The sequence below is a fragment of the Rhinoraja longicauda genome, chromosome 5, assembly GCF_053455715.1.
Source record: "Rhinoraja longicauda isolate Sanriku21f chromosome 5, sRhiLon1.1, whole genome shotgun sequence".
NCBI lineage: Eukaryota > Metazoa > Chordata > Chondrichthyes > Rajiformes > Arhynchobatidae > Rhinoraja > Rhinoraja longicauda.
The window spans coordinates 54,837,715-54,981,893 of NC_135957.1; the positions used below are offsets into that span (position 1 = coordinate 54,837,715).

The 144,179-nt window shown below is 40.5% G+C and overlaps 1 protein-coding gene across 1 annotated transcript; it reads right to left on the bottom strand.

Moving 5' to 3' along the window:
* Nucleotides 1–30,656: 30,656 nt before the first annotated feature.
* On the bottom strand, nt 30,657–90,338 carry clvs2 (clavesin 2). Its single transcript, XM_078399586.1, has 5 exons — nt 89,277–90,338; nt 83,423–83,597; nt 45,430–45,540; nt 43,891–44,111; nt 30,657–37,951 (listed from the first exon to the last, which is right to left on the bottom strand). The coding sequence occupies exons 1-5, from the start codon at nt 89,663–89,665 to the stop codon at nt 37,867–37,869; spliced, it is 981 nt and encodes a 326-aa protein (XP_078255712.1). The 5' UTR covers nt 89,666–90,338; the 3' UTR covers nt 30,657–37,866.
* Between the last annotated feature and the right edge of the window lie 53,841 nt (nt 90,339–144,179).

Below are 144,179 nucleotides of genomic sequence, written 5' to 3' on the forward strand. Positions count from 1 at the left end.
TTTCCTACATTCTCCCTACCCTTACTCATTGATTGGGTTGACTAATTTGTCCTTGTGTTATTTTGTGCCATTTGTTGTAGCGTTCTTTGGGACCTCTTTCTATTGTGAAGATGATATTTAAGTTTAAGATGCTCTTTTGATGACAGATTAAAGCCAGATACCAGCTGCAGAACTCACAAATTACTGTTCCTTAGGGCTTGTAATGACAAGGAACTGCAGATGCAGATGCTAGTTTATACCAGAGAAAGACACGTATGCCAGAATAATTCAGCAGGTCAGGTAGCATCCCTGAAGAATGTGGATAGGCGACATTTCATTGATCTGAAGAAGGGTCCCGGCTCAAAACTTCACCTGTCCATGTTCTCCCGGGTTGCTGCCTGACCTGCTGAGTTACACCAGAACTTTGTGTCTTTCCTTTGGGCTTAATGAAAAAGCTTATATTTTACAGTTTCTTTTTCTTGCTTTGGTACACAGGTGACCAATTGCAGTGGCTCTGGTTAGATTTCAAAAGATATTCCTGCAAAGCCTTTAAGGTTATGGATATGTGGAGGGATTTAAATCAGCTCACTTAAATGCTGGAATTGGAAGACAATGGAGACAGGGAGTGTAGCCAGGCTGGATGAAGTTAAGGAGAAAAGGATGGCCAAGGGTTTGGCCTGACAAAATAATATAGCGGAATCACAGAGGGGGAGCAGTGAGAGAGGATGTTGCTGAAATCTCGTCGGAGAGAGGAGGAGAGCTACTTCAAAGTAGACATGCCTTGAGGAGATTTTGCAGTGGAACGGACAAAACGTGTAGGAAAGAAGTGCAGATGCTGGTTTAAATCGAAGGAAGACAAAATGCTGGAGTAACTCAGCAGGACAGGCAGCACAAAAACTGACCATTTTGACGTGTATGCCGGAGGCTTGCTTGTCCTCCAGAACGCTTGAGCGACTCCGAGCGTTACTCCCTTTGACCTTTTGATTTACCGTGCAAGGCCCCTTTATAACATTAAAATTTGGTCTCGACAGTTCATGCCAGGGTCAATACTGTACCTGATCCTCCTCCTATTCTTCAATCATTGTAATCTTCAACAATATTTTTCTTCACTGATTGGATGGCTTCAAAATAATGTATCAATATCATTATTTTACACAAACATAATTCTTGTATGTTAAGACATATGTCATTATTTAAGTCACTCCTGAATTCAGCAAGGCATTTGCACTGTTCCAGGATACTCTAAACAAAATTTGGATTTAGATGGTAGATTTCTGCAGCACCAGTTGAACTGAAAAGCAATATCACAGGTAAATATATTTAAACTCATGATTGAAAGTATTTGGCATAGGTAAATGAAAATCTTGAAAGTTGGATTATTTTCAATTGATATGGGGAGAAAGGAGGAATGGGGTACTGAATCTGCTTGATCAGCCATGATCATATTGAATGGTGGTGCTGGCTTGAAGGTCCGAATGGCCTACTCCTGCACCTATTTTCTATGTTTACACTGAAAATAGTATTTCCCCACTGCTTGATGGAGTTCATGGATGTCAATTGTCTGGTGTTGGATGCTAAAGTGTCTTTGTGTGCTATTCATGTGCTAGTCCCGTACATCTCCATTAAACTTTCACCCTCTCATCCATAGCTCTACCCACTAGTGTTAAACATTTCCACCCTGAGAAAAAATTCTGTCCACCCTATCTATGCCTCTCATAATTTATATACTTCTGAAGAAAACAATCCAAATCTATGTAACCTCTCCCTGTAGCTGAAGTCCTCTAATCCATTTAGCATTTTGGTAAACCTCCTCTCTGCCCTACGCCCTCGCCAAAGCCTCTACATCTTTCCTGTAATGGAGCGACTCGAGCTGCACTCAATAATCTAAATTCAAGAGGTACAGCAAAACTTCCTTAATTCACTATCCCATTGTTTGGAAATCCCATGGTTTGGCATCTGGCTCACCAGATGCTGATTCTCACACTCCTAACATATGTGGGTGCTGGTTCCTCCAATCTCTTTAACATTTGGGAGACCAGGTTCATGTGCTCCCTTCAAACTTACCAGGTTGAATGGAAAATGTCTTATGCTTCTGTGTAATACAATAAGAAAAGTGGATTAGAAGGATGAGAAATAGCATCATCATGGATAAAAAGGGTTTCGAGGGATATGGCTCCAAAGCAAGCAAATGGGACTAGGTTAGATGGGCATCTTGGTCAGCAGGAACAAGCTGGATCAAAGGGCTGTGTCCGCGCTGTATGACTCTATGATTCTATGATGAGAAAATCTCCCATTCTGGTAACCCCAAAGTCCTGAGTGTGCCAGATTAACGGAGTTTTATGGTACTTGTTGTATATTTGATACATTTTCGGATTAATCTGTGAGAAAATTACTCTTTAAAATAGGTCAATGAAGAAATGATTTTTACTTCCGAGATGATGATCCCTTGCCACCTACGCCTGCCTTCTCACCTCCAGTCAAATGAACGACAAGGGATTATCTTCAAAGCAAATCACATTTAATCTTAGTGCTCCTTCTGAACAATTATAGTCAAATTAAATTATGAGAGACAGCTGCAACTTCAACTGAACTGACAGAAGGTGCAATGATAGCACAGTATGTTAACTTTATCTGACTGCTATATTGAGGTTGGTACAGTGTGCTTTTCTGGCTTGCCAATAAATTGTCAGGGATTGAAGTTATTGCCTTTATCATGAGCAAGAATAAGGTGTGAATTTATTGTAGCGCCTGGAGTTCTGAAAAAGCTGTCTAAATATTTAAATACTTACAGCATTGTACCATTGAGGTGTCTCAAATGCTCGACAATTACTTACCCTGGACTTCAGTAACAACCCAGCAGGAAAATACAACAGCTATTCTGCATCTCACAAACAAGAATACAATGGATTATCAGTGGCAACTATTTCCAGCACTGCCCTCGCAGCTGCGGCTTGCCTGCAGTCCGTCTGTCTTTTGTGTTTTTTGTTGTTTTTGTACGAATTGTAGTTTTAATATGGTGTAGTGTTTGTATGTTATGTGGGGGGGGGGGGGTGGGAGGGAACGGGAACTGTAACATTGTCTCTCCCTTAGGGAGACGCGACCTTTGTTTCTGTGTCGTGTCACCGTTCCCGCTGCGGCCTACCACCGGCCATGCACCTGGGACCACCTGGGGCTCTGGTTCACAGAGCCCGTGGCCCGGACTCACCACCTGCGGCGCTGGCCGCCTTCGGATGCTGCGGGAGCGGCTGCGACTCGTCTCCGGAGGCTCCGGCGTGGGCCGCATGGACTCGGAAGCCCACAGGCCCCTGGATGGGGGCCGACATCGGGAGCTCCGGCAGCGGCAGCGTCTTCGCCCGCCCCGAATCGCGGGGCTTGAGTTGGCCCGCCGCGGACCTTTCACCATCCGGCGCGGCCTGGAATAGGCCGCGGACCTTTCACCGCCCAGCGGGGGCTTCAACGTCGGGAGCCCCGACCGCCCCGACGTGGCAACTCCAACAGCCTGACCGCGGGAGAAGACGGCAGGGGAAGAGAAAAATACATTCTGGCCTTCCATCACAGTGAGGAGGGGACTGGAGGAGACTCACTGTGATGGATGTTTCTTTTTGTTTGGTGTCAGTTTATGATTGTATGTGTTATTGCATTTTTATTGATTATTCTTATTGGTCTTATTGTTCAACTGAGGGTATTGTTTCATTTCACTACACATTTATGTGTATCTGACAAATAAACGACTATTGACTATTGACTATTCCAGTGATTCTTTGGGACCACAACCCTAATTTCTATAACAGGAGCTTTTTGTTTAATCTCCGTCAGGATGATGATTGATTTAGTTTTTCTGGAGTCAAAGAGTCATACAGCACGGAAACAGGTCGCTCAGCCCAACTCATCCATACCGACCAAGATGCCCCATCTAAGCTAGTCTCATTTGTCTGCTTTTGGTCCATATCCCTCTAAACCTTTCCTATCCATGTGTCAATTTGACCATTCGGGAAATTTTGCTGTACATTTCCAGTTGAGACACCACCCTTGCGAAAGGGATTATCCCATTCTCCTTGTAGTAGTCCGTGTGGGGCATTACAACCAACACTGGATACTCCTGAGATAATTCAGTCTTTGCAATAAATTGAGGCTCCATCAAGTATGCCTCCTACCTGCCAGTAACCTCTTGTAGTTTCCCCAATCCACCAGAAGACATCAGGCGCACAGCACACATACTTCCTGACTGACCTTCATATTTGGGCCTAAACCTTCCAGAGATAGTGAAGCACAAACTGAGGGAGTGGGTCGAAGAGAGACAGAGCGTGAAACACGAACTGGTAAGATAATGAAGCACAAACTGAGCAGGAGAGAGAGAGAGTGAAGAACAAATCAGGAGGAAAGGATGTGAAGATAATGAAACACAAAAGGGGGGGATATATTGAACGTACAAACTGCGGAGAGAAAGATTGAAGCACAAAGTGAACGAGGAGGAGTAAACGTTATGGGAAATAGGTTACTGGCTTCCTCGCCAACAGTCTGTCGCTAACAGTTTTTGGTATATTAAGTATGTGTTAAAAGTATGTTTTAGTATTTTGTTTTATGTGGGGGGTTTGTTTTATGTGGGGGGTAGGGGGAGAAGTTGGTGGAAACTTTTTTTCAATTTCTTACCTCGACGGAGATGCGATTTTTTTCCATATCGTATCTCCGTCCCCACTGCGGCCTAACATCGAGGAGTTGGCGGCCTTTCCTGGAGCGGCCGCGGGCACGGCTCGGACTTTAACATCGCGGAGCTTGCGATCCTTTGCCGAGGATCAACTGTGGTGAGCTTCAACTGCGGGGCCTGTGGACTTTAACATCGTGATGCCCGCGGCCTCTGGTAAGAAGAGGCAGACTCGGGAGCTCCATGCCGCGGCGAGTTTTCAACCGTCCCGACGCGGGAGTTTCGATCATCCCGACGCGAGGGCTTTGGACTGTCAACTGCGGCGGATGGTTCAACAAAGAGAAAGCTGATTGAACTTTATTACCTTCCATCCCAGTGAGGAATGTGGAATCCGGTCTGGTGGATGTTTATGTTAAATTTTATTTTATGTGGCTGTGTGTTTTGTTGCTTTTCACTTAGTATGGCTGTATGGTAACTCAAATTTCACTGTACCATAATTGGTACATGGGACAAGAAATTGATCTTGAAATATTGAAATCTTGAAACACAAGCATAAGCTAAGTTTGGAAGGAGAAAATTACACAAACTGAGGAAAAAAGGTTGTGGGAAGATTTTAAAAAACCCAAAGTGGAAGCAAGAAAGAGTTCTTGCCATCCTGCGATATGTGTCTATCTTTAGCCCTGAAGCTCACTTCCCTGAATCTGGTCAGATATTGGAGTAAATGTATTGAATTTGGTTAGGTTTGTAATTTTATATTTTTCTGTAACTTATCATTAATTACAAAACACAATAAATATATTTGAGCTGGATGTTACATCTTAAGACAATTGTATTTGTGCAATCAGTCATGTAGAAAAATTATCAGTGTCATTATTATTTAATTATCCAAACCTTTTCTTTAGTTTTGTAATATTTCCTTGAAAAGTTATATAAGTATCACAATTAATCAAAAAGTCAAATATTTTATTTAAGGTTTGATAGTGAAATGCTCTGCAAAAGATGAATGTTGTAAGATTATCAAACAGTGGACTAATGATGTATGATAAAATGCAATGTGATTGAGGGTCATATGATTAAATCTTCAGGAATATATCAAGCCAAAAGTAATGCAAATAAGAGTTTTCAAACATTGTTTTTGCAACTATTGACATGACAAAATTACTGTCTGCACATCTTTTGTCAGGAATGAATCTCTACTGAACCTGTTTCCCATAACATTTCCATTCCTTTCAATTTCTGGATTTGTATTTGGATCCAAGTAGAATCCCAGCTGTTGTTAAATGAGTGGCAGAAGCACCTCCAGGGCCAGGCTCCCTCTGCTGGATACAAATGTAACATGTCTTGATTAAGTACCACATCACCTGAGAGCAATTCTTTAAGACAATATCTCTCTGCCATTGTTTAGTAAGGGAAATAATTGTTTGGTTAAAAATAAAGGTGTGGAAGATATAAACAAAAATCCAGAAATTATGCATTTATGAGAGGTTTGGAGAGGTGCATGGATATGGATCCACTTTCTAGTTCTCCATTATGGCTTCCTTGGCTTAAAATGCTTCCAAATTTTCCATGAAAAGTTGCATGATTTTTAGTTCAAATGGTCCATGTATAATAATTTTTTCCCTGTTCCAATAGCCAACTAAATGAGGAATGTTTGTTTTATATCTTCTTTACTGTCCTGGTAATAATTTCAAATTGAAGACATTGTTGATTGATTTCCCCAAGGAAATAATTTTTCTTTGCTCAAGCAACGATACACATGTTAGCAAAACCCTCTGTTAAGTTCCCTCTTCACTGCCTCTGTGGGAATTGTCCAAATATAAAACTTCAAAATAATTGTTTCTCATCTCCACATCAACTTGATAATATTGGTGTACCATTGTGGGCAAGGTGTATCATTGCAATCACCTTCCTGATTCTCTACAATCCTTCTGCTGAATGTACATCCATAATGCATTTGAATTGAGAGTATAGTATTTAAACCTTGGGACCACAAAGGATCATTGATATATGTCCTAGTTGTTATCCCATGTACTTGCAATCCTAGATAGTAGATGATGCAGGTTCATCAACTGCTGCTGAGGAAGCCTATATGCGATGCCACAGTACATTTTGTACATGAGTCGTATACAGTCACAGTGCACTGCAGGTGCAGGGAGTCAATGTTTGGTTCGATGAATGGGGTTCCAATCAAGTTAGCCTTTTGATTTTTTTGCCTTGTTGAGTCTACATTAATAACGGCAGGTGGAGTTCCATTGCACTTCTTACTAATTCCTTGCAAATGGTGGAACCAAATTGCAGTCAAGAGGCATGTTATTTGCCACACAACACTCAGCCTCTGATCTGCTCTTATAGCCCAGTGCTATACCCCCCCCCCCCCCCCCTCCCCTTCCCTGAAGGTTATCAGATTCTTCATAAATGTCCCACAACACCATTATTCCAACTAAGCTCTTCAAATTTCTGGATCTGGGACTCAGTACACCCCGCTGTCATTGCATTTTTGACCTCCTGATTTCAAGTCAAGTCAAGTCAAGTTTATTTGTCACATACATATACAAGATGTGCAGTGAAATGAAAGTGGCAACGCCTGCGGATTGTGCTAAACTACAAAACAGAATAGAAAAATTAATTTAACATAAAAAATAAATTAATACAGTAAATTAAATTAGTCCCTGGTGATATGAAAGTTAACAGTCCTGATGGCCTGTGGGAAGAAACTCCGTCTCATCCTCTCTGTTTTCACAGCGTGACAGCGGTGGCGTTTGCCTGACCGTAGCAGCTGGAACAGTCCATTGCTGGGGTGGTAGGGATCACCCATAATGTTGCTGGGTCTGGATCTGCACCTCCTGATGTATAGGTCCTGCAGGGGGGGCGAGTGTAGTTCCCATAGTGCGTTCAGCCGAATGCACTACTCTCTGCAGAGCCATCCTGTCCTGGGTAGAGCTGTTCCCAAACCAGATTGTGAGTTTCCCGGACAAGATGCTTTCTACAGCCCCAGAATAGAAGCACTGAAGGATCCTCAGAGAGACTCTAAATTTCCTCAACTGTCTGAGGTGGTAAAGGCGCTGCCTTGCCTTACTCACCAGTTCGGCAATGTGTGTTGTCCATGTCAGATCCTCTGTGATGTGGACTCCCAGGTATTTAAAGCTGCATTTATAGATTGAAATCAGTAAGAATATAACATTCTCCACATTACATACTCCAGGGTAATTCTCAAAACTGGTGACTCACACAGCTGTGTTTTCAACCTCTTAACATACTCCCTATACACTCATGATTAATATACAACCAAATTCTGCTCTAATTCCATTCACAAGTTTGCAGATGACACCACGGTGGTGAACCAGATCTCAACAATGATGAGATGGAGTACAGGAAGGAGATAGAGAGTTCAGTAACAAGCTGTTAAGATCACATCTCCCTCAATGTCAGCAAAGTGAAAGAGCCAGTTCTAATCTTTAGAAAGTTGGATGGTGTACATGCTCCAGTCTTCATCAATGATGCTGAAGTGGAATGATCAAGAGCTTCAAGTTCCTAGGCATAAATATCAGCTACAATATAATTTGTTCCAATTACATTGATGCTGCAGTCAAGAAAGCACACCAACACCTTTACTTCATGAGAAGACGAAGAAAAATCAGTATCTTTCAAATTACTCTTATCAATTTCTACAGATGCACAATAGAAAGCATCCTATCAGGATGCCTCTCAGCTTGGTTTGGCAGCTTTGCCAAAAAAGTACATGAAATTGCAGAGAATTGAGGATCCCACGCAATATATCACACAAACCTGCCTGCCCCCACCCCCAGTCAACTGGGTATGAGTGGTATGAGTGGTCCTTGATAATGATGGTGGCACTTCACACTGAAAGCCACCATCATTATCAAGGACCACTCATACCCACACATTCTCTCTTCTCCTCTCACCCGTCAGCAGAAGATACGAAAGCTTGACAGTGTGTACCATCAGATTCATGAACAGCTTCATCCTTGCTCTTATCAGACTCTTGCATGGTCCTCACATAAGCTAAGGATATATTCCAGATCTCTCAATCCATCTCATTATCTGCACTTGCTCAGTAACTGTAACACTATATTTTGCACCCTTAGACCTAATGTGTTTGTTGAATTAACTCATTAGACAAAAGAGAACTGGAAAGCCAAAAAACCAGGATAGCCAAAGCTAGGGGCCATGGAGAAAGAGGTGATTTTAATGTCCAGTCTGTCTACTGTGAACGGGCCATCGATAGTCAGCGTGGACTCGGTGGGCCTAAGGGCCTGTTTCCATGCTGTCTCTCTAAACTAAATAAAGTAAGCAACCCAAAACCTGTACAAACCACTTACAATGAACTTATAATGCAGTAACATTACATTCACACTGCCTCCGCGTCTTGGTCTTGCATCACCTTTCATATTTGCAAGTAATTTGCAAGTAACATTCAATTTTGACCAGAAGATTACAATAATAGTGAGACCAAGATTTTAAAGAAAATAACCTTCTGCTTTGTACATCAGACTGATAAGAAAGGCACAGGATTTACCAGTAATCCTCAATCTGGAAATGTGCATAAGGTAAAGCCTGTAAATGAGAATCAAAAAGCAACAGATACAGGAAATTTCTCAAATCAATCAGAAAATACTCAACTGTGCAGACAGCATTTGTGCAGAAAGAAAAACATTTCAACTCAAAAAGCTTTCATTACAATAGTTCAGTAACATTGATGTGAAATGCGAACTCTATTTCTCTCTCCACAAACACGACTAGTTTCCAGCATTTTTTTGTTTTTATACCCGTGATTGAGAGGTCTAAACCACATACTATTTGCACGTATAAAATTTAATGCTCATGTATCATGAATTATAGCAAAGATGTGCTTCCTACCTGAGCTACTCGTTCCATGCACACGGGAATTTCAGTGACTGAACGATGCTTGCTGATCCCTTGTTTGCTAACCTTGCCAGAGGTAGGTTAGTTAGTTTAATTTTGTTTATTATCACGTTAGATAGATTTCAGTCTTTTTGGTACCATTGGAAAGCGCTCCCACCACAAATGCCCTGTATCTTCTCCGTACGTCAGTAAATGATCCATCTTCTATCAGTCAAAATGGTTTTGTAAGGGAGCTGATTATCTACAAATATAAATAAATCTATGCTTAATCCAGAGGTCATCTCATTCATGAATGAATAAGCAACAATAGCTTTTTAATGCCATGATTTTATCACAGACAGCGTGTTCTGGATTTATCTTGGGAAGCCAGGCAGGGGTGGTGCTGGAAGCAAACACGATAGTGGCATTTAAGAAACTGATAGACTGTCATATGGCTACGGAGCAGAGAATGGAGGGATCTGGATCACGTACAGACAGAGGCGATTAATTTATCTTGGTACCATTTTCAGTGCAGACATTGTGAGTTGAAAGGGGTGTTCTGCGTATGTAGGACAGGAAAATTAAGATTTGATTGTGAGGTCCTTTCCTCCTTGCTTACACTGTTTCCTAACTGGGTTTGGAACAAAAAAATCAGCAAAATCATGCCTACTCTGTTCTCAATATCAAAGTAGTGCATTCTGAAGAATCGCAGTCATCTTTAACATTGTCGAGTAGCAAGAATATATTTAATTTGCAGGAAGGAACTGCAGATGCTGGTTTACACCGAAGATAGACACAAAATGCTGAAGTAATTCAGCAGGACAGGCAGCATCTCTGGAGAGAAGGAATGGGTGAAGTTTTGGGTCGAGACCCTTCTTCAGATTGATAATCTTGGGAGAGGGAAACTAGAGATATGGAAGGGTACAAAGAACATGTAAGGTGTGAAAAGTTGAGATCAAAGCAGCTGGAATGTACATTTCCTTGAGCATTGTCTGCTTTGATCTGTCCTTTTCACACCTTACATGTTCTTTGTACCCTTCCATATCTCTAGTTTCTCTCTCCCCTGACTCTCAGTCTGAAAAAAGGTCTCGACCCAAAACATCACCCATTCCTTCTCTCCAGAGATACTGCCTGTCCTGCTGAATTACTTCAGCATTTTGTGTCTACCGTAAAAGTATATTTAACATTGTTTGCTTTCATTTCCTGTCCCCAATTTATGTCCACACATTTATTTACTGAAGCAAGGTGCTGTAGCAATAATGCTAGCATTTATGATTTATTTGATTTGTTGCATTTTATAGTCTCTTGAGTGTGCACATCCATTTTATTTCAATACTTTAATCGATATTAATGTAATTTTAAGGTGGCACAAAGGCACGTAGTCAATTTAGTGTATGTTTGGTAGGATCCAAATTACCGATAAAGTTAAGAAGACCACATGCACAGAGTAGTCTGGAAATTATGTAATGTGCTCTTGAAGATGTGAAGATCTAATAATAGAAGACACAATTACAGAAATTGCTTGTTTATTTACAAGTAGCTTACAGATGCAAATATTTTTAAAGTCATTCAGCAGGAAACAGGCCCTTCGGTCCATCTTGTCTATGTTGACCTCCATGTCCATCTAAGGTAGTCCCATTTCCCTCCGCTTGATTCAGATCCCTCTTCTTCTCTAATCCCTCATCTTCTTATCTAATATTATTTGATAAAATCTAGGTATTTCTATATAAATAAAGTGATGAGAAATTGAGGGTTTTTAAGGAGCTGTGAAGCCCACATGATGGTGCTATGGCAACCAGTTGTTTTCTCACCAAAGATAGACACAAAATGCCGGAGTAATTCAGCGGGTCAGGCAACATCTCTGGAGAAGGGGAATGGGTAATGTTTCAGGTCGAGATCCTTCTTCAGACTGAGAGTCAGGGGAGAGGGAAACTAAAGGTGTGAAAAGGAACAGAATAAAACAGAGGTGGCTTTGATAGCCAAAGAGCCCACAATGGTTACTCACTAATCTGCCAACAGCAACCGTCCTCTCAGGGTGTCCCTGGGTAGCAGAAAGACACAATTTTGTTACTCTATTTGAAGTTGTGGCAAATTACTTTCTGCAATCCACTGTGGCTCTGCTGTGGGTTTGGAGGTTGAGTATATCTAAACTATAATTGATCATTGTTCTTCGGGGTTTGATAGTACAGCCCAGAGAAATCTGACAAACACTTCAATCCAGCAACACATTCATTGACCTAAAGGTCACATCTCAGGATCTTTGTTGTTTCTGTTTTCTCAGCTGCTCAGCTCGGGGATGAAGTAAATGATTAGATTTGGTGCACATCAGCTCTTATCAGGAAGTATCATTAAATGGACCGTTGACCAGAGGTAGGAGTACAATACTCTACCTGCGATTTTACTGGTCAAACCTTTTTTTTGTGTATGGCAGTCAGCGGTATTTTAGTTAAGTTAACCATTTCTCATTAATGATGATACCAGAAATAGTGAATGCTCATAAACAGAAGGTGTCTCCAGCCAAATATTTTCCAAACTTCATATTTTGAGATTGTTAGGAAATATATTGGTAACATTTGTGTATTATTGGTCATATTTAATAACAAAAATCAGCAAAGGGGGGACTATTTATGTGAAAACAACCCTAATGGAATGAAGATCCGTGCCAGAAGCACATACTGGGAACTTAGAGAAGTATCTCCTGTCACAGAAAGAATTATTTGACTTAATTGAAAGGCCTCGATATCCTTCTCACCAGCTACTGTCTTTCTGTGACTGCCAGAAAGCCAATGGGCCTCTCCCACTTGGGCTCCAGTTAAGATGCAGAATTGGATTTTATTTTGCACAAGATCTACACTTGTTGCCGATTTATTTTGCTGATACACTTTTCCTGAGGCATTCAGTATTGCCATCAGAATGATGTTGCTGAGGTTATTCAATCAAGTTGTATTTTTTTATATGCCTGTGAATTCATGAGTTAATCAATCAGAATTGTTGAATTAAAAATAATGGAGTCAAAACTGTGATGTTTTTGGATTGATTGTCATGTTTACAGATTAGCACCACTGATTAAATTATCCAACTCCTACATGTCTAAAACCTGGAGCCAAATCATCCTCTACAACTTTCAAATTAAAAGTTTGGAACAACAAAGATATTTCCTGACTGAAGAAGGGTCCCTCCCCGAAACATCACCGATTCATGTTCTCCAGGGATGCTGCCTGACCCGTTGAGTTATTCCAGCAAGTTGCGTCTCTTTTTGTAAACCAGTATTTGCATTTCCTTGCATCTGCATCTCACAAACAAGAGTACAATGGATTATCAGTGGCAGCTGTTTTCAGTGATTCTTTGGGACCACAACTCTAATTTCAATAACAGAGCTTTTTGGTTAATCACTGTCGGGATGAAGATTGATTTTTTTTTTCTGGAATCATAGAGTCATACAGCACAGAAACCAGGTCCTTCAGCCCAATCATACATGCCGACCAAGATGCTAGCTAAGCTAGTCCCATTTCTCTACATTTGGTCCAAATCCCTCTAAACCTTTGCTATCCATGTATCAACAATTTGACCATTTCTAAGTAGAATTTGACTATTCTGGAAATTTGGCTGGACATTTCCATTTAAGACTCTGGCCTTGCACAAGGGATGATCCCATTCTCCCCACAATTGTCTTTGTGGGGCAATACCTCAAAAGATAGTTCCTATAAATGTTTGGTTGATACTTTCTATGAGTGGGGTGACTTTTGCATGCTCTTCCCAGAGAAGAATCTACTATCATCTGTTACAATTGCTCTACTTTTTTAAATCATTCTTTTACCTGTAAAATCATCACTATTACCTATTGTACTTGATTTGACTTGTTTGTATTTATGTATATTATTATCTGAGACGATTTTTGGTTAATCGGTAGCGCAGCGGTAGAGTTGCTGCTTTACAGCGAATGCAGCGCCGGAGACTCAGGTTCGATCCTGACTACGGGTGCTGCACTGTAAGGAGTTTGTACGTTCTCCCCGTGACCTGCGTGGGTTTTCTCCGAGATCTTCGGTTTCCTCCCACACTCCAAAGACGTACAGGTATGTAGGTTAATTGGCTGGGTAAATGTAAAAATTGTCCCTAGTGGGTGTAGGATAGTGTTAATGTACGGGGATCGCTGGGCGGCACGGACTTGGAGGGCCGAAAAGGCCTGTTTCCGGCTGTATATATATGATATATGATATGATATGATTGCATAGAGTGCAAAACAAAGCTTTTCACTGTACCACAGTACATGTGACAATAATAAACCTAAACCTGAACCTATTCAAAATGTGTGTACCCCACACAAATATCATTTTTGTTTTTACTTCAAATTTGACCCTGTGAGCAGTGAAGGGGTCATGGTACAATTATGAAGGCGGATGGTAATTCTACAACAACTTATCTGGTTGCAGAGTACATGCATAAGTGCTGCATCTGACCTACTTATGACCATTTTAATGATGTGGAGTGAGTCACATGCTACACCACTCTATTCCTAAGTTACGTGAATGACATCTACTTTAATGGCAGTATATTTCTGGCATTTAGATGAAAGATAACTCAATAATTAACAATGGAAACCAGCAAATGTAAAGAATGCAGATTTGATATTTCTCATAATTGAAAATAACAGCTTCAGAGCATGGACTAGGTGATTAACAATGAATAAACTACAAGAGAAATGTAATCAGTAGACTAAGCAAGTATTAAGAGTAACATCTGAAAATGTTGAATTATTCTGATAGTATAAATAAATAGAAAATAGAAACTCTACTGGCAGAGGCTAACTAACCAGAGGTAATGGTAAATGGCATCAATGCCAGAAGGGAGGCAAGGGGAATATGTTTATGCAGAAAATTGTTATGATCTGTATTGAGCTGAAAGTCTGGTGGAAGCAGATTTAATAATGGTTTTCAAAAGAGAATTGGATAAATGTGGGAAAGATTTAATTGGAAGGGGGTAGATTTAATAGGAACCTGAGGTGCAACTTTTTTAATCAAAGGGTTTTGGGTAACCCTTGGAATGAGCTGCCAGAGGGGGAAGTTGAGACAGGTACTATCACAGTGTTTAAAATACATTTGGACAGGTTCATGGATAGGATAGATTTGGAGGGATATGGGGCTAATGCAGATAGGGGGGACTAATGTAGATGGGACATGTTAGTTGGCCTGGGTAATTTGGACCAAACGGCCTGTAACCCACGCTGCATACTTCTTTGACTCTAAATGTTTGAAGTGGAAACTTTCGGAGAACTGATGAAACAAAGAGAGGAATTGAGTAGATACTCCAAAGTGCTGGTAAATCTCATGGTCCTCTGTGCTTTACTATTCTATGATCATATTTTATAATTCCATAAACACCACTCTATCTCAAGAGTGCTGACACTTCCCTGTGCTACTGCAAGTAAATTCAGGACATCCGCATGCAGTCCTGAAGTTACATTCAGCAGATCACTGCTGCTTAATAGACTGTCCTCCGATGTTGAGCTCTTCTATAGACAATAGACAATAGGTGCAGGAGTAGGCCATTCAGCCCTTCGAGCCAGCACCACCATTCAATGCGATCATGGCTGATCACTCTCAATCAGTACCCCATTCCTGCCTTCTCCCCATACCCCCTCACTCCGCTATCCGTAAGAGCTCTATCCAGCTCTCTCTTGAAAGCATCCAACGAACTGGCCTCCACTGCCTTCTGAGGCAGAGAATTCCACACCTTCACCACTCTCTGACTGAAAAAGTTCTTCCTCATCTCCGTTCTAAATGGCCTACCCCTTATTCTTAAACTGTGGCCCCTTGTTCTGGACTCCCCCAACATTGGGAACATGTTTCCTGCCTCTAATTTGTCCAATCCCCTAATTATCTTATATGTTTCAATAAGATCCCCCCTCATCCTTCTAAATTCCAGTGTATACAAGCCTAATTGCTCCAGCCTTTCAACATACGACAGTCCCGCCATTCCGGGAATTAACCTAGTGAACCTACGCTGCACGCCCTCAATAGCAAGAATATCCTTCCTCAAATTTGGAGACCAAAACTGCACACAGTACTCCAGGTGCGGTCTCACCAGGGCCCGGTACAACTGTAGAAGGACCTCTTTGCTCCTATACTCAACTCCTCTTGTTATGAAGCCCAACATTCCATTGACTTTCTTCACTGCCTGCTGTACCTGCATGCTTCCTTTCAGTGACTGATGCACTAGGACACCCAGATCTCGTTGAACATCCCCTCTTCCTAACTTGACACCATTCAAATAATAATCTGCCTTTCTATTCTTACTTCCAAAGTGAATAACCTCCAATATAGCAGTACAAAGGTTACAGTGGGTAATCTGGGTTTAGGTTTATATTTATTATTGTCAGATGTACCGAGGTACAGTGAAAAACTTTGTTTTGCAACATCCTGCTGTTGGATGGACCTGGAGCCAAGCATGTTTCTCCAATCTCTTTAATGGTAGGACTGTTATGAAGGACTTTGGTATTAGTTCAATTAGTTAAGAAAAATAATAGGTTCCTTTAATAAATGCTTTAAGTCATTTAAGATTTACTTTTGGTGTTGAAAAATGTTTTATAAATGTTAATAGTTCTTGAAAGTTAATGTTTGACAGCTTTTGTTTTGTGATTAGTTTAACCTATAGCTAGTTGATCCTTGGAGCCCGTGAACTTTATTAAAGCTATAGGGTCATACAGCCTTGCACACTTGTCAATACAAATGCTCATCTAGATAAATACTATGAGAATGTCTTTCCACACCTCTCCCTCAAACTGTACATCCCAGATGCAATCCAAAAAATGTCCCCACATCCCATCTAAACCTTCTACGCATGTCCTTAAATCTGTGGTCTCCGTTTCATACATTCAGGTATGGGAAATGTTTCTAACTATACATCCGATATAAACCCTTTATAATTTAATATGTCTAAATTGGCCCCCTCCACTCCAAATCCAGTCTATCCTCAAAAATGGTGAATCTCTTCTGCCACCTTTTTGAATGCAGCCATGTCCTTTCAAAAGTGTGACATCCCGAACTGCACAAAATACTCCAGCTATGGGCCAATCAAGGTTTTTTAAAGTTCTACCATAACCACCCTACTCTTATGTGCTATGCCTTGGTTAGTGCATGCCCAAAGCCTTCCTCACCACCATGATGCTACCTTCATAAACTGTATAGATCTTCAAATCCAAACTGGTCTCCTGGAATCAAATTGGATTGGGAGATCTCTGCAGTCTGCAGGATCTGAATGGTGAGTCTGTGGAATTCTCTGCCACAGAAGGCAGTTGAGGCCAGTTCTTTGTCTATATTTAAGAGGGAGTTAGATGTGGCCCTTGTGGCTAAAGGGATCAGGGGGTATGGAGAGAAGGCAGGTGCAGGTTACTGAGCTGGATGATCAGCCATGATCATATTGAATGGCGGTGCAGGCTCGAAGGGCCGAATGGCCTACTCCTGCACCTATTTTCTATGTTTCTATGTTTCTATCTCCAAGCCCAAAGCAATCGATTAAAACATCCAATTTCTTCAAATTATACAGTGAAACCTTGATGGTGAAACATATGGATGGAAAACAAATGCAGAAATTCAACAACAAATAAATCAAAAAATAAATCTTCTGGCTATTGCCAAAATTCAAGCTTTGCTTACATTTACGGGGATGTTGTCAGAACTGAGGGCCTAACTGAGGGAGAGATTGGGCTATCTGGAAGACAGGAGGCTAAAAAGTGATCTTAAAGAGGTGTATAAAATCATGAGGGGAATAAGCGAGTTCGGTATTCCGACTGAGCATGTGCAGGTCATAGGTCGCGGACGCATAGAATTGTCGCTAACTCATCTGTACCATGTAAACAAATCATCATTTCATCTGTTTTTTCCAGTTTTTCTGTATAGGTAAGAAAATACTGTTTTCAAAACTGTTGATATGGTGTATATATGGTTAATTAGTAGAAACGACGACGATTTTGTAGGTTTTTTTGCTTTATGCGGCGGGTTTCCCCTCAACTCCCCCCAACTCTCCTGGAGCCATGCAACCGCGGCGGTGGCGGCGGCTGCAGGGACTGGAGGCAGAAGCTGCCAGCGAAGGTTCACCGGAGAGTGGATCACTACCGACCAAGAGCCGGGACAAGGCAAGAGATCGCAGCGCTCCCTCGCAAACAACAATCTCAAGGAAACTTCCCTCCTCGCCACCGCTGCCGCCGCTCATCCTGGGGCTTCTGAACAACAACTACAACACTTGTGTTTGTTCTTATTTCGCTGCGTTAGAGGGAAACGGGGCCAGGGAAGAGAGTGGTTTGATGATAGAAATGGTGATCCCCATTCCTCTCATTAGATCTCTGTGTTGGGGAGATGATCTGCACTGCACTCACTCCTCCAGACTCTGGGACTGCTGGGGCAGAGTCTACCTTTACCTTTTTATGTATCACAAAAGGACTTTACCTTTTTACGTACCCCATTCCGCTAACTCTGCAAGCACTCTTAGGAATGGATCTTACCCACCACCCCCAGCCTCCTCCCCTCTCACTCAGCATTGTTTGGACTGCAGGCCTGCAAAGCCCATTCACTTTCACCCTTCAGTCCCCATCAAATTCACTTATTGTGTACCTTACTGTTTCCCATGAAAATTGTTTCTGCTCTATAATCGTGTTTCACTATCAAAATTGGGGATAATTTTGTGTTTGTGATGGTGTGTTGGTGTGTGTGTGTCGGTGTTTGGGAGTGTTGGTGTGTGTGTGTCAGTGTGTGTGTCAGTGTGTGTATATGTGTGGGTGTGTGTGTGTTGTGTGTGTGTGTGTTGTGTGTGTTGGTATGTGTGTGTGTCGGTGTGTGTGTGTCAGCGTGTGTATATGTGTGTGTGTGTGTGTGTGTGTGTGTGTGTGTGCATGTTGGTGTGTGTGTGTGTCAGTGTGTGTGTGTCGGTGTGTGTGAGTGTATCAGTGTGTGTATATGTATGTGTGTGTGTGTGTGTTGGTGTGTGTGTGTGTCGGTGTGTGTGTGGCGGTGTGTGTGAGTGTATCAGTGTGTGTATATGTGTGTGTGTTGTGCATGTGTGTGTGTCGGTGTGTGTGTGTCGGTGTGTATGAGTGTATCAGTGTGTGTGTGTGTGTGTGTGTGTGTGTGTGTGTTAGTGTGTTAGTGTGAGTGTGTTGTGTATGTGCGTGTGTTGGTGTATGTGTCAGTGTGTTTGTGCCCATGCCTGGGTGCGTGTTCTCTACTTTTTCCTTATTCTTCCATGTTTTTCATTTTTAGTATCTTTGAGTTTTGGGAAAAGGTTTTCCACCTGAAATATCAACGTCCTCATGCATGGCTGCTTGACGAGTACTGGCTGGCATCTCCAGTGTTTATTGTCTGTGTTTTAATTCGGTGTGTGCCTTTGTGTTTTGGATAGCATCTGCAATACATTTCAATGTATTAACAGTGCATTCATATTTGAATCCTAACCGGTGTGGATGGATCACTTTAATAAATCAGTTTAATAAAGCAGACAGTCTTTGTGATAGAGGTAATATTTTTTCCAGGTCACCAGCAGCTTTTTGTATTTCAGCTGCTTTCCAAGTTGCTTGCTGTGACCTTCGTAGCTGTGTTGCATTATCACCACCTGTTCTATTCAATGCCCCACTTTAGCAACATCATGCTGGAAACTTGCCAGATTTTAAAATTACATTGAAGTCTCAGTTTCTCACATCTCCTCCACGATCATTTGTAGTATCTGGTCATTTATATTGCTGAGACTTTGGGTGATTTGTCAGTTTCAGCAGGGCGGTCCAGGAACACTGCGAATGTTCATTACGCTATTAATTAATTAAAGTCTCACCCAAGATTTTTCATAATTTTATAAATTAATAAGTTATAGGGGCAGAATTAGGCTATTTGGCCCATCAAGTCTACTCCACCATTCAATCGTGACAGATCTATCTTTCCCTTTCAACCCCATTCTCCTGCCTTCTCCCCATGACCCCTGACAGCCTTACTAATAAAGAATCTGTCATCAGTCTGAAGGGTCTCGACCCGAAACGTCATCAGTCTGAAGAAGGGTCTCGACCCGAAACGTCACCCATTCCTTCTCTTCTGAGATACTGCCTGACCCGGTGAGTTACTCCAGCATTTTGTGTCTACCTTCAATTTGAACCAGCATCTGCAGTTATTTTCCTAAGAATCTGTCAATCTGCGCCGAAGATAGACACAAAAAGCTGGAGTAACTCAGCGGGACAGGCAGCATCTCTGGAGAGAAGGAATGGGTGATGTTTCAGGTCAAGACCGTCCTTCAGACTAGTTTGGGAAAAGTGAAGTGAGAGATAGAGACGATGTTGTTGAGAGATAAAGAACAATGAATGAAAGATATGCAAAAAAGTAACGATGACAAAGCAAACAGGCCACTGTTAACTGTTTGTTGGGTGAAAAAACGAGAAGCTGGTGCTACTTGGGTGGGGGAGGGATAGAGAGAGAGAGGGAATGCTGGGGTTACTTGAAGTTAGAGAAATCAATATTCATACCATTGGGCTGTAAGCTGCCCAAGCAAAATATGAGATGCTGTTCCTCCAATTTGCGTTTAGCCTCAATCTGACAATGGAGGAGACCTAGGACTGGAAGGTCAGTGTGGGAATGGGAAGGAGAGTTAAAGTGTTCAGCAACCATTCATTAACTTCATTAACTTCACCACCAATTTCCTCAAGATGAGGTGTTCCATACCTGTACATCCGAGATGTCCTCATTCTTTAGGGAACGGGGGTTCCCCTCTTCTGTCATGGATGAGGCCCTCGCTCGTGTCTCCTCGGTACCCGACAGCTCCGCCCTTGCTCCCCCTCCCCCTTGTCACACAAAGACAGAGTTCCCTTTGTCCTTACCTTCCTCCCCATCAGCCGTCGCATACAGTACATAATCCTTCAAATTTTTTGCCACATCCAACAGTTGACATCTTCCCATCTCCACCCCTTTCTGCCTTTCGCAGAGACCGTTCCCTCCACATCTCCCAGGTTGTCCCAGGCAGGAGATGTAACACCTGTCCCTACACCTCGACTCTGTCCAGGTACCCCGACAACCCTTTCAGGTTATACAGCTCTTGCACCTCTTCCAACCTCATCTACTGTATCCGTTGTTCAAGATGTGGACTCTTATACATCGGCAAGACCAAACGTAGACTGGGCGATCGTTTCGCTGAACACCATCACTCAGTCCGCCTGAAACTACCAGATCCCCCCGTTTGCCAAACACATTAATTCTCTTTCCCATTCCCACACTGATCTTTCTGTCCTAGGACTCCTCCATTGTCAGAGTGAGGCTAAACGCAAATTGAAGGAACAACATCTCATATTTTGCTTGGGCAGCTTACAGCCCAGTGGAATTAAAATTGATTTCTCTAACTTCAAGTAACCCCGGCATTCCATCTCTCTCTCTATTCCTCTCCCACCCAAGTCGCACCAGCTTCTCGCTTTCGCCCAACATACAGCCAACATACTGCTTCCTTTATCATCGTTACTTCTTTGCATATCTTTCATTCATTGTTCTTTATCTCTCTACATCATCGTCTATATCTCTCATTTTCCTCTTCCCTAACTGAAGGGTTTCGACACAAAACATCACCCATTCCTTCTCTCCAGAGATGCTGCCTGAGTTTACTCCAGCTTTTTATGTCCATCTTCGGTTTAATCCAACATCTGCAGTTCCTTCCTACACTTTAAAAGTACCCAATAACGGCCTCCACGGCTGTCTGTGGCATTTTTGAAAATTATTTCAGCAAAGATTATGAATCAAACCTACGCTATGCCCTGGGTAATGTAGCAAGTATCATCCTCGCTACCTTACCTACCTGTGCTGCCACCTTCATAGATTTTACATTTTTCATGGTTTATCATTCAAACCTGATTGATTGCACTCGTTTTAGAACAATCTATGTAGGATGGGATTTTGTGAGTAAATGCTAGTAGATTGGTGCCTGATGGAAGTATATAAAAATTATGAGAGGCATAGATAAGGTGGAAACTTTTTCCCGGGGTAGAAATGTCAAGACTAGTGGGCATAGCTTTAAAGTGACTCAGAATGTGTTTTATATTCACCTTTCATCGTGGCTCTTGTTGTATGTTGCAGCTCCAATTTTCTTTGAGCTTCAGGTTCAAAGATTGGCCATTTTAAATCCCGGCCACAAATGTAAGTGTTGACTTACATTGGTGGACTGAAGTAGGATGCCAAGAGTAGGTGCTGCCCAATATGCTGTTCTGTTGCAATATTAGGTGAACTTCTCAGCCTTGGGCCTGGGTGATGATAGACCTATCCTGTAGTGGGAGTTAATCATCGAGAGAAATTCTCAGTCATGGGAGAATGAGGGAGATAGAATAGATAAAGACAAGAGTGTAGTTTTGAGATTGGAAAAATACAATTGTGGTCCCATTGGGCCCCATATCTGAGGAAGGACATGCTGGCATTGGAGAAGGTCCAGAGGAGGTTTATGAGAATGATCCTGGGAATTATTAGCTTTTTATAACAATGGGCCTGTACTCGCTGGAGTTTAGAAGGATGAGGGCAGACCTCATTGAAAAGCATGGATAGAGTAGATGTGGAGAGGATGTTTCCATGCGTGGGAGAGTCTAGGACCAGAGGGCATAGCATCAGAATTAAAGGACGCACCTTTTGAAAGGAGATGAGGAGGAATTTCTTTAGTCAGAGGGTGATGAGTCTGGGGAATTCATTGCCACAGATGGCTGTGTAGGCCAAGTCTTATAGTATTATTAAGGCAGAGATTGACAGATTCTTGATTAGTAAAGGTGTCAGGGTTTATGGGGAGAAAGCAGAAGAGTGGGGTTGAGAGGGAAAGATAGATCAGCCACGATTGAATAGCAGAGTAGACTTGATGGGCCGAATGGCCTAATTCTGCTCCTATGACATAAAAGCATCATAAAATGAAACAGCAATTTAATAACCATGGAAATGGACTGCCTACAGGTAGTCGCTACCCCATGAGCTGCTCAGAGATACCACTGGTCAAACAGATTCATTGAAAAGCAAAAGAACCCCTGCAGATTCTGCAATTCAGAAATTAAACAAAAAGTGCCAAATATATTCAACAAATGGATAGAGAAACAGAGTTGTGTGTTTTACCACAGGTTACTCATATCGATTTTCTCCCATGGATTGAGGGAGTGGACCATTGGAGCATAGAATGGTCAGAAGAATGCAGAGAATGATCACACAGTTTAATGTTGAATAGTTTCACTAATATGTGTCCTCATGTGAAAATTAAGGAATACACCTGGACATAGAACACCGACTCTGTCTGGTCCATTAGGGCTTCCTTTGTGCAGTTATATATCTTTGTCTGGCACTTTATCAAAGATGATGTCTTCCAGGGCTCAGAGCTTGCAGTGAGAGATTCCCATCCATAATTCAGGCTCCGACTGAATCCCAAGTGTCTTCATGTATACTGACAGCATATTGAAAGAAGATTGTCTGCTGTAATCTACTTGGACAACCAATTTCCAATTTGCTGAATTATTATAAATTAACTGAAAGAAGGCTCAAAATGTGGTTGATGGTACATAATTAAACAATTTGTGTGTAACTTGCTAAGTTCTGTTGCCAATACATTAATTATGTATTTGTCCACCAAATTATATAAAGGGTTGATTTAGCTTGGGGGTGAAAATAGTTGTTTTGGTGGTGCATATATACAGTAAGTATGACAAAATACAATATTTCATAATATCTGAGATAATTTTGTTTCGATAATGTGTGTAATAGATTTCAGCTCATGATTAACAGCAGGATCTTGACTTCTCCGTTGCCTGGATACTGCCTGTGTGTTTTGTTTGAAATGTTCATTGTAGAGAGTAAAGCAGTTGATGCCTGGGGGGACTCGATCAGACTGCTCAGTAATTGCTGCAATCAGTAAAGGCTCGCAGTCCTTATCGACACAGCTGGCTTCATCTGCCCTTCACATATATGTGTATTTTAAAAGGATTACGCACTCAATCAAGCTTTCAGTGTGGATGTCTGTTGCACCTGCCTGACTAGCCCAGCAGGGACCGTGGGACATCTTTGGCTGGTTGTGTGTTTGTGATGAATGAAATGAACATAATGTGCTGCTGCAACTAACATCATCCAATTGCCACAGAGCTGATTAACCTTGTCTTATAATACAGACTCAGATTTAGATATTAATGCATGAATATATCCTCTCAAAACAGCTTGGCTGTGCAGTAACTGAAACGATTAAATAGTGGTATTTTACATCCTTTTCTGCCTGTTTATGTTGAAGATAATTTCACACAGTTACATTTCCTCGTCCCACATCTTGTTTTCTGGGCTAATTTCGAGGGTCATCTGCCTATCCTTTATGTAGTAGAGTTGGCTGCAAAGGCTTGAAATTTTGGAATCCCTTGTTTGATGTTGGCAATGCTGAAAAACGATGTTAACTGTTGAGAAAATAATCTGAGTCTGAATAGGCCAAAAATTGCACATTGTGTTTGAATTCTTCCCAAAGGTAAAGAAGGACCCCAGCCACTGGTTGCTGATTATACTGTGGATTTATAACTTAAGGAAGATCCTTGGTGCCAGCATGACTCCAGCCTACACTGGCCAGCAGTCACTTAGACAAAAGAATGAAAATGAATATTTAAATTCCACCTAGGAGTCAGAAACTGTCTCGACAAGCATGTCTGTCTCACGTTCAGGCCCCTCCACACACACAGAGCCCACTGTAAACTCAAGGCCAGATCATGAAAAAATATACATAGATACGGTGACAGAAAGACAAATTGTTTTATTCATGTGGAATATCACTTTCCTTGAGTAACTACGTGAAATTCTGATAAAATCTACAGATAAAAGCAATTAAATTGAATATGTGCTCACGGTTTTCAGAATTCATAGGATACCTCAAAGGCCGAGATTTATTCCAAAGGTTATACACACGGAGAGAAATTTTGATCAACATCCATGTCAATAATTGGCAATGCCTCCATTACTCTAATTGTTCTGAATTACATTTCAAAGTATAATGTATCTTTCCACATAGCTAGCCACACTTTTGCTTTTTTCCATTTGGATGAATTTCACTCCTACTTTTATTTTTGATGACACACACTAAAATTGTCAACAGCTATCTGCATCGTAGCATTCTTTCTACGATAGAGAGTTTATCCTACTGCACTGGGACTGTGGAAATTGCCAAAACCAAACAAGGATGCATTATTCATGACCGTATTGTTCCTGGAGCTTTTGAATCTCAGAACTGGTTTGCTTTCATTCAAGTTTTGTTTTGTAACATTACTCTGCATGTGCATTCAACATGTGTAGGAAGGAACTGCAGATACTGGTTTAAACCAAAGATAGACACAAAATGCTGGAGTAACTCAGCGGGACAGGCAGCATCTCTGGAGAGAAGGAATGGGTAATGTTTCGCGTTGAGACCGTTCATCAGACCCATGAAAACAGTTCCATTCAACATATACTTGTTTCACATTCACTCCCCTTTGTTCAAGCTCCTATTTTGCTGTGAGGTGATGTCTTGACAATCAATGCCACAGAACAAATTGCAACTACAAAGTTGAAAGACTGCAAGATGCTATGGTATCCCCACAGTGGTGTAATCATGGTACAAAGAGAGCCAAGTCATGAGGACATTGCAACTACAGAGCATGAGTTAAAAAACACACTGCCTGTGGCATGAAGATTAATTTAAAATTATCTCCTAACAATAACTTTTATTTCAACGTACGGAAGAGAGGATTTATCAGCTCCTTTAGGAAACTGTGTACACCATTTATATCACTATTGGAATCTCAGCTATATCATCCTTTTCCCCCTCTGTTATCAGGCTTCTGAATGGTCCCTCCATAAGCTAGGATACTGTCCAATTCACCATCACCTCTATTGTGGAAATTGGGGTTTGTCTGATGTGCTACAATGCTGAGAACTATACTCTGCACTCTATATCTTACCTTTTTCTCTACCTATTATACTTGAGATTGATTTGATTGCATTTATATGTAGCACATCTGATCTGTTTGGATAGCATGCAACACAAAACTTTTCATTTTACCTCACTATCCAAGCAGTAAACTAAAAGAATATTCTCAAGTAGGCATTGCCAAAGGAAATAATTCCAAAAGGGTAGGTGACATAGAAGTGGGGAATGGAGGGGTATAGATCATATGCATGCAAACAGGATTAGATTAAAATGGCAACATGATAGCCATCATGGACTGAGGGGCCCGTTCCTGCACTGTAATGTGCTGTGTCTTGTGGCATGCTCATTGGGGGATTCAGATTGCAGCTGGATTAGTTTAAAAACATTAGTCTTTATTGAAGATTGAATTGGTAATTAGAAGAGTAGGATGACCAAGAAATCAGAATGAGTAACTGTTCTACCACCGTGGGTGCAATAATAACTAGGCATCTATCACTTTTCCCCTTCTGCGCCTACAAGTACTGCTATTTAATGTGCAATTGTTAGTTTGATTGCCACAGCATGAAGTCAGCAGGCGGTCGTACAGGGGTTATGAAATGCAAAGGGAAATTGTTTAGGAGATAGTCAGCCAGGAAGCTGAGATCTGGTGGAACAATATAGCTGAGATTCCAATGCAAATATGAAGGGAACCTAGGCCACTGGCACTAGATCTGAGCTCACAATCAGCAGATGCTAGTTCTCAAGAATTGACTCTCTTTGTATCACGATGACAACACTGAGCTTTGTATCCTCTCACCCTTATTACCTGCAATTTGATATGTGTTTTTTTGCTCATGCCACAGTTTTTGCTTTAATCCTATTGTTTGCTCACACTGGGAGATAAGCAGACCGTTTCACAAGCATGTTTTTAAAAGACTGGTCCATTATTTTTGTTGGGGAAAAGGGTCTTCTAACTGTTTCCCAATGAAGATGCTAGCTCCTTTGTAAATCATGATTACATGATCTGAGTTGGGTAGGATATGTAACTGTAGCCTGGGAACCTCAGGTGTACTAATGAGAGATGTGTGAAAGTACACCAGTGCAAGAACTAGATCCAATCATGCTGAGAAGAAAGGGTTTTAAACTGGACATCCATATCATGTGTCAAAGAGATATAGAGAACCTATTAAAACTTCTGAAACGTAAAGGAACGGTGCATCAGAACAAAATAAACAGGACAGAAGAAATGATCAACATACCTCAAGAATATGAACCTATTTGACCTTCACATCAAAAGCCAAGCATTTATCAAGAATGCAGTGCACAAACTGTAGAGGAAAATGTCTTGGGTATTGATTGTCTTCTCTTTGAACTACAGAATTGATTTTCAGTGCAACAATTTTAACAACCTCAACGGTAGCGCAGCGGTAGAGTTGCTGCTTTACAGCGAATGCAGCGCCGGAGACTCAGGTTCGATCCTGACTACGGGTGCTGCACTGTAAGGAGTTTGTACGTTCTCCCCGTGACCTGCGTGGGTTTTCTCCGAGATCTTCGGTTTCCTCCCACACTCCAAAGACGTACAGGTATGTAGGTTAATTGGCTGGGTAAATGTAAAAATTGTCCCTAGTGGGTGTAGGATAGTGTTAATGTACGGGGATCACTGGGCGGCACGGACTTGGAGGGCCGAAAAAGGCCTGTTTCTGGCTGTATATATATGATATGATATGATAACAGTGCAGACAGACAAGGTAAGCTGACTGCCTCTCTGGCTCGCCATGCGGTCTCTTTAAATGTGTGTTCTCTCCATTCATTATTTTCACAGTACCACAGGAATCAGAAGTGAAAGTCAAATCTGACAGAGAATGCTATTGAGAGTTGGCCCCTCTGGCCTTTTCACTGCTTCAACCCAGATTCCAGGAATTCTGCACTGAAAACTATTTTAGAGAATCAGAAACATATTGAGAGCTCTGGGCAAAGTTCACTGCTGTCTAAAATCTGAGAAGAAATTGACACAATGGTTGGTGCCATGATGTAAGGAATGCCCACATCTGCCAGTATTCAAAGTAGATGTCGTGATCGATGGCATCAGTCCTGCAAGATCATTTGGAGTAAACAATGGAAAATAGATTCTGAGTGCCAAGGTATATTGGCCACATATATGTTTCCATCTTACAATAATCAATGATGATTTAAAAGATTTTTTTGTGCTATCACTAAAAATTATCAGCATGGTGTCATCCTGTTTTCTCGAGGCAGCACTTTAGATCTTTCAGTCTAGCAATCTTTCTAGATTGCGGGTTGAAATAGATTCCATGATACATAACCAGGCTGTCCATTAATCTTCTGTAGAACAGCAAGTGCTGGAGTAACTCAACGAGTCAAGCAACACCTTCTGTGGACATGAATAGGCAACGTTTCCGGTCAGGACTTTTCTTCAGATTGTAGTCTGAAGGGTCCTGACCTGAAACTTTGCTTATCCATGTCCTCCAGAGATGCTGCCTCACTCACAGGTATTCCAGCATTTTGTGTTCTTGCAAAATTCCAGCATCTGCAGATCCTTGTGTCTCCATGAATCTTCTGTATTTACACTACCTATTGCATCATCTTTTAGGCGAAGCCTGTTCTGGCAGGATTATAATTGCACAGCATAACTCATTATTTGTGGTATTCCTCACATTTGATTAACTCCCTCATCAAATTCAGAGGAACACAGAATGGCATGACGGTGGGTATGGTGGCAGTAAGGAATGCAACAAATATAAATTGCAGAAAATAAACTTTATAATGGGAAATCCAGTGTTCGAACGTATGTCTATAATTTGTTTTCTTCATGTTTCAGGGGCTTTTTCAAAGTTGTTCCTTCTAAGCCTTCTTCATAAACCATCGTCTGCTAATGGAATTGACTTGATAATTTCGCTGAGGGAGCAGAGTGATTTGGAGTCTTTAGCTGGGAAGATATTTCCTGGCAGCTTAGCTGCTTATTGGTTTGAATTTGTTTTTTGGGGGGTTTATGTGTTTGGGTCTATTTGTCTATAATACTGCTGCAAGAAAAATTCTCATTGTACCTTCAGCTCACCGTTTTTGTGCATATGACGATAAACATGATTTGGCTTGATTCTATCTGAGGAAAATCAGTTTAAATATGACAGTAAGGGCAACGAACATGCCGTCCCTTACACAATATCTGTAGTGTCAATTGCTGGCTGTCTGTTCAGTCAATGAGCCCTTTTTTAACATGTAAATCTTTGTCCTATGAACCTGTACTGGAGGACGAAATTGGGTCAGAGAAGTAAGTAGGAAAGTATTTTGATAGGATCAGGAGAGCAGAATTTCTCCAGGCAACACGATGTATGAAACAACCTGTAGCGGCCAGCTTCTCGTCTATCTCAATTAGCTCCCACAACCGGCTAAAAATAACTAATAACTGCAAAATGGCTCCTACACAACTGGCACACGAAATGGCAAATTACTTCATAGAGCAGTCCAACGTGGATGGTGCTCCCAGATTAGGGGATCATATGGCCAAAGCAAAGGGTACTTTTACTGAATGGAATAAGTAATAATTAGAAAGTAATTAGAGCCTATAGATATTTGATTTCCACAGAAATACGTAATATACACATTGATCCTTACAGGCTGCCCACTTATTGGACATTATTAATCCTTCAATCAGCCCATCAAGGCCTCACATTAACTTCTCCTCTGGGGCTTTGACAAAGATCTATGTAACATCTCCAGCCAGTGGGCTGGGAAGTAGCCAACATTATTCCTTTGTTTAAGAGGGAAATGGGTATAATCCAGGGAATTATAATCAAGTGAGCCTCACGTCAATGTTGGAGAGGCTTTTGGAGAGGATTCTTAGGGATAAAATGTACTCATTTTAAGCATAGCTTTCCTTGGAACAGGCTATAATTTAAAAAAAGACTAAGGTTGTTGCGAAGGTAGTGCAGATATTTGATGAGGGTAGAGTAGTGGACATTGTCTTCATGCACTGTAGTAAGGCCTTTCACAAAGATTCTCACGGTAGGCCGATCCAGAAGATTAAGATGGATGGGATCCATGGTGACTTGATACTTTGGATTCAGAGCTGACTTCTAGTGTAGACCTTCAGGCTGGAGGTCGGTGACCAGAGGTGTTCTGCAGGGATCGGTGCTGTGACCTCTGTTATTTGAGATGTATATGTAACTTGAATGAAAATGTAGATGGGTTGGTTAGTAAGTTTGTAGATTAGCCAAAAAGTGAAGGAGTGGCAGACAGTAAGGAAGCTGTCAAAGTATACAACGGGATATAGATCAGCTACTGAAATGGAAGATGGAGTTTAAACTGAGGTGTTGCAGTTTGGGAAGTTGAATGTAAGGGGAAGGTATACAGTTAGTGGGAAGACTCTTAACAGCAATGATGTACAGTTGGATCTTGAGATAGGGTGGACAGTCATAGCCTTTTTCCCAGGGTGAGAATGTCAAATAACTGAAGGCATGGGTTCTATGTCATACGGGGGGAATTTTAAAGATGTGTGAGGCAAACCTTTTACACAAAGAGCGGGAGGTGCCACGAGTGGTGGTGAATGCAGAGACAACAATGGCATTTAGGAGGCTTTTAGGTAGACTCATGGATATGCAGGTATGGAGGGGTATGGATCAGGTGGGCAGGCAAAAGAGATTAGTTTAATTTGGCAGCATGTTCGACATGAACAGTGACGGCTGAGAGGTCTGTTCCTGTGCTGTACAGTTCTATGTTCTATTTACCAGAGGTCCAAGCTTGCAGGACTTCCAGGATGTACTTATTTGTTCACAAGGGTTTCATCCAGCACTGCGGATGGGAGGGTGGTACCCAATCATTGACTATTCTTGATTTCTCACAGTATGAATATTTATCTAATGGTTTTGAAACACTCATCTCATTTATAGTTGCTTCCTGTCAAATTGCTCTGCAATGTTCTCAGCATTGCGGGTTTAGCGGAGTACATGTCATTGTCACATGTCTAACAGTAATACTGCGGCCCTTTACCCGACCTCACTTTTTCTTATGGAGATGCCAGAAATTCCTTTGCAACCTTCCAATTTAAAGCAACCATATGTAATATTTCCCACTTTCTCTGAGCATTAGTCAGTTGAATACTCCGGAAAACCAAATTTGAAGTATTGAGACAAAACACCCATGTCACTGTTATATAATGCACATGCCTCTGTATATTTTAGTATTGAATCTCAACCAGTGAATTATAATTGCACCTATTACCAAGTAATTCTTTCTGATTAGTTATGAGGCTATTTAAATATATAGAGATGCATTTATTTTCAAAGAGTAGGACTTACAGAAACAGTTCACATTTTTCAGCCAAAAAATAGTGAGTATTACTTCAAAAAGATTGAAACTTGACAAACTTGTACCTTCACGCTGAAGGTCACCATCCGTATACAAAGAGAAAATACATAACATGGAGTTTTGATGAAAGCTCTTACATAAGATAAATAATATTTTTGCAGACACATGAAAAAAATTGCATAACAATAGGTTACAGTGCCTTTCCCATAATTTCTGGAAAATAATTTATTTTGCAACTTTAAATGTCCCATGTGCAGAAATTATAATTATAGGAAGGTGCATGCTTGCAGCAAGCTGACCAGTACAGTTTATCTATAGGTAGCAAGTACAATATGCTGACAAATATTCCAAGCCTGAACTAGTGAGATAACTAACTTGCTGCCAGTGTATGTTTGAATGCTGTGGGTTTCAGTGGTGAGATGCAGAGTTTCTTGTGTCCGCAGAGAAGGTAGCTCCACCAATCTGCGTATGGCGGTGAAGATGGGATTGAGACAGTCATCTAATTTCATGATTTCCCAATTGCTACCTACAGCAGTTTGGCCATAAATTTAGCACCCAATGAAGAAACAGGTGCTCAGAGAGACATCACTGCTGCCACTGGAACATAATCTTGTCCCTAACCTCCTTTATCATGAGACTGATACAGCTCAGCAATCTCTTTCAGATGGAACCCACTCTTCCCTTTTTGATAACCTGGTAAACTGTTTTTCAGGTCATCATGTGGAAATGAAGCAGGAACTGGGAATTTTGGTGAGAAAAGACATACTGGTCCCCTTCTCCCATGTCCCACGCTGGGTCCTCAGAAGGACAGTAGCTGCTATTTCCAGATTCCTTCTGTGTTCCTTCCCTATTAGTTCAATACTGCCCCATTAAATCCCAAGAGCTGAGGGCATTTGAACCAGTATCTGCTAGATTTAATTGATATTTGAATGATAGCATCTAAGTGTGAACAAGCAGGACTTGGAATGGTTCTCTGCAAGTGAACTTTGGAAGGTATTGTTAAAGGAAGCTATAAATTTAGAATAAACAGTACTTTCTGTTAGCTATGTACAATATAGTTCTAAACAGTTTGGCTTAAAATTAGCATAATTTTTGTGAAATTATGTACATTATAATATTCATCAATAAATAAATAAATACAAAGATGGATTCAATGAGGTAAGTTAAAATAATCATACTTATCCAACCCAACTTGCATCACATTGAAGTTCATAAAATGCCTGTATGAAAATGCTACATAAAATGCATGTAAAACTAGCTTCAATCTTGTGTACAATATACAGTATATCACAAATCACCAATACCAGTTTCTATTTCCTATTTTAACATTCATTTTATGTTCTGATCCTGATCACAAAAATGGAAAGAGAATAAAAATGGCACAGTTTTAAGAATTTATAGTGTTCCTGTAAAAACATCACCTATAACTGCCGCATCAATTAAAAGCACAAGAAATGGGGTTTTTTAAACAACAAAACAAAAATTGGAAGAGTGGATAATCAACCATTTTCCAGTTACCATAACAACGAGTTCTCATTTTATTCCTATGGTTCAGGTTTTGGCAAAAGATCTAAAAAATACCTTTTATGGTGACTGTAAGAAAATGCATTATTTTCGAAAATGTGATATAGTAAATATTGTTTCATTCAAATGGGTTTTAATTGAAAATTATATTAAAAATAACATTGTTCTTTCTTAGACACCAGGTCATAATTTGTTACATGCATTCAGAAGGTTTTTTTGATATAATGTGTGAATAGTCCAAGTGGAGGTGGGATCAAACTGGGCGTGTTGGGAATCAAGCCTAGCCAAGTAACTGGCGTTTCAGCTTTGGGGCGGATGCAGAAGAGGTTTATCTGGATGCTGCCTGCATTTGATAGTATTATCTGTAGGGGGTGGCTGGACAAACTTGAATTGTTTTCAGCATTGGAAGCTGAAGTGCCTGTTTCTGTGGTGTACTGATCTATGTTGTGATGTAACACCTTTTCACTACAGTGATACACACCAGCAATTTAAATAAGCGGTTGAGTTAAGCACGAGTGTGTGTTTAATAACAAGCCTTACCTACTGTCTGCATCATTTTTATTTTGCTTGTTTTTCACTCCATGCCTTAAAGCAAGGATGCATTAATCTCAATGCAGTTCTTTTAAATTATCATTGCTCAGAAGGAAAATATTATGCAGTTGGATTTTCTTGTTTTTAAAGTTTATGGAACCAATCACAACTTTTGAATTTCAGGGTATCGGCGATAACAAGACTACTTAACACCAACAAGAGATGTAAGTTTGCAAGTTTGGTTCATTTGTAGGAAAAGAGGAATCAATCCCTTTAATTTAGTGAATAATCTAACCTTCTGGTGTGCACTGTTGATTCACACAATGATTTTACTTTAAAAGGGTTATCTAATTTGCATTTTCACAATAACGGTTGTTATCAAAAAATGATATTCTACTTTGGATGCTGCACAATATACTGTGATTTTGGGGATTATAAATATTTCTAATGATATACCATGGCATTTCTTGCAAGCTCTCACATGTAAGCTGGCAGGCAATGTGAAGAGTCTCATTCATCTCCATACACTAAAGAATAAAATAAAAACCTCAAGGGTTTAAAAAATGGAAAGCTTCTCAACACAAACAGAATGCGCCCAATTAGTTTCAGTCTTTTGCTAATCAATGCCTAGAAATTGGACTAATTGGTGTCTTTTTCTTATATGCAATTCACATTTTAAGTGATTTAAACCTGCTTGGATTGCATTTGCGATCACTTTCAGAAGAAATTGCACCTATTGGGACATTGGTCAACACTCTTTGGTGCACAGTTCATCTTAATATATCTAACACTTTCCTGTCATGCACTTCATGATGTTACACTGTTCATATCAAAGTTACACATTGTCATCTACCTCATTGATCATCCTGCATCTCACAATGGCAAAGGGTCAGTCCTAACAAGGGACTTGAACAGGACAGATGATCACATGGTGGATGTCCACATACAAAAGATCCCTGTGGTTTTTTTCCCTCAGCTCCAAAGCAGCCCTTTCTGTAACAGTTCTGTGGTCACCATAGAGGGTAGTTAATCTAAGGCCAGATGCTGTCACCAATGATCAGTGCAGCATGGATATGTCTTGAGAACATTTCATGCAGTTTTAGTCAACAAGTGTGCAGCCACATTTTTAGTATTGCCTTCTGGTTTTAAACTTCCCTAAATTAGTTTTAACCTGTTTTTTTGCCCAGATCCATTCTTTCTTGTATTTGGCAACTCTTCAATTCAGTGTTAGTGTTTTTCATAACATGGGTTTCAAACACCCAAAAAATGGATTAAAATACATTTCTCGTCATGCTGCAAGGGACATGCTGCACTTGATGTAAGCCCACAGGCCTTGACGTACTTTGTCAGTTTAACCAGAGGACATGAAAATAGTTACAAAGATCAGTGCAAGCCCTGGTTCCAGTGTATGAGGAAGAACATTTTTGTTCATCCAAACTTAAATATTATTTTTAAAACATGACGAATGAATAATACTCTATTGTAAATGTAACATGCACTTCATGTGGGATGTTATTACTCTTGCCCATTTGATGTGTGAAGTTTTTAAATCCAAAAATTAGCAAAAAGGACAATATAGTTTGCCAAGGTGCACAATTTCAAAGACATAAAATGTGTGTCTTATCTGTACATACACACAACAGCGCAGGACCCAGTTATTGTTTCAGAATTATTTCTGGCCCACAAATCTATTGAGGGCCATCCATCCACAAGGTACTTCTGCTATTTACAATTACACTGAAAAATGAACAGCAGAAATCCAGTATGATCTAGTAGAGAGTTTTGTATCATTAGCCATGCGTAAGGTACAGGAAGATGGGAGGATGGCTGATGTGCCTTTTTAAGGGCTGGGAAGTCATGGCAGGAACTAGGAACTACAGGCGGGTAAGGCTGAAATCAGTGGTGGGAAAGTTACTGGAAAAGATTCTGAAAGATATAATCCATCTGTGTTTGAAAAGGCAAAGACTAATGAGGAACAGTCAGTATTGCTTTGCGTGGAGGACCAGGCCTGGGGGGACCGCCGTGAGGAGGGGAGCGGGGAGGTGAACAAAGGGGGACCTGGCTCGGGGGTACTTTGTAACTTTGTAAGCACCCACTATGTGGCGACTATTTGCATATGGGTACACCTTGGGTATACAAGCAAAGAATTTCACTGTGACTTGACTCATGGGACCAGAAAGTATTAATTAATTCAAATGTTTCGATTTATACCAAAAATTGATTGGTGTGTTATTTAGGGCTCTTTTATCAGGTGAATAAGAGACTTTAGAAGCAAAAAGATTGAGCATCCATTAATTAAATTACATAGGATGGGTGAAAACATTGTTGGCTCCTAAAAAAACACATTTGGACATTTTAATATTTATCAACCATTAAATTTAACTGAATAATCTTATTTGTTGAATGTCTTTCACTGACCTTTTAAGTATTTAAATAATTTTAAGTATTTAAATAATTGAGCATTCAAGTCAAATCATGTCTTTGAATTTTAATGGTACATAGCACAGACAATAGCCAATTGATTTACCCTGCTTTATTTTCCTTTACCTGTAACTGAAGTTGAATGTTCTGCTTGTTGTGTTTCCTGCAACCAGTCTGGTTCTGTTTTTGATTTTGTGCTGTTTTTCAATGGTTTCCTAATGTGGCTTAATTACAAAGAATAAATATTCGAGCAGGACTTGACTCAAACCTTTGCTTCATCTCTTCCCTTTTTAAATTCAACCTTTAATTTCCAAAATATCCTGTCTTTTTGGTTTACCTCGCCCCAAAACATCACCTAATCGTTTCCTCCAGAGAAGCTGCCTGACCCGTTGAGTTACTCAAGAGTCAAGAGTGTTTTATTGCCATATGTCCCAGATCGAACAATGAAATTCTTACTCCAGCATTTTGTGTCTATCTTCGGTGTGTACCAGCATCTGCAGTTCCTTCTAACACAATTTTTGGTACATACATTATCTATTTTTTTAACAAGCCTAAACTTCTATCTAACTGCTATTTAGAGAAATTTGCTGCCTACAAATTTGTTCTTAGATTTTCTGATCTATGTTTTTACTTTATTCATGGGAGGTGGACATTGCTGGCAATGCTGCTATTTATTTTCCATCGCAAATTGTCTCTTAACTGTGGAGACTAACTTATCTGAGAAACTGAGAGTCATCTATATTGGTGTGTTTGGAGATGCATAAAGGTCATTCAGGGAAACAATAACAGATTTCCTTCCCTAGAGGATATTAATGAACCAGAGTTCTTATGACTATCCAATAGTTTCATGACCACATTTACAGTGACTAAATACAAGGTTTATTTTCATTGGCCTCGTGTCTTTGGATCAATAATCCAGAATTATAGCTGCCTCCCTAGTAACAACCTCAACTCTGTGTGCCTCATAATAACAAGGGCCACACTACAGAAGTATTTAAAAGGGTTGTGAAATCACAAATCAAACATGTTCTTTCTCTAATTTCTTGCAGGTTTCACAATAGTCCAGCATCCCTGACGAAAGAGCATGTGCATTGGTAACTTCACACACATGATTTACATCCACATAAACACTGTTGTTTCTTACAATGTACTGCATTCTCTCCCTTTTTGTCATGTTAAAACAAACTAATATAAAAAGTCTTTAAACCATCAAAATAAAAAGCTAAATAGGATCTTGGCTTGTACAGCCTGAGGTAAATGAAGAGATTACTTTAAATACCAGTCCTTGACAACTGCCACAGGAGAGAGAGATCCTGACTTATTTGGGAGTACAAAGAACATCAACAAAACTGAAAAACAGGATAAAATACATGTGGTATAACAAAAGATGCGAAATATTCATATTATAAAGTCCGATGACTCAGGGGTGATCTTAATAAATTACTGAGGTCTCAAAAAAAGAAATACACTGGAATTCCAGAACATTATTAACACAAAATCTTGGTCAAAAAAACACAATGTATATTTAGATTTGAAAAATAGCAAACAGAGCTTGAGTGTAACATCCATGTAGAGAAAGATCAATGTGTGAAACAACCCACCCAGGGAGAAGCTGAAATAGAGAAAGTGAATAAGTATATTTTTAAGAGGCAGGAATATCGAAGGGTGCAAGCTAGGAAATTGGTAGTGAGTGTTTTTTAACTCTAGACAATGCTTTGCAATTTGCCCTCCATGCAGGAGTCCTAATCCAAATAGAAAAAAGCCATTATAAACACAATAAAGAATTCAGGAGAAATCTCCAAATGGAAAGATGGCCGACATGGATGCATTTAAATGGAATTCAGATTAATAACATGCATGAGACAGCTTGGTTGATGTGATCTGAAGTGGGCTAACACAGGTGGAACATAAAAGAGTGGCATAGATTTGTCAGGTCGAATAACTATCTTTGTGTTGCAAAATTCATTGTAATTCTCTGTGAAAATTGGAAAAGGTGAGAATCTATTCTTAAAAGTCTGCAACAGAAATATCCAAAGTGAACATTTCCGAATAAGAGTTTTCAGCTTGGATTTTTGCCCCAGCTCATATTTACCGTAGAATATCTTTTTTTAGTGTACAGTGTGATGGAAAGAAATGTTTTTAATGGATTGTTCTGAAGTATGTCATTGCGATAAAGCGCAATACAAATGCAAGTATTATTCTTATAGTATTACCACATTAAACAATCAAACTGACAAGAAATACTGAACCCTAAACTTGGGACAAAGCTATTTTTTTCCAACCAAAATATTACCTTTTTTCAAGGAAAAGGCGGTCGGTGAAAGTAAAAGATTAACCAGACAGCACTTGGTACAGGCTGTGCAATTGGTAAACCTGGCTCAGAAAATATTTCCACTGTTATTTTATACTGAATTCTGCTGAATGGAATTTGAATACTTTCCAATGATGATAAGAAAATGTATTTACAATAAAGTTGGCACTTCCACTTGTTGAATAAAGACATCATTTACCAACAGCTACCATTCAAACAGGCAGGCGAGGATGCATCTGCAAATATTACAGCCTACTTCTAGTTTGCAATGTCCATACCAAGTGACATGTTACCACAGTAGTTTATACAGTATCCTCTGTGTTAAGTGCAGATCCCCTCTCGAAGAAGTGCTTTATTCTCTCTTAATTACTCTGTGGCTTGGAAGATGTTAATCCAGGGAAAGCAAAGGCTGGGTATTCTCATCATCTTTGTCTATGTGTTTCAGAACTCCAGCTTCAACCACCGACTGGGATCTACAAAATCAAAGTAGTGCACACAGCAATAGGTTAAGGTCACAAACATGAGTTTCTTTGAACTTTATCCCAAAATATTCACGATAACCTGTTACGTAGAAACATAGAAAATAGGTGCAGGTAGCCATTCGGCCCCTCAATATGATATATATGATCATGGCTGATCATCTAAAATCAGTACCTTGTTCCTGCTTTCTCCCCATATCCCTGGATTCCGTTAGCCAAAAGAGATAAATCTAACTCTCTTGAAAACATCCAGTGAATTGGTCTCCACTGCCTTCTATGGCAGAGAATTCCACGGATTCACAACTCTCTGGGTGAAAAAGATTTTCCTCATCTCAGTTCCAAATGACCTACCCCTTATTCTTACACGGTGATCCCTGGTTCTGGACTCAGCCAACAACAGGAACATTTTCCTTGCATCTAGCCTGTCCAATCCCTTAAGAATTGTATATGTTTCTATAAGATCCCCTCTCATCCTTCTAAATTCCAGTGAATATAAGCCCAGTCGATCCATTCTTTCATCATATGTTGCTAGGTGCCTGGGCTCAAAGATTCGGAATAGTCGCAGGAAAAATCTGAGAGGCTGATAACTGGAGGACATAAGGTTTTGTGCAGTTTGTAAATATCTAGTGGAGAGTAGGGAAGCATAAAAATAAAAGCATAAACAGTATTATGAGTTGTCCAGGGAGTAATTAACTTGTGAGCAGAATTTGCAATTCATTGGCTAGTAATTAGAATTTAAAAAAATCTGGTGCACTAAACAAGCACAGTACTTATAATACAAAGAATGTGAAATTGATTAAAAATACCTTTTTATTAAAAAAGTAATAATGTGTTTTCACCTAGAGTTATATGGTAAAATAGGATGAGCACTGTTTTACAAGGTACAGTATAGAACCTATACACTCGTTATACATCAATCTCATAGGTCATCAGACATTAAAGCCACATGCCTCAACAAGTATAGAAAAAGATCATCACACATGATGGTGGCAAAGGTATACAGAGAGGCTATTGGGAAAATAAGAGGATAGAGAACTCTTTAATTAACCTTTGGATTTGGTAATTTTGCACCATTCTGCTGCTTTGTATTCATCACATATAATTTTGTATTTATCATCAGTATATTACTGTTGCATTTATCATTACTGTATGTATACTGTTTCTCTGTGAGCTTCATGTGTACGAGGAAGTTCATTGCACTCTGGTGTGCATAACAATAATGCGATCTAAATGTAAGAGCAAGATCCTTTGTTGCAGTGAGGCAAGGCACCTTTGGAGGGCGCTGATAGGTGAAGCTGGCAGGAGGAGGCAGGGAGGGTCTCTAGCCACTCTGATAATCCCAGTACCAAGGAGCAACTTCTTAAAGCTTCATGACTTGAGCAGGTTTGATGTATACAAAGGAGCTTGTTCATGCTCTCATACACCATTCCAAACATAGAGAACAAAATTGTACTCCATCCACACTCCCACCTATCACTTCATCTCTAAAACTGCCCCCTAGCCTCACATCATCATTCATAATCCGACCCCACAATCCCCACTTGGGGGCCATTATTTAAATGGAAACATGACAAATCTACTAATGTTCTTTATCTTTTCCAATTATGCAGACGTTGGCAGGAACAGAAGGAAGTTAATGTACAATGAGGCTCCCACTCCCACTGAATAGGAGTCAACATCACTGGGAGGGATTGGCAGGCTGTTGGGAGAGCAGGCGGGATGTCTAATGTGCCGGGTAAGCACTTCAATGGTGCTTCTGCTGCAGATATTACAACAGAGTTCAGCAGCGCACAGCCTTGCAAACATGCATGGTGCTGTATCAACAAGAACCCAACAACATATTTTCTGGCCCATTATCCATTGTTTCATTCCCCATGGTAGTCTGAGGTGGCCCTTCCTCAAAGAAAGGGAAAAAATACAAATCAAATGGTGCCAGTGGGCATGCTGGAGGGAGCAAATAAGAAAGAGGGAAAATGAATAAGATACCAGTTCTTCACTATGCCTGACTCAGAGATTGGTGCAAATCTTGGTGGTGAGGGATGCACGTCACACGGTGACTGCAAAGCACCAGCTGGCTGCTGTCCAACCAAGAGAGAACAACCTCACTACAATGGGAATCAACAAATTTGTACAATCCTGGAGGATCATCTGAAGACCACGAGTGGGGTGCCGGTGGCAAGACAGATGCAGAGGAATCTTCAGATGCTAAGCATGCTGTCAGATCTGCCTGACCAAATGCAAGAGGTGACAAGTGGGACAATACAACTCCTCCAACTGAGGGATAAGGGTCAAACTGCGGCAAAGATGATTAGCGTGAATGGGCACTTTGGTTGACATGGACGAGTTGAGTCGAAGGGTGTGTTTGATGCATGCAGAAATTATCCAAACGGAATAAATAAATGTATTTTACAGGTTACAAGTATTTCAATTATTTCCAAAGCTAAATTTGCACTACCACTGTAGCATTGTTGCAGTGTTTCTTAGGCTGGACATAATGCAGGCTCTGGATTGTATTTTGTCAATTTCTCAGTGTGAGTTTATTAGCAGGTCAGCTTGTACCTAACCTCCAGAATTCATCAGGCACCTTTCGAAGAAACAGCCTAAAATAATAATTGGGTCCCTGTGCAGTTCTGTAATACAACTGGGTTGTTGTAAGTAATGTATGCCTGCTCATGTTTACCACACTGCCTGGTCTACCAAGCAGCCACCATCAAGAAAGTAAATGAAAGCATTTTGGGTTTACTTTTAATGTGGTGCTCGGAAGACCTGGTGGTCTTAATTAGCCCTCTTCCCATTATCCTCAGTTCTCCTCCCACAATCATATCTCCTGACGTCTTCCATTGTGAAGCAAAACACAACGTGCTGGAGCAATTCAGCAGGTCAGGCAGTATCTGTGGAGGGAATGGATTGACTACGTTTCAGGTCAGGATCCTTCTTCAGACTGATTGTTGTAGGGGAGGATGTTGGAAAAGAGGTGGGGAGGGTTTGATTTGCAGATGGGTGGAGTAAGTGATAAAGGCTAAAGATGAAAAGGAGATAAAAGGGTGTCAGAAAAGGAGAGACGAGGAGTGAAATTTAAAGCCAGAGGGAGGGATATGGGTGGGTGGATGGGGGAAGGAAAGAGGGGTGGGCTAATGGGAGAAATAGGTGCACCTATAAAATGGTCAGTGCGGGTAAGTTGGGCCTAAGGGCCTGTTTCTATGCTGTATGGCTCTAAGAGTTTTGAGATGACTCTAAATGTCAAAGGTATTAAAATCAAAGCTGCAGCCCTTTATTTTTGGTCAATTTCAGGCAATTGAATGATGAGGAAATTGTCTGGTGAGGCTCAACAGCCATCAGCAGTTCACCTTGAGATGGAGATTGGGAATCATCGTTTCTCATGATTCTTGAGTTTTCACCTTCGAGCATAAGGATCTTTCTCTGAATCCATTTGGAGCTCATAAACTGACTGGAGGACATTCCCAGCAGTCTTGAGCCAAAAGCAACATGACACCAAAGTCGAACTAGGTAAAGAGTTTTAAGGAAAGACTCAACATTTTAGAATAAATACAGCCAGATCTGTTTTGTTCATTTCATCAGAGGTAGATAAAATGAGCGGACGTAGATTTAAGGTGAGGGAGAATAGATTTAGAGAGGATCTGAGGAGCTTCCACACTCAGAAAATAATGAGTACTTAGAATGCACCGAGACTGGTTGAAGCTGGTTTATACAAATATCCAGAATTAGTTCATGATGCATTTCTGAATCTTGCTCTTATATAAGCATTAACTTTTAATTACATGCTCTGAAAGTGTGCAATTTGTTCTATATTAGCTATGGTCTACTGTTCTTCAGGTTGTGCACATTTCATTTTATGAAATGACTGGCGCAGAATTACTTCAATCAATGACCAAGTCTTGGAGGTATCGTCAAACAGAGCAAGAGAGTAAAAGAAGGTTCATTTGGATAAGATGATGATGACAAAGTGCAGTCCATTTTTAGGCTATAACTGGGTTATGTTTACATTTGTTATTTATCGTTGGGGGACTAATTAGTGGCAGTTATTAATTTTGTTCAAAAGCAGAAAAGATTCAACTTCATTGAGACTTTTGTTGGAATGAGAATAATGATATTATTACATTCATCCCTCTAATGACATATATTCAGCCTGGAGTTTATAGATTAGTAGGTCAGTCAATCAGATAATGGGAAGCACAGTGGCACAGCTAGTGAAGCTGCAGTCTCATGGCTGCAGTGTCCCAGGTTCAATCCTGACCTCCAATGCTGTCTGTGTAGAGTTTATACACTCTCCCTGTGAATATATGAGTTTCCTCCAGGTGCTTTGACGTCTAAGATGTAAATCTTTGGGATATGGGAGGTAGGTTAATTGGCCACTGTAAATTGTACCTAATGTGCAAGTATGTGGTGGAATCGTGGAGGTGGGGGTTATTGATCAGAATGCAAGAAGAATAAACTGGAAATCAATGGTGCATTGTTACATATAGGTATTTGATGATCAATGTGGTCTTGATGGTATAACTCTATGGTTCTAATCGAAAGAATGGTGTTCTGGTGGAAATTTCATGACAATGCAAGAAAGCCCCGATCTTAATTTTCCTTTATTGAACCACATTTTGAAAAACTGTTGTAAAATGTGAGGTTCATCTTGAAAGAAATTAAATCTTGGCTTGTTTAAACTGCAATTGGCAGGAAGCACCAATTTATCTTAAGTCTTTTCTCTGAAGCATTGGAGGCTGAGGGGAGACCTGGTAGAAGTATATAAAACTATGAGAGGCATAGAAAGGGGAGACGTTCTAAACCGTTTTCCCCAGGGTGGAAATGTTAAGGACACGATGGCATAGATTTAAGATACGAGGGGTTAAGCTTAAAGAAGTAGTGTGGGACAAGTTTTGTTTTTACGCACAAAGGGTGGTTATGCCTGGAATGCACTGTCAGAGATGGTGGTGGAAGCAGATACAATAGAGGCATTTGGGAGACTTTTGGATATGCACGGAATGGAGGGATATGGATCGTGTGCAGGCAGAGGAGATTACTTTAATTTAGCATCATGTTCGGCATGGACACTGTGTACCAAAGGCCCTGTGCTGTGCTGTACTACATTCTATGTTTAATGTGAAACACTTGACAACCATATCTATAGCCCCACCCGTATTGTGAAGTAGTTTGCTAGTGTTTTCAAATAATCCAAGTTCATTTTTCAGATATCTCTCTTGACAACAATCTAAAGAAGATCAGTTAAAATGGTCATAAGCTCTGCTGCTAGATCAACAATTGGTAGCTGATCTTATAACTGATAAAACGGGAAATTATCAAAACATTGGGAAAAATATAAATTTCTTGCCATAATGTGGCATTTGTGATTATTTAAGTAGTGAATTCCCTCATTTTTATATCCATACAAGTTAAGTGTTTTCAACTCAAGACTGACTCCTTAATGGGTTGGCATCAGACAAGAATACAGGCACAAAAGTCAACAAGATTAGCCATCTATTAAATTGTTGGTAGGTCAAATGATCATTGCCAATTACCATAATGTGTGGGTCGATGGCAGCATCTGGGGGAGGCTAATGGGAAGGGGGGGGAGATTTGTTTTTTAAAGTGGGAATGACGTGGTGTTATTGTAAATGGATGCTGCACGATTGATGCTGATTCAGTAAGTGGTAGGGCCTGTCCCCCATGCTTGGTGACTGCAGTATAAATTAATACAGATCCATGAGCAGCTCCCTCAGGAAACCTACTCATAGTCAAAGGCCACAATTAAAGAAAATAAATTGGTACTTCTCAAGGAAAAACACCAGAGTTTGTTTTTCTCCATGTTTGTTCAGGGAGATTGGTACTTTCCTACTTGGCAGATTCCTGTATTGAAATAAAATTTATCAGAGAGATATATATAAAGATACTAAAGCAGATTTGATAAATAGAAGAATACAGACCTCTTCATAGATTTTGGAGACAGGGTCTTTTCTACATCCTTGAAAGACATATTGTAGGAATCACAAACATATTCATTGTCATCATCATATTCGTGTTCCAGCAGTGTTCTTGCCCATGTTCCCATATCATAAGGCGGCAGCATCCCTCCAAATTCTGAAGGCAGTATTTCGGGATGAATGAGCTGATGAAGACTGTTTAGATTATTTCCATGCATAAATATCTGGAAAGGTAATGCAGCAACAGCATGTAAATATTAATATAGGAATGATGAAACAACAGAAAACTTTCAAAAGCATTATTCAAATTTTAATTAACACTATCTAGCAGAATCCAATATGCTCCTTAACCTTAACATCTTGAAATATTTTTGCCACTTTTTTTCTCACACAGTAAAATTCTGTATTTCATTTAGTGTGGTTTAAGAGGAAGGTAAAAAGGCTACAATTTTGAATTGGCTTCTACTGACCAAGGACAGGAGTTGCACGTTATTAAGCAAATAGCAAACCTGCAAAGAGCAATTAGTCTATAAATGACCATAATATATCTATATCCTTCAACTGATTTTCAGTTATGTCTATTTGGAACAATTACATCTTGTTACTTTAAAGGAGCTGTTACTGGATCACTATCAAACATAGAAAAATCTGGTACTGTCAATTTTCAGTGAATTTTCTGCTCGAATTTGCAAAATATCCCTCCAGCACTCTTGGGTACGATCTTTCATGGGCAGGTACAAAGGTTTCTCTGCTAAATCTTAGCATAAGGGAGAATCCAAGTGAAATACCATAATCCCATTGTGAATTTTTAAATGAATGTGTGATCTAAAAAGGATTCAAAAAGTGAGAATGGATTTTTTTTCTTCAATGTTTGTATCTCGGGTGACACAGCATACAATAATATCTGCTGATGCTACACACTTCCAGCTTCATGTGTTTCAATGTCTCCAGTATGTGGGGGAGGGGGGGGGGGGGGGGTATTGTAGTTAATGGCAATACAAATACATGAGATGGCATGGAGTGATGCAAAATTTCAATATAAAACTATATTTTCAGATCATGATTTTTTTTAAAAAAGTGTGTGTTTATAACATTCAATTCAATCAGAGTCCATTGCCTGGGAGTGTGCATTGTAACATATGCTGCACACACCAGGATTTCAGTGGACAAAGCTCCCTGTGGTGAGTGCAGTTAGAAAATGGCCCTGAACAGATGAATGATTTGTTCTTGGGACAATTTGTTTTTGCTTACATAACATAATGAAATGAACCTGATCTACATTCAGTGCAGTGTCTCATACACAAAATCAATTAACTGTTCCTGTGCTCCCACTGGGGTGGTACACTTAAAGAGAATTTTCATTAAGGCTGTCAGTTTTAAAGGAGAATTATGCACCAAACCGTAGTGCTATAAAACCCTAATATGGCCAGTGCACAGAAAATAGCCACTCGCTACCGACTGTAGTACAGATTCTGCCAATCCAACATATTGATAACAAATAGCTTTGATTCGTTTATAAATTTCCGAGTACATATGTCTCACCCTTTTTCTGGTCTTTTCTTTCAGGAAGGGCCTAATGACAGTATAAAGAGCATGAATATACCAAGGCTGATTGACAAAATGAATTCCTCCAAAACGAGAGGGAAAGCTGTCCTGTAACGAGAAAAATAAGCAATGAATCACCCAGCTGTTACAAATGTGTGTTTAATTCCATTGGATTTTTTTTTTTTCCTTCACAAACATGGAAAACTATGTACAGGCTGTGCTCAATTAAAAAATGCGTTGCTCTTGAATTCAAAATGGAGCATTTGATCCAACTAAAATGTTTAATTAATGTATCCATAAGGAACTCCAGACCTAAATTCTTCTTTAACAGAATATTCAGCGTGAAGCTTGCATTTGCTCATTAATTGCAAAACACATGAGAGTTTGTAGTGTGTTGGCTGTAATGAGAATTATCAGTCAATCAGAATTTTTTTCAAAATTGAACCTTTAACATACATAAAGCACTTTATAAGCCATTTATGTCTAAAACTCAAACTAGAGTGTACAATTATCGGAACAAATGGCTGACTGCCAGGAGAAAAAAATAATCGGTAAAAATGAATTGAATGCACCGTTGGATGCTGCCATTGGTTAAAATATCTTAAGGAAGGGTCAAAAAAGTAGAAAATCTAATAATAAGAGAAATTTGTAGTGTTAACAATCCCACAAAGGTGTGGAAAAAAGGCTTGAAAGTTAGAGCACAAAGGAAAAGCTTGCACAGGAAAATAAGCAACCAAACTGTACCTTGTTAACAATGGAAATTATTTCACATTAGCTGCATGCTCATAAGAAGTCCATGTCTCTAATCATTGCACAGATACTAACATATTTTTGGGTTATCATTTGCAAGCAGGCAAGTACTGCAGTAGTCTATTAATGATAGGAACCGTAAGATTTAGTTGTACAATAGATTTTGCCATGGCAAGATCACAGAAACATTATTAAACATTTTATCTTGGGAGAATGTAGACCTTGAAGGAGCTTTCCTGTTGCTCATCATCTCTAATCTACAATTTATTATAAGCAAAATCGCCCCATACCATGTTGTTTCCTGCAGCCGGCAGTAGCGACCACAAAGGAACAATCACCTAATACCATCTCTAGAATGCTCCAATTGATTTGTTTAACTGATTACCATGGATGAAAGATGACAGTAAAGAATTAATGCATTTTCTTTGTCATTCACATTTTTTAATCCAGAATTTCCTCAATGTTCGACCCATTCGACAATTGAAACTTTGCCTTAAACGTGGAAGAAACATTTAGAGTCTGACACCACAGAAACAGGCCCTTTGGCCCACCTAGTCCACACCAACTATTTAGCCCTAATCCTATACATCCCTCCAGATTCTACCTCTCACTTACACATAAGGGGTAATTTACAGTGGCAACTGCACATCTTTGGAATGAGGAAGGAGACCGGAGCACCAAAGTCACAGGGCAATGTGCAACCTTCACATACTCCACACTAGAAGTCAAGAATGGACTTGGGTCATTGGAACTAGCAGTTCCAGCTCGACTAGGTCCAACTCTGAGCCTCCCTAAATTCATCCAGACTTCTTTTCAAGTCGCAGTGATATAGGAGGAGGAACTTGGAGAAACTGGAATGATAAACAAGGAACTGAGATTTCCATCGACTCACATAAAGCACGATTTTTTTTATACTGCAACCCTACAGAGGATCATGCTTATTTGCCCTAAGATCCAATTCCTTACTTGGATCTTTCTTACTGCAGTGTTCACAATACATATATGGTGATTCCCAGAATAGCTTATTTTTTTACGTAACAGGATATTAATTAAATTATTAATAACTAAATACCCAGCAGTTGTCAAAGAGCTAAGATTGCAACAATGTTTTCAGTGGAGTCTAATGGTACCAGTTACTCATTGTACAGGATACGGGCACCACTGACGATGCCAGCATTTGTTAATCTCCTTTAATTTCTCTTGAGGTAATAGTGAGGTACATTCAAGAATCTCTCCAGTACTTCGAGTGACGTGTTCCTACAGTGTTATTGGGGATGGAGTTCCAGGATATAGACTCAGCAATGATGATGGACCATAAGGTCATAAAGGTCATAAGGAATAGGAGTAGAATTAGTCCATTCAGCCTAGGATCAGTAACACATGTAATCAGGCTGGTGTGCGATGTGGAGGGGATGCTGCAGGTGATGTTAGGTCCATGCACATGCTTCCCTTGTCCTTCTTGATGGTAGAGGTTGTTGGTTTAGGAGTTTAGTTTGGTTATTATTATTGTCACCTGTACCGATGTGCAGTGAAAAACAGTGTTGTATGCGCTCCAGTCAATAAAAAAACGATAAATTATTGCAATCAAGCCGTCCACAGTGTACAGATACAGAATAAAGGGTATAACATTTAGTGCAAGATAAAGTCCAATAAAGTCCGATTAAACATAGTTCAAATGTCTTCAATTAGGTAAATGGGAGGTCAGGGCCGCTCTCTAGTTGTTGAGAAGACAGTTAAGTTGCTTGATAACAGCTGGGAAGAAATTGTCCCTGAATCTGGAGGTGAGACTCATTCTTGATTATGCTGGTGGCCTTGCTGAGGCAGTTTGAAGTGTAGTTGGAGTCAAAGGAAGGGAGCTTGGTGTGTGCATGATGGTCTGGGCTATGTCCACAAATCTTTGCAATTTCTTGCAATCTTAGATTGAGCTGTTAATTAGCCTGGCCAATTAACTGCAGTTCATTTTGCTGATGGTGCACACCGCACGGAGTGCTGGTGATGGAGGCAATGAATCTTTAGGGAGGTGGATGCATTCACATTAAATGGGCTGCTTTGTGCGGGACAGTGTTGAGCTTCCTGAATTCACTCATCCTGATGTTCTGTCAGGTGGAGTAAAGGCTTTGTGGTGTCAGGTTGTGAAGCCTTTGCTCCATGATACCCAGTCTTCAGCCATTACTTACCATGGTATATATGTGTGACTGGTCCAGTTGAGTTCACTTAGGATGGTGATTTTGTAGAACTTGGCAATGTTAATGCCATTGCAAGTCATGGATAGATCGTTTGACTGTTGGAAAAATCATTGACTGGTACTTCTCTGGTACAAATATTTTCTGTCACTTCTTGTTCAATGTCTGAATGTTTTTTTTTTAAATTTCACTGCAGGCAAGCATGAGGTGTTTTACTTTATGAGATGTGCAAATGGAATTGAACTTGTTGCAATCAATGATCTGAATTGAATTTCTTGCAATCTCATAATAGAAAGTCTGTGATGAAGTAATTAAAGATGACCTGATGGTCTCCTGCAGTGATGTCCTGGCGTTAGGATGATTCACCTCCAACAATGCATGTGCAAAGTTTGACTCCAGCCATTGGAGAGTTTCTCTCCCCGTGCCCAATGATTTTGGTTTCATCAGGATTCCTTGAGGCCCACTTGATCAAATGGTGCCTTGATGCTGAGACCAATTACTCCCAACTTACTTCTAGATGTCTGCTCTTTGGTCCTTGTTTGGGAAAGACTTTGATGAGATTTGAAACAGGGAGTTCTGGCCAAGTGGACATTAGGCATTCAATAAGGGTTTAGCATGAGTGGAAATATCTGCTGTTATTGTCTTGATGATTGAGAATAGACGGACTAATTTGGAATTTGCCAGTTTTGAATTGTACTTTTTTTGTGAACTTGACATTTCTATACAATTTTCACCATTGCCAAATAAATGCCATAGTTTAAGTGTTTTGTACAATTGTGTAAAGTAGATGCAGGGACTGTAGAAATAAGTGCCTCTCTCAGAAGACAGCCTGGAGATTCTGCCAGAGAGGTGCAACTAAGAAATGTGATGACAATGGAATCGGAGAAATATCACATTTTGATAAATTCCTACACCAGACAACCATTCATTGGTGTTAATTGGCCTGTGCTGCATTCCCAATATTTTTTTTTTGCTTTGGATATTGAACACCAGTATCTTTTCAAAAGTCAAAATAAGAATGTAATATACATCAACTTTATACCACTGTCAATCTACAGATAATCAATTAATAGATCAAAGAGCAGGAAGGTGGAAATAATAACCCACATTTTGAGGTTCAAGTACTAGTAAACATAATTGTTTTCTCATTTAGAATATAACTTATGTTATCTGTGTGTCTTGACTCCTATTCTAAGTGGATAGATGCACAACTACAAAGTGTCTTCTTTTTTCCTTAGTTCAGATTTACCTCGCCCATCTGCTCTGTTGCCTTACTGTAATATAACTGCACAAGCAGCAACCATCTCTGCTAAATCAGCTAGGTATGGATATAGCAATCCCAACTGATGATTCCACTTTAGTGGATATATTGTTTAATGGCCTTGCAGCAGAAAGTCTTAGCCAATTCGACTGGGAAGTCACCAGTAGAGACTTCAATTATGACAAACTTACTGATGTACTGTTCCAAATATTGGTCTGTGCAAACTCATAGCATCAAATAGGCTGTGTAGGAAAATAACTGCAGATGCTGGTACAAATCAAAGGTATTTATTCACAAAATGCTGGAGTAACTCAGCAGGTCAGGCAGCATCTCAGGAGAGAAGGAATTGGTGAAGTTTCGGGTCGAGACCCTTCTTCAGACTGATCAAATAGGCTGATACCTAAAAGAGTTCAAAATAACTGGGTTGCAGGAACAGATTTGAGGGGCACAACAGAGACACAAAGAGACTGCAGATGCTGGAATTTAGAGAGAAAACAAAATTAAAGGTCCCAACCCAAAATGACAACAATCCTTTTCCATCCACAATGCTGCTGACTCACGGAGTTCCTCCAGCAGTTTGTTTTTAGGTTAGAGGGACAATTTGATTGTCTAAAACTTTTTTTTCAGAGCTAGCTATTTTATTCAGATGTTTTAGGTAGAACTCCCATCTGTGTAGTAGAAGAACTCATTTTGTGAACATGGAGACCTATTGCAAACATAAGGGGTGGCAAACATGGTTAGGACCCTCCTCCAATAGATATCTAAAGATGGTATAAAATGAATTTGTGGATTGTCACCTACATTGTTCAGGATGTAAGAGCAGACCATTCCAAAAGGCAACAAATTATATTTCATGTGTGTACCTCTGGCTCAATCCTGTGTTTTGGGCTGATGATTCCATAAGATCATAAGACACACAGTAGGAGCAGAATTAGGCCATTCGGCCTATCAAGTCTACTCCGCCATTAGATCATGGCTGACCTATTTTTCCCTCTCAACTTCATTCCCCTGCCTGCTTCCAGAAACCTATGACACCCTTGCTAATCAAGAACCTATCAACCTCTGCTTTAAAAATATCCAATGTCTTGGCTTCCACAGCCATCTGTGGCAATGATTTACTCAGATTCACTGCCCTCCGGCTAAAGTAATTCCTGCTTATCCCTACAGCTCAACCTTTTAAACTCCTGTGAGTACAGGCCTGGAGCCATCAAATGCTCCTCATACATTAACCCAATCATCCCCGGGATCATTCTCGTAATCCTCTGAACCCTCTCCAATGCCAACACATCCGCAGATATGGGTCTCAAACCTGTTAACAATGTTCCACATGTGATCTAACCAACGGCTTATAAAGCTTCAGCATTACTTAATTGCCTTCATATACTAGTCCTCTTGAAATGAATGCTAGCATTGCATTTAGACACAAAATGCTGGAGTACCTCAGCGGGTCAGGCAGCATCTCTGGAGAGAAGGAATGGATGACGTTTCGGGTCGAGACCCTTCTTCAGACTGATGTCAGGGGAGGGGGCGGCACAAAGATAGAATGTAGTCAGAGACAGTAAGGCTAGTGGAAGAACTGGGAAGGGGGAGGGGATGGAGAGAGAAAACAAGGGCTATCTGAAGTTAGAGAAGTTCTCCTCTTAGCATTGCATTTGCCTTCTTTACCCCCGACTCATCCTGCAAGTACCCCTTTTTCGAATCCTGCATCAGGACTCCCAAGTTCCTTTGGACCTCCGATTTCTGAATCCATTCCCCATTTAAAAATTAATCTATGACTTTATTCTTTCTACCAAAGTGCATGACCATATATTTTGCTATGCTCTATTTCCATTTGCCACTTCTTTTCCCATTCTCCCAACCTGTCCAAGTCCTTCTGCAGACACTGCTTCCTCAACACTATCTGCCCCTCCACACATCTTTTTATCATCCACAAACCTGACCACAAAGCTATCAATTTCAAGGCTGGATAGACCATGTCCCCATTATGAAATTCTATCAGTTGAATATCTGAGGGTAAGTAGTTACCCAGTGATTAACTTTGTGCTTTGGGTGAAGAGGAATCTAAAATTCATAACACCATTGTCAGAATGCAATGTTAGCACTGCCTACCACACAATATCCCAGATGTAATGTCCATTGAAACAATACCCTGCCTTGTTTTGCATTACCAATGCACATGCTTTCATAAGAATTGCAGGTTTTAAATAGCAACATTAGCTGCAGCCTTTATAGATAGTCTGCTCCATACGTACCAAATAAAGACTTCACCTTTCGAGATGTTGCCTTAGCAACATCTATAAGATTCTAAATTGAAGTTCTCTATGGGATTTGCTGCAACAGAATAGCAATTATGGGCACTGCATGAATACCAGCAGTGAAACATTCAGTTTTGATTTTAATGCTTATCTAAAATTAGATACCAATCAGGGCAAAATAAAAAGAGAAATTACTGCCCACAAATGAGGCTTATGAACAATTCATGATGCTACTGGTACTAATGGATTTAAATCCCATCCCAGAGTTTTGTGTTATATTGAAGTACTTAAATATTTGTTAAACAGTGCCATATTATAAAATAGTTATCAGTTGTTAGTTTCATAAAATACCTCAACGTACCAGTCATAGTGACTTTACAACAAGAATACATATTTCCTGACAACATAGAAGGTGCCCATATGACCCATCGACTCAATGCCGACTCTGAGAGCAATCCTATCAATCTCATTCTCCCCCACTTAATTCCTTGGAGCATATTTTCTCTCATTGATTCTCCTCCCACCCACTTACACAAAGGATAATTATCTTACCAATCAGAATTTCTTTGCGATGCGGTTGAAAACAGATAACAAAGCATACAGGAGATTGAACCTGGTTGATTAATGTGTGAACTAGCTGCACAACTTGCTGCACTTCTGTGATGCCCTGCTTATAGACAATAAACAATAGACAATAGGTGCAGGAGGAGGCCATTCGGCCCTTCGAGCCAGCACCATCATTCAATGTGAGCATGGCTGATCATTCTCAATCACTACCCCGTTCCTGCCTTCTCCCCATACCCCCTGACTCCGCTATCCTTAAGAGCCCTATCTAGCTCTCTCTTGAATGCATTCAGAGAATTGGCCTCCACTGCCTTCTGAAGCAGAGAATTCCACAGATTTACAACTCTCTGACTGAAAAAGTTTTTCCTCATCTCCGTTCTAAATGGCCTACCACTTATTCTTAAACTGTGGCCCCTGGTTCTGGACTCCCCCAACATTGGGGTAACATGTTTCATGCCTCTAACGTGTCCAACCCCTTAATAATCTTATATGTTCCGATAAGATCCCCTCTCATCCTTCTAAATTCCAGTGTATACAAGCCTAGCCACTCCAGTCTTTCAACATATGACAGTCCCGCCATTCCAGGAATTAACCTTGTAAACCTACGCTGCACGCCCTCAATAGCAATAATATCCTTCCCCAAATTTGGAGACGAAAACTGCACACAGTACTCCAGGTGCGGTCTCACTAGGGCCCTGTACAATTGCAGTAGGACCTCTTTGCTCATATTTGCTTCGTTTTTATATTAATCTGTTCCGAGATTTTTTTGGACTATTGCCTGCCTATTGAACAAACCGAAGGAGTGTATAGTGCAGATACTGTTGTGCCTTAGGTCAAGGTCAGACAGACTCAAGTATGTAGACATACGCTGATGTGCAGGAGGGAAGGCTACTCAAAGCCATCAAGACGCTCACTCCCTATTGGATAATCCGTTCTCTTCTCTAGGGAAAGCGTCCAAAACATTGTGGATATTGAGTTAAAGATTTGATCTCACGATCAATTCAGTAGGCTATTTTTTTTACCTTTACATATTTTGACCACACTCCCTGTCTTCCCTCCCCTGAGCTGAAATGCCAAGCCACAATATCGCAATTGTCAGTTGAGTTACTATTTACTTCCAGTAGATCAACGATGGTAAAAAGAATTGCACCGTAATCCTTTTCCAGAAGGATATTCTTTTTTTCTATACCAACTCATCTCTCATCCTTGACATATAAATTAATTCAAGCAGGTATGACCAATCTTTCTGCTCCATTTCCCAAAATTCAAATACGAACCTCACATGAATGAATTCTACAAACTGGTAAGTAGCAAAGTTACCACAGAATATACAGAGGTATGCCAGTGGCAAATATTACAGTTCTAATGCAGATGGTCCATTTTTGGCTAAATATCCTTTTTTATTTTTGTGGTGTTTAAAGTTTTGCTATGGTTTTTGCTGCCCTTTCTAGTCTGCCCTTCAATCAAGTGCAGAGGGATTGGGGTACAGATTTCTCAATGGAAATCCCTCTTTTGCTTTGATGAGAAGGTTGTGTTTCTTATTGGAGTCTACGGAAGAGATGCATCAATTGTTTTTGAATGATCTAGTACAAGCAATAAACTATGGATCACAAATGGAATACAAAGATTGTTTTGAAACTTTTTAGTTTCTTTAATAGGATATTTTAATGATATTAATGCATACCAACAGGCAACAACCAATAGCCACTTAACCTTTCTGTCGGGTTATAAGACTGAAAAGGCAAAGGAATCGCAAGCTCCATGATGTTAAGGTCCTGCAGACTCCTGCGGCTTGGAGTGTCCATTGGTCTCCAGGAAAGGCCACCAACTCCATGATGTTAGGCTGCAGTGGGGGCGGAGATACGATATGGAAAAGAATCGCATCTCTGTCGAGGCAAGAGATTGAAAAAAAGTCTCCCCCAACACCCCTCCCACCCCCCACATAAAACAAACCCAATGAACACTAAAACATACCTTTTAACACATACTAAAAATAACAAAAAGAAGAAAGGACAGACAGACGGTTGGCGAGGCAGCCATTGCTGGTGGACCCACCTGGTGTTGGACCAAAGTGTTGAACACATTGGTCAGATGAAAGTTACTGGCCCTGGCATCAAGGCAAAATTTGGCCAATTGTGATATCAGGGAGTATTGGCAAAACCAAAATTTGATTAGAGTCAAAGGGTTAATAATCCAATTGTTGGGAAAAAAAACTTGTGCAATGGTTGTAGTTTTGGAAATGAATGGATAATCATCCAAGTCAAAGAACATATCTGTAAGAGTTCCTCAGGGCAGTGTCCTAGGCTCAACCATGTTCCGCAGATTCATCAATGATTCTACTTCCATTCAAAGGTGGGAATGTTTGTTAATGATTTCACGATGTTCAATTCCATTTTCAAATCTATAGAAAATAAAGCATACTATGCGTGCATGCAACGACTTGGACCAATTCAAACATAGGCTGATAAATGACAAACAATATTAGTGCCACACAAGTGCCGGGTGATAGCCATCTCCAATGTTACATTGAAACCAACTACCATCGACATTCAATGTTGAGTTCCCCAGTGTCAATATCCTGAGGGTTATTGTCAACCAGAAACATAACTGGACAATCATAAAAGCAGATCAGAGGGTAGTTATTCTTGGCTTATAACTCACCTCCAGACAGTCCAACGTCGTACCACCACAAACTTTCAGTGTGTTGTTACACTGAGTCTGGACGAGTACACCTTCAACGCCGTTCATGACAAAGCAACCCATTTTATTGGGACTCCATCAACCACCCTAATGATCTAGTGCAAAGTGGCTGTAGTATATACCATCGACAACACTTTGTAGTTACATGCTCAGGCCACTCTGACAGCATCTCCCAAACCCGTAATAGATGCACAGGAACACCAACCTTTGCAGATTCCCCGCAAAATCACAATCCATCTTGACATGGAAATATATCGTTGAACTTTCATCGTAACAAGTTCAAATTTCAGCAAATCCTTGTGCCAAAAGCATTGCTGGTTTACCCAGGGCCGTTTTTACAACATTATGGGCCCCCGGGCAAAGCAGTGTACTGGGGCCCCTACCTTTACTCTCCCCCACCCCCCTTTCCCTACCAGCCCCCCTGGTCGTGCCGGCGAAAAGCACTTACCGAAAAACACTTAGCGATGGACTTAGGGTGCTACATTGTTGCGAAAAGCACTTACAGATCGCTGTGAGAAGCACAGTGACCGAAAATGTTGCGAAAAAAGCACTTATTGAACCTACATTTTTAAAGTAGTATTTATTTATTGCAAGTCACTTAACATACACAGATCAGCATGGGGCCCCTATGCTCGTGGGCCCCCGGGCAAGTGCCCATCAGGCCCATGCGTTAAGACGGCCCTGGGTTTACCTTCACCAGAATGACTGCAGCATTTTATTTCTCAAGGGCAATTAGCGATGAGATATAAAAACCCGTGTGCCAACAATGACTACATCCTTAAAGATGAATAGAAAATAAAAAAGCTTATTGGGAAGATAAAAAAGTACATAAAGAAATTGATTTCAAGTAGAAGCTTGCAACACAGTGAAAGTCTTCAAAATCATTGTCAATTGTAAATCACAGTAAAATAATGTTGTTCTTTCCTGAAAATTAAATTAAATTAAACCACTGCATGGTTTGCGAACAGTTCTATCCAAGACCGCAAGATATTGTGGACAATTGTGGAAACAGCCCAGACCATCATGCAAACCAACCTTCCTTCAATTGACCTCATCTACACTTCACGCTGCCTCGGCAAGGCCAAGAGCATTATCAAGGATGAGTCTCACCTGGGACACTCCCTCTTCTCCCCTTTCCCATCAGCCAAGAGACACAGAAGTGTGAAAATGCATACCTCCAGATTCAGGGACAGTTTCTTCCCAGCTGTTGTCAGGCAACTGAACCATCCTATCACCAACTAGAGAATGATCCTGAGCTGCCATCTACCTCATTGAAGATCCTTGAACTATCTTTAATTGGACTTTACCTTTCACTAAATGTTATTCCCTTTATCCTGCATCTGTATACTGTGGACGGCTTCATTGTAATCATATATAGCCTATCCGGTGACTGGATAGCACAAAACAAAAAAAGCTTTTCACTGTACCTCACTCAGTACATGTGACAATAAACTAAACTAAACTATTTCAATCATCATGCACCAGTTATGATATTGCATATGCTATAAACCTGAAATAAAGCCACAACAGAGACTTAGTAGAGGCCTGTAGGCAAGGTACAAGGAGAAGGACATTGTATGTAGTGAGATCATTGTGGAGTATACTCATTGGCTGGGGCATTTTGAGATCAGGAAGGAAGTGACATTGAGTCTCTTAAAAAGCATTAACATGGATAAGTCCACACATCTGATTGCATCTATCCTAGGTTATTAAGAGAGCAAGAGAGGAGATTGCTGGGACCATGATGAGGATCTTTGTATCATCTCTAGCCATTGGAAAGGACCTGGAGAGTAGGCAATGTTGTTCCATTGTTTAAGAAGGAACGTGATAATCCACGATATTATAGGCCTGTGGTAGTGAAACCATTGAAGAGGATTCTTGGATATAGGATTTACACACATCTAGAAAAGAATGCGTTAAAACGAATCAACCAATTTAGTCGGGGCAGGTCCTGTCTTACAAAATTGATTGAGTTGTTTAAGTAGGCGACAAAGGTGATTGCTGAGAGTAGGGCAGTGGATGTTGTCTAGGTGTACTTTAATAAAGAATTTAACAAGTCCCACATGGTAGGCTGATCCAGAGAATTAAAAAGCATGACTTTCAGCGTGACTCGGTAGTTTGGATTCAGAACTGCCGTACCCACAGAAGGGTACTACAAGAGGGTCGTGATGGAAGGATGTTAGTCAGGCTGGATATATATGATGTTCAGCAGGGATATGTGCTGGCATCTCTTTTGGTGATACATGTAAATGATTTGGATGAAAATGTAGCTGGGTTGGTTAATAAGTTTGCAGATGTAACAACAATTGGTGGAATTGTGGACAGCAAAGAATGGTATAAAAGGGTCCAGCATATAGATCAGTTACAGAAAATGACAGGAGAATGGCAGATGCAGTTTAATCTGGGCAAGCATGAGGTGTTGCAATTTGGGAGGTCAAATGTAAGAAGAAAGTATACGGTTAATGGAAGGACCCTTAACAGCATTGATGTACTTAGGGATCTTGGGTTTCAAGTTCATTATTAGCAACACAAGTAGATAGAGTGATTCTTTAAAAAAGGTATATGGTACCCTTGCCTCCATCAGTCATGGCATTGAGTATAAGAGTCAGGAAGTCATTTTGCAGCTTTATAAAAACTTTGATTCATTCGCATTTGGAGAATCATGTGCATTTTTGGTCACCCCATTACAGGAAGGATGTGGAAGCTTTAGAAAGGGTGCAGAAGAAGTTTACCAGGATGCTGCCTGGATTAGAAGGTATTAGCTATAAGGAGAGTTTGGATAAACTTGGATTGTTTTCTGGAGTGTTGGACATTAGGGGGCAACATGATAATAATATGAGTCTATTTCTCACAGTGAAAAGGTCAAATACTTGAGTGCATAGCTTTAAGATGAGATGGGAAGTGATGTGCAGGGCAGATTTTTACTCAGATAGTTGTAGGTGACTGGAATGACCTGACAGGAATGGTTGTGGATGTAGATAATCAGTGGCATTTTGGAGGTTTTAGGTAAGCATGTGAACATGCAGCTGATGGAGGGATATGGAGCACTTGCAGGCAGAAGGAGTATAATTAGTATAATTTGGCATACTGTTCAACACAATGGGCTGACAGGCATGTAGGAGTCATTTACGCTTAAATTAGTTACCGTCATTATATTATGGCTATGTTTAATATGCCTACATCTGAGGAGGCTAGCGTAGCCACAGAGATTGGGGGTCAGTTTAGTCTCGGAGGATGGAGAAAATACAGTTTTTTACCATAACAGCCACACAACCACAACCACGCCAAGCACGACCACACGGTAACAACTACATGATCTTTACTGTATTGTTTGAAGAAGAAACAGTTGATAAGAACGAAAAGTTATGAATTACTCCTTTAATTTGTGCTACTTTAATAAAGACCGATTAATCAAAGAACAGCATTTGGAAGATTCGTTTTTGTTATCTCGGAGTGCAGTGTGTGCGTAAGCTATACCTCCATTCCATCCCCGAGCAGCAATGGCTATCAAAGTTGGACTTTGAGAAGGTATAGAAACTGCCATTACAAGGCCCATTTCTGTCGTGTTCTTCTCAAATAACTTGAATGGTTGTCTATGTTGCACAAACATAAAATATTCAAAAGTTGTCTCAAACAATGAATCAAGCGAATAAATATGATAAATAAATAAATTAAAAGGCTTAAATTACAATATGATATATAAATACATTTAAATTAACTCATTCATTTCAAAAGTACCTCTCTTTTTGGGGTAGTTGTAATTATTGGAGTCTCTGTATCTGAATTAGGCCAAACTAAGTTTGACACAAAATGCTGGAGAAACTCAGTGCAGCATGCGGCATCTCAGGAGAGAAGGAATAGGCCACGTTTTGGGTTCGAACCCTTCTTCAGACTGAACGATAGAGGTGAAAGGGTGGAGGCGGGAAAAGACCAGAACAATATCAGGGCCAGCAGCAAATGATATCAGGAAGTGTGGAGTCCATATTGAACTATTGTTGGCTGAGGAAGATGTGGCAATGAGAGAGATACAAGGATGCGATCAGTAGAACTAATAGGACGACTAGGGTGGGGAAGGGGGTCAGAGAGGGGCCTGACCTGCTGAGTTACTGCAGCATTTTGTGTCTGTCTTCAGTAGAAACCAGCATCTGCAGTTTCTTCCTACATATTAGGCCAAGCTAATACAGGTTCAGCAGAGAGGCATCCAGCATCGGAGCACAGCGCATGTGGCAAGGGCAATCAGTGAGTTGGAACTTGAACACGTTTGTGAATGGCTGTATTGGCATCCTGAGGTTTCATAGATTTACTAATCACCTTTAGCAGAAGGCTATTTAAGGCCATTTTAAATCACATTGATCTGAACAAAGCAAAGGTTATAGCTCCCTAGGCAAAGTTTACCTCAAGCTGGCAAGACCCGTGATCAAATGTAAATCTGTTGTGGGAACATAATGATGCTGATATCAATAATTCTACATTCTGTTGCTTTACAGCTAGCAGGTGCTGCCAGAACAGATGTTGCCTTAAATTAGATTTTTATTGTTCATTTCTAAATGTACTTTGCCAAGTTAGGTAAAATCTAAGATTTTAATTGATGGTATGGAAGGAAAAGGTTCACTTTGAGAAAATAGCTGTGATTTATGCCAATCTTTTATTGTTTATTGGCCCTTACACGTAACAATTGCTCTGACAAAGGAAAGCAGATGAGAAAGATGGTAACTTCTGGGAGTTGGACTTGCATAACAGAGATTTATGAGATTAAAAGTTTCCTTCCTGCGATACGTTTGAGACAATCTCAAGCAAGTTTAGTCAGGAGTCTGCTCTCAATCCATAATTTGGAACTAATTAGCTCTGAACTCCAGGGAGGAAGAATACAATAATGAGCAGTGAAACAAGATAATGGAACTCGGAGCAAGCTTATGATATTGCTCCACAGTTTGGCAAATGTAAAACTTTGCAAAATGTTCTATCATAGACATAATATCTCCTTGTATTGTGGAATCATTCACGTGAGCCACAGGATGGCTCAAGTGAGAAATCAAATATATCATACGATGCCTGGCACTCTATTTTACAAATTCTGGTTAAGAAGTATACCTCATCTATACTGTTAACAGAAAAGTTACAGAATATTTTATTTTATAGCATACAAAAGCATCACTTTCCACTGGTGACTAGAGGAATGTTTAGTATTGTTTAATTTAGTATTGTCATGTGTACCAAGGTACGGTGAAAAGCTTTTTGGATGCCTGCTATCCAGTCAGCGAAAAGACTATACATGATTACAATCCATGATTACCGTCCACAGTGTACAGATACAGGGTAAAAAGAACATGTGGTGCAATATCAAGCACAGTGAAATCCAATAAAAGATAGTCCAATGGTCTCCAATGAGGTAGATGGTAGGTCAGGGCCACTCTCTACTTGGTGATAAGATGGTTCAGGTGCCTGATAACAGTTGGAAAGAAACTGTCCCTGAATCTGGAGGTATGTGTTTTCACACTTCTGTACGTGAGGAGAGAAGAGGGAGTGACCGGGGTGAGACTCATCCTTGATTAAGCTGGTGACCTTGCCTAGGATGCGTGGTGTAGATAGAGTTAATGGAAGGGAGGTTGGTTTGTGTGATGGTCTGGGTTACGGATGCTCCAAAATCCTCCCACATCCCAATTGTGTACAGGTTGGTAGGTTAATTGGCCACTATAAATTGCTCCTAGAATGTAGGTGAGTGATAGAATCTGTGGGTTGTTGATAATCGGAACATGGGGAAAATAAAATGAGTTCACATAGGATTTGTGTAAAGAATAGGTGCTTGATGATTGGCATGGACTCAACTGGTGAAAGGGCTTGACTTGATGCTACATCTTTCTCTGACTCTACCTTTGGTAAATAAAGAAGCATATCATCATGCTGCTAATTCATATTCCCCAATTCACATGGTGCCATCCTAAATATTACAAAATTATGCCATATTTCCAAACAAGCATTCACCCATCGTACTGTGCCAACTGCAGTTAACATGGCTTTTACAATTGTATAAAATAAATGGTAAAATAATTAATGTTTCTCAAGCGTTAATGTGATTTGGTAAATGCTCCCAAAATGTCAGTAAGTAAAGTAAAATCATTTGGCAGGTTTTGTACCATCCCCATCTCTTTTTCCAGCTTTCTCTCACCCTGAAGGTGGGATGGGTGAAGAGGATGGGGGAGTGGATGGGGGGAGGGGGGAGAGGGAGGGAGAGAGGGGAGGGGAGGGAGGGGGAGAGGGGATGGGGAAGGGGTGGAGGGGAGGGGGAGGGGAAGGGAGGAGGAGGCTGCACGAATGCAGGAGTGCATTCTTTGTTTTATTTCTTACTAGACCAAGAATGCAGGAAGTATTCAGCATATTAGGAAGCATTCTTATGATGGAGAAAGAAACTTAGTGTCCCAGGACAGTAACCTCTCAGATCATCAAATGTTCTCTGCACAGATGCTATTTGCCTGATTAATGCTACAGCAGCAACCTCTTCCTCAACAACAAAATAGGAACCAATCATTAATTTCAAAAAGGGGAAGTAGGGAGACCATGTGTCAGTTTTCATTAGTGGGTTGGCATTGGAGAGAGTTATAGACAATAGACAATAGACAATAGGTGCAGGAGTAGGCCATTCAGCCCTTCGAGCCAGCACCGCCATTCAATGCGATCATGGCTGATCACTCTCAATCAGTACCCCGTTCCTGCCTTCTCCCCATACCCCCTCACTCCGCTATCCTTAAGAGCTCTATCCAGCTCTCTCTTGAAAGCATCCAACGAACTGGCCTCCACTTCCTTCTGAGGCAGAGAATTCCACACCTTCACCACTCTCTGACTGAAAAAGTTCTTCCTCACCTCCGTTCTAAATGGCCTACCCCTTATTCTTAAACTGTGGCCCCTTGTTCTGGACTCCCCCAACATTGGGAACATGTTTCCTGCCTCTAATGTGTCCAATCCCCTAATTATCTTATTTTTTTTTTTAGCAGCTTCAAATTCCTGGACGTTAACATCCTGGATGACCGGTTCCAGGCCTAGCACATAGATTAGACCAGAAGACGGTGAGCCAGTACCTTTACATTCTAAGAAGGTTAGATTGAACATATCACTAAATACTCTCACATTGTATACGCACGCATTGTAGAAAGTAACTTGACTGATTGCATCATGGACTGGTACAAGATTTTCCAACACAAAGAAACACAAGAGGCTACAGGGAATGGTAGACTCATTCCAATCCATCCTGGGCACGGTCTACCGCACAATTGAAAGCATCTACATGGGGTGCTGCCTCAAGCAGGTGGCATCTATCATCAAAGTTCTCCACCATCCTGGCCATGCCCTCCTCTTGCTACAACTGTTGGGCAGGAGGCACAGAAGCCCGATGTACCACACCATTAGGTTCAGGGAAAGCAACTTTCCCTCAAATATCAGGTTCTTGAACCAACCTGCACAAACCCTAATCCCACCATGGTAGTGGAACACACCACGTACCATCTCTTGCACTGCCAAGGACTTTTTTTCTAATTGTGTATTTTGCACTAATATTTGACTCTGTTTTGCACAGCCTTATTCTTTTCATTGATTTGTATAATTTATGTGTAAGCCAAGTATATGTTTTTTTTGTGTGTCTTCTAAGTGCCCATGATACTGCTGCAAGCAAGATTTTCATTGTGCTTGAACCTCAATGTATTTGTGCATATGACAATAAACTCGACTTGACTTGACTTCACAATATGGTCATAAATATAGGCTCTAAAGTCAGTAGGCACTGAATTAAAACTCGGCAGTTAGAGCATTGAGCTATGAAAACAAAATGGCTACGACTGGAAATCCGACTGTGCATCTTATTTGTCTACACACGGCATTTCATGTCACCGTGTGGTTAGCTTTTTCATCAGCCGGTAAGGAGGTTTTGAAGTTTGTATTTTTACATCTAAAATGTGTAAGTTTATTGACCATTTCTTTGCACCTAGAATTCCATTGTTATGATTGAAACAGTGTTTTACCACTTGGAATGCTCTTCAAAAATGTGATTTTACAATATATTAAAATATTATCACACATGACATAAATGGGGGAAGAGATGAAAACTGAAGCCTATTTGCTTAGAATGTTATGGGAAGGGAAGTACAAAATTAAGTGTCAGATCAAAGGAGAAGGTGGAATTAGAGATGTCAAAGGCTAGCAAGGTTTTCCCTCAAAATAATATCTCTCATCAACCAAGGACACTGCAGTTCCAGAAGGGTGATCGAAGCAATTACCAGAAGTTGTGCCTCATTGCAGCATTAACAGATTGATCCCCTTGATGGCAATGAGTACCTGTAGCCTCAGCTTGCAAACATAACAGAGAAAAGAGAAAGGAAAGGCTATCAATCGAGTTACAGTGTGGAAACAGGCCTTTCGGTCCAACTTGCCCCCACCGATCAACTTGTTCCATCTACACTGGTTCCACGCCTGCTTTTGGTCAATATTCCTCTAAACCTGTCCTATCTATCCATGTGTAGGAAGGAACTACAGATGCTGGTTTACACCGAAGATAGACACAAAATAGTGAAGTTAATGAAGTCCGTGAGTTCTACATGGGTGTAGGAGGTAGCCCCGATGCAGTCGTCAATGTAACGGAGATAGAGTTCGGGGATAGGGCCAGTGTACACCTGGAACAGGGATCGTTCAACGTACCATACAAAGGTACAAAGAGGCAGGCATAGCTGGGGCCCATAGGAGTGCCCATGGCTACACCTTGGATTTGGAGGAAGTGGGAGGAGTCAAAGGAGAAGTTATTAAGAGTGTGGACCAGCTCCGCATGGCGGAAGAGAGTGTTGGTGGAGGGAAATTGACTGGTTCTGCGGTCGAGGGAGGGCTTTAAGACCTTCCTGCTGGGGGACGGAGGTGTAGAGTGACTGAACATCCATAGTAAAGTTAATGAAGTCTGTAATAAAAGTTCCTTCTATCCAGAGATGCTGCCCGTCCCGCTGAGCTACTCCAGCATTTTGTGTCTATCTATCTATCCGTGTACCTGTCTAATTGATCCTTAAACATTACGATAGTCCCTAAATCAACGACCTCCTCCAGCAGTTTGTTCCATACACCCACCACCCTTTGTGTGAAAAATTACCCCTCAGATTCCTATAAAACCTTTCCCCCTTCACCTTGAACCTATGTCCTCTATTTCTCGATTCCCCTACTCCTGTCAGCTGTAATACAAAGGCTATAATCTCTCCAACGCAAGTAAAGAAAATTCACCACTGAAAGGAATCCAAACTTTTGATATGTTAGATTTCCATGGTCAGGACGGCTGCACAACTATGATAATTCAATTATTAACCCATTATAATTGACAGGAGGAGACACCATTCCTTCATTAACTTTTGCCCCACAGAGTCAGTGCATTTTCAAATCAATTTATCAACTGCTGGGAATTGATTTAAGTTTATTTCCATCCAAGAGGATTATGTTAAGGTTAAATTCCATTCTGTAAAGTGGCCCTTCTGAGAAACATTAACGATATTTTAGGAAAGGATTTTCTAATCCCTATCCTTTAAGCTCAAGAGTCCCTCAAAGCTCCAAGCAGTACTGGGAAATACCCTGTGGGAGAATTGTTGATTATTATTGATTATAACATTGGGAGGAGGAAGGGGGCAGAGTGCCAAGAAAACCACCTCTTATTTGAAATAGAACATTTGAAATGTCATGACCTATAAGCTACAGAACAAGAACAGCAATAAGAATCGGCCAAAAACAGTGCTTTCCTTGGCTAGTATGGACGTGATGGGCTGAATGACCTCCTTCCATACCAAAGATTTCTAGGGATCGGTGGCAGACGGATAAGCTTTTTCTGAAACCGGAACTAATATGCCACCTAATGCTGACCCTAATGCATAATCTTTGACTTCAGCCTATGGGCAGCTGTTCGGCAAGACACTGACAGTAGAATTGGGTCAAATAATATGCTGCACTCGGTCACCGTGGCTCATCTTTGTCTGCTCAGCCATCTGTTCAGGCCACTTTTCCTGCTGAAATTCACCACATTTCCTTTTCCCAGTTGACACAGTCAGTAGTGTCAGTACAGTGTGCAACCTGATACCAATGACCGGAGGATTAAGTAACCATGGTAATTGCACTTTAATGAGGAGTAAACAGATGAATGAACTGAGTCAAGCAGAACTAGCCAGAATACTTAATACTATGAGTGGTGGCCCTTTGGTGCTGACAATTATGACTATGCATAATGTCTAAATGTATAAGTCGGTGATTGGAAAAAGATATTAAGACTTTACTATATTGTAGATATATTAATTTAAGGATTAAATATAATGCAAAAATGTAAAATATATACAATTAAGTTAACAGTTAAAAATTAACAATATCAGACACCCAATATGAAAATTAAAAATATATATTCTCCCTCCGCAATGTGGCTTTACCTTTCTGTTCCATTCTTTACTCTCCTGTCTACAACTGCCAGTTCTTAAAGGAATTGTTGCCATGACAACTTTGACCTCTCCCCTACCACAGACATCCCCTCTGCATTCTCCACTCTTCCCCCACCTCTCTGGCAACTAATACACTTGTTCACTCACTTTTGAGGTTCGGATGGAAAGTCTTTAAGTTAGAAATGTTGGCTCTGCTCCTTTCTCCACTTAAGATGCTGTTTGATCTGATGAGTCCTTTATCATTTTCTTTTGTAGAATAAAATTTGTAATGATAATTGTAATTGTAACTGGGTTCAATTTTAGCTACCCTAATGTAGGGAAGATGCCACTCAGCTGCAAAGACTGCAGAGAAGATTTCTGAGGATGTTGCCAGGACTCGAGGGCTTGTGATATAAGGAGAGGTTATGTAGGCTCAGACTTTGTTCCTTCGAGTTCATTAAAGTATTCTTGTAGAGGTGTATTAAATCATGAGGGGAATCGATAGTGTGAATGCACAGATTCTTTTTCCTAGGGTAGGGGAATCAAATACTAGTGCATAGATTTAAGGATGAGAGGGAAAGATTTAATAGGAACCAGAGGGGTAACATTTCCCCACAGAGGGTGATGGGTATATGGAACGAGCTGGTGGGTCTGGCCTACGGCACCCTCAAGGTCGGCTGCAGGATGTGCCCCAGGGCCACAAAGGTAGACGGCCGCAGAGTTGGTTCACTGGTCAACCCAGACATCCAAAGAAGGCGATGGCTGGAGGCCCTGCAGCAGCCTGGGGCTTGCCTGAATCAGGCGCCGCTCATAAGACCTAGAACATGGATTGGACTTTGAAAATGGCTCCAAAACCCTGGTGCCTCTTGCATGCGGTCTCAGTGGACTATTACTGTACACTTTGCTAATCGGAGATTGTGCTTATGTGTGGCAGTACTTTACTGAGCTGTATGTAAGAAAATCATTTCACTGTGCGTTTGCATATGTGACAATAATGCACCATTGAACCATCTCATGAGCATAATGAACCAGTTTTGCGGTGAAACACAGACTGTCACCCACATAGTAGCTGATATTTCAACACATAATTGACTGTAAGTTTTAAATTTTAGTATAGCAATGAAAATTCTGAAACATGGTTAACTATTCATTTCATTTTACAAGAGTACAGATGGACTTCTCATTGAACCCAGTGCCTTTCTTTAATTAATTCGCTAAATTACTGGAATTTAACAAATAAATTATATTATGAAACAGAATATCTTGCAGGGTGTCAAGCCATCATTTCTATCATGTATTGGCTATTTCTGACATGTTCTACACTAAAACATTATCAACAATACATAGCCATTGGTTGCATGCTGAAAAGTCTAAAATTGGTACCAACTGATATCACATGTTACATCTTCAGTTAAAGAAAACAAAGATGCATCTAATTACTGGTAGTTAAACTTTACAGAAGAATGATCAAATTATGACACCTTTTTTGTTATAATTTAAAATAATTTAATTCAATACCTAAATATATGAAAGGGAAGTGATGTTTGACAATCCTATTAGTGAGTTTTTTGATGTTGTAACAAGCAAAATAGGTAAGAACAAACTGATGCATGTATATATTTGGACTTAACAGTGGATATGAAATTAAATAAGAGCACACGGTATAGCGGATGACATTATTGACATTGACTGGTGATGGTGAACAGACAAAAAAACAGAGAGGTAGAATAAATGGATCATTTTAGCGTGGGAGAATGTAACTGGTGAGGCTACAGGGATCACGATTGAAACCCTGACTGTTTGAAATCTACATCAATAATTGGGTGTGAGGATCAAATGGAATTTTTTGAGGATGTAACTAGGAAAATTGACAAGGGAGAGTCAGTGGATGTGGTGTACCTCGACTTTCAGAAAGCTTTCGACATGGTCCCACATAGGAGATTAGTGGGCAAAATTAGGGCACATGGTATCGGGGGTAGGGTACTGACATGGATAGAAAATTGGTTGACAGACAGAAAGCAAAGAGTGGGGATAAATGGGTCCCTTTCGGAATGGCAGGCAGTGACCAGTGGGGTACCGCAAGGTTCGGTGCTGAGACCCCAGCTATTTACGATATACATTAATGACTTAGACGAAGGGATTAAAAGTACCATTAGCAAATTTGCAGATGATACTAAGTTGGGGGGTAGTGTGAATTGTGAGGAAGATGCAATAAGGCTGCAGGGTGACTTGGACAGGTTGTGTGAGTGGGCGGATACATGGCAGATGCAGTTTAATGTAGATAAGTGTGAGGTTATTCACTTTGGAAGTAAGAATAGAAAGGCAGATTATTATCTGAATGGTGTCAAGTTAGGAGGAGGGGGAGTTCAACGAGATCTGGGTGTCCTAGTGCATCAGTCAATGAAAGGAAGCATGCAGGTACAGCAGGCAGTGAAGAAAGCCAATGGAATGTTGGCCTTCGTAACAAGAGGAGTTGAGTATAGGAGCAAAGAGGTCCTTCTACAGTTGTACCGGGCCCTGGTGAGACCGCACCTGGAGTACTGTGTGCAGTTTTGGTCTCCAAATTTGAGGAAGGATATTCTTGCTATGGAGGGCGTGCAGCGTAGGTTCACTAGGTTAATTCCCGGAATGGCGGGACTGTCGTATGTTGAAAGGCTGGAGCGATTGGGCTTGTATACACTGGAATTTAGAAGGATGAGGGGGGATCTTATTGAAACATATAAGATAATTAGGGGATTGGACACATTAGAGGCAGATAACATGTTCCCAATGTTGGGGGAGTCCAGAACAAGGGGCCACAGTTTAAGAATAAGGGGTAGGCCATTTAGAACGGAGATGAGGAAGAACTTTTTCAGTCAGAGGGTGGTGAAGGTGTGGAATTCTCTGCCTCAGAAGGCAGTGGAGGCCAGTTCGTTGGATGCTTTCAAGAGAGAGCTGGATAGAGCTCTTAAGGATAGCGGAGTGAGGGGGTATGGGGAGAAGGCAGGAACGGGGTACTGATTGAGAGTGATCAGCCATGATCGCATTGAATGGCGGTGCTGGCTCGAAGGGCTGAATGGCCTACTCCTGCACCTATTGTCTATTGTCTATTGTAATTTATTCAGCAATATATATACCCGATACAAAGCTGGGTTGCTGATGCAAGTTATGAAGAGGATGTAGGGAGCTTTTAAAGAAATTTGTAAGAAACTGCAAGATGTAGTTGGTAGTGTTCTATTACTGAGATAGCATTTTGAACTGGCATGGACTTGTTACTAATTGTGGTTTTGCACTAATATCTTGCTCTGCACAATCTTTTATTTTCACTGTCTGGTATCTATATACAATGTATACACAATTTTATATTCTGTATGTCGTCTGAGTAACCTGCCTGTGAATCTGCTGCAAGTAAGCTCTTATTTCTACCTGCACCTCACTATACTTGTGCGTGTAACAATGGCAGATTACCTGTTTAAGATGGGTGCAAGGATTTGACTGTAACGCCTGCAGCATCTTTGGCTGGCAGATGCAAAAGACATTTCAGAAATAGATTTTTTTTAATGACTCTCACATACTGCAGTTCATTGTTTGGCAATGAATAATACCAGGCATAACAGCCATTTAAAAAAAAATCCCTTTCCTTTCTTTTCCAATAAAATGCTGAGCAGGAAGAACATACGTCATTTCCAGTGACCAATATTACTAAGATACAAAGGACAGAAATGCATATCCTGCATTCGCTTTACTTGGAATAAACCTCATTATACTGAACTGTTCGGCAACTCAAATGCCCAGAGAGTAGTAGACACTGCCCGGTCCATCACAGGCTTTGACCTCTCCACCATCGAAGTGATCCACAAAAGATGCTGCCTCAGAAAGGCAACCAATATCATCAAAGACCCCCATCAACTTGACCATGCTCTCATTCAGAAGGAATATATAGGAGCCTGAAAACTGTGACCACCAGGTTCAAGTATAGCTTCTTCCCAGCAACCATCACATTTTGTGTCTATCATCAGGCTCCTGTTGCATACAACACCAACCTCAGTAATTATGATCTTCTATGGACTTTGGCTCCACAATAGACCTCGATTTTTGCATTATAATGGATACCTAATATTACGTTAATTTATTGTATTTAAGATTATTATATATCATCTGTGTTAATTGGATTTACAGGCCTGTTAAGTTGCAGCAAGTTAGAATGTAATTGTTCCATTGTCAATACCGATGACAGTTAATCACTCTTGACACTTGACCTCTAACCTTGATTCTTGACTCTCTTGGATATATTGGAGAAAATGATGTTGCCTCCTAAATGAAAGTCACTTTAGGGGCTATGGCAATGACATTGTGTAGTTGTCGGGTACCAATGATATGGTTTCCCATCCAGCTTTTGCCTCCAAGCCAGACTGGATCCATACAAAATCAATTGGAATTTGGTTGAAGTACTCACATTATGTTTATATAACACTGCCGAATGCCACTCAGGAATGTTCTACAACAGTGCCACCTAGCATCTGGAGAAGTAAAATGTAAACATTATGGTAGATACAAAAGGCTGCATAAATATCCAAGGGAAACATGCTTCTAAGTGTAACATCACTGTGTGATGTAAGATCGGATAAAAATGGTTACTTCAGAAGTGAAATAAACAAGAAATGAATGTGTGATTAAAGAATAGGGCAGAGACCCGGGTTCGATCCCAACTACGGGTGCTGTCTGTACGGAGTTTGTACGTTCTCCCCGTGACCGTGTGGGTTTTCTCCGAGATCTTCGGTCTCCTCCCACACTCCAAAGACGTACAGGTATGTAGGTTAATTGGCTTGGTGCATGTGTACAATTGTCCATAGTGTGTGTATGATGGTGTTAATGTGCGGGGATATCACTGGTCGGCGTGGACTCAGTGGGCCACACTTGCGTATTTGTTGATCAATGTATTACTGAGTTCTTATATTCAAACGTGTAAAGAAAACTACCAATGTGAGTATTCAAACTCGACACCTCCAGCATCTCTGCACCTCCAGTTGAGACACAGCAGCATCACCTCTGGAGGAGGGTGCAATTACAATACACCATTCATGTTGATAATTCCAGTAAAAATAAGCGATTACAAACTATTATCTACCATACAAATTTACTTTACTACTGATAAATCATGTAAAAATGTATATCTGATCTATCCCCATTTTAAAAATCACACCTATGATCTTATCTGTTATGTATTTATTTTGTATATATTACAACATGGTAGCATGGTGATCTGCTACTAATCTGGAGTCAATGATTTTATAGGCTAGACATTGAGGAATTTAAATTCCAGCGATTAAATAAAAAACAAATTAAAAAGCAGATAAAAATAATAATGATAATGAAACCATCAGAGGTCATAAAATCTACTAATGTTATTTGAGGAAGGAAACGTACTATTTTAACTCTCTTTGGCTTATACATTGACTTATAAGTCAGTCAAGGACAATTCGGGTGGCAATCAATATGGATTTCTCTAGCAATAACCCATATCACATGAATATTTTTTAAAGCGTTATCCTTTGATACTGCATATGATACATTGGAGATTATATTTCCTCTTTGATTTAACTTGATTAACTGAGAGTTATTTCTCTCTCTGATTTTCTTCTGCTCTCTAATTACTTTCCTTATGCTTATCTATACTTAAATGTATTCTCTTTCCATTTTAATTCTTTACTTCTTCCGTGTATGAGATGTACAGAGGAACTTTCAGCACTGTTAAATATCACTGGGAAAATTGCTTCCCGGCCTCTCCACATCTTTCCCAATTACACACAACTTCTCCCACTTACTTAATCCCATTATGTGCCCATGCTATTCACCTTTGATCCACTCATTGTGAAATGTGTTTTATTCTGATCTTGCATGGGTTACAGAATTAGAGACCCATTAGCATTTATTGATCAGAAAAATGTGGAAATGGTGCCTCAAATTGAAGTCAAAGGATAAAGGCTGCAGGTCATTAATTCCATGAAAGGTTTTATAAGTGGAAGACACACATTTAAGATGATTGAAAGTACAACCAATGCATAATAAGATTAAAGTCAGCTTTACTTCCCTGGTACAGTTCATTTGTCTTAGGATTCCCCAACCACAGTGCAGGTGATGCATATTATAAAGCGCACTAAAACTTGTAATTATTCCAAACAGACAAAATATACAAAATTAAAAATTTCAATAATGTTTGCAAAAGTTATCATGTCATTATATTTATCTTAGGATTTCCTTCACTGAAATTATTTTCTATCATAATTTAGTTGTTTCTCTATTTCTCAAATATGGATTATTTCTACTGTTGATCTTGCTCTGCCATGTTATTTTAATTATTCATTTTTTCTCATTCCTCTTGCTTTTCCTCCCACAGGCTTTAGCAAAGATGTGATGGCACAGCTAACTGGGGTGAATCACAAAACAGCTGTAAGAAAAGACAGGAACTGCAGAAACTGGGATCATAATAGTGGGAGAAACACAAAATAGGCGAGGAAGGAAAGTGAGTTAAATGCAAATCAAACATGTAGTTGTAAAGGAAGCTCCATCATTTCAACATTTTCAATTCCAACATTTTCTATCCTTGGCCTTGTTTCACTATTAGGTAGATGAAAATAATTAGTTTATCTTTTTCTAAGCTTCAGAAAGCAGATTTTGGACATCAAAATCAGCAGACCCTGCCTAACTACCTGCCCATTCAGTTCTTCTAATGTAAATTGTTTAGTCTTTGTTATTTTTATTCTATTACTTCTCTGCTTCCTTTCAAATGTCTTTCCTGGCCTTCTTAATCCGATTTTCCTCCATCTTCCCTTTGACCTCCACTGTTCATTGCTTTCCTTATCTTTTTCTGATCCTTCACTATCCTGAGCCAAGGAGGTGACCATAGCACAATGAGAGACTTGACAGTTCTCTGAATTTCTCAGCTTGCCTGCATCATGAATGCACAGCCTGCAATCGCAAAATGCAGTCTGTATCTAATCCTGTCAACATGACAGTCGTTGAAACAACTACACACGTTTGACCTTAAGGAATTGCTCAATATCTATGAGACAGTGACAGGACCATATGGAATTATAGGCAGTATTTCCATTACGTTATACTATATTAAAGTCAATCTGACTTATGGTTATGGCTTATGAATATATTTTCTCAGAAAAGTGGTACTAAAAATTGCACGAACCAATTACTGCGAAATAGCACAGTGAATTTAAATTTACATTACTCCCCAGGCATCCCTCCCCCATTATGTGCAGACATTTTTCAAACTGTATTTTGTGAAATTATGGTATTGATCAAATTTTCCACCATGTGATCGCAATCAAATCAATGCACATTTATGACGCAGGAGTGCTTCCATAGATCACATGGTAATAAGTGCAAACAGTGTTAATTTTATGATGACACAAGTAATTGCAGATGCTAGAACATTGAACAGAGCACTGAAAGAACTCAGCAGGTCTGACAGCATGTCTGGCAGGTGTTGGGGGTAGGGTATTGACATGGATAAAGAACTGGTTGGCGCACAGGAAGCAAAGAGTAGGAATTAACGGGTCCTTTCCAGAATGGCAGACAGTGACTAGTGGGGTGCCGCAAGGCTCAGTGATGGGACTCCAGTTATTTACAATATATATTAATGATTTAGACGAGGGAATTAAATGTGACATCTCCAAATTTGCGGATGACACAAAGCTGGGTGGCAGTGTGAGCTGCGATAAGGATGCTATGAGGCTGCAGAGTGACTTGGATAGGTTGGGTGAGTGGGCAGATGCATGTCAGATGCAGTATAATGTGGATAAATGAGAGGTTATCCACTTTGGTGGCAAGAACAGGAAGGCAGATTATTATCTGCATGGTGTAAGATTAGGAAAAGGGGAGGTGCAACGAGGCCTGGGTATGCTTGTACATCAGTCACTGAAAGTAATCATGCAGGTATAGCAGGCAGTGAAGAAAGCTAATGGCTTGGTGGCCTTCATTGGGAGAGGATTTGAGTTTAGGAGCAAGGAGGTCCTACTGCAGTGGTACAGGGCCCTGGTGAGACCGCACCTGGAGTATTGTGTGTAATTTTCGTCTCCTAATTTGAGGAAGAACATTATTGCTATTGAGGGTGTGCAGCGTAAATTCACCAGGTTAATTCCCGGGATGGCGGGACTGACATATGATGAAAGAATGGGTCAACTGGGCTTGTATTCACTGGAATTTAGGAGGATGAGAGGGGATCTTATAGAAACATATAAAATTCTTAAAGGACTGGACAGGCTAGATGCAGGAAAAATGTTCCCGATGTTGGGAGAGTCCAGAACCAGGTGTCACAGTTTAAGAATAAGCAGTAGGCCATTTAGAACTGAGATGAGGAAAAACCTCTTCACCCAGAGAGTTGTGAATCTGTGGAATTCTCTGCCATAGAAGGCAAAGGCCAATTCACTGGATGTTTTCAAGAGAGAGTTAGATTTAGCTCTTAGGGCTAAAGGAATCAAGGGACATGGGGAAAAATCACGAACAGGGTACTGATTTTAGATGATCAGCCATGATCATATTGAATGGTGGTGCTGGCTCGAAGGGCCGATTGGCCTACTCTTGCAACTATTTTTCTATGTTTCTGTTCTATGTTTCTATCTGCAAATCACCCCCACACCCTCACCTGTACCACCTATCATTTGTCAGGCTTTGTTCACCCCCCTCCCCCCCAAATCCAATCAGTCTGAAGAATGTACCCAACCCGAAAGGTTACCTAGCCAATTCCTCCATAAATGTTGCCTGACTTGCTGAGTTCCTCCGGCATTTTGTTTTATAATTTTATTGTCCCTTCCTTCAGTTAACTCATCTTTCTGCTGCATCCCAATCATTCAAAACCAAAAACAATAAAGCAATATGATGAATTATCTACAATTCCGGCAGCTCTAATTGTTTGTCAGGCAATATAAAGCAAGCGCTTCCAGCTATTGAAAACATCGACCTGTAGTCCATTAATCAACAAAAAAAGGGGAAAAAATCTAAGCACAAGAGAGCTTGCCAAGGCAGCTGACAAAGTATATGACACTAGAAAATATACACTAAGCTCCGGAAACTTATCTGTGTGATATCTTTAAAAAAGCAATGATTTTAAAAGATGAAGTAAATCTTGAGAGAAATGTTTCATCTACGTATGTATTCAGGAAACATCATACAACTGTCCATGTGATTGATCTTCAAAATTACATTGCATGCTCTTGAGCAATTCAACAAATTCACTGAAAGAAGTTGAACATAACAAATGCCATGCCATGGACTATGTGGGCAGTCTTTCCTCATCCTGAATCGTGGTGAGATGCAATTAGAAAATTGGGTGGGGTGATTAGACCACGGAGGACTTGTCCAAGTGTCCAGCATGTGCTGTGACCTGGTGATTGTGCGGTGCTGGGACAAGAGAATATGACTCAGCGAGACAGGGATAAATAGCACATAGATGTTAGTGATCACTCGTGGCAGTTAAAATGAGTGTAGACATGGAACCCTATCTGCAGACACTTGGTAAAATTAGACATGGGTTTACTTCTATGAATGACATTAATAGTTATTCAATCAGATTTCACTGTGTTCGATGTTGACAAAAATCAGCCTTTGGTGCTGCTATGCTGTTATGTAAAGTGTCCATTGCCTTATTTTGAGGATTAAACTTAAATCAACAGAATATAAATACTGGAGGCATTCCAAACACATATCAGTTCCAAGTTCTCCTGCACAGGAGCGGTCAAACAAAGTGAAAGCAATCTGCAGCTGGCTGGCTGTGGTGCAGGCAGTTACAATTGCCATGAACCAGTTCTACAGCTCCCCTACTGAGCCCATTCCCATAAAAATGCAAAGGAAGCGAGAGATAGGAAGAGGCCATGGCACAGAGACATAAAAATTGCAGTGAGTGCATATTAGGACAGTTTTCACAATATAACATGGCTGGTAGTGAGACCACAATAAACTGGGTTGCACACCTTGTACTGTCCATGCTGGTAGATACGGTATTGTCAATTCTTTTATATTTTTAATTTCTATGTTTTATGCTGGAGTTCAAAATTAAAGGATATAATATAAGATAGTACCAATGATCAGTTTAGTTTAGTTTGGAGATACAGGGTGAAAATAGGCACTTCAGCTTACCAACTCTGTGCCGACCAGCAATCACTCCGTACATTGGTTCCATCCTACTCTCAAGGGACAATTTATAGAAGCCTACAAACCTGTCCGTCTTTGGAATGTAGTACGTCTTTGGAAACTGGAGCACCTGGAGAAAACCCACGAGGTCACAGGGAGAACATGTAAACTCCGTACCGACAGCACCCATGGTCAGGATCGAACCCGGGTCCCTGGCGCTGTAAGGCAGCAACTCCACCACTGCATCACTGTGCCACCCACTGCAATGCCATTGTGCCAATCGAGAATGTGTAGGAATGTGTAGAAAGGAAATGCAGATGCCGTGTATACCGAAGATAGACACAAAATGCTGGAGTAACTCAGTGAGTTAAGCAGCATCGTTGGAGAAAAAGAACAGGTGATGTTTCAGGTCAGAACCCTATTTCAGACTGAAAGTAGAGGTGGGGGCGGGGGAAAGAAAAAACTGGAGGCAAGAAAAGGCAAATTCAATGAGCAATTCAGGATAAATATTTTCCAGCAAGTGGTTAGATTTTCCGACATGAAATGGTTAAGGTGAACAACTTAGAACCTGACAGGAAAAAGGAATATGAAGCAATTTGCATAAAACAATTCTCCTTAAACAATGACCTTAAATTTATAACATCTAGTTACTTAATCCCGAGCTAGCAGGAGCAAGGGTATGCTGATTGCAAAGTGTGGTTAGATGAATCCCATGTGGAGCATAAATATTGGCTAAGGAAAAATCAGCTGAATGGACTGTATTTGGTTGAAAAAATAAATCAGAATAGTAATTGTCCCTTACATTTGCTTTTTCCATTGCAGCAGATAAAATGAGCGATGCTTAATTTTTTATTTCTTAATTTCACTCGTTGCCAATTATTTTTTAAAAACATGCAATTAAAGAAAATGAGCACAAAGATAATTTTGCTCATTTTACACTTCAGTCAATGAGATTGGGAGAGTATTGCAAAAAAAATGTTATTGGATTTTCAATGTGGCCAAAGCTTAATCAAAAATACCAATGAAGATATTGCACTATAGAATTTTATAACATTGATTCATTATCAAACCTTTCCATGATCTGATATTTGATGGCAACTTTGATCCTGCTTGTAACGTTAGACTGAGCATATTGCTGTTGATTGACCATCCACAAACTAATCAATGAGAGTTCAGTTGACAAATTCAGCTACTCTTAATATGGATGGAATGGCACTTTTAAAATGTGAATCAAATAAACTTCATGCTATTGTGAACGAAGATATATAATCAAACAACACAGAAACAACTCATTTGCCCTGTCATATCCACATCTCCTGTCTGAAAGAACTAAAAGAGCATATCAAATGGGAGCAGGAGTAAAACATTCAGATCCTCAAACCCTCTCTGCCATTTACCACAAGCATCTTCTATATCGCTTACTTTCCATTTTATGCCCACATCCTTTAACTCTTTCAGTCAAGCTTTAATCCATATTAATTTTTTTAGATTCAATAGTAATGTGGTGGCAGTGTTAATATAGTTATAGACATCAATAAATCTAATCCAAAAAAACAAAGTACAAAAGTCTATTTGATTCACAAAGGTCTTTTAATGGGAGGGGGGGTGGGGGTGGGGGTGGGGTTGGGGTAGTGAAGCTGCCGGACAGACCTACAAAAGTGGTTTAAATGTCCTCTAAACTGGCCCAGAAAGCATTTCAGCTCATGGAGAATTATGGATGGAAAAAAAATGCTGGCCTTGCTGATCCTAACCACATCTCAAAAAAATGAATTTATTAAAAATATATTCATTTTTATTTTTAATGTTTTCATAATTTTGAATGTTAATTTGAATTTTTCCCAATTGGTAAAAACACCTCGATAAAACAATCTTCGCTTCATTCCTGAAATTTACGTCTTTTTGATAGAGTTTGGATTGTTTTTTTTCTCTGTGCCATATCAAGATCATACAGCATGAACTCAATTTAATCATTGGTGCAAGAGAGCAAGGATTCTTTTCCTTGGAAAAATGGGGCGGCAAAGTGGCGCAGCGGTAGTGTTGTTGCCTTACAGCACTTACAGCACCAGAGACCCGGGTTTGATCCCGACTTTGGGTGCTGTCTGTACGGAGTTTGTACGTTCTCCCCTTGACTGCGTGGTTTTCTCTGAAATCTTCGGTTTCCTCCCAACTCCAAAGACGTGTAGGTTTGTAGGTTAATTGGCTTGGTATAAATGTAAATTGTCCCTAATGTGTGTTGGATAGTGTTAATGTGCAAGGATCGCTGGTCGGTGTGGACTCGTTGGGCCGAAGGGCCTGTTTCTCTAAGGGCTTGGTAGATCTCTAAAAAAATACTTTTGCCACTGAATATTCGCATTTCCCACTGTCCACCCCAACCACCAAGATCTACTCATTAATATTTGGATTGACCTGTTCTCACTCGAACCTTCCCAAAATGTTCTTAGCCAGTGAGACTTCCAATATCTCTGGCCTCCTACAATGTTATGATAAGGACCAATGCAAGCTTGAGGAACAACCCTTCATCTTCTGTATGTTGCATTCTACTGCTGGTGAATACTGACTTTCTCGGTCTCTATCTTGGGGGAAAAGATAGAAACCAGGTAGACACAAAATGCTGGAGTAACTCAGCGGGTCATGCAGCATCTCGGGAGAGAAGGAATGAGTGACATTTCGGATCGAGACCCTTCTTCAGACAGGTGTCAGGGGAGGGGGCGGGACAAAGATAGAATGTAGTCAGAGACAGGACGACTAGTTGGAGAACTGGGAAGGGGGTGGGGACAGAGAGGGAAAGCAGGGACTATCTGAAGTTAGAGAAGTCAATGTTCATACCGCTGGGGTGTAAACTACCCAAGTGAAATATGAGGTGCTGTTCCTCCAATTTGAGCTGGGCCTCATTCTGACAATGGAGGAGGCCCAAGACAGAACGTTTGGTCTCGCCGATGTAGAGAAGTTGACACCTGGAACAGTGGATACAGTAGATGAGTTTGAAGGAGGTGCAGGTGAACCTCTGGCTCACCTGGGAAGACTGTTTGGGTCCTTGGATGGAGTCGTGGGAGGAGGTAAAGGGACAGGTGTTGCATCTCCTGCGGTTGCAGGGGAAAGAACCTGGGGAGGGGGTGATTTGAGTGGGAAGGGACAGGTTGACCAGGGAGTTTCAGAGAGAACGGTCTCTGCAGAAAGCAGAAAGGGGTGGAGATGGGAAGATGTGGTCAGTAGTTGGATCCCCTTGGAGGTGGCAAAAATGTTGGAGGATTATATGTTGTATGCGATGGCTGATGAGGTAGAAGATGAGGACAAGGGGGACTCTGTCCTTTTAACGAATGGGGGGAGGGGGAGCAAAAGTGGAGCTGTAGGATATTGAGGAGACCCTAGTGAGAGTCTCATCTATAATGGAAGAGGGGAACTCCCGTTTCCTAACGAACGAGAACATCTCCGATGCCCTGGTATGTAACACCTCATCTTGGGGACAGATGCAGTATAGACGGAGGAATTGGGAGTAGGGGATAGAGTCCTTACAGGAAACAGGATGGGAAGAAGTGTAGTCAAGATAGCTATGGGAGTCAGTAGGTTTGTAGTCGATGTTGGTCAATAGTCTGTGATGGAGACGGTGAGATCCACAAACTGTAGGGAGATGTTGGAGATGGTCCAAGTAAATTTGAGAGCAGGATAGAAATTAGTGGTGGTTGATGAAGTCAGTGAGTTATGCATGAGTGCAGGAGGTAGCACCAATGCAGTCGTGAATGTAGCAGAGGTAGAGTTCGGGGATAGGGCCAGTGTATGCCTGGAACAGGGATTGTTCGACGTACCCTACAAAGAGGCAGGCATAGCTGGGGCCCTTGTGAGTGCCCATAGCTATGCCTTCGATTTGGAGGAAGTGGGAGGAGTTGAAGGAGAAGTTGTTGATGTTAAGGACCAGGTCTGCTAGGTGGAGGAGAGTATTGGTAGACGGAAATTGGTTGGTTCTGCGGTCGAGGAAGAAACGGAGGGCTTTAAGACCCACCGGGTGGGGGATGGAGGTGTAAAGTGACTGGACATCCATAGTAAAGATGAGGGAGTGGGAGCCTGGAAAACACAAGTCATTGAGGAGACAGAGAGCATGTGAGGTGTCTTGGACATAGGTAGGGAGGGATTGGACCAGGGGGGATAGGATGAGGTCGAGGTAGGTGGAAATTAATTCGGTGGGACATGAACAGGCAGAAACAATGGGGCTGCCAGGATAGTTCTGTTTGTGGCATTTGGGGAGAAGATAAAATCGGGCCATGCAGGGCCGGGGAACTATAAGGTTGGAGGCTTTAGAGGGCAGAGAGTCGGAAGTTATGAAATCAGTCATGGTGTTTGAAATTAAGGCCTGGTGCTCGTCTATGGGGTTATGGTCCAAGGAGAGGTAGGAGGAGATGTCTGAGAGTTGTCGCCTGGCCTCAGTCCAGTAGAGGTCAGAGCGCCAGACTACCAAGGCACCTCCCTTGATGGCGGGTTTGATTATCAAGTCGGGGTCGCTGCAGAGTGAGCGGAGGGATGTACTTTCAGGGGGGGAGAGGTTAGAGTAACTCAGGGGAGTGAAAAATTTGAGGCAGTTGATGTCCCGTAGAAAACCATAGAAATCAGGTACACTATTTAAAAATACCAACTTAAGGAGGATGAGGCAATTCATTTTCTCTCAGAGGGTCCTTGGTCATTGGAAGTGAAAGCTGAGTGTTTGAATATTTTTGAAGCAGAGGACGACAGTTATTTGAGAAGCAGGAGGGTAAAATGTTATTTTAGCGAGAGAGAAACGCAGGAGGCTACAGTCAAATCAGCCATTATCTTATTGAACTATAACCGAAATCCATGCCAACGTTTTATTCTTTTCAGTTAGTAGCGTGAGTAGAGTTATGGAATAAAATTACCAGTGCATGAGAGAATGACCATTGGTGAACAATGCATTTAAAAGGACATGCGGTACACAGGATTCAAGAAGCTCTGCCGGTGAAATATTTCCTGCACTGTGGCAGATATTAGCTATGACAGTGTTTCTACTGTAATAAAGTCAGCTATTTAAGCATACTGGAGCAAATATGCATGAACATTTTCCCAATGGAAATAATATCTCCAGTGTTTGAATCCACATCCAACCATTAAATAGCCGGGAATATTAAAACAAATATGAACAAACTCCCTTCATTGCTGTATTCCTGCCCTGAAATGTCATCTATCAATGTCCTCCAGAGATCATAATATATTCCTTTATTCGTCCCACACCGGGGTAATTTACCTGGTCCTGGTCCTGCCTGACCTGCTGAGATTCTCTGGCACATTGTGATTTTTTTTTCCTCTTTGTTGATTTGTTATGAAACCATTACTTTCAGAGAAGCTATTACAGCCATGCAGGGCTTCTGTTATATCACAAAATTGATATTATCATCAACTCTCCATACATGCCATCTTACAAAGACAACTGATTTGTACATACGGGAAGAATTGGTTAAAAAAATTGGCTCTGTTACTTCTATCTCTGGCAGGTAGGATTAACACTATGAACATATTGCCCAAGCTACTTTATATGTTTCAGTGAATACCAGTTTTCTTAACTAAAACATTCTTCATTTCTCTGGATAGAAAGCTTTCTTCCTTTATTTGGAATAAAAAGAATCCACGTATACACAAAGCTATACTACAGAGACCTCATCAGCAGGGAGGGCTTGGACTGCCAAACTTTCAGTTCTACTATTGGGCAGCAAATATTAAAAGTATTTCTTATTGGATGGAAAGAAATGTGTTAACCACTGTACCTGACTGGCTAATTCTAGAGAGAGAGTCTTGTAAGAACACCTCATTATTTGCCTTATTATGTTCAGGTCTGCCATATCCAGAGCCTATTACCAAATACACTTCTAACCCAGTTGTTATTAATTCTTTAAAAATATGGAAGCAATTCAGACAATCCTTTGATATCTGTAAAATTCTCAATACTCGCTCCTATTGTAAGGCACCATGCATTCTTGCCACCTTCGACAGATGCTTCATTCAGTGCTTGGCTCAATCATGGGGTCTGTTCATTTAAAGACATGTTTATAAATGGTTTGTTTGCATCTTTTGCACAGATTGTTCAGAAATTCAATATCTCTAGGTCACACTTCTTTAGGTATATGTAAATCCGCAGCTTCATATCTTCTAATATCACTCAATTCTCTTCACAGCCCTCAGACACACTCCTAGACTCAATTAATGACATCACATCATTCAGAAGGGGAAAGATAGGTGACATATATTCTTTATTAACGAGAGAAAACATGACAAGTCTTAACTCCCTAAAGGAGCAGTGGAAGGGGATCTGGGTATGAAAATTTCAGACTCCATCTGGTCAAAGATGATTGGGGGTATATACACATCTTCCATATGCATGAAGCATACTGTTATGCAGTTTAAGATTTTCCACCAACTGCACTGGACCAAACCTAAGCTAGCCCAATTCACAACCAATATAGACTCCATGTGTGACCGCTGCAGGCAGAACCAAGCCACTTTAATTCATATGTTTTGGGATTGTCCTAAGTTATCTAATTTTTGGCAATTAATATTCGATATGCTCTCCCAAACTACTAATGAATCCTTAGAACTGTCAGCTCCCCTTGCTTTATTCGGTGTGGTAACACAAAATCTTGCATTAAAAAATAATAAACTAAAACTTTTGTCTTTAGCCATGCTGGTGGCCAGAGGACAAATCTTGATCAGATGGAAAGATTGTAACCCTCCAACATTTGCACAGTGGTTTAGGGATATGTTGTATTTTATTAAATTGGAGAAGATTAGACAATATAGACAATAGACAATAGGTGGTAGACTGTTAGGGAATCAGCTGACAAGTTTACATTGATATGGCAACCTTTTCTTAGTTGTATTGATGCTTTAGGCTCTGATAATTTTATGGTTGAGTTGTTTTAGATAGTTCCTCTGTCCCTCTCTTCCCCTCCCCTTCCCAGTTCTCCCTCTATCTTCCTGTCTCCACCTATATCCTTCCTTTGTCCCGCCCCCCTGACATCAGTCTGAAGAAGGGTCTCGACCCAAAACCTCACCCATTCCTTCTCTCCTGAGATGCTGCCTGACCTGCTGAGTTACTCCAGCATTTTGTGAATAAATACCCTTTCTATTCCTCTCATATCTTCATACTTTGTCCCTCAAACCCCATCCTTGCCTCCAGCCTCTGCATTCACATTGCTGCCTCCAGTTTATTGAACCAATGTAATATGATTCCTTCCCATCAAACAATATTATTTTATGTTCTTTTTTAATATTATCCTGGCATTAACATTGCTGTTGAATTAATTTACTGGAACCAAATATTCATAATCTTAGCCAGGATAATAGGTATTTTATTCATTAGGTGTTTTTTAAAATTGGAAATAAAAAATAGAAAGACTAAATATCCCTTAATCAAAGCTGCAGTATATTCATTCCATAGTCAAAGGACATTACAGGCAGAATCATTTTGTTCTGCATATGCATTGTTTTTTTATTATACTGAACACCACGTGTTTTTACTGGAAATGAACCCATTAAAATTTAAAGTATTTCGCTCTTGATACATCATTATCACATCAAAAAGTAATGAAAAGTTTGCACAGTGTAATATTTTCTATAGTCATTCTATTATTTTGAAATTCCCTGTGCACCAAGATCCAGCAAACCCTGAGATTGACACCACCAAAATTTATAAGCAATAAATTTATAATTTATAACCATTATAAGCAAAAAAAACATTTGTACCTGTAATCCCTCAATGGCTAATCGGAGCATACTCGGTGTTAATTTAGAGGCTTGCTTGAAAGTAAAGTTGCTCCAGTCTATTATCAAAATAAATCCATTCACTTGCAGTTCTGGGTCTTCAATCATTGCTTCCAATGATAGCAGGATGGCACGCAAAATATCTATTAACGTATACCTGAAAATGGAGACACAATTAATTATATTTGGAATCTATTCAAAGGTTTCAATTTGGTAACTAAAGAACTGTATCATTTTGGTTAACTTGAAATCTTTTGGGATAAACATCATGATGATTAGTGTTTATTGATATTTCTAGATATCTGGAAAGTTTTTTAGCTGGGGTCTGTACACCAATTAGTTTGTCAAGCAACGATTCAGCATAAAGTTGGAAGTTTGGCAGAATCAGTAATCCAGTTCTAATTAAAAATCAAATGTGAAAAATCAAATTCTGCCAATTTCTGAAATTTTATACAAGTTTATACAAAATTAATATGTAAACAATTATAATATCATATATGTGATGATCGTGACCATGAAGCTATAAAATGATTGATAAACCTAATTACGGCATAATATCCTTTAGGAAAGGAAACTTGTGCTTGTTATCTTGACTGATGTACACATGACTCCAAACCTGCTGTGGTGCGACTGATTCTTATGGAAATGGGTCAATTAAACAGCTACAGAAAAAATAATAGGAAAAAAAACAGATCATTCACAAGATTTAAACTTAAGCATAGATACAAATATTTTAAGTGCAGATCATTTCCAAAACCTTCTATTATCCCCATTCTTTATTTGCCTGACCTTCAAGAATATTTCTTGTACTGCTTTATTTCAGATTTCCAACATCTGCAAAATGTTATCTTTGCATGAATTGTAATAGACAGTTAAATACCTAATAAGAGGGATGTGCTTCATCAAAATCAGCATCCTTAATGATGGCAAAATCAGAAGCAGCCAGAACCGCCAAATGGATCATCTTTGTAGGCCTTCACCTAAAATGGGCACTGTCCTGATTAATATTGTGCAATGATGTAAAATGGAAATAAAACAGAGGGATGCAAAGAGGCTGCCAACTTGCTATTAAATGTTTTACAAGATAACATAAAGTCAAGATTTACCTTAAGTGTCAGAATGATCATTAGCAGTTTATGTTGCTTTAAATACTCATGTGATGCACGTGTTAATAATGAGAACAACATTTAATTGTCATCTCTTATTGACCATCATTGCAGGGATGAAGCGGACATTGAAAGAGGTGGGATGAATCAAACATCACACGGATGATAATCAGCAAATTGTGCGTGGGTCAGGATTGGGTTTTCAGTTTTTGGAAGTTTGTACCTTCCCACATTTTCCAACTCAACATCCTTAAGTATCAAAATGCACCAATGATCCTCCAATCAAATAGCTGGCAGCTTGAACCTAAGCAGAAATATTAACATTATTTATCTATAGGTTTAATTCCTATCAACAAAGCAATGTGGGGGTGGGGTGAGGAATCGACTCAAGGAGATATAAATGAGTTTGGGAATTTGGAGATCATGCACTGAAGGGTGGGGTCATTGGGGAATTCAGCAAAGATGCAGGATATAGATCAGCAGAGTTAAATTAAGAAGATAAAGGCAGTTAGAAATGAGTTGGTATTTATATGATCTTAACATTGCAGTTGAACTGAGACAGCTAGAGCAGTGATATTTGGAGGCAAGCTAAAACTAGGAAAAATTGGAACATGGCTTTTTAAACTCATCTTTTTAAACAATAAATTAGAGCTGTTATGTAAATTAAAGAAAATCTTCAACATTGAAATTGTCTTTTACCCAATTATTCCATGCCAGTGATTTTTGTGTCAGTTAAGCTTCCCCTCTACCCCACGTCATCTTACCCTTTGTAACATCCTATTATTTTCTCCTTCATGCATTTATTGGTTTCCCCCTTTAATGCAACTATGTTTTATGGATTGCCTATTCCCTGTAGTAATGGCTTCCGTAATATTTACTGAGCCAAAGTTTAAAAAAATCCTTCTGCATTTCTTATTGGAATTCTTGCTGACTATCAATACATATCCATGGGTCTAACATTTGTGCTTTCCCTTTTATTGGAAATATCTTCTCTGTCTTTATGCCTGCCAACACTTCCACAATTTTAACATCCATTACAGAATAACCACCAACTTTACCTTTTTCTTGGAGGTCCCAGCCATTCCTGCTAAATACATCGACCCAGTTCATCTTGTAAATCATTTTTGCAACTTCTCCAATCTCTCTGTATCTTTTTTTCTGACCAATAAGACCAAAACTATGCACAGTTCAAAGTGTAATCGAATCAAGTTTGAATATAAATTTAACATAACGTATCTTTATTTTTGTTATTATTTTACCAGATAAAAATAAATAACCAGCCCACGATAGACTGACAGCTGTGTTGTGCTAAGCCAAGTACAATGTGAAAAACAGGAATTAATGCAAGATGATGGAATCTTGGGAAGCACAACATCACAGGAATATTACACATTCAATTTAGGAGAGTATCGAAAGATGCTTCTGGATATCACAGAATCATAAATTTGTGGAATGATTACATCACTGATGGAGGCCATTCAGCCCAATGTGTCTGCACCAGCTCTTCGATAGAGCTGCTCTCTCATTTCATCCACCAGCCCTTTCTCCATAACCTTGCAATTTTTTCTCCATCATATTTGTCCTTCTTAAAGGCTACAATGAAAGGTGCCTTTATCTTATCTGCAGGCAATGCATTCAAGATTCAGACTTAGTGCTAATCCCTTTTGTTTTACACTTGTGACCTCTTGTCCTCAAACTTTCCAATCAAAGGGAATGCCTTCGAGTCTGTCTCAACATTTTGTATACTTTTTGTCAAATCTTCGTTTGCTCCATGGAAAACAGCCCTCGCCTCGCTGATCTATCCTTGTAGATGTCAATCCAGAAACCATCCTCATAAATCATTTCTCGATCCTCTCTAAAGCCTCTGCATTTTTCCTGTAAAGTGGCGACGTGAACTGAACATTCTCGTTCAGGCTTAATAATGGTCTTGAAAACATCAGCACAGGGGAGTGCCACAGCAAAAGCAGAAAATAAGATACTAGAATGTATATACAGCCAAAGGATGCAACCCTGATTATTATTGATTAATACAGAGCAGCCTAGACTATAGATCCAAAGACCTGAGATTGAATCTCACCCTGGCATCTGGTTGAATTGCCCTGTAACTGAGCAAATACATTTGGACTAAATATCCAGTGATAGAAATGGTAACCACAAAACTGATGGATTGTCATTTAAAAAAAGGTTCACTAATGTCCTCTGAGGAAGGATAGTTGCTATTGTTGCCATAGGTAATAATACATCAATGTGATTGACTAATGACTGCTTTGAAATAGCCCAGCAAACCAGTCAGGTCAGGGACAATAAGAGGTGGACAATAAAGACTAGCCTTGCCAGCAGCATCCTCTTCCTGAAAATATATAATGAAAAGAAAGAGAGCTTAAGACTGTGAAGATGAACTGTCTAGAATAATGACATGGTTTCATATGAAGTATAAATAATCCCTGTTGCTACACTAAAAAGGGGAAAAGGAACAGATGCAAAGATTTAACTTCATAACTGTGCAAGAGTACAATGGAAGTAAATAGCCATTGAAAAATCTGGTCTTTTCTGATAACTAGAGCAATTGACTTACATAAGTATTAAAGCAACATATGAAATTCTAAGAATTCTGGACCAAATTACGTAAATTGCAATAACTGTTCCAAGTTCAGTGTTACTTAAGTATTCCAATCTATTTTTTGTTTTTTTTAATGTATACTGCTGTCTAGTTTGGAGACATCGCGGTTTCTTAATAAACTTTACCTTTCAAATGAGATTACATTATTGTTAATAATATTCATTTTCAATTATAATCAGAGACTGCCACAATGAATTAGCCCAAGACAGTTGGACAAAAAATCATTATAATCTGTAGTCTTTACTTTGCTGGATTTATATTGTATTATAAACTACTACATAACTGCAAGTTATGACAGAATATGCAAAAATACACATTCTGGTTCAAAATACTTCAATTTATGAGGAATTACATATGACTCGTTATTAAGCAGTTCAGCCAAACTGATTTTTTGTCCAACTTTCTTGGGCTAATTCATTGTGGCAGTCTCTGATTATAATTTGATCCAGCCAAATTATCAGAACCATCTTCCAAATGGACAAGTTGAAGCAATTAGTTTGCCAAACTATTTAGGTGACTATTTATATGCAAGCTAATCACAAAAATGGGTTTGCAATCAATAACTCTGGAAAAGGAAGTGCCATAAGCTTTTTGCTGCGTTTAATGGATAAATCATTCATAAATTTGCAGTCCTTGTTTGCTGAATTGCAGTGAAGAAAAAATATTACAGAAATTTCCAGAAAGTGTTAAAACTACAATTGATTGCACCCATAAAATCAACATGAGGCTCCACTGAAGTGTCATGGCAACCAAGAAGTCTGCAGCCTCATTATAGAAAATATGATTAAATTATGTATGCTTCATTTTTATGTTTTGTTAAATTGAGAAAAAAAGATGCAATAGAAATTGTGTCCATTAAGCAGTTATGTTGAAAACAAATCTTTCTTTTCATTTAAAATTTCACTTATACCTCAAGAAATAACAGCCTTATGGGGCTTCCATTTCTGTAAAAGTGGTACAATGGGCTGAATCTATGTGCCATTAGTATGTGAAATGTGCTAATATCCAGGTTTTGTGGCATATGTTGGAATAGGGGAGGTAAGGAATACAACCCTCATCTCTGCAACTCCTTTAATAGATGTTCTAAATTATGTTACATTATTAATAAACCACATATTAATAATGTATTCTTCTATGCTTCTCACCTGCCTACCTTACAAATATGTAGCTGATCAATTTGGAGATAGTATGCGTTAATCTTCTGTCCATTATAAATGCCTGCAGAAATCTTTATTCAAATAATATCAAATAAAAAATGTTTGCCTTTTTTGTCTGCATCAATATCAGTGTGCAGCTAGGCACTCATAACATGCAAACATAAAATGACACAAAGTGCTGGAGAAACTCAGTGGTCTGACAGCATCTCTGGACAATGTGGATAGCCCTTACGTTCCCCACCCTCGACTCTATCCCCATCACCTCACCCCCTCCCCACCTTACTCTTGTCTCAAATGCAAAGCACAATCCTTAGCTTTGACCTGATTATTTGCTACTTTTAACTTCATTAGTAAGTCTTGCACTCGGAAACAAAAACATGTCATGGTGACGGTGATAATTAACACCACCCTCATGAGTCTTGTGAGGATTTTGTGTTTGGTTTTAAAATCCATCACAATTTAATTGGCATGCAAGTGTTGCAGTATGTCAATTTATGGAATCATGCTGCGTTAATAAATATTGGTTAAGGAATATTTTTTGTTTAATAATACATGTATAATTGTAGCCTTCGGTACTGATTGTGGATGATCACATTGAATAGCGGTGCTGGCTCGGGCCGAATGGCCTACTCCTGCACCTATTGTCTCTATATCTGTATCTATGTATCTATGTAAAGAAGTGTTCTTATCCCCCACCCCCCACCTCCCCCATTTCATGCAAAGATGATTATATCTAACAGTTATTTGCCTGTTTGCCACCGTAATTAAATCCATGATCCTAAAACCTGTGATATTTCTCGGTAAAAGAGGCTAGTATCAGGGATGAAATGTTTCCGAGCATTCCAGCTAAATTGGAAATGATTAGATATAATGCTGCTATATTTGGAGGAGGGGTAAATGGAAGGAGGTTGTGGTGGCGCCGCTTTTCAGATGGATTTATGCAGCTTTGGTACCTGCTCTGGTCCCAGTTGGAAGCGAAGAGGACCAAGATTTTCCTGCCATAATGATCCAGGTTAGAAAGCACACCGGGGAAACCATCTTTCAGCGCCTGTTTGATCCCTGGGTCGGTGGCTTTGAAGTTCTTGAACATGTCCAGGTTCTGCTGACGATACTCGAAGTACTGAGCCAGGAGACGGAACGCCTCGAAATGGTTAAACTTTCGGGCTCGGAGAAACTTTAAGATGAAAGCATCATCAGTCCGAAGGAAACCGATGTCTGGTCGGGTGATAATCATATCTCGCACTTCCTGGATGTCCTGATGCAAGGTGTCCGGATTCTCATTCAGCTCGAGTTTAGCTTTCTCCAGAGTTTCTGGCGAAAGCCCTGCCTGTAAATGAGTCATTGTTCTCCTGCTGGCTTTGTAATATGTGCAGGGTATGTATGTATGTCTGTGCAAAATCCGTGCGGCGAACAGGCTCACCAACCTGCCTTCTCGCTTCCGATCATCATCCTCGCTGTTAATCTCTCCCTCTCCAGAATCGTCCGAATGCAGTAGCGCGGTCGAAATACCTACATGAAAAATGTACAGGGTCGACAACAGTCGTCGTAACCCAGCGCGGAGAGATCCGACTGACTAGCACGCATGGAGTAGAGATATATGTGCACCTCAGATCAATATTACAGCCACCACATTGCAGAATACGATACCTATCATCATCATCCAGCCAATGCGGCACCCTGCAGCAGAATGTCTCCAAATCCCCAGCAACTATTTCATGGCATTTCAGGAGAAATGTTTTCGCACGGTTGCTTGGATAGATCCACGTCGACCTGAAGCTGCCCCACACGCATTGTACATCTCTTTCACCCGTGTGCATGTGTGTGGGATTTTTTTTCCTTCTCCCCCTGTTGTTTCGTCTCAGTGTCTCTGCGCCCTGCTGCTGCGTCCTATCAGGTTTACGTCAGTGCTGGAGGTGGTGGTGAAAGTGACTTGATGTAATTTCACCGAAAACCTGGGCGTACAATGGCTGGGGAAGGGAAAGCGGAGCGCGCCACCTGCTCCCCTCCAACCCAGCCCAATGCTCCGCTTATTCATTATTGAGGGGGGGAAAAATCCCCTTATCCTTTTATTTCTCTCCGGGAATAAAGATCATACCAGTTTCCATCAAATTGGAAGCTGCAATTGGCGGCGTAATGACATAATAGCATTTCATGTGCAATAAATTAAAGCTATCATTTATGCCGTTTTCCAAATGCACACTGAAATGTGCTCAGAAATATTTCCAATCCTGCCTACTTTTAAATGCCTTTTTTTCAAAAACCCACCTCGATGGCAGAGGCGGAATTGTTATAAGATTTATTTCCAGATATTTTACATGATTTTGTTATGATTATTTCAGCTCCGAATGCCGTAGCTTCTTCATTCGAATAAAACTGCAGGCTTTAAAGTAAGGTTGATACATGTCCAAAGTCCTGCAGGAGACTAGATCCGAACAGTCCCTCGCCCTTCTATTCTATTGCATATTAGAGTGAATGAACCCTTCACTGTAAACCTGCAATAAAAATGACAAGGGTTACGCATGCCTTACACTTCCTATCTGAGCGCAAAGGAGCAAGAAGCAATATTGGACACACAAGAAACTACAGATGCTGGAATCGTGAGCAAAAAATGAAGTGCATTTGTAAAGGATGTGAAGAGACAAAATTTAGGGTAGGGATTTTTTCAGACTGATTGGAATGTGGAGGGTGGTCTGAAGAAGGGTCTCGACCCGAAACGTCACCCATTCCTGAGATGCTGCCTGACCTGCTGAGTTACTCCAGCATTTTGTGAATAAATAGCTTCGATTTGCACCAGCATCTGCAGTTATTTTCTTACACAATGTGATCATGGCTGATCATTCACAATCATGGAGGTGGGACAAAGCCTGACAAGCTGATAGCTAGTATGGGAGGGGGGGGTGATTAGTAAATGGGTGGAGTAAGTGACACAGGCTAGAGATGAAAGGAGACAAAAGGGTGTCAGATAAGGGAAACAGAGGGGGAATGCAATAAAAAGCAGGAGGGAGGGCTCTGGGTGGAAAGGCACAGAGCGGAGAGGAAGGACGGGTGGATAAACGGGAAGAATGGGATTCGAGAATGGGAGATGAGTGTGCGAATAAAGGGAAAGGAGCAGGGTGATTGCGGTGGTGGGAGATGGTGGGAGAAAGATGAGTAGACAGGAGGAACACGGGGAAGATACACGGTGGTATTACTTGAAATTGGAGAATTCAATATTCATACCCTTGGGGTGTAAGTTACCCAATCAAAATATAAAGTACTGTTTCTCCAGTTTGCACGTGGCCCTCACTCTGGCAATGAAAGGTGGCCATAGACAGAAAGATCCAGCAGGCCTTGGCTGACAGTGTAAGAGTTTGTTGAATTGCCGCAAGTCTACATTTGGTTTTGCCATAAAGGAGGAATTTGGGAGCACTGAATGCAGTAGGCAAGGCTAGAAGAGGTTCTTGTGAACTCCTCGCTCTCCTGGAAGGGCTGGTGGGGTCTCTGGATGGAAGTGTGAGAGGATATGTAGGGACAGGTATTACATCTCCTGGGGAGGGTGCAGGTTGGGTGGGAAGGGATGAGCAAACCAATAAGTTCTAGAGGAAGTGGTCTCTATGAAATATAGAAATGGGTGGGGACAGATAGATGTGATTGGTGGTAGTTGACATATTAGGAAATGGTGTGTTGGATGTGGAAGCAGGTGATCTGAACGTTGGGGACCAGAAGAACTCTATCCTTGTTCCAACTGGGGGGGGGGGTGGGGGGGGTGGGGGGTGAGTGAGAGCAGAACTGCAGTGCACAAAGGCAACAATGGTGAGGGCTCCATCTGCAACACAGCAAGGGTGGGGGGGTGGGAGAGTCATATTAACATATTTACGAGGAGTGCAAAGTCTAATCTTAGAAGCGGATGCACAATATTGGATGGGGATTCATTGGCCATCTAGTGGTTTTCGTACCAGATAATTTGATGTGATTTTGTTACTAGGAATGCTATTTTCCATGACACTTGTACACTAACAAATGTTTAAAAAAATTAAGACAGTGAAAGGGGAGGAGGTCCACTTGCTTATAACTTTAAGTTTTTTTTGCTGTTTTGTTTCCTTAAGCTAGAGGCAACACAATCCATTTTTTTTAAACACGTGACAAAGATAATTGGACATCTATGCACCAGCACCTGTAAAGTGTTAAATGTCTGAGGAATTATCAGCTATGTATATTATAGACAAAAGAGGTCTTAATAAGAATGAATGAATGAATGAATGAATGAATGAATGAATGAATGAATGAATGAATAAGTTTATTGGCCAAGTATGTGCATATACAAGGAATGTGCTTTAGTGCTCCGCTCACAAATGATTACACAAACATACAGTTAACAATTAAGAATAAAGCATAAACACATCAAAGCAAACCCAAAGTAAATTCACAATATAAAACATGGTTTATGATGGGAACATAGGAGATATTATTCACCTGGATTTTCAGAAAGCTTTTGCTACAAAATGGCATAAGAGACTCCACTACAAAATAGTATCTTTAGTCCTAACATTGAAATCGCACCAATAGTTTTAGATTCAGATATGTACCAATTGACAGAATGCAGAATTCAATGGATTTGGTTAAGCATGGCAACTGGTTGCATCAGCAATCTATATCAGGCCTTTTGCCTTATTTTCTCTACTTCATGTAAGAAAATGAGGGAGAAAGTAGTACATGATCTGATTATAATATTCCAATGATCTTTGGCTATAGGTGTGGTGACAAAGAGTTACAACATTACTGATGTGATGCTGTTGTCTGAAAGTGAGGAAAGAACAATATAGACTCAATATAATATGCCTCAAATGAATGGTCTGCCTCTGGATGAGCTGAAATTCCTTCCTATGAAACATCTTGAAGGTTGAAAGTAGTGACTCACCCCCCCCTCCACCCCCTTCCCCCCCTTCCCTCCCCCTCCCCCCCTCCCCCCCCCCCCTCCCCCCCCTCCTCCCACCCATGAAAAACCATGTTTGACAACTACTGATTCTTTCCTTTCATGTTCATTGCCTCTAGGTGAACTAAACAGATCATAACGTTACCATCTCATTTGACTGAGCTGTGTTGAGCCTAGAATCCCCTGGACTACAATAACCCCCTACCTCCATGGTGGCTCTGCTCTTGCTGAACCGAACTGATGATGAGAGTCTAATTTATTACCTTCCCTTTATTTTTGTGTCCTCATCTCCCCAGCTCTGTAACCTTTCCTTCCCTGTGTTAAGGAACTCCTCCAGTTCTTTTCTTAGGCATTTTCTAGGTTACTTGCTTCATATTTGGGATCATGCCTTCACCCATCTAGGGCCTTTAAAACAATGTTAAAATCCTTCCTAATTCCTCAATGATATTATACAGTTCCACTTATATTGTTCACTAGTATAGATCCATGTTTTACTATTTTTAACCTGATTTTTTATATGTTAAGTTATATGTTAAATGTTCAAATTTAGTATTCCCAGCACAAAACATGCATGGGAACCTTAACCATAAGAGTCTATAATTTTGCTTCATAATCTGTACAATTTTCCCATTAAATTCCAGAATTTCCCCATTGAACCTTTTTTAATGCTGTTGTCATATTTTAGAATTATTTATATATGTTCAGGGCTATACAAAATACAAAGTAATTCAACGTCTTTCTCAAATGCATTATACGACTTCCCTGGTTTTATTTTCAACGGCTGCAAAGTACCGAATATTTATTCATCTCCTTTATCAATCGACATAGTGGGCCTCTTTATATTTATACGCACACAATAGAATGATTCCCAGGGCTGGGATCAATCATAGTCAACAGATGGTAGACGTGAGTTTCATTTGGGACTCTGGCCTGCTGCCACCAGGAGATGATCATCCCATCTATTTGCTGGTAAATTTTTAACAGCACTGTGGGTGCTGTACTACCCTATATTAGATGCATTTCTCACCACCAACACAACAGCCCAGTGCTTTCCTACAGTAAGTGCATGGTGGAATGACATTTCAAAACAGGCAGCAGCCATGTGGCTCATCACAGTCGCATAAGTAAAATATAGAATAGTTATTAAAATCAGAAATTCGCAGTGTTGTAAGATAAAGCTGATAAAAACAGTGCCACAGCATTATTGCTCTGAATTTGTGTCCATGCTTTCCTAAAGTTGCTCTCTTTTCTGTTTTCTCCACAATAATCTGCAGGTTAGATTTTTTGGGAAATATGACAAAGAACAAGGGCAAAAGTATATCAACAACATTGAACAGATTTATACTGTTCCTAAAGTGGCACTACCAGAGTCGAAAACTACCAGAGATCCCAGATTCAAAGTGAATCTCAGAAGAATCTATGTGAGCATTGCAGCGGCCTCTTAATATCATTATTGATTTAGGATCTAGGTACATCAGCATTTCGATGGTATGCTGAGTATTTTATTTTGAGTTGATTTAACTCAATTAACTAATTAATTTATGGAGACACAAAGAACTGTAGATGCTGGAATATTGAGTAAAACACAAAGCACTGGAATATTGGGTAAAACACAACACAAAGCAATGGGTCAGGCAGCATCTGTGGAAGTTATTGAATAGATGTTGTTTCAGGTCAGGTCTGAATAAGGGTCCCGACCTGAAACATTGCCTAATGCATTCCCTACATATGGCCCCTAATTAGTCAGTGCCCTAGCTAAACACTGGTAGATCCTGTCCCCAAGAAGCCCCAAGAAGCCCCTCCAACAACTTCCCCACCACTGAAATTGGGCTCATTGGCCTGTACTTCCCTGGCTTGCACTTGTTGCCCTTCTTAAGCAATGATACAATGTTAGCCACCCTCCAGTCCTCTGGAACTTCATTTGTGGCTAAAGATGATGCTAAAGATGATGCAAACATCTCTGCATGGGCCTTCACAATTTTTCACAAACTTCCCACAAGGTTGTAATTGGTCAGGCCCAAGGGGATTTATCCAGTTTAATGCATTTTAAAAACTACCATTGCCTCCTCTTTAGTAATAATTAATTTATACTCCTGGTTCATGTGATTAATTTTTCAAGCAAGCTGCCCCAATCCAACAGAAGGCTGCTTGGAAATGTGTATTGTGTTTGATTGAATGGGGAAGTCTAAAACTTTTCTTGTAAACAATGTAATTTGTTATGTTTTTATTGTGTAGGGAGCTTCTATATATCATTGAAACCTCAGGTTAGGGAAAAAAATGACAATGAGAGCCAATAGGAATTGCAAAACTGAATGATCATAATTTCACTTGGTATATTTAAGCAGCAGGATAATTTATGTTTTGAAATGAACTGCTTCGAGCTGAAATAATCCACCATATAACTTCTATGTTGATTTTTAATCTCTTCATGCATGATTAAAACTCAAACAGCAGACATAAACTCCAACTTATTTGAGTGTGCAACCGAAGGATTTATATTTTGTAACAATATAATAAAAAAATATATAATACTCCAAGTATCAGAATTTTAAAGTCTTGGAGCAATGTTGATGCGATTCTTGGATCAAGAGTGATGGGCATAGATGAGGATTGATCTTAATCTAAAAGATGCTGCAAACCGTTTAAATCTATGAATAAATATATAATTGATAAACAGTGTAAAATATACCACATATGCACATCATCCTATCACCTGAGTCAGTAATGACACTTAAAGTCCTTTGCAATATTCACTAATAGTCAGAACTCAAAAATAGCATGCATTTCTATTTTTTCAAAAGTATACTTAAAAATATTCATTAACAAATGAAAAGACTGCTAAAAGCACAAATACCCACAAGCTCATCAACCTGTCAAAGATTTCATGTATTTATCTTTATTGTGTTCTATCGCTATTTTTTATGTTTAATTCTTGCCTTTTTAGCTATTTCATTTGCAGTCGTTCAATGACTGGGTCAATATAGAATGGACCATTCAAGAACTGAGCATGCATCGCAATAATAATGATGTCCCTCCATCTTCCTTAGGTAAATAGCCATTTATGGCTATTGACATGGTCATCATTCATTAATTACCTTGTCTGGTAGCTGCTCTCTATCGTTTGCTATTATTTGTGAGGTTGATAAATCTTGAAATCCAAATATTCAGAGATTGGATAGTCAACCCGATCCATGGGCTGATCCATTCAATACATCTTCCCATTCCAGTAACAGTGAGCTTAACATCCGTGTTTAATTTAGTTTAGCGGAAACAAGCCCATTGTTTAGCCCATTGCTGTTTGTCATCTATATCAATGATACATGGCATGGTTAGCAAGTTTGCAAATGACACAATTTGTAGATAATGAAGGTGGTTGTCAAAAATTGCAGCAGGATCATGATCAGTTGGGCAGGTGGGCTGAGGAATGGTTGATGGAATTTAATACAGAGAAATTTGAGGTGTTGTATTTTGGTAAGTCTAACATGGCCAGGACTGAAACAATATGACTGGTGGGGCTTTGGGGAATGTTGTCGAGCAGAGGGATCTAGGAGTGCAGGTACGTAGTTCCTTGAAAGTGGCATAACAGGTGGTCAAAGTGGAAAGGAGGAAAGTGGTCAAAAAGGCCTTCATTGGCCTTCATCATTCAGAGTATTGAGTATAGAAGTTGGGAGGTCATGTTGAGAGTTATGTACGACATTGTTGAGGACGCATTTAGAGTATTGTGTTCAGTTCAGGGCACCATATTGGAAAGATGTTGTCAAGGTGGAAAGTGCAGAGAAGATTTACGTCAATGTTGTCAGGACTCGAGGGCCTGAGCTAAAGGGAAAGGTTCAGCATGCTGACTCTATTTCTTGGAGCGCAGGAGGAGGGGTAATCTTATAGAGATGTACAAAATCATGAGAGGAATAGATCAGGCAGATGTCTCTTGCCCAGAGTAGTGGAATCGAGAACCAGAGGACATAGGTTTAAGGTGGGGGGAATGATTTAATAGGAACCAGAGGGTTAACCTTTTCACACATAGGGTGGTAGGTGTATGGAACAAGCTGCCGGAGGAAGGAGTTGAGGCAGATACAATTGCAATGTTTAAGAAACATTTGGACGGGTACATGGATAGGTGAAGCTCCCAAACCTTTACTATAGGTAAGAGGCAAACTCACTGCAGAAGGTTAAGACACTTTTCAAGATTAAAGTAGTCTTTTTGCGACATGATTATTTTCAGTTCAATAGACTTTTACAAGCATGGCATCTTTAACCCTCAGATTTTATTTGTGTCTGGAGATTTTTGCTTTCTCTATTAATCTAATCTAATTTTCTTGGTCTTGCCAACAAGCTGGAAGTCACTATTCAAACGTATATTTTCTCCAACTACTACAATGAAAATTGAATGTATATAAATCCTTTGAAAATAGAACAGTACAAAACAGGAACAAGACCTTCGAACCACAATTGTGCTCTGAACATAATGCCATGTTAAACTAATCTTCATGTGCCTATCTAAAAGCTTCTTAAATGCCACTAAAAAATATCTGCTTCCACTACTGTCCCTGGCTGTGTTCCTGGCATTCACCACTCTCTGTGTACAAACATTTCTTTGCACATCACCTTTAAACTTTGCTCCTCTAACCTTAAAGCTATGCCCTCTACCCTTTGATGTCTCCACACTGGGAAATAGAAACCTATCTATGCCTCTCATGCTTTTATATACTTATATTAGGTCTTTCCTCAACTTCAGGTGTTCCAGAGAAAACAATTCAAGTTCGTCCAACCTCTCCTTATGGCTACCACCCTCTAATTCAGGCAGGATTCGGCTAAACCTCTTCTGCGCCATCTCCAAAGAAGTCTCAGGACGTACCACATGAATGCTATCCTATAACATTTCACACTATACTGTGAGGAAAGACGAACAAAAGTTTGATCAGAGAAGTAAGGAAATGGAGAGATTTGGGAGTAGAATTCCATATATCTGTGCCTGGGCAGAGGGAGGTACAACCATCAATTATGGAGCAATTAGATTTAGGACTAAGTAAAATGCTGAAAGTGCCAAAGATTTTGGAGAATCACATAGAGTGGAGAAAATTACAGACAATTAGAGGGGCAATGCATCCATGCGATTTGGAAACACAAATCAACATTTTTTAATTAAGTTCTCATTGGGTTGAAGGAAATAATTGCTTTCTTTCCTCATTCAGTTCTTTTAGTTCAGTAAAGTGTACTTTTCTATTTCCACCTCATGTCCCATATCCCTCCATTCCCTATATATTGATGTGCTATTCTAACAATGTCTTAAACGGCACTATCTTATCCGCTTCCACCACCAACCCTGGCACGCAATTCAAGGCACATATTGTTCTCTGTATAAAAAGAATTGCACAGTTCTATATTTGTGGAAATGATTAATTTATCATAAAAGTGAAAACTTTGATTTTGTTATGGATTGGTGTCACTAGAGCTATCCAGAGGCAACCATTTCCTTATCATAATAAACGCCATATGAAGGTGGCAGATAAAATAGCAGTTTTTATAGCTGTTTTTGTTACCCTTCTATGGGAAGGATGTCATTAAGCAGGAAAGTGAGCAGAGAAGATTTACGAGGATGTTGCTAAAACTCAAGGGCCTGATATTTAAGGCGAGGTTGGGCAGGCTAGGACTTTATTCCTCAGAGCACAGGAGGATGAGGGTTGAGGTTATAGAGGTGTATAAAATAATGTGGGAATAAATTCACAAGAGTCTTTTACCCAGGGTCGGGAAATCAAGAACCAGAAGACATAGGTTTAAGATGAGAATGGAAAGATTTAATAGGAACCTGAGGGGCAACATTTTCACACAGAGGGTGGTGGGTATATGGATCGAGCTGCCACAGCAGATAGTTGAGGCAGTTACCATGAAAACATTTAAAAGACACTTGAACAGGTACTTGGATAGGAAAGATTTAGAGGGAATTGGGCCAAATGCAGACAAAATGGGACTAGCTTAGATGGGGCATTTTGGTTGACATGGATTGGTTGCACTGAAGTGCCTGTTTCCATGATGTATGGCATTATGTTTCTATGGTTCTATGCAGTTAGTGTTAACCTCAGAGCATAGAGGTTGTCAGTGGCAAAAAACAAATATCTCTGTCAAACAGACAAAAGTTTTTCAGATATTTTGTTTTACTCTTCATTGCTTCATCAGAGTGCAGCTAAATAAAGCTTTTCCATTGATACTAATTCATGTTGGCAATAGATATTTCCTATAACACATCACTGACAGAGAACACAGACAGTGGTGGGAAGTACAAAATGTCTTTACAAGACAAAAATATCTCACACCAAATTATATGCTTCCTTCATCTTCTCTGAAGTTGGAGATTGTTTTTCTTGGTAAGTGAATTTTGATTCATTGAACGTGAACCTGGAACAAATCAAAAAGTGTGCTATGAAACTGTGGTGTGCTTTGGAGAGTTTGTGGCATTGAATAAACAAAGGACACTTTATAACATTAGAGCAGTGGGAAGTAAGATTGGCATGTGATTTACCTCTGGGTGTTCTGTTATTATTTGAGGTTGATTGTTGTTTGGACACCAAAGGAATCAAAAGACATGGGAATAAGGCACCAAAGTGGTTCAGCATTAGCCAATGTCATATTGGATGGTAAAACAAGTTCAACCGATTCTGATAATTATGTTTAGGGAGGAAATAGATGCTGGTTCATACCAAAGATAGACACAAATTGTTGAAGTAACTCAGTGGGTCGGGCAGCATCTCTGGAGAAAAGGAATAGGTGATGTTTCAGATCGGAACCCTTCTTCAGAACGAAAGATCTTTACTGTCCTTTTCTTCTAATTATGTTGTTTTGTGCTAATAAATAAATTTATTCTGGCAGTAACACAATATAACAAGTGTAATTTTTCCAGGATTACTCTCAACAGGAGAATTCTGTTGAAGGAGTATTTATTCTGTGATCTATTGCTAACCAGGTAATCGCCACCCAATAGTTAATTTTACATTGTTCCTTATATTGTTTCTACCTACATTTTCCTCAATGGGAAAGGTTAAAATCTCCCTCATTAAATCAATTAAGGATACTAATACTGTATTGACATAATTTGAAAATGATCTGATACAGATAATGAACCCATTTATGCATCATATCCAGTTTGATTCTTCCAGTGCTGTAATAACTATTGTCAGTAATAATGGACTTTGAGTAGCCAACTGCTGTTTATCTGACATTACTTGCATTACTTTTTTTTCTGCACGCAATTAAATGTAAATTAAAGAGAAACTTAAAGGGTGGTTGACAGAAAGTTTTTCATTCAGAGACGATGAAAGATAATATCTCACCAGCTCTTGTCAAAAATCAAATGGAAATATAATTACCCCCAGGACATTACGAGGGTTGTTCTACTGAAACCATACAGAAACACCTCAAATACCTAAACAGATCCAGAGTATATTGCAGTATACACTGACCAAGTATATTGTTATCACCTGCATGTTCACAACTTAAATCTGTAAAAGTGAAGCATACTAATCATGAAGAAATAGTAACATACTCAGAATGTTGCCAGAGGAGAATGGAGTCAGTGAAAATCATTCATGAAACACTTTGACATGTTGAAAATGATGTGTCAGGCTTAATGTGTAAGATATGATCAAATGCTTGCTTGACCTGATGCTTTAAAATCTGTTCTATTTTAATGCAGTGAAAAAATCTGGTCAAAATGCTTTCAATAAAATGTCCTCAGCTATTTTTCATGTCAGTGTCTGTCTGTTGGTGTGGTGCTGCAGTGTACTGCATTAGCAAAGACATTAGGCAGAATAAAATGAATTGAATGATGCATGAATAGTGTCAATATGTTTGCCACAGCATTTTCTCCTCATTACGAACGGCTGGTGTTTAGGCTCTCAGAATGATTCCCCAGCGGAAGGAGTATGTGCATGAACTGCCTGCAGGTCTTTGTTAACAGCTGCAGTGATTGTGCTGGTTGTATTTTTTTGGGCTGCACATTATGAGAGTGCTGTGTGTTAACCAGGTTCAGAACTTATATGGCTGCATCCACTAACTCATGATGTGCCAAGCATGCAATTTGCCAACATCTCTAATAATTGAACACTTTTGTTTCTCTTTAAATTCTGCAGCAATATTTAATTCAATCACTTGAATTAAATATTGCTGCAGAATTAAAAATTATTAGATCATCTAATACAATAGCAACATTGCAGAGTGAACAGCTGGCTTGTTCTTCCTACTGACATTTCAGTTCCTCACTGTCTTATAATTGTTCTTGTCAGACCAACAGATGCAATAAGTGTCCTGTTGATGAACTGAACTGTTGTAATGGAATCTGGCTCCCAATTTAATCCTGACTCTGAAAATAGTCATATTGGCAGTCAAACAATCGGAATTGTTAATTCTCAACAATTCTTAAAATCAAGTGATCCAGATTTAATTCAATGAGACAATCTCTTGATTGTAGGCAGTTAGAATTAAAATGGTATGAAGAGGTTTCAGCCCGAAACGTCACCTATTCCTTCTCTCCAGAGATGCTGCCTGACCCGCTGAGTTACACCAGCAAATTGTGTCTATCTGGTGTAAACCAGCATCTGTAGTTCCTTCCTCCAGAATAAAAGTGGTTTTACCTTGGGTGTAGTTGGAAATTTTGTTTTGGATTCCATCTAGAATTGCACCCATTCCTCACCATGAATTGCTACTGGGTTTTTTTCTATCCTAATATAACTTTATCGAATCACCATTCATAACAATTTTATTAACATTGTTTTATGAGCTCATGGTGATGTGAAAATGATGCAACACAACATTGACCTGTTACAAGTAATAGGAGATGAAGTATTGAATCGGAAGGTGAGTTATTTACTGAAGGATTGATTGCATAATCCACCAGGGTTCATTGAAATGTTATTGAATATTGTATATACAGCATAACATGTCTACTAGGTGTACAGTGGTTCAAGGAAAGACAGTTTAATCTAGCTTTACACTGAAAGCTTTACCAGATTTATTCATACTCAATAATTTTTTTTAAATAATAAAAGCTGAGGCAACAGATTGTTCTGCATTCTGCAAGCAGTCTGGCAGCTTCTTGGAAAAACAGAGACAGCTTATGAGATATATTTTAAATCTCTATGTTCATACAAGTGAATTGGACACAAGTAACAGTTACTATAGATCAAGTTATCAAAGGAAATCTACGCAACATCTAAGGACAAATGAAGAACAATCTGTCCTAGATATAAAGTAGGCCAACATGGCACTTACATTTATACTCCACTTATAAGCCAATCACCCATAGTGGTATTCATTAAAGGCAATAGGCAGCAAGTTATTGTAATTGTTAGCATTTTTCATCCTTCAGTATGCATAAAGAACTATTTTTGACGAACAAAACTGGGAGAAATGATCATTGATTAAAACATAAAATTGACTTAACAAGGTACAGTGCTCTCCATAATGTTTGGGACAAAGACACATCATTTATCTGAAGAAGGGTCTTGACCCGAAACGTCACCCATTCCTTCTCTCCCGAGATGCTGCCTGACCTGCTGAGTTACTCCAGCATTTTGTGAATAAATACCTTCGATTTGTACCAGCATCTGCAGTTATTTTCTTATATCATTTATTTATTTGCCTCTGTACTCCACAATTTGAGATTTGTAATAGAAAAAAATCACATGTGGTTAAAGTGCACATTGTCAGATTGTAATAAAGGGTATTTTGGTTTCACCATGTAGAAATTACAGCAATGTTTAGACATAGTGTCCCCCCCCCCCCCCCCCGTCCCCCCCCCGTCCCCCCCCCCCCCCCCCCCCCCCGTCCCATTTCAGGGCGCCATAATGTTTGGGACTCAGCAAAGTCATGTTAATGAAAGTAGCTATGTTTAGTATTTTGTTGCATATCCTTTGCATGCGATGACTGCTTGAAGTCTGCGATTCATGAACATCAGCTGGGTGTCTTCTCTGGTGATGTTCTGCCAGGCCTGTATTGCAGCCATCTTTAGCTTATGCTTGTTTTGGGGGCTAGTCCTCTTCAGTTTTCTCTTCAGCATATAAAAGGCATGCTCAATTGGGTTCAGATCGGGTGATTGACTTGGTCACTCAAGAATTTACCATTTTTTAGCTTTGAAATACTAATTTGTTGCTTTAGCCGTATGTTTGCGATCATTGTCTTGCTGTAGAATGAATTGCCAGCCAATGAGTTTTGAGGCATTTGTTTGAACTTGAGCAAAGTGTCTATACACTTCAGAATTCATTATGCTACTACCATCAGCAGTTGTATCATCAATGAAGATAAGTGAGCCAGTACCTTCAACAGCCATACATGCCCAGGCCATAACACCCCTACCACCGTGTATCACAGATGAGGTGGTATGCTTTGGATCTTGGGCAGTTCCTTCTCTCCTCCATACTTTGCTCTTGCCATCACTCTGATATGTTAATCTTCATCTCATCTGTCCACAAGACCTTTTTCCAGAACTGTGGTTGCTCTTTTTAGTACTTCTTGGCAAACTGTAACCTGGCCGTCCTATTTTTGCGGCTAACCAGTGATTTGCATCTTGCAGTGTAAACCCTGTATTTCTGTTCATGAAGTCTTCTGCGGACAGTGGTCATTGACAAATCAACACCTGACTCTTGAAGAGTCTTTCTGATCTGTCGGACAGGTGTTTGTTGATTTTCCTTTATTATAGGGAGAATTCTTCTGTCATCAACTGTGGATGTCTTCCTTGGCCCTTTGCAATTAGTAAGCTCACCAGTGCTCTCTTTCATCTTATTGATGTACCAAACAGTTGATTTTGTAAGCCTAAGGTTTGGCTGATGTCTCTAACAGTTTTATTCTTGTTTCTCAGTCTCATAATGGCTTCTTTGACTTTCATTGGCATAACTTTGATCCTTATGTTGATAAACAGCAATAAAAGTTTCCAAAGGTGATGGAAAGTGAAGGAACGACAAGGTGCTGAGAGCTCTCTTTTACCTGCATTAAGGAGGCAATTAAACAAACCTGAGCAATAACAAAGACCCGTGAAGCCTTGTGTCCCAAACATTATGGTGCCCTGAAATGGGGGGGCTGTGTATAAACACAGCTGCAATTGTTACATGGTGAAACCAAAATGTATAAAAATGGCCTTTAATAAATTCTGTCAATGTGCACCTTAACCACATGTGATTTTTTTTCTATTACAGATCTCAAATTGTGCAGTACAGAGGCAAATAAATAAATGATGGGTCTTTGTCCCAAACATTATGGAAGGCACTGTAGATTTTATTCTCATAGACAGACACAAAATGCTGGAGTAACTCAACAGGACAGGCAGAACAGTCATAAACTAGTTTCGATGTATGAACATAGAGAATTAAAATATATTTCATAAGCTGTCTCTGTTTTCCCAAGAAGCTGTCAGACTGCTTGCAGAATGCAGAACAATCTGTTGCCTCACTCATTCCTTCTCTCCAGAGATGCTGCCTGTCCCACTGAGATGGTCCAGTATTTTGTGTCTATCTCCGGTTTAAACCAGCATCTGCAATTCCTTCCTACACATACTAGATTTTATTCTCATTGTGTTTGGAAACAGCAGATATCATGGTGATGGCACATGAAAGAAAATACTTTCTATCAGTACCTGATAGTGCCTTAATTCATCACATGTGCACACACATGCACACACACATATGTGATGAATTAAGGTGCTCTGTGTGTGCATTTGTATGTGAGTGTGTGTGCTTCTTTGCCCTTTGCACTAAATATTGTTAATCTGTAATATCTGTAATATCTTTAAGATACAAGCAGATTTGTATCTAAAACAAGATCTAACGTACATCTTTAATGAACGCTTCCTGACCGGTAAATAGATTTCAGTCTTTTGTGCCTTTTGATTATGATCACAGATACCTTTCATAAGAAGGGTCTCGACCCGAAACGTCACCCATTCCTTCTCTCCCGAGATGCTGCCTGACCTGCTGAGTTACTCCAGCATTTTGTGAATAAATCGATTTGTACCAGCATCTGCAGTTATTTTCTTATACCTTTCATAAGATCTATTTTTGCTGTATATTGTTCAAATACTCAGTCTGCTTCTGCAGAGAAAATTAATGACGATGTGGAGCAAACACATTGGTGAACTGCAAAAATGCTTCCCACCCAAAAGCACAAATAGATGAATTAAAGAATAGACTTGTACATGAATGCAAATAAAAATAAATCATAAATGTAGTGGATACATCTACGCTAGTTTATGATAGTGGTTAAGATAACAATATCATGGCTTCATATGAAAGCAGCAAAGAATTTGTGGACGTGCATTTCTCCTGGCTGCAAATGTAAAATATATTTTTAACTAAAACTCCTGAATAATGGTAGGATTTTTACCAATGGAATATTGTTTCAGCAGTGACTTTCTGGATATGATGAAATGAAAACAGCTGTTGAGTTTAAAGATCCAGCAGCTTCCCTTATGACCACATAGGGAATTAAATCCTGCAAAGATCATCAGTGGTATTATCTCAATGGCAAGCTATAATGCAAAACCAATTCCCACTGGCGCAACTGCATATGACTGCACAACAAAATGAACATATGTATATATGGTTGATTTTTTTAACGTATGTTTATATATAGTGATCTGATATTACTGATTAATTGTTATTATGATAGTTCTCCATCCGATTCTTAAACAATTTAAATAAATATTTCCTGCCACTTTCAAATAGCACAGAGGAATGGTACATAAACATGGTTGGCTGGTTGCAAATCATAATCACAGATTATAGATTGGCTATAACTGGGGGTTATATTTGGCTATGATCCTGTATATTTCTCACAAGATTAACACATATCAAATCAAGTCACATACATGAGTTTCCAAGTTCCTATGGATAATTTACTTATTCATTCAATATTTATGATGCAGGCATTCTTGAAAGGTCATTGCTTACCCATAGACATCCCTATTGCCCTTGGGAAATATGATGGTGAGCCGTCTTCTTAAGCGGCTGCAGTTCTCCCACAGCACTGTTGGGGAGGGAGTTGCCAGATTTATGGGCAGTGCAGTGGTTCAACAGGAGGTGCAGCTGCCTCACTGCTACAGGAACCCGACCGAAGTGGAGCTTTTCATGTTCTCCCTGCGACTGCATGGCCTGCCTGGGGGACTCGGGTCTCCCACGTTCCTGAGAGGCATTGGTTGGTAGCTGCTGTAAATTATGCTTTTTGGTGTGTGAAGTTAATGGGCAAGTGAGAGTCAATTATAAAAGACGAAATTGCGGAGCATTTGGATAGCAGTAACAGGATTGTTCCGAGTCAGCATGGATTTATGAAGAGGAAATCGTGCTTGATTAATCTTCTAGAATTTTTTGAGGATGTAACTAGGAAAATGGACAGGGGAGAGCCGGTGGATGTAGTGTACCTTGACTTTCAGAAAGCCTTTGACAAGGTCCCACATAGGAGATTAGTGCGCAAAATTAGAGCACATGGTATTGGGGGTAGGGTACTGACATGGATAGAAAATTGGTTGGCAGACAGAAAGCAAAGAGTGGGGATAAATAGGTCCCTTTCAGATTGGCAGCCAGTGACTAGTGGAGTACCGCAAGGTTCGATGCTGGGACCGCAGCTATTTACAATATATATTAATGACTTGGATGAAGGGATTAACAGTAACATTAGCAAATTTGCAGATGACACAAAGCTGGGTGGCAGTGTGAACTGTGAGGAAGATGCTATGAGGTTGCAGGGTGACTTGGGCAGGCTGTGTGAGTGGGCGGATGCATGGCAGATGCAGTTTAATGACGACAAGTGCGAGGTTATCCACTTTGGTAGTAAGAATAGGAAGGCAGATTATTATCTGAATGGTGTCAAATTAGGAAAAGGGGATGTTCAACGAGATCTGGGTGTCCTAGTGCACCAGTCACTGAAAGGAAGCATGCAGGTACAGCAGGCAGTGAAGAAAGCCAATGGAATGTTGGCCTTCATAACAAGAGGAGTTAAGTATAGGAGCAAAGAGGTCCTTCTGCAGTTGTACAGGGCCCTAGTGAGACCGCACCTGGAGTACTGTGTGCAGTTTTGGTCTCCAAATTTGAGGAAGGATATTCTTGCTATTGAGGGCGTGCAGCGTAGGTTTACTAGGTTAATTCCCGGAATGGCGGGACAGTCGTATGTTGAAAGACTGGAGCGACTAGGCTTGTATACACTGGAATTTAGAAGGATGAGAGGGGATCTTATTGAAACATATAAGATTATTAAGGGGTTGGACACGTTAGAGGCAGGAAACATGTTCCCAATGTTGGGGGAGTCCAGAACTAGGGGCCACAGTTTAAGAATAAGTGGTAGGCCATTTAGAACAGAGCTGAGGAAAAACCTTTTTTCAGTCAGAGAGTTGTAAATCTGTGGAATTCTCTGCCTCGGAAGGCAGTGAAGGCCAGTTCTCTGAATGCTTTCAAGAGAGAGCTAGATAGAGCTCTTAAGGATAGCGGAGTCAGGGGTTATGGGGAGAAGGCAGGAACAGGGTACTGATTGAGAATGATCAGCCATGGTCACATTGAATGGTGGTGCTGGCTCGAAGGGCCGAATGGCCTATCCTGCACCTATTGTCTATTGGTTATTGCCTAAAATAGAGAAATACATGAAGTAACAATATTTATCTGAGAACCAGTATCAACTCAATGGGCTTAATGGCCGCCTTCTATTTCTTAAAGTGATGACCTGCAGGTGATGACATTTCCATTTCTCTATTGGCCTTGTCCTTTTGGCAGTAAAGGTCAGTGTTTTGGAGGAGCATAAATGAGTGACCATATTATATTTTGTAGACAGCACACTGAAGCCAATATGGGTCAGTCATAGAGTCATGGAAATAGGTCCTTCAGCCCAACTGGAAAAAAAGTTCTTCCACTGTCCCGTGGAATGATAGTTGGCCGCAAACAGCCAAAAGCCACACTTGTTCTTAGTACAAGCGAGGATCCCAATGTTTTTCCCTTTATTCCCAATAACTTCCGGCCCTGTTGCTCAGAAGGGTAGGGAAAGGAAGAAGAGAGCGATAGTGATAGGGGACTCTATAGTGAGGGGGTCAGATAGGCGATTCTGTGGACGCAGTCGGGAGACCCGGATGGTCTGTTGCCTTCCTGGTGCCAGGGTCAAGGATGTCAGGGAATGGCTGCAGGGCATCCTGAAGGGGGAGGGGAACCAGTCAGAGGTCATTGTACACATTGGAACCAACGACATTGGTAAAACGAGGGATGAGGTCCTGAAACAAGAATTTAGGGAGCTAGGTAGAGGATTGAAGTGCAGGACCTCTAAGGTTGTAATCTCTGGATTACTCCCTGTGCCACGAGCTAGTGAGTATAGAAATAGGAGGATAGAGCAGCTTAATGCGTGGCTCAGGAGTTGGAGCAGGGGGGAGGGATTCATTTTTCTGGATAATTGGGCCTGTTTCTGGGAAAGGTGGGAACGGTATAGGCCGGACGGTCTCCACCTTAACCAGAGGGGGACCAATATCCTGGCGGGGAGGTTTGCTAGCACTGTTGGGGAGGGTTTAAACTAATTTGGCAGGGGGTTGGGATACAGCATGGAGCTAGTATAGGGGGTGAGGAGAAGGAAAATATAGAGGAAAAAACTGGTCAGATTGGGAGGCAGAACAAGAATGCCCCAGCACAATGGGGTAGGGCAAGTCTGAACGGCATTTATTTTAATGCAAGGAGTATTGGAAGCAAGGGGGATGAATTGAAGGTGTTACTGAACACATGGGAGTACGACACTGTTGCCATTACGGAAACATGGTTGAAGGAAGGGCAGGACTGGCAGCTCAATATTCCAGGATATAGAATCTTCAGGAGAGACAGAGAGCAGGGAAAAAGGGGAGGGGGTGTTGCAGTATTAATCAAAGAATCTATTTCTGCTGTAAGAAGGGATGACATATTAGCGGGTTCCTCAAATTAGGCTATTTGGGTGGAATTGAGAAATAGAAAAGGGGCATGCACCTTACTGGGTGTATACTACAGACCCCCAAACAGTCAGAGGGAAATAGAAGAACATATTTGTAGGCAAATCTCGGGGGTGTATGAAAACAACAGGGTAGTAATAGTAGGGAATTTCAACTTCCCGAATATTGATTGGGATAGCCAAAGTGTCAAGGGCCCAGAGGGTGCAGAGTTCCTAAGGGTCATCCAGGAGGGCTTTTTGAGCCAATATGTTGAAAGTCCAACAAGGGAGGAGGCGGTATTGGACTTAATCTTGGGAAATGAGGCCGGACAGGTGGCTGAAGTGTCAGTAGCAGAGCACTTTGGTGACAGTGATCACAATTCAGTGATATTTAAGGTGGTAATGGAAAAGGATAAAGAGGGATCTGAGGGAACATTTCAAAATTGGGGCAAGGCCGATTTTAATCTGATAAGGCAGAAGTTGGCCCTGGTGGACTGGGATCAGCTTCTCGTGGGGAGGACCGCATCAGAACAGTGGGAGTTATTCAAAGGAATAATTGAAAAAGTACAGAGGAAGCATGTTCCCCTAAAGTTTAAGGGTGGGACAAACAAGTCCAAAGAACCTTGGATGTCGAACGATATAGTAGGATTGATTCGAAAAAAAAGGGGGGCTTTTGGAAGGCATAAAGGACTTAAGGCACAGGCATCATTAGAGGAATACAGAAGATGTAGGGCGGTTCTTAAAAAAGAAATTAGGAGAGCAAAAAGGGGCCATGAGATAGCACTAGCGGGTAAAATAAAATAAAATCCCAAAGTGTTCTATAAGTATATCAAGGGTAAGAGGATAACGAGGGAAAGAGTGGGGCCCATCAGGGACCATAGTGGAAAACTGTGTGTGGATTCAGAGGATGTAGGAGATTTTTTTTAAATGATTTTTTTGCATCTGTTTTTACGAGGGAGGAGGGCGAAGCGGACTTAGAAATGGAGCAGGAGGGTTGTGATGTTCTTGAGCATATTGCTATTGACAGGGAGGTGGTGCTGGAGGCTCTGGCAGGCTTAAAAGTGGATAAGTCTCCGGGCCCTGACGAGATGTATCCCAGGATGCTGAGAGAGGCAAGGGAGGAGATAGCGGGGGCTCTGGCACAAATTTTCCGAGCCTCTCTTGCAACAGGTGATGTACCGGAGGACTGGAGGATAGCTAATGTGGTGCCATTATTTAAAAAGGGCAGTAGGGATAAACCTGGGAACTACAGACCGGTGAATCTGACATCGGTGGTGGGGAAGCTGCTAGAAAAGATTCTGAGGGACAGAATCAGTCTTCACTTGGAGGATCAAGGGTTAATTAAGGATAGTCAACATGGCTTTGTTAATGGAAGGTCGTGTCTGGCTAACTTGATTGAATTTTTTGAAGGGGTGACCAAGGAGGTAGATGGGGGTAGTGCAGTGGATGTGGTATACATGGATTTCAGTAAGGCTTTTGACAAGGTCCCACACAGGAGACTAGTCAAGAAGGTAAGAACCCATGGGATCCAGGGCACCTTGGCAAAATGGATAAAAATCTGGCTTAGTGACAGAAGGCAGAGGGTGATGGTAGAAGGTTGCTTCTGTGACTGGAGGCCGGTGTCCAGTGGGGTGCCGCAGGGATCGGTGTTGGGTCCCTTACTGTTTGTAATCTACATTAATGATCTGGATGTCAACGTACAGGGCATGATCAGCAAGTTTGCAGATGACACAAAGTTAGGGGGGGTGGTGAATAGCGAGGAAGGGATCTGCAAGCTGCAGGAAGATATAGATGAGATGGTCAGATGGGCGGAGCAGTGGCAGATGGAATTTAATCCTGAAAAGTGCGAGGTGATGCACTTTGGCAGAAATAACTTGGAGAGGGAGTACACCATGAATGGAAGGACCCTAGGGAAGACAGGGGTACAGAGGGACCTTGGAGTACAGGTACACAAGTCCTTGAAGGCAGCAGGACAGGTGGACAGGGTGGTCAAAAAGGCATATGGGTTACTGGCCTTCATTAGCCGGGGCATCGAATATAAAAGTAGGGGGGTAATGATGGAATTGTACAGAACACTGGTGAGGCCGCAGCTGGAGTATTGTGTACAGTTCTGGTCACCACATTATAGAAAGGATGTGATAGCTTTGGAGAGGGTGCAGAGGAGATTCACCAGGATGCTGCCAGGGATGAAGGGCCTCGGCTATGAGGAGAGACTGAGCAGACTGGGGTTGTTTTCCCTGGAGCCGAGAAGGCTGAGAGGGGACATGATCGAGGTGTACAAGATCATGAGGGGCATAGATAAGGTAGATGGCGGGGAACTTCTTCCACTGGTGGAAGGTTCAACAACGAGGGGACATAGATACAGGGTAAGGGGAGGGAGGTTTCGGGGGGATGTGAGAAATAACTTTTTCACCCAGAGGGTGGTTGGAGTCTGGAACTCACTGCCTGGGGTGGTGGTGGAGGCGGGAACACTCACAACGTTTAAGAGGCATTTGGATGGGCACTTGAAATGCTACAACATTCAGGGCTACGGTCCAAATGCGGGAAAATGGGATTAAAATTAGACTGTGTTTGGTAACGGGCGGTGCGGACACGATGGGCTGAAGGGCCTCTTTCTGTGCTGTAGGACTCTATGACTATGACTCTATGACTCTATAACTTCTGTATGATGTCTTTTTCCCTGGAAGGCCGGAGGTTGTGGGAAGACCTGATAGATATATGTAAAATATTGAGAGGCATAGATAGGGTAGACAGTCTGAATCTTTTTCCAAGGATGCAAAAATGAAATATTAGAGGGCATAGCTTTAAGGTGAGGGGGGGCAAAGTTGAAAGGAGATGTATGTGAATTTGTTTTTACACAAGATAGTGAGTGCCTGGAATGCACTGCCGGGAGTGGTGGTTGAGGCAGATACTATAGTTGCTGCATTTTAGAGTCTTTTGGATATGCTTGGAAGGATATGGATTATGTGCAGGCAGATAATAGTTGGTCTTGGCATCATGTCCAGCAGACACTGTGGGTTGAAGAGCCTGTTCTTGTGCTGTACTGTTCTATGTTATATGTCTTCAATCCAAAGGCATTAAAACTTAAATACCTAACATGCCACATTTCAGCTTTCTCCTGAGATCTCCACCATCACAGAAAACAATCTCAAATTAATTTGATTCACTTCCACTTGATGTCAAAGGATGATTGGGATCATTGAATGCGGCAAAGACTATTGGTCTCCAAAACCTCCTGCTGTTGTACTGATGATCTGTGCTGTAGAAACTGCAGTATCTCTAGCCAAGCTGCTGCAGTGCAGTTACAACACTGCCATCTACCTAACAATGTGGAACATTGCCCAATTGGTTTACTCTCAATCATCTAGGGAGATGAGGAGGAATTTCTTTAATCAGAGGGTGGTGAATCTGTGGAATTCTTTGCCACAGAAGGCTGTGGAGGCAAAGTCAGTGGATATATTAAAGGCAGAGATAGATAGATTCTTGATTAGTATGGGTGTCATTGGGGAGAAGGCAGGAGAATGGGGTTAGGAGGGAGAGATAGCTCAGCCATGATTGAATGGTGGAGTTGACTTGATGGGCTAATTCTGCTCCTATCACATGATCTTATGATCTTATGATCTATATGGTGATGGAAGGTGTCCGTGCCCCGCTCTCCAATTCACATTGTGTTTCAGCTGGAGCATATGGTTCCTAACTTCACTATAATTTTGGTCCAAATATAGACCAAATAACTGAATTTCAGAAGTGAGTTGACAGTCACCTCCCTTGACATCAAGGAGAGCTGGTGAAACTAATGTCTCCTACGCCCCTCTACCCTTTGCTGTTGCATCAATGACCTTCCTTTCCATCCCAAGGTTAGAACTGGGGACATTCAAAGATGTTTGCACAATGCTCAATTGTTAACACCTCAGCAAATGAAACAGTTAATACCTACACGCATAAGATATAAACAACATTCCAGCATGGTCTGATTTTGTGGCAAGTAACATTTGTCCCACCAAAGTGCCAGGCAATAACCATCACCACCAAGAGAGAAGCTAACCAACTACTCTTGACACTCAGTGCCTCATTATCCTGGGGGTCACCACTGACTGGAAACACAATTACAGGAAACAAGAATGATGCAACTTCGAGGAAGCCGTAAGCTATGAGACAGCACAGCCTATTGAACCTATACAAATTGTTTGTGAAAGATGCACTTAAAGGGCTGCAATGTCTACTTCATGAAGAGCCGCAGAACAAGCAACTCTGCATGTGGGTGTGAAAGCTAACACTCTATCAAGCTTATGCTACAAATTTAGCAAAAAGCTTGTAGAGTAAAATTCAGTCTGTTCTTTCCAACTTGAATTTATTATGTAATTTATAATAGTTCAAGGCGAGCTGGGAATTTATTCAGCCTGTTATGGAAAGGTACTACTCACCAGATATTTAAAATGTGTGCGATCTGAATGGAAAATATCATCCATGCTGAAGCAAGAATGGAAGGAAATTATTCCTCAAGAATTCTGCCTTTTCTAATGAAAAAATAGTCAACAGAAATGAAGCTTTGTTGGTGCCATGGTTTACAATTACCACCTTGATAATGATCCCCCTCAGTGGATCCCACATGGGACATGTTACAAAGAGAAACATAAGGCAAAAAAAAAGGAAGCTTACATAGATACGGGGAGCTGAATACTGCAGGGAGTCTAGAAGGTTCCAGGAAGCATAAGGGAGAAATTAAATGAGACATTAGGAAAGCAAAGCGAGAGCATAACAATTTGGCAAGCAAAATCAAATAAAATCTAGGGATATTTTGTAAGGAGGTGGAGTGAGAGACAAGAGTAGAGCCTATGGAGTAAAACAAAGGCAAGCCCCTTGAAGAGGCAGAGAACATCAGTTGGGTTCTTAATGAGTAGTTAGCAGGGAAAAATAATGCAAATGTTAACATGGTAGAGTGTGAAATATTAAACAGTATATTCATATGAGGGGAAATATTAAGGGTTTAGCATCTCTAGAAGTGAATTAGATTCATCACAGAATATTAAAATAAATAAGAAAGGACATTCTGGAGAGTAAGGCCATCATTTTTCAGTTATTCATGGGCACAGTAATGGTATTAGAATATAGGAGGGTTGCTGATGTTTTACTGTTGTTTAAAAAGAAACTGATAAACCCAGTAATTACAGACAAGGTAGTTTAACATCAGTGGTTGGCAGATTATTGAAGTCAATTATGAAGAACAGTATAAACTTCATTTAAGAAAGGGATAGATTAATAAGGACATTCAGCATAGATCTTGTAAAGGAGGGTTGTGAATTGTTGATGTGATTGATTTTGAGGAGATAATAAGGAGGGTCGATAAAGGTAGTTTGTTTAATGCATTTTACATGGATTTTACCAAGGCTCTTGATAAGGGCATACAAGTCGGGTTAGTCAATATATTTGAAGCCAATGGGGTCCATGTGAGAGTGGCAAATTGGATCCAAAATTAGCTTAGTGGCACAAAGTAGAAAGTAATGATTGTAACAGAAAAGCTGCTTGCAGTGGGGTTCATAAGTTCATAAGTTCATAAGTGACAGGAGCAGAATTAGGCCATTCAGACCATCAAGTCTACCCCGCCATTCAATCCTGGCTGATCTATGGCAGATCTATCTCTCCTTCTCAAACCCATTCTCCTTCCTTCTCCCCATAACCCCTGACACCCGAAGAATCTATCCATCTCTGCCTTAAAAAATATCCATTGACTTGGCCTCCACAGCCTCCATGGAACCTAACACCTAGTACTTTGCTTTTCATCATATATAATTAATTATATGGACTTAATTGTGGGAAACATAATAAAGATGTCTGTAGATGATACAACAGTCGACTGCATGTTTGGCAGTGAGGAAACATAGAAACATAGAAAATACGTGCAGGAGTAGGCCATTTGGCCCTTTGAGCCAGCACCGCCATTCAATATGATCATGGCTGATCATCCAAAATCAGTACCGTGTTCCTGCTTTCTCCCCATATCCCTTGATTCCATTAGCACTAAGAGCTATATCTAATTTTCTCTTGGATGCATCCAGTGAATTGGCCTCCACTGCCTTCTGTGGCAGAAAACTCCATAGATTCACAATTCTCTGGAAATTCTGGTCATTTCCAGTCACACGATGCAGAGTCTGACAGGTGAGGCATCACTTGCAGCAGGCACCCAGTAGTGTAATGCAAGCTAAGGGGGGTGCCAGGTCAACATGCCAGGTCAGCATAGTGCCGCGCGTTCACATTGTAGCTGTAAAATACATCATGTCAAACGATTTTGGGGCAGTACAGTGGTGCAGCTGGTGGAGCTGCTGCCTCACAGTACCTGAGAGACCAGTTCAATCCTGATCTTGGTGCTGTCTGTGTGGCGTTTGCACGTCCTCCCTGTGACAGCGTGGGATTCCTCCGGATGCTCCAGTTTCCTCCAACATCCTAAAGACGTGTAGGTTATTAAGACAACTGGCCACTGTAAATTCACCCAAGTGTGTAAGGAGTAGATGAGAAAGTGGACGAACATCGATCTAGTGTGAATGGGTCATTGATGGTCGATATGGACTAGGTGGATCAAAGGGCCTGTTTCCACGCTGTATCACTAAACTAAACTTATAAAATGTCACAGCTGTCCATCCGTCTGCCCAATAGATTTTTATGATTGCCAGGAAGTTGACCAAAACCCTATTGTTTTTTTCAGGGACCTAGAGAAATGCTGTGAGACCATTGGTGAAGAGGAACTTGGTATGAGTCCTAGATTTTCCATGGTCAGGTCAATCATAAAGGCTGCCTAGGTTTTCCTTCTTCCCGTTTTTCTTGTAATTCTCCTTCTCTCGTTCCTATTCCTGGTTATTCTTTGCATAGCCAAAGGCAAGGATGCTCTTCATGAATTGTGAATAGTTGGTAAGATGTTGAAGAATGGACCTCCTCCATTGTGAATCTTAGCACCCTCGCTCATGTGGTGCAGAGTTCCTCAGTTGTTGTTAAGGTAAAGAAAGCACTATTTCACCACATCAATAGACAATAGACAATAGACAATCGGTGCAGGAGGAGGCCATTCGGCCCTTTCAGCCAGCACCATCATTCAATTTGATCACGGCTGATCTTTCCCAATCAGAACCCCGTTCCTGCCTTCTCCCCATACCCCCTGACTCCGCTATCCTGAAGAGCTCTATCTAGCTCTCTCTTGAATGCATTCAGAGAATTGGCCTCCACTGCCTTCTGAGGCAGAGAATTCCACAGATTTACAATTCTCTGACTGAAAGAGTTTTTCCTCATCTCCGTTCTAAATGGCCTACCCCTTATTCTTAAACTGTGGCCCCTGGTTCTGGACTCCCCCAACATTGGGAACATGTTTCCTGCCTCTAACTTGTCCAACCCCTTAATAATCTTACATGTTTCAATAAGATCCCCTCTCATCCTTCTAAATTCCAATGTATACAAGCCTAGTCGCTCCAGTTTTTCCAACATATGATAGTCCCGCCATTCCGGGAATTAACCTAGTAAACCTACGCTGAATGCCCTCAATAGCAAGGATATCCTTCCTCAAATTTGGAGACCAATACTGCACACAGTACTTCAGGTGTGGTCTCACTAGGGCCCTGTACAACTGCAGAAGGACCTCTTTGCTCTGATACTCAACTCCTCTTGTTATGAAGGCCAACATTCATTGGCTTTCTTCACTGCCTGCTGTACCTGCATGCTTCCTTTCAGTGACTGGTGCACTAGGACACCCAGATCTCGTTGTACGTCCACTTTTCCTAACTTGACACCATTCAGATAATACTCTGCCTTCCTATTCCTACCACCAAAGTGGATAACCTCACACTTGTCGACATTAAACTGCATCTGCCATGCATCTGCCCACTCACACAACCTGTCCAAGTCACCCTGCAACCTCATAGCACCTTCCTCACAGTTCACACTGCCACCCAGCTTTGTATCATCTGCAAATTTGCTGATGTTACTTTTAATCCCTTCATCCAAGTCATTAACGTATATTGTAAATAGCTGCGGTCCCAGCACTGAGCCTTGCGGTACCCCACTAGTCATTACCGGCCATTCTGAAAGTGACCCATTTATCCCTACTCTTTGCTTTCTGTCTGCCAACCAATTTTCTATCCATGTCAGTACCCTACCCCCAATACCATGTGCTCTAATTTTGAGCACTAATCTCCTATGTGGGACCTCGTCAAAGGCTTTCTGAAAGTCAAGGTACACTAAATCCACCGGCTCTCCCCTGTCAATTTTCCTAGTTACATCCTCAAAAAATTCCAGAAGATTAGTCAAGCATGGTTTCCCCTTCGTAAATCCATGCTGATTCGGAACGATCCTGTTACTGCTATCCAAATGCTCCGCAATTTCGTCTTTTATAAATGACTCCAGCAACTTCCCCACTACTGATGTCCGACTAACTGGTCTATAATTTCCTGTTTTCTCTCTCCCTCCTTTCTTAAAAAGTGGGTTAACATTAGCTACCCTCCAATCCACAGGAACTGATCCTGAATCTATAGAACATTGGAAAATGATCACCAATCCGTCCACGATTTCTAGAGCCACCTGCTTAAGTAGCCTGGGATGCAGACCATCAGGCCCTGGGGATTTATCAGCCTTCAGTCCCATCAGTCTACCCAACACCATTTACTGCCTAATGTGAATTTCCTTCAGTTCCTCCGTCACGCTATGATCTCTGGCCACTAGAACATCTGGGAGATTGTTTGTATCTTCCTTAGTAAAGACAGATCCAAAGTACCGGTTCAACTCATCTGCCATTTCCTTGTTCCCCATAATAAATTCCCCTGCTTCTGTCTTCAAGGGACCCACATTTGCCTTAACTATTTTTTTCCTCTTCACATATCTAAAAAAGCTTTTACTATCAGTGATCTATGTCATTGGTATCTATTTGGCAGCATGGATTTTACTGTTTCGAAAGCTGCTGACTTATGCATGAACTGTGCATTAGTGTTATCGGTCATGCCATCACCTGATAATCTTCGCTGCTGAGTAGCTATCCTTTAATTTTCCACCATGGCTCAAATGAAACTGAGGCAATGAGCTGCCATGGACTAATGGGAAATATAGCTAGGTTACCAAGCATGCTCAATGTTTTGCTACCTTTGAACATACACAAGTCCAGGAAGGGTCTGAAGAAGGTTCCAGACCCGAAAAGTCACCTATTCGTTTTCTCCAGAGGTGCTGCCTGACCTGCTGAGTTACTCCGGCATTTTGTGTCTATCTCTGGTGTAAACCAGCATCTGTAGTTCCTTCCTCCACACTAAGGAAGAGAATTTCAATTTAGTCTCAACAGAGGCCACAGTGGACATGTGGCAGTTGTCAAGAATGTATTCTGCATCAGTGGCACATTTTACCATGGAGAAAGCCTCTAATCCTAGCAAAGAAAATGTGTGGTCTCCTACCACCTGCTGGCAAGAGAGATTAAAGAGGAATCAAGTCTATTTGAATATATTTGTGAGCTGCTCTTTACAGATTTTGGAATGAGACAAGTGGATAACTGTTCTTTGTAGCTGCTCATTATGATGGCCTCTGGCAGGTAACCTCTGCCCTCATCTGAGAAGGCAGAGGATGTCAGAGTTCAGTATTGTCTCACACACTGTTCCTTGCTGAGCCCCAATAGAATTGCTATCCTTGACCATACCAGAAGTAATAATTTCACCTTCCCCCTGACTGTGAGTGATTGCCATTCTTTAGCATCTTATCAACTAGCTTTTAAAATTACAAATGTTGTATATCTACTGGCTTCCCTTTACAGTTCCATCCTCTAAGTCTAATACATTAGAATGTGTACTGATATAAGGTAATTGACCTGAAACATTAATTGTCTTTTTTCCCCCTCCACATTTGCTGAGAACCCCCAGAATTTTCTGTGTGAAATATTAGGGTAGTTCACCTTTGTATCCTTGAGCTGCCCCAGTAAGCATCACTGATTTAAGACCTTTTTATTTAAAGCAATGGCTTTTATGATCTGTTATTTGAGTAAAGAATGTGGTGGGATTTCTTGATCCTAAACACTACTCCAAGAACTTCTTCCTTGTCTTGTGTATGATTGGGCTTGTTCTTTGTAACAATGTGAGAGGAACAAGTAATGGATTTCTCTTTCCAACATCTATTATGTGGGATAAAACTACACAGCAATCACAATTTGAAAGATAACACATCAGCTTCGAAGTGCATGTCAGATTGTCATAAACAAGGGAAACTTGATATGTTAATATTTTCTTGTATTCATCAGATGCATTTATTTATCCTTTGTCCCACATCCATTTCACATCATTATTCCATTAATCACACAACGGGGGTGACAATCATTGCAAGAGCTTGAAGGAAACACAAGTAAAACAGCACAACCCTTACACCTGGGGTAGTGTGTGCAATATTGGCTCCTTACCTAGAGGTAAGGAGACGGCAGTTCCATGACACATTGAGATTGAGCTTACAAGGCTTGTAATCATTAGAGATTTGAAGAAAGTAAGAAGCTCGCATTAAAACATAAAATAGGGCAGATGAATGTGCAGCTGAGGAGTCATGGAATCATGCAGCATGGAATCAGGCCCTTTGACCCAACTTGTCCGTGCAGATCCAACATGCCCCATCTATGCTAGTCCCACCTGCCTGTGTTTGACCCATATCTCTCTAAAGCTTTCCTATCCATGTACCTGTCCAAATATATTTTAAATGCTGTTATAGTACCTGCCTCGACTATCCTCCGGCAGCTCGATCCACATACCCACCACCCTGCGATGAAAAAAGTTGTCTCTTGGGTTTCTATTAAATCTTTCCCCTCTCACATTGAACCTATGTCCTCCAATTCTTGATTTCTTGATTGGATAATAAAAGACTGTGCATTCACCCTGTCTATTCACTTCATGATTTTACACGTCTCTATAAAATCACCCCTCAACTTCCTGCATTCTAAAGAATAAAGTCTCAGCCTGCTCAACCTCTCCCTAAAGTTCAGACCCTTGAATCCGAGCAACATCCTTGTAAATCTTCTTTGCGCTCTTTCCAGCTGAATGACATCCTTCCTGCAGCAGGCTGACCGAAACTGAACACAATACTCCAAATGCAGCCTCGTCCACATCTTGTACAACTGTAATATAACATTCATAAGTCATAGGAGCAGAACTAGGCCATTCGGCCTATCAAGTCTACCCCACCATTCAATCATGGCTGATCTATCTTTCCCTCTCAACCCCATTCTCCTGCCTTCGCCCCATAAACTTAACACCCTTAGTAATCAAGAATCTGTTAATCTCTGCTTTAAAAATACCCAATAACTTGGCCTCCACAGCCCTCTGTGGCAATGAATTCCATAGATTTATCACCCTTGATTAAATAAATTCCTCCTCATCTCTTTTCTAAAGTTATGCCCTTTTATTCTAAGGCTACTATGCCCTACTGGTTCAAGACTCTCCCAGTAGTGGAAACATCCTCTCCACATAAATATATATTTAAGTAGAAAATAGATTTCTGGACATAAAAGGCATTTATGAGTATGGGAATGAAGTGGAAATGCAACAGAGAAATAGAGAATTAAATAGGATTGTATTGAATAATAGTTTACTTGAAAGGCTGGATCCTAATCCTGTTTTCTTTATTTAATTGCAGTAGGTCTTTGTGTATGGATACGCTGAGCAACATCTGAGAATCTGAAAAGTTGCTTGAGGGAAGGGTGTTAAAGTGTGAATTTTTAGGTGAGAACTAAACAGATTGCTTTGGTCTTTGGCAACATCAATATATTAGATATCTGCTGTTAGTATGATCCTCCTCAGAGTTGGAACGGGAGTCGAGCTGTGATTGAGCAATAAAATAGTAACAGCGCAAAGCTGAGCCCAGGCCAGCAAAAGCTGTTGCAAAGTAACTGCATGCAAACTTAAGGAGGAAAAGTGCAGAGACTGTGGACACTTCTAATATGATCAAGTGAATTTGTACTAGCAAAGGACTGGCTGAAATGAAACAAATATGAAATCAAGCATTGACATGGAGAATAGAAGAGATAACTAAGGAACAGAATGACTGAATGTATCAGGAACTGGAAAGATAAGAGAACTGGCAATGGATATGGCCTGTCCGTGGGTGCGGGGGGAAGAGAGTGGAAGTTTTGTTGCCTCCATCACAGTGAGGGGGTGTTTGGAGTCACTGTGATGGATGTTTGTGTTGGGGTCGGGTGTCCTGTGTTCTTTTCTTTTTTGCTGTGTCTTGTGACTGCTGAAATTTTGTTCGGTATTTATACCGAATGACAATAAAGTGTTGTTATACTGTTATACTGTTATATTATTGTGCCAACTGTTAGTGAGAGTGTATGCTCACTGTATGCCCACTAGCAAACGTTTTTGCTGCTCAAATGGGATTTCAAATATAGAACTAAACCTAGCCTAAACTTTCCACGGTTGGGGCAAATTATCAATTTAAATCCTCTTAAGCCTCTTAAATTCTCTTGCAGTGCTGGCTCGAAGGGCCAAATGGCCACCTCCTGCACCTATTTTCTATTAATGGGCATTAGAAGCATTGCTGCAAGGGAGACACAGAATAAAAGCTGGCACACATTGGAGCAAATAATGCAAAGAGATTTATTGGGTTAATCTTTTGTAATAGGCAGGTTTGTTATACGATTAAATCATGGTTACCAATTTTCATGCTCAGATAATAAATGCTCATACTGATTTCATTCACAACTGGCAATATAAAATGTGTTCATTTTGACATGGGACCTATTTTGGCAACTTTAAAATTTGACTATATATATGTTTTACCATCCACTGGTGCTCTGCAGTTATTCTGTAGAATGGAGATGTGAGGATTGCATTGTCAGGGGTAGCAGGGAGGATAATATCTCAGTGTTTTCTGTCCAGCAGCATTGGAGATTAGAAGTGGCCCTTATTTCATCAGCTTTACATTTGATCAGAACTGACTCCTGGTCCACGACTACCCTGAAAGAAAGAAAATCAAAGACTTGACTCTATCACCCTTTTATGGATACTTTATTTTGCGTGCATGCAATATGCAGGATAATACCACCATTTAATGCTATGTGTACATTTTGATTAAATAAAAACAGAGAAACATTTGCTAATTTCATCAGCCTGCTTGGCTCGGCCCTGGGACTTTCCATCGCCCGGTGGGGGCTCAGGACCTTCATCGGCCTGCTTGGCTCGGCCCTGGGACTTACCATCGCCCGGTGGGGGCTCAAGACTTTCATCGGCCTGCTCGGCTCGGCCCTGGGACTTACCATCGCCCGGTGGGGGCTCAGGACCTTCATCGGCCTGCTCGGCTCGGCCCTGGGACTTTCCATCGCCCAGTGGAGGCTTCAAAAAGTTGGGAGCCTCGATCACCTCGTGGCACCTCGGGAGAAGAAATCAGGAGGAGATAAGACTTTGCCTTCCATCACAGTGAGGGTGTGCCTAGAGCAATCACTGTGATGGCTGTTTGTGTAAAAATTGTGTAAAAATTGTATCTGTGTGTCCTGTGCTTTTTGTTCTCTACTGCCGGACCCTGACGTGAGAGGACGCTGGCGTTGTTTATTCGCCGCTTCTCCGTTAGGATAGTTTGTCTGTTTGTTTTTATGTTTGATTGTTTATGTAAAGCGCTTTGAGCACCTGATAAGGCGCTATATAAAATAAATGCTTATTATTATTATTATTATTATTATAATTTCATTTCAATTTAAAAGTTCTTCACAAATCTTTTATAATATAAGCCCAAATTATTACATGTCTCAGTGAATTACTCTGATCTTGGCCTTGCAACAGGTATAAGAACACGTTCCACGACTGAGGCTGTTTTTAGAATGGAGGCAGTGGAGGTTGAACTGTTTCCTGTAGGTTAGCCTCACTGCAGCAGGGAAATACTTGGAGGGGAAGGAGACCATTGTGGTGAGAAAGATTGTGAAAAGTTTTGGAGTGCTGAACGACCTTATCCCCTGAGTAGAAAAGCTGGCCAAGCAATTTTAGAGGGCAGTTAAGAGTCGACCGCATGAGGACCAGACCAGATAAGAATGGCATTTTTTTTCCCCTGCATGATATTAGAAAACTAGATTTCAGGGCAGAGAAAATGCCAGGGTTGATTCCAGGAAGAAAGGAATTTCCTTGGGAAGAAAAGTTGAGACTTTGCTCTCTGGAATTGAGAAATAATATGTCAAAATACTGATACCTTTGAGGTTTTCATGTGGGATTGTTTTGGATAAGACATTACCAAAATAGATGATGTGAGGTTATTTATTTTGGTGGGGGAATGCATGCCAGCATAGTCCCAAAGACTGAGATAAGAATTTGTTATTGTGTACCAGGTCAGGTATTTCTGTATGAATCTGGATACCAATCATCCAGAAATTTTGGTACATGGGAAATTGAGGATGCTGAGAACAGGGTTGAGGCCAATGATCACATCAGCTTCAGTTTTATTAAATCGTAGCATTGGCTTAAGGGCCTTTTTTGGCCTACTGTTGCTTCAACAGTATTCCTTAACTTCCTTGTAGGTTTATATCAGTTTGATCACTGTTGCTCATTTTATTAACTACATTTAAATAATTTAAAACAATAAAACACACAAATAATTCAATGTAACTTCGTTTTTTCCTTACACAGTGCTCATTCAAACTTGCCAAATCATATGGCAATCCAACTCAATGCACGATCTAAGATACGGGCGGCACAGTCGCACAGAGCTGCTGTTTTACAGTGCCAGAGTCCCGGGTTTGATCCTAACCACTGGTGCTGCCTGTACCGAGTGTGTACGTTCTCCTTGTGACCACGTGGGTTTTCTCTGGGTGCTCCAAAGATGTATAGGTTTGTAGGTTAATCGGCTTCGGTAAAAATTGTAATTTGTCCCTAGTGTGTAGGATAGTGTTAATGTATGGTGTAATCGCTGGTTGGCAAGGAATCGTTGGGCTGAAAGGCCTGTTTCCGCGTGTTATCTCTAAAGTCTAAAGTCTAAAAAGTAGGTTCCCTGGTGTGCCTGCTAGAGAATTTCAACAAGTTTCTGCTCCGCTATTGGACTTCATTGGAAACCATGGCTGAGAGGTTGCTGGTGGGGATCAGCCAGCAAGGTTGACACTTTCCCCAATTGTGTTGCCAGCATTTACCAACAAATTCCAGGCCACCGATGATAATTTCAAGTTTTCAAGAGAGAGTTAGATTTAGTTCTTAGGGCTAAGGGATATGGGGAAAAAGCTGGAACGGGGTACTGATTTTGGATGATCAGCCACGATCATATTCATTGGCGGTGCTGGCTCGAAGGGCCGAATGGCCTACTCCTGCATCTATTTTCTATGTTTCTATGTAACAGTAAATAATGGGAATAATTGATTATGTCAAGAGTATGACTTGGTTATACTCAATCTAGACTTTATTTCGGCTTCGTGAGTCGGGAGCCTCAATCGCCTCGAGACAGCAGTTTGACTCCTGACCGCGGGAGAGGAACGGTGGAGGAGATAAGACTTTTCTTGCCTTCCATCACAGTGAGGGTGTGCCTGGAGGAATTACTGTGATGGTTGTCTGTGTTAAACTTGTGTGGTTGTGGGTCTTGTGCTCTTTATTGTTTGTGACTGCGTGGTAACGACAATTTCGTTGAAATTTATTTTTGAATGTCAATAAAAGCAATTTGATTTGATTTGATTTGAGTTACTCATACGGCACAAAAAGTGGCCCTTTGGCCCAACTTGCAAATGCCGACACTAGTCCCACCTGCCTATGTTCGGCCCATATCCCTCTGAACTTTTTCTATCAATGTACCGGTCCAAATGGCTTCTGAATATCTTTTTCATGAAACCTATTTTTTTTTAATTAAATGCTCATATACTGCAATTATACTATTGAAACAGATGACTTATTGGTTGTGTTTTAATGGTAGTTTTACATTTTCTTTTAGAAATAACACTATTAATGCAATAGAATGTCCCTATTGCAGCAATCGACAAGGCGTGGACAAGCTAACAGAGAGAGTGGTATTTCAGCATATTGGTATAAAAGTTGAATGTTCACAGATTATCTTGCCTGTTTTTATTTCTAACCTATCTTCTTTTAACTTCATGTAGCCTGCAGAAATTCTGAGAGCAAAAAAAAATCACTGAGCCTGTGATGCATGTATTCAACCAGTAAGGGGCGACAAGATATTAAAGAACGTAAAGTATGTGTCATGCTGCTTCCAGATACGAGGAAAGTGGGTCAGTTTTCTGTGGTTTTATATGTGATTTTTTCATTAAGATAACACGTTAACATGTCTTCAGGTGTTTAATTTTCGGCAGTTAAAATGTGGCAAAACTTCACTGACTAAAAACGCAAATTTATGAATATAAATGTAGGTAAATTGGCTGGGTAAATGTAAAAATTGTCCCTAGTGTGTAGGATAGTGTTAATAGTGTTAGTATGCGGGGATCGCTGGGCGGCGCGGACTTGGTGGGCTGAAAAGGCCTGTTTCTGCGCTGTATATATATGATATGATATGATATGATAATATGGTAAATTAGACCAGCACTAACAGAATTGCACGGTGTACTGACAGCAATTGTCCACTATTGTCATTCTGTTTGCAAACCTATTTTGTGAGCTAGTTTGTTGAAACTTTGTATTATCATTTATCATTCATCAATCTCTTCATCAGCCAGCTCTTGAGAGCCTGAGCGAGAGGGAGAGGTTAGACAAGCAGGGACTTTATTCCTTGGAGTACAGGAAGCTTAGGCGTGATCTTACGGAGGTATCCAAAATCATGAAGGTAATAGATAGAATGAATGCAGTGAGTCTTTTACCCAGAGATGGGGAATCAAGAACCAGCTGACAGAGGTGAGAGGGGAAAGATTTAATAGGAACTTGATGTGCAAAGTCTTCATTGGCTATATTCAAGAGGGAGTTAGATGTGGCCCTTGTGGCTAAAGGGATCAGGGGGTATGGAGAGAAGGCAGGTACAGGTTACTGAGCTGGATGATCAGCCATGATCATATTGAATGGCAGTGCAGGCTCGAAGGGCCGAATGGCCTACTCCTGCACCTATTTTCTATGTTTCTATTTTCTATGTTTCACACAGAGGATGGCGGGTATATGGGACGAGCTGCCAGAGGAAATTGAAACAGGTACTAGAACAACATTTTAAAAACATTTGGACAGGTACATGGATAGGAAATGTTTAGAGAGATTGGGCCAAAAGTGGGCACTAGGAGCTAGTGTAGATGGGGCATCCTGGTTCGCATGGGCAAGTTAGGCCAAAAGGCCTGGTTTTGTGCTGTACAACTCCATGACTCAAATGAACGAGATGGGATTGTCATCGAAGTAATTGGTTCTGAACTCTTTCAATCTACTTTTTCTTCAGTTCTACTAATTTCCTCCCTTTGTGTGTATTTCTGTATTAAGAGGGCCAAATCACAGTTCAAGGGTATCATTTCAGGTTATCAAAGTTAAAATGGTTAAGAAATTTAAAACACAATGGTCTGATGAAGCCAAGCTTGGGTTGTTTAAAATACCTACAGAAGAAATGAAAAGTTGAGTAAGGGAAGGAATTTCAAAGGTTTTAAATGTTCATTTAGAATGAAGGGGAAGCAGGATGAGATGTGCTGATACTTTCTGACTGAAAGTTGAGGGGGGTGGAGATTGGAGGTAGGAAAAGGCCAGAACAAATCAGGGTCAGCAACAGATGACCAAGGAAAGGTGGAGCCCATATTGGCCCATTGTTGGTCATTGGCCCAATGGCCCCTCCATTTTCAGTCTGAAGAAGGGTTCTGACCTGAAATGTCATCGGTTCCTTATCTCCAGAGATGCTGCCTGAGTCACTCCGGCACTTTGTGTCTATCTTCGGTATAAACCAGCATCTGCAGTTCCTTCCTGCACATGAGGAAATCATTCAATGGGCATCATCTGGTCAACCATGCCACAGTTTGAAGAAAGATGAAGTTGGACCAAAACAGATAGTTTATTATACATGGTCCCGTGGGTAACATTTTTAACTTTGGCAAGGATTGTTTCAATGATTGTCTAACGGCTCTCATTCACTCAATGAGAAGAATAACCTTAATTACAGCTTATTCCCATAGTCACCTTGGTTTTACCCTTTCAGACATATCCCTCCTCTACCCACTCGGCAGTTTAATAACATTCTTTTGTCTCCTATCCACTTCTAAAGAAGGATCTTTGTTTGAAACATTAACTCAATTTCTCTTCCTTCAGATATGGCTGACCTGTAGGGTTTTTCCAATATTTACTGTTTTTCATAAGATCATAAGTGATCATAAGATCATAAGTGATCGTAGCAGAATTTGGCCATTCGGCTCTCAAGTCTACCCCGCCATTCAATCATGGCTGATCTATCTCTCCCTCCTAACCTCATTCTCCTGCCTTCTCCCCATAACCTCTGACACCTGTACTAATGTAACACTGGAATTTAGAAGGATGAGGGGGGATCTTATTGAAACATATAAGATAATTAGGGGATTGGACACATTAGAGGCAGGAAACATGTTCCCAATGTTGGGGGAGTCCAGAACAAGGGGCCACAGTTTAAGAATAAGGGTTAGGCCATTTAGAACGGAGATGAGGAAGAACTTTTTCAGTCAGAGAGTGGTGAAGGTGTGGAATTCTCTGCCTCAGAAGGCAGTGGAGGCCAGTTCATTGGATGCTTTCAAGAGAGAGCTGGATAGAGCTCTTAAGGATAGCGGAGTGAGGGGGTATGGGGAGAAGGCAGGAACGGGGTACTGATTGAGAGTGATCAGCCATGATCGCATTGAATGGCGGTGCTGGCTCGAAGGGCTGAATGGCCTACTCCTGCACCTATTGTCTATTGTCTATTGTCTATTGTCTATAATCAAGAATCTATCTATTTCTGCCTCAAATATATTTTATATTTGGATCTTATAAAATTCTTAAGGGGTTGGAGAGGCTAGATGCGGGAAGATTGTTCCCGATGTTGGGGAAGTCCAGAACCAGGGGTCACAGCTTAAGGATAAGGGGGAAGTCTTTTAGGACCGAGATGAGAAAACATTTCTTCACACAGAGAGTGGTGAGTCTGTGGAATTCTCTGCCACAGAAGGCAGTTGAGGCCAGTTCATTGGCTATATTTAAGAGGGAGTTAGATGTGACCCTTGTGGCTAAAGGGATCAGGGGGTATGGAGAGAAGGCAGGTACGGGATACTGAGTTGGATGATCAGCCATAATCATATTGAATGGCGGTGCAGGCTCGAAGGGCCGAATGGCCTACTCCTGCACCTATTTTCTATGTTTCTATGTTTCTATCCACTGACTTGGCCACCACAGCCTTCTGTGGTAAAGAATTCCACAGATTCACCACCCTTTTTATTTTATATTTCCATCATCAGCAGTGTTAATTGGAGTTTTCATCTCAACCCCTGCTTTTTTAAGGTTAAAAAAATTAATTATTAATCTTTCACATCAGAAAATATTGAATCATTAATGTTTGTGTCATCTACAAATTGTATAGAATCACATGCACAGATTTGTTCTTCATGACTGATATAAGCATAATACAGTCTGAAAGGAATTGCAATATCAGACATTTTAGCTTGTTTATTGGACGATAAGCTTATTTTATATTCAAATATGAAACCAGTCTTCAAGTGCCAGTACTTTAAGAGATTTAAATCTTTAAAGTTAATTAAAAAAATCAATGAAACCGGTTCAAGCACAACCAGAGTACTTTGTCCACTTTGAACACAATACTCAAGGAAAGATCCAAGCATTTTCCAGAGAACATAGAAGAAATGTACAAAAATGATCTCAGAGATCATAAACTTTGGCTATGTTTATGTTAAACAAGTCAATTGAATGGAATACTTTATTGTCACATGTGACAGGGCACAATGAAATTCTTTGCTTGCATACCCAAGGTATGCATGTCGCGGTCATCTGTGGTGCTGACAAAGTTACAAAGTACGCTGGCTCCTCCTTTGTTCTCCCCCCCCCCCCCCCCACCCCCCACCTCCCACAACAGTCCCCCCATGCTGGGTCCCCATTGTCCATTGTTCTTCCCCGTCCCTCATGGTGGTCCCCCCCCACGTCGGGTCCTCCATTGTTCTTCCCCATCCTGCACAGTGGCCCCCCCACGCTCTCACCCAATGTAGTTCTTGAAACAATGGAGATTACAAAGGGATTTGATATTTAAAATGATAAAGATGAATCGATGGAGATAGAAACTGTTCCCATTGGTGAAAGTGACAAGAATACATTGGATGTTATTGGCAACTGAGTCAAGAGAGTTCAAGAGTCAAGAATGTTTAATTGTCTGATGTGCTGACAATTAGATCTTTACTTGCTAAAGGCTTAAATACAATGTATAATAATCAAAAAGGCAATAAATTAATAACCATAATAGATAACTATAATAGTGAAAAAACTGAGGTCTATATTGCAACCAAGTCTGTAGTGCAATGAAGAGCATTGTTGCTGAGTTAGTGTTGTGCAGTGTTTTAGAAGATGGTAGCTGCCGCGAAGAAACTGTTCTTGTAGTTGGTGTGGTCACGATTGTCAGCTCCTGTATCTTCTTAGGTCATAAGTAATAGGAGCAGAAATAGGCCATTCGGCCCATCGTCTACTCCGCCATTCAATCATGGTTGATTTATCTCTTCCTCCTAACCCCATACTCCTGCCTTCTCCCCATAACGTTTGACACCCTTCCCCTGACATATTTTTGATGGTCGTAGTAAAATGAGAGCGTGGCCAAGGTGGTATGTTTGATGATATTGACTGCTTTTTTAGGCATTGCCTGCCATAGATCCCATCAATGGAGGGCAGGTTATGTACCGATAATGGACCTGGCAGCATCTCCCAGTCTCTGTACTTCCCTTCATTCCTGGGCATCCGAGTTGCCTGATCAGGCCATAATGCAACCAGTCAGTATGCTCTTTACTGTAGACACATGTAATAGTTCAAAAGGTTATTCACTGACAACCCAAATCTCCTCTATCTTCTAAAGAAGTAAGGGCACTGATGACCTTTCTTCGCGGTTGCATTGATATGCTGGACCCACGACAGATTTTGCTTGAACTTGAAGCTTTTGAGTCTCTCCATTGCCATCCCATTGATGAAGACATGTTTGTGGTACCCCGGTTTCCCCTCCTGCAGTCAAGAATCAGTTCCTTGGTATTCCTAATGTGGAGAACAAGATTGTTTAGGCACCACCAGCTCAGATATTCAAAATCCCTCTTGGACTAAGACACACCATTACCCATTATTCATCCACCAATGATTGTATTGTCAATGAATTAAAATATTGTTTTGCAGCTGTGTCTGGCTACACAGTCATGTGTTTAGGGAGAGTTGAGCAGGGGGAGGAGCACACAGACTTGATGCACTCCTGTGTTGATGGTTATCGAGGAGGAAGTGTTGCATAGAAACATAGAAAATAGGAGCAGGAGGAGGCCATTTGGCCCTTTGAGCCAGCACGGCCATTCATTGTGATCATGGCTGATCATCCACAATCAGTAACCCAAGTTTCTTTTCACCTCAGTTTTAAATGGCCTCTCCTTTATTCTTAGACTGTGGTCCCTGGTTCTGGACTCTCCCAACATTGGGAACATTTTTCCTGTATCTAGCTTGTCCAGTCCTTTTATAATTGTATACATTTCTATAAGATCCCTCTCATCCTTCTAAATTCCAGTGAATACAAGCCCAGCCTTTCCAATCTTTCCTAATATGACAGTCCCGCCATCCTGGGGATTAACCTCGTGAACCTACGCTGCACTGCCTCAATAGAAAGGATGTTATTCCTCAAATTAGGAGGCCAAAACTGCACACAATACTCCAGATGTGGTCTCACTAGGGCCCTATACAACTGCAGAAGGACTACTTCTCTACTCAAATCCTCTTGTTATGAAGGCCAACATGCCATTAGCTTTCTTCACTGCCTGCTGTACTTCCCATGTTTACTTTCAGTGACTGGTGTACAAGAACACCCAGGTCTCATTGCTCTTGCCTTATACCTAATCTGACACCATTGAGATAATAATCTGCCTACTTGTTTTTGCCACCAAAGTGGAGAACCTCACATTTATCTACATTATACTGCATCTCCCATGCATCTGCCCACTCACTCAACCTGTCCAAGACACCCTGAAATTTCCTAACATCCTCTTTGCTGTTCACAGTGCCACCCAGCTTTGTGTCATCTGCAAATTTGCTAGTGTTACTTTTAAGTGTTGTGCCTTATTCGTACTGAATGTGGTCTGCTGATGAGGAAGCCAAGGATCCAATAAATAGGAATGAACAAAGACCGAGTTCTCTGAACTTAATAGATTTGGAGTGGATGATGGTATTGCATGCCCAGCTATAATGGATACACAGCAGCCGATGTACGTGTTCTTATTTTCCAAGTGGCCCAGTGCAGAATGGTGAGCCAATGAGATTGTATCCCTTGTTGATCTGTTGTGGTGATAGGTGAATTGTAGTGGGTCCAGGTCCTTACTCAGGCAGGAGTTGATATGTGTCATAACCGACCTCTCAAAGCATTTAATTACTAATAGCGCACCAGTCAATAGCTGTTAGGGTATGTCAGCATAAGAATGCACCAGAGTAAAAATGAATGGAGATAACCTTTGTTATTATGCAGTTGGCAGTTAGGGTTGGGAATGCACCAGTGCAGTGGTGGCTGAGGCAGATTCAATTCTCACTTTCGAAGTGAAAACAGACATATCTCTAAAAAGAAAGAAATTGCCAGACCTGGTGAAAGGGGGCAGAGGAGTGAGACTAACTGTAATATTCTTCCTCAGAGCTTGTTTGGGCTCAATTGGCTGAAAGAATGTCATTATTCCTGTGAAGAATAAAAAACTTTTATTTTTATTCAGTATTGGCACGTACAGATTAAAGCTATTGAGAAAACCATCTGGAGGAAAATGACATGGGCTGAAAATTTACCAGACAGCATCAAGCATGATTGTTGCTCAACTACTCACCAAATCTGCAGTTACCTTTAAGATGTATGCAAACCATATGGTGGGGCCTGAACCATGGAAGCTATTTGACACCAGTTAACCTGTTAGGCTATTTTTCAGATTCAACTGATTGGCAAAACTTTCACTTTGAGACATTAAGCAAATATTAGAAAACTCAACTAATTCAGAAAAATGTAAATTGAATGAAAATTATCTTTCCCTCGCAACCATTTATCCATTTATTCACAAAATGCTGGAGTAACTCAGCAGGGCAGGCGAGAAGGAATGGGTGATGTTTCAGGTCGAAACCCTTCTTCAGACTGATGTCAGGGGGGCGGGACAAAGGAAGGATATAGGTGGAGATAGGAAGACAGTGGGAAATCTGGGAAGGAGAGAAGGAATGGGTGACGTTTCAGGTCAAAACCCTTCTTCAGATTGATGTCAGGGGGGCGGGACAAAGGAAGGATATAGGTGGAGATAGGAAGACAGTGGGAGATCTGGGAAGGGGAGGGGAAGAGAAGGACAGAGGAACTATCTAAAGTTGGAGAAGTCAATGTTCATACCACTGAGCTGCAAGCTGCCCAGGCGAAATATGAGGTGCTGTTCCTCCAATTTCCGGTGGGCCTCACTATGGCACTGGAGGAGGCCCATGACAGAAAGGTCAGACTGGGAGTGGGAGTGGGAGGGGAAGTTGAAGTGCTCAGCCACCGGGAGATCAGGTTGGTTAAGGCAGACTGAGCGCAGGTGTTGAGCGAAGTGATCGCCGAGCCTGCGTTTGGTTTCGCTGATGTAAAGAAGTTGACATCTAGAGCAGCGGATGCAATAGATGAGGTTGGAGGAGGTGCAGGTGAACCTCTGTCTCACCTGGAAAGACTGTTTGGGTCCTTGGATGGAGTTGAGGGGGGAGGTAAAGGGACAGGTGTTGCATCTCCTGCGGTTGCAGAGCATCTCATGAGAGAAGGAATGGGTGACGTTTCGGGTCGAGACCCTTCAGCATTTTGCTCCAGCATTTTGTGAGTAAATACCTTCGATCTGTACCAGCATCTGCAGTTATTATCTGCAGGGGAGGGGGAGGGGGTGGGAGGGTGGAGAGAGGGGGGAGGGAGGGGGAGGGAGGGGAGGGAGGGGAGGGGAGGGGGGGGGGGGAGGAGAGGGTGCTGCACCAATGCAGGAGAGGTTTGGGCCCAATGGGGCCACTTGGTCTAGTGTTGTTTAAAATCTCTCCTCTTCTCCTTCTATCCCCTCCTTCTTCCCAGGCAGTGAGCTTCAGACATTCATCACTAATTAAAAGGAAGAAAAGAGAGGGACAGAGGAACTATCTAAAGTTGGAGAAGTCAATGTTCATACCGCTGGGCTGCAAGCTGCCCAAGCGAAATCTTAGATCAGAACTGGCTCGTTCTGACACAAACAGGAATAGCTCATTATTTGAAATTGTTGAATTCAATATTGAGTACAAAGAGTTAGATGGAAGATATGAGGTTGCTTCTTAAGTAAAATTTGGGTTCTGTTCAATCAATGCAAGAGGCCAAAGAGAAAGGAGACCATATCATGACCACTGAATGCAGCACACTGCATTGGATAAAGTGCATGTACTGTTTCACCAAAAAGGACTATTTTGGTCTCTGGATGATGGGAAGGGAGGAGGTTGAATGGACAGTTGTTATATCTCCTGTAGTTGCATGGAAATTTGTCCCAGGAAGGGAAGTGGGTGGTGGAGATTGGAAGAGCAAACCAGATAACAGAAAGCAGAAATCCCAAATTCGCATGTACTACAAGAATTGAAATTCCAGCTGCTAAGAAAAAAACATCAAATTTCCAAATTGAAACTAAAATAAACAGCAAAAAGAAAGCTGGCTATCTGAAATTGTTGAAATGAACACTGAGTCTTAAGAGGAGATACCACTGAGTCTTAAGAGCTGCAATGTGCCCTGTTGGAGAGGAGATGCTTTTCTTCATTCAACAGGTAGTTTTACCAGTACAATTATTGAGGAATTACAGAAAGATAGCACTCCAACAAGATGTTTGATGTTGGACCACGGTCATGAAATTACTGGTGAGAATCTCTCAAGAAGTTTAAGACTTCTGTGTTCATGTACACCTATTTGAGAGTCCCAAGCTTCCAGACTTCCTTAGGCAAATACAAGAAAATCCATGTGAAATTGCTGGAATTTCTCAGGAAAACTTGCACTATTTACATCAGTTATTGTTTATTCCTGCTTGAATTCCTCCCAGCAAAGCGCCGTGGAGCGCAAACAGGGCAGAGTGAGATACGTAGGACACTTCTGACCATCCACTGCATCCCGACCTGTCCCCAGCCGTCTCGACTATGTCTTGCTGCTGGGGCCCGATAGGCCGGGATGAGAGAGTGAGGCCGACCATCTGCGCAACTCCCCCTCACTTAAATCCAAGTCAAGCGCAAGTCATGACTTCAACCTCGGCCAGCATACCACGGCTGGCGGGGATCCCAATCAGCGGTCAAAATAATTAGATTGAAAGTCATGGTCATCTTCGAACCCGAAGGACAAACAACAACAACAACAACTACAACAACATTCCTGCTTGAGAGGGTGTTGGAAATAAGTTCAGCGATAATTTCCAAAAAGGGAATTGTATAAACTTTGGACAGCAAAAAATAAACAAGGCCTTAATGAAAGACCTGTGGAGTTGAATTAATTGGATACTTCAAGAATTTGCCCAGGTATAATCGGATCATTAGCTTACTCCTGTGCTGCACCATTTTATGAAAATAAAAGAAGGGAACATATTGACCATAGGTGACAGGCAGAAAGGAGTTGGACTTCACAATGTTTTTCAGTCGCAGAGAATGTGTCGGCAAGTCTGGGCTGCATAACAGACAAACAAAATTGGATGATTTCCCGACAGTCATCATTCTCTGTTGAGGAGCATTTCATTTAGTTACTGTAATATAACAGCGGAAAGAAATATGAGAAAGATGCAGACACAAATCTAGAAAACTATCCTGCTTCCAAGCCACAACAATAGTAATCAGTGTTGTTTTAACCATGGCTATAAATAACAAAATCAGCTATGTGCTTTGTAGATCTGTATTTGGCAAGAGAATTGCATATGAGATACTATCGACTGATCATCCTTCCCTGGACTGTTCTTTCATTGTGATAGGAACCCCAATTTTTTGCTCATTTGTGGCTGGGGTAAACAATAAGTTAAGTGGATGGCATTGGCTCAGGTGTCACCCCAAGAACATCAACATACCATAAAAAAGATCCTGCCTATAAGGTTTATTAGAGAATTTTCACATCTATCCTGCACTAAGCAATACTGCTATACCCAAGAACATCATTGCCTTCCAGCAGTTTATACATTTTCAGTTCCTGTCCATAGTGAATCCCTTATTCTGTTTTGAATTATGGCTAACGCACACTGGATTCTTCATCCTTTCATATAAAAAATGATTACCTATAACAAAAATGTGATGAGAATCCCATCTGGAGTGAGAAGTAATGTGAGTTTTTTAAAAAAATCAGCAGGGAAAAGACCAAATAAAAATGCTGTTTTCATGTCACACTTAAATCAACCACCTAATTGCCAATAATTCCATTTACTGCTCGATTGCACCCATCTATTTTCTTTCCTTGAGTTATTATCACTCTCTTGTATCTTGCCTTATCCTTTTGCTATGTGATCTCTCCTAATTGTCAACATATCAAGAACCTTCCTTTTAGTTTTCCTCCCCTCTCTCATTCTCCTGCTTTCCTATTTGTTGAAAACCACTTATATCATGAACTTGATTGAAAACAGAATATGTTGTGAGAACTCAGCAGATAACCTGTGGAAAGAGAAACTTAACATTTCAGATCAGCTACCCTTTTCATAAAATCTTTCGCAGCTCTCCGCACTCACTTGCTGGCCCGTTGAGTATCCCCAGCATTTAGTTTTTACTTCAGATTTCCACATTTGCATTTTTGATTTTATATGCATATTTGATTTTATATCTCTAACTAAAGCTGATGGGAAGTCATGTTACTCTTTGTTTCTCTTTCCACTGATGCCGCCCAGCTTCTTGAGCGTTGCTGACATTTTATGCGTTTAATTCTCAAATTTCCACTTTCAGTAAAACAGCTTTTCAATTAGTGTAGCTACCATGACATCTCTGTGATATCACTGTATTTTTGAAGCCATTGTGCAGGGATTCATATTGGCAAATTGAGAAATTTGTGGGGTGAGTTAATATGGCTTCAGCAAATCACCACTGATATTCAGTTTTCATCACAAAATACAGTAAATGATAAATCACTGTAAAATCTTGAAAGACCTCACCTAGAGTATAGTATGCAGGATTAGGATCCACTTTAGGATAAGCATTTTGTGATTTTTGACAATGGGGTCGCACCAGGAGATTGCCTTCCATGAGTTATCACAGATGCAAAAGGAAACTTGGAAAATGTGATCTATTTTTGGTCGAGCCATTCAATTTAAAGGCATGTATGATTCTATGAGAGCAGGAGAAAATTCTCTGCAATTTAATTTTAATGGATACGCAAATTGGATGGATGAAATTAGGTCACTAAACAGGATGCAAAGACTTTGTGCTGAGGTATTCTCACTATTTTGCTTTCAAGTTCACAATCCCATGTGTAAGAATCATCATAGTGTTTGCTGGTTTCTTTTTTCACACTTATCATGGTTGAGTAAGCTAACTTTCTGGTCTTAATTATATGTAGAAAAAAAAAGTATGTTAAAAACTCAGTATTGAAGTTGGTTTCAGACATCTGTGTCCTTAATATTAATATTAACATATTCCGCTCTGATGTCAGTTGGTGGCACTGTGAAGATATTGGTCTAGCAATACTTGAAAAGTGTAAATTCAAACTTTGTAATTAGGCATTTTTAACATGACTCATCTTCTTAACATAGGGACTTTTTATAGCTTTTAATAATCTTTTCACAAGCTATTAAAGGTGATTGTAGATGTAATTCTGCAAGGATCTGTGCAGACGTGTAAGATTTGATGGTGATCAGACTGCGGCAAAAATCTAAAAACTCCACCTCCTCTTGGTTTTTGCTACAAATTCCAGTATCTGCAATCTCGTGACCGACTTTAATCCATCTAATTTGCCGATATGGATTTGGTTAACAAAAATCTATAATTTAAATTTAAACAAGCATTCACTATCTTTTGAGGAATAGAATCTCAAAGCCCTATGCTCAATTACCTTTATTGACTACTAATATTTTAAAATTTTCATCCCATGTTTTCACATCCCTATGTAAAATGAGTAAATCAAGCAAAAGCTTCATTCACCATCATAATTCAAAGCCACTGGTTGAAAACAAAGGAAATGTTTATTGAAATGGCCTTAATAGTTTTGTTCAAGAATACTAATAATTTACAGCACCGTGCTATAAATTAAAAGAGAAGATCAATTCTTATACAAGTAATAATTTCTAATTTTCTTTCAGATGTTGATTAGTATCTCTGATTTCAACACTTCACCTGTTCAAATTTCAGGTTTCATTTGCTCCTCCCTAAAATTTTTGTGGTTTATTTTGTTCTTGTAAATTACATTTTAGAGCAGGCTTTTCACTTTCATTTTATCTACTATTTTAATTAAATTTACTCTCAATTCCCTTTGCCTACCCACTAACAATTAAAACCAGCCTTAGATGTCTAACACGTGTAAAAGGTCACAATCAAATAAATAATTTTTGTAAAAGATACTTGATGATTTCTTTCCCTGGCCATCATAATCTTTTACTCCTATATCTTAACCAGATATACAAGAAACAGATTGATCAAGTTGCTCCAAATGGGTAGCAGTTAATAATAAAACATTGGTCCATCTTGGAGAAAGCTTATGTTCATTAGGATGCACCAAGTGTATGAACACTGCTGCCAAGTTGCCGAGATGGCATTTTTCCCAGGCTTCTTCAGTGCCGATCGTTAAGACTGAAGAGATTACTACTACTGTATAGCATCCATCGTCTGATGGTGATGTAACTGGCAAACCTCACGCTGAGTGGCTGCAACCGAACTGGTCATGCTCGGTCCACTTGAAGCACAATCCACTTAGGACTAAATCAGACCCCAGCAAGAGTCCTTGCACACAATGCAAGTTGAAGGAAGGTATTCATGGACTGTCAGATCTGCAGTGAAGCATGAGACGAAAGGATATCCCACTAAGTGTGCAGATTTTTCCCACTCTTCAATGACATCATGTCGGAAATAAATCAACAATCCTTGTGTACATTGTCACAGTAGGCTGAATTGTTTAATTTATCAAACTGTTTTCACACAGGCTGGCAAATAATAGTGTAAAAATACTTAGGGACAATTGACAGCACATTAGACTGATTTTGAAAGTTAAAATTTTGGTTTGCAAATGTGTACTCGGCCCTTTCAAAGATGTTTCCTTGAATAAACTGGGCTGCCTGAATTAGAAATAGTGATCAGAAATGGACTCTTCAGCATTTAATTAATCAGGATTTACACTGCAACAAATCTGCAGCGACCTTTACTGACAAGATTACCATATATAGTCAGTTGGGGTTATTTTCTCCATTGACAGCACTGAGATAGTGGTGAGCATTGGAAATAAATGTAGGATTTTATTCTATGGCATAATATGTGACAGAAAAATGGCCTTTTTTTAAATCATTTTGTACTGCTGGATCAACAAAATATTTAGTGTACTTCAGCTGAGTTCAATAACGAACCTGAGAATGTTCATTGTAACAGTGGCCTTTTATCTGCTTCTGAAGAGACATAAGTTTTATTTCAATTACTTTGAGATCCACATATTGCTGAAGTTCTTTTCATTTGGATGTAAGTAAACTTTTAAAAAAGGAAATATTTATTCACACTTTATTTCCTCAAATTTGCTTGCAAGGAAGTTATTTAAAGGTGGCAAACAATACCTTAGATAATTGGTCAACAAAGTAATTAAAGTTTCCAGAAGGAAAGAAGTAAAAATGAAATTTAGATTTAGATTTAGAAATCAAAGTATCAATATTCAAAATTTGTGTTGCTGCAAAAAATAATGGTAAAAAACTTAAATGAATGACTCTGCGAAACTTAAAACATTGACTTTTGTGATCTCTTGTAAGGTACTTGCTTACTCTGTCCAAATGAAAATGCGCCTAGTCAATGTGAAATAAACTTTGATTGAAATGTCAGCTAGATTCCTGTTAAAAAAAATCACAGTTAAGTGAACCAGTTAATAACATTTTAGTAACCTACAAAAGGATCTAATTTTTTGACTGAGTGAAGTGATGCATGGAATTAATATGCATTTGTCCATTAAAAAGTAGTTGAAATTAACATGGTGGCAATCTGTAAAATGTCTCCTGTAAGTTCTAAGAGCACTAAGTGTTAGCAACACAGATAAGTGGAAAAGATGTAGTCCATTAAATAAAATCTCACAGTAGTCAATTTTGCGTTTATTTCCTGAACTGTGAAGTTTTCTCTTGTGAGTAAAATGCGTTTGATCAACCACCATTTTATAATTTAGTATTGCTTATGACAACCACCCCCAGCTCCATGAGTACCCAGGCTTACTCGGCTCAGCCAAGAGGTTATTATCGTTCAGTCTGTCTCATTAAGAGCATTGTGAACTCTTAGGCCAAGCTGAATAAAGATTAATCAGTGTGCACGACAACAGGCAGCTGTTATTCATACTCCAATCATTGCTTCTTGAGCCAAAGCAAGTACAATCGGAATATTGTACCCCACGAGTAACAGTGCTGAATGACAGTAACTTTTTATTCCAAATGCCAACAATGCATCAAAAAATGATTATCTAGAACACTAATTACAGATTTAATATGTTCTTCTTTCTGTTCAAAACTGAATTTGGTTCTAAGAGTTGGAAAATAATAATTGTATTTAATTTCCGGAATAATAAGTTCAATTTGAAAAGATGCTACATTTCTCACTTTCTTTAAACAGCACAACATTAGGTAGAAAGGCCTAAAGATGAGCTGTTTTTAAATGGCCACATCAGGACATAAAATCCACAGAGGCATGTCTCACAATTCATCATGACTGGGAAACCTGCCTAATCATATTCTCTCTAATTCTATCCCGGAGATGGTATGGTTCTGATCAAGCTTTTTTTAAAACATTATCAAAATGCAAAACGACGGGTATTTTCTTTGTTCAGTTGCTATGGGTTTTTCCTTGCCGCTGCCATGATATTTCTTAGCTCAGCATAAACATTCATTCCTTAAGAAAACTGCACTATGAGGCTCTGATGTGTTTCAGCTTCAGCTTACCAATTCAGACTGGAATTGTGATAGAAAATCTCCTTTAAAATAAGGAAATGACTTTATTCCTTTTAAACAGGAGACATGAAGGCATTTCATGTTCTTGCAAACGACATGCTCAATCGTCCTGTCTGCAGGGCAATGGAAGTAGTGGGATTTGTATATTTTTGTGGCTTTTTTTTTCTCAACAGCTTTGGTCTAATCTCTCCCACAGTTTAATCTTTCTAAAGCTCAGACAAAAACTAGTGCCATGCATACAAATTAAATACAGAGCTTCTTGACTATGAAAATGATTGTACCTCACTAACCCGTTGCTACTGTGCATTTGTATGTACTGCTAAATCGTCGTAGCAACGAAGATAGAAAAGGTAACCAGACCTTTCAGATTTCAAAAAGAGTTCATCTGGCATTAATACTCCGTACTTTCTCTTCAGTACAGAATTTAGAGAAATAAAAGGCATTTCATTGATGCGGAAGATGATGAATTGCACATTATGTTACATAGAAGTAAAATAGTAAAGATGGATTAGATGAATAAATGAACACTTGAATTAAATCCCACCATTACCAGAGTATCCAGAATCACAAGATAGTCATGGTCAGGATTGTAAGCATGATTCAGTTTCTGCTTCATTGCTGAAATAAAACAAATACTTTATAATGGATTTTTTTTTTTTTAATGATATTTTGAAAATTGACAGGATGAGTGTATCAGTAGGTTCATCAGTAAAGCACAAGCCTTTTGAGAACACTATAATTAATTATGGTGTAATTTTAGTCCTTTTTCAAAACACAATTGACTCCATCGTAGGGGAATAAATGTATAGGAGAGATTAGTTGAGATGGATATTTTCTATACTTCTTAAATGCTACCTGAAGCATTGTGCCTTGATGTACAAGATGCAAAGGTTTTGATTGTCATATGTGTAAGATTTGAGAGCCAAGACCACACTATCAACAGAAAATTGTACTTGCCGACAACACAATCCACCCGTAAATTACCTGCAGTCTTGTCTTGCATGCCGGCACTTACATTCTTATTAATGTCTATTTGTTTTGATCTTCCACCATTTTTGTTCCAAGGACATCAGGCTACAAATGAGAAAGCTGGAGATGCATTTGTACTGTTATGCCTGCAAAACGCTATTTTTCACATTGTGTTTGTTGAATGAAGTAAATCCCTCCTTTGTTACTCCTCCCCACCTTTTGTGCCGCACAGCACTCAAGGCAAGTGAAATACAAAGTCCTATATCTCCTCAGTTCAGAAGGAGCATAAAGAGTCCACTAGGAAAAACACCGCACAAGCGCAACCTGTTCCAGCATGAATTCAACTCAGCTCATTTCCCGAGGGAGAACAAAAGCACAGATAAGTTGCAGAATTTGCAGAACCTTCTTATTCTCATCTGTGACTTTTGTTAAATTCTGCCTGAACACCAGTGCATCCTAAGCCCCTCACTGTTTGGTCATGATCTGCTGTGGTCTCACTAACTAAGGAACCACAACATTAGCATTTTTCATTTCCTTCAATGCTCAAACAATATTGACTTGCAACTTCAATAGACAATAGACAATAGGTGCAGGGGTAGGCCATTCGGCCCTTCAAGCCAGCACCACCATTCAATGTGATCATGGCTGATCATTCTCAATCAGTACCCCATTCCTGCCTTCTCCCCATACCCCCTTCAGACTCCATGCCAGTGCTAAAAGTTGATACTTACCTGTGTTTGTCATACAAGTCCCTTCTGAGTGCAGCCGTGGACCTAAACCAGAAACTGTCTTTTCAACAGCAAAACACAAAGTGCTGGAGCAATTTAACGGGTCAGGCAGTGTCTGTGGAGGGAATGGACAGGCAATGTTTTGGGCAGGACCTTGCTTCAGACTGATTGTAGTTGCAGGGGGAGAGGAGGCAGGAGCTGAAAAAGAGAGGTGAAGGTGACAAAGCTTGGCAAGTGAACTGTGGATACAGGTGATTGTTGGTTCGATTGGCAGATGGGTGGAGAAAGAGACAAAACCTAAAAGGGAAAAGGAGAGGGTGTTAGGTAAGGATTTTTAGGTTTAGGTTAAGGAGACAAGAGGGTGAAATGGAAAGCGAGAGGGAGGGAGTTAGGTGGAAGTGGACATGGGGTGTATCAGAGAAGTGTAGAGATAAAGAAAATAAAAATAGAAAATACGGAAATATTCAACAAGGCAGCAACTAGATACATAAATACATAGACAATAGGTGCAGGGGTAGGCCATTTGGCCCTTCGAGCCAGCACCGCCATTCATTGTGATCATGGCTGATCATCTACAATCAGTACCCCATTCCTGCCTTCTCCCCATACCCCTTGATTCCACTAGCCCGAAGAGTTCTATCTAACTCTCTTTTGAATGCATCCAGTGAATTGGCCTACACTGCCTTCTGAGGCAGAGAATTCCACAAATTCACAACTCTCTGTGTGAAAAAGTTTTTCCTCATCTCAATTCTAAATGGCCTAACCCTTATTCTTAAACTGTGGCCCCTGGTTCTGGACTCCCCCAACATCGGGAACACGTTTCCTTCTTCTAGTGTGTCCAATCCCTTAATAATTTCACCTGTTTCTATAAGACCTGCTTTTTGTTTTCAAGATGAGGGGAAAAAAGGCAGAGAGGTAAGACAGGAAGACGTTTCTTTGGGGAAAAAAGCTGCATTGATGTCAACCCAACTGTGGAGAAAGAAGCAAGGGCTAATATTTCAGACAGATGCCCTTTCATCACAATTCCATTTCTGAAAGAGAAGCAGACAAAATACTGATTATGCTGCAAATTTGATGTTTTTTTGCAGAGACTAACTGGCCTAATGACTGTTTCCAGTATTTTAGAAATGGTAATTTTCAAACACGTTTATTAATATCACAGTAAGGCTGTTCACTACAAAGCACAAAGGAAATCTGGAATATCCACATAGGTCTTAACATATTCAGGATTGTTATTTTTGTCATTGAAGCTATTTTAATTTATGGTTACTGATAAAGTATTTCCTCTATTGTTAAAATACCTGATAATTTTTTCAATGCGAGAAAAGACTGGAAAGAAATAATTTTAAATATTTCTCCATTGAAGTGCAGGTGGCTATAAAATCTCCTTGGTGATGAAATCTACTTAATACACTTTGGCTTTAATACACTGGAACATGCTGAAAGCATGCAAGAGATTTACGAATTACAAATTCTTTCCCCCGGTGCAGATTTTCCAAGTGGCTGTGGACATTCAGCCCACTAGGTACAAGCCAGGTCTCAGCAGAGCAATCCCCACAGTCCTGTTCCCTCCATCCTCTAATTTCCTTGTGGCCTTGCAACTCATTGTCTCACACATTCCATCTGTCTTCACTAAGGAAGACACAAACAATCTCCCAGATGTACTAGTGGACAGAGGTTCTATGGTGACGGAGGAACTGAAGGAAATTCACATTAGGCAGGAAATGGTGTTGGGTAGACTGATGGGAGTGAAGGCTGATAAATCCCCAGGACCTGAACATTTTCTTAAGCAAGTGGCTCCAGAAATCATGGATACATTGGTGATCATTTTCCAATGTTCTATAGATTCAGGATCAGTTCCCGTGGATTGGAGGGTAGCTAATGTTATCCCACTTTTTAAGAAAGGAGGGAGAGAGAAAACAGGAAATTATAGACCAGTTAGCCTGACATCAGTGGTGGCGAAGGTTCTGGAGTCAATTATAAAATAAGAAATTGCGGAACATTTGGATAGCAGTAACAGGATCATTCTGAGTCAGCATGGATTTACGAAGGGGAAATCATGTTTGACTAATTTTTTGGAATTTTTTGAGGATGTAACTAGGAAAACGGACAAGGGAGAGCCAGTGGATGTAGTGTACCTGGACTTTCAGAAAGCTGATAAGGTCCCATAGGAAATTAGTGGGCAAAATTAGAGCACATGGTATTGGGG

Excerpts from the sequence above, each read along its gene's own strand:
- clvs2 (XM_078399586.1), bottom strand. The coding sequence starts at position 89,665 with ATGACTCATTTACAGGCAGGGCTTTCGCCAGAAACTCTGGAGAAAGCT. Across the intron at positions 44,112-45,429 it reads AAGAAAAGACCAGAAAAAGG|ATATTTATGCATGGAAATAA; the intron begins GTGAGACATATG and ends TTACCTTTCCAG. Across the intron at positions 37,952-43,890 it reads TCTCCAAAATCTATGAAGAG|ATCCCAGTCGGTGGTTGAAG; the intron begins GTCTGTATTCTT and ends TTGATTTTGTAG.